Source organism: Mastigoproctus giganteus, chromosome 6 (genome assembly GCF_048544385.1).
Source record: "Mastigoproctus giganteus isolate SK-2022 chromosome 6, ASM4854438v1, whole genome shotgun sequence".
Lineage (NCBI taxonomy): Eukaryota > Metazoa > Arthropoda > Arachnida > Uropygi > Thelyphonidae > Mastigoproctus > Mastigoproctus giganteus.
Window position 1 is genome coordinate 4,721,223 of NC_143580.1, and position 132,471 is coordinate 4,853,693.

General features: G+C 39.0%; 1 protein-coding gene across 1 annotated transcript; it reads left to right on the forward strand.

Annotated features, from left to right (window-relative positions):
- The first annotated feature begins 42,522 nt into the window (after positions 1-42,522).
- On the forward strand, positions 42,523-120,847 carry LOC150083831 (cilia- and flagella-associated protein 157-like). The gene is made up of 9 exons (XM_090375399.1): positions 42,523-42,654; positions 45,659-45,930; positions 59,912-60,065; positions 60,591-60,858; positions 72,381-72,497; positions 96,601-96,765; positions 102,943-103,082; positions 109,618-109,741; positions 120,713-120,847. Exons 1-9 carry the CDS (start codon positions 42,530-42,532, stop codon positions 120,845-120,847), a joined length of 1,500 nt encoding a protein of 499 aa, XP_090231525.1. The 5' UTR covers positions 42,523-42,529.
- Positions 120,848-132,471: the final 11,624 nt, after the last annotated feature.

A 132,471-nucleotide genomic window follows, 5' to 3' on the forward strand; every position in this document is an offset into this window, starting at 1 on the left:
ATTACAAAATTCATTATGATATTAAGTTACAATTATTTATTATTATCACTATTTGTGTATTTTACAAAGGTTGCAAAATACACAACAGATTCGAGAGCAGCAGCGAAAAGTAAACCGGACAATACTCCTCCCTGCAGTACCCCCCGCGTACATATGCGCACTTGCTTGAAAGATTTATGGCTGATCATCAGCTGTATGTGCATAAGAATTAGAATGACGGTTTTTAATAGGTTTCCTGTATATAGCTGTTTCTGCAATTTCCTGTAAGTATTTCTTCAAATTGTAAATGAGAATAGGGATTGAGGGCCTATCATCATAAGCGCAAAATATATCAAAGAAAATTATGTCCAATTATATTAGAGAGCCGTTTGTATTTTAAATAGGACTTCAGTTAGTGCATGTAGGTCTTCTGGGAGTAGGTGGGGAGCTCAGTGCATGAGGGTCTTCGTGAGAAGCATTGATCAATGAGTGCTGTTAGAACAGTTTTCTCAAAAACTTTCAGTAAAGAGCATTCCACTGAGATAGTTCTAAAGTCCTTGGGGACTCGTTAGGGTTTCTTATTTGTTCCTTTGGGTATGGGATGAACTCTGTACTGATTCCATATGGTCGGGATTGTACGATTGGTTGAAATTGGTCTGAATTAGTTATTCTGATTTAAAGATTGAAATACTCGTATACTGGCAATCCTAGGATTTTTTTTTTTTTTTTTTTTTATCTAAAAGACAATTTTGTTGTTGTTGAGAATTATTCAGTTGTATATCTTAATAGATATGCAAAGACTGAGCACTACAATTACAAAAGCATATCAATGTTCAAACAATTTATGCAGCTGACACGAAAAGCGTGCTGTATTTTTATGTAATAAACTTTTAGGTTTTCTCCAATATTACAGAGATGTTCAGTTATTTTTACGCTTATTATTCATTTTTGTTTTCTAGGTGGAGGTGGCATGAGACAAGTGATGATGAAGATTACTCAAGGTAGATGTAATTCCTTTAGGAATAAACTCACAGAAGAAAAGCTTTTACAAAATCAAAGTGCTGTTGTAATAGGGATTTAGGAGCATAAACGACTAAGGCCAAATTGCTCTGTGTATACTGTCTGTGAATTACGCGTGTTCTGGGTCGGTTTTGTTTTGCTGGACGAAAAACCATGTTACCCTCTCCTGAGACCGACTAAAATCATCCACGTTGTGAAAAAGGCCCATAAAAATTGATCTCGTAGTCGACGGGACTCGAACTCAGGTCTTTTCCACCTGGTGTGAAGAAGACAGCGATTCTATTAACTGTGCTACCCACGTGGTCAAAATTCAAGTGAATGCACTATTTAAAATCAAAAATAGCAGTGGCTAATACGATACTTATGATCGGTTTTCTTCCACGATCTGTATAAAGGAACTTGGTTCAATTTCAATCAAGACCGGATAGAATTTTAAAAGCTTTTCTTTTTCAATTTTTTTCGATCTCCAGCAAGGAATGTGTAGTACATTTTCCCCCAGAAACTCAGGCTTTCATCCAGCAAAATAGACAGCCAGCCGAATAATACACGTAATGTATCGACACTGACGCCTCATGGCCTTAGTTGTTATGGCACAAATTAAAAACAGCTAAAGCTAATTTTGTGAAGAAAGACACCACAGAAACTGTATAGTGTAGCCCTCGTGGGTAGAACAGGTGGTAGGATTTCCGTCCTTCCCACACCGCGTGGAAAAGACCTGAGTTCGAATCCTGTAGATGGGAGGAATTTTTATGGGCCTTTTTCACAACGTGGCTGAGTTAGTCAGTTTCAGGCCATGGTACCGTAGTGTTTTCTCCCAGAAACGGGTTTTTCTTCCAGCAAACAGAAAATCGACCTCAGAACACAATTGGAAGACACGGAGCAACATGGCTTTAGTTGCTGATGCTCCTATTTTTTTCAAACAGAAGAAAGGGCCCAATTGAACATACTGTATTTTATTTTATTGGTAACATCGCACGCAACAGCGTGTGATACAGAGTGCATGATTACCGAACATAAAATAAATTAAATGAATATACAATATTAACAGGTATAATAATAATAATAATACAATAATAAACAGCACTTCTGAGTTGTCTCAGCGCCTGAAGGAAGTCAGCTCGTTTCTAATTCAGTCCCATTTGCAATATTTATTACTTTGTTAATCATGCTGTTATTTTCCAGATTGGTTTGAAAAGCATGATTCTTGAAGTTTGTTGAAATTTGTAGTCTGCTTGTTTATGGGCAGTGATACCCAAAGGAAGATTAATCATAAATATTACGAAAGCAAGGGGTCCTAAAGCTGATCCAGTGGAACTCCTTTGACAGGAATGTACATTCTGGATAGCATTTTGTTACGATGCTCTGTGACGCCTTTATAGGTTTGGTAAACAATTAGCCAACCTTGAAAGAGCTGAAGGATACCTTACCTGCAAAGCTTATTTTAGAAGGTCATAGGGTATTGAGTCAAAGCCTTTGATAGGTCTATGTAAACAGCATCAACCTGAAACCACAGATGGACACCTTCATGAACTGCCAAAAAGAATGTAAGATTGGTCACAACTAACCTTCCTCTGACAAACCCGAGCTGCTGTTCTTCGACGAAAGCTTCAAAATACTGAGAAAGATATTTATGAATTATTGTGTCAAATATTTTAGCTAGAGAATTGAAGATTGATATAGACCTATAATCATTTATAAGATTTTTAGCGTCCATCATTTTGCGTGATAATGCTAATCTGTATTGATGCGAAATAACATTGATAGTCTTGGAAAGAGGGAATCGTTGAATGAACAAATCATTTGATTGCTGAAAGAACTTTCCTCTGCTTATCCACTGACATTTCATGGCCTCATTGGAAATGAGGGGGGCTAAAGAAAAGCCAATCATATCTGGCTTTTCTTTCCGGACAGAAAACAAGAAATGAAAGAAAACAAGAAAACAATAATTCACAAAACAAGAAATATTATAGGAACCCTAGGTACTCTAGTACTTTAAATGGGATGAACTCGTTGATGCGGACTTCTTCTGGAAGTTATAATTTTCAAAATACTATACACACTACCATTACTCTTGGTTCCATTGCTCTTAGCGATATACTGCCTATATGAAGCCAGCTGTTGTTAGTCTTTCTTAGAGACCATCCTCGTGCAGCCGCCTTTATTAGAGGAAGACGCACATATTAAATGGCATTTGAATTGCATTGGGCAACGAGATAGGAACGCAGTAGTAGTAATAGTAGTAGAGGCATGTGATGCAAGAAAACAAACATACACTGAGTGATCACTGAATTATGACTACCCCTGTGAAACCTGAGTGCGACCCGTTGACCACGTGAGGTACGAGAGTGCGCAATTAGTCGACCTAGGTAGAATAGATAAGGTGTCAGTGGTTCAGTAGGTAGTAAAATTCCGAGCGTGATGGGTAAAAGGAAGGATTTATCGGACTTTGATAAAGGACAGATTGTGGGTGCTTGACGAGCTGGTGCCCCGATTTCCCAAATTGCTGAACTGGTGGGGTGTTCGAGAGCCGCCGTAGTTAAAGTGTACCAGGACTTTTGTCAAAATGGTCAAACAACGACACGACGGCAAACTGCAAAGATCAAAGAAAGGTTGATGTTAGAGATGAGCGCCAGGTCCGACGACTCGTACAGGGGAACAGGCGTAGCACTGTTGAAGAGTTGACTACCCAATACAATATGGGCCAACCCGGAACAACATCTGGCATGACCATGCGTCGCACGCTCGCACTTATGGGCTATACCAGCAGACGACCCCTATGGCATCCTCTCCTAACCAAGGTTCATCGGCGTAAAAGACTCGCCTGGTGCAAAGAGCATGCAAGTTGGACGTTAGAAGACTGGAAGAAGGTGTGCTGGTCGGATGAGTCACTTTATTTACTCCACACCGTGGATGGTCGTGTACGGATTTGACGTCAACAACATGCGGCTCTTGATCCATCATGCATGGTATCAAAAGTGCAGGCCGGTGGAGGCGGTTGTATAGTGTGTGTGGCATGTTTCACTGGCAGGAACTTGGACCTCTGGTGCATATGAAACAACGTATCACTGGTCTCCGCTATCGTAAGCTGCTTGCTGACTGTACACCCCGCTATGTTATACTTTTTCCCGAATGGCGATGGTGTCTTCCAAGATGACAATGCGCCGAGCCATCGGGCATTTGTTGTGCAGGAATGGTTTGAGGAACACAGTTGTGACTTCCAGCATATCGATTGGCCTCCGAACTCCCTCGATATCAATCTCATAGAGCACCTGTGAGACACTATGGAAAGGGATATCAGTCGTCTGGATATACCAATCACCTCCATACCTGCATTGCTGACCGCATTACACACAGCTTGATTGGCTATACCTCCCGAACGCTTCCGACATCTTGTTGAATCACTGCCACGTCGGATATCTGTTGTACTGAGGGAAAAAGGAGGACCTACGAAGTATTAGGTAGGTTGGTTTCAAGATTTCCTGACTCCTGGAATCTTTTCCATATTTTGCGGATATCCTTTCGATTAACACTGAACTATCTGACAACATCTGCTTAAAACTAACCAGCCTCAAGCTTTACAGCCGCTCTCCTCTGCGGGAACATTTAGGTTCCTTTCAGACATTCTTATCATGCTGACGTTATTGGTTGATTCACCAAAAAAAGAATAATCTTCTTCATAAAGTGTGCTTAGTAGTTAGGCTACATCACCGTGAAGTCAGGATAAGTTGATTTGTAGGAAGTATGTGCACGTGCCATCTTTTGAGTACGTAGTGATCTGTTCTTTCACGATTAAAATATATGATAAATATGTTACAATGAATGTACGTTCTTTAAGATTTTAAATTCAGTTACCAGCACTATAAGTTCACATCCCTGAAACAGTAAAAGACTTTACAAATATATGATAAATATGTTACAATGAATGTACGTTCTTTAAGATTTTAAATTCAGTTACCAGCACTATAAGTTCACATCCCTGAAACAGTAAAAGACTTTACAAATAGATGTCACTTTAATTATCATTTTATCCATAATCTGATACATTTCCCCATAACTCATAATATTAACAAAAACAAACTTTTATTTCAGCAAGCGGAAAACGGAAGAGCAAAATGAGGCAGTTTCTCTCGTTGTTAATGAATAGCAGTCAAGACCAAGGTACGAATTTTTTTTATATTTATGCACACTAGGGAGCTTACCCCTCTGCCCGCCAACTTCCGAGCACACTTTTCTACGTAAACTGTAGAGGTATGACGGAGTAAGTCAAATCTTTTCTACGTAAAAGACACACCTGTCCAAACGCACTGATCGATATCAAACCCCTGCCAACAGGAGCACATTTTCATAAACGATGAAACATCTTATGCAGCCTTCACACGATTTGCACAGGCAGTTCTTACCACCAGACGGGTTTATCACACCCATAACAGGCCTGACCGGAACGTTCCACCACTGTTCCAAACCTCAACAGAGTTAGAATAAATGCATTACCCACAAAGTGCAGGAAATTATAGCAACCAAGCTATCAATTAAACCCCACTCTGTATCCCCGGAGCAATATTGCTTTAGTTGCTAATGCTCCTAAAAACCAAATAACAACAACAACAACAAGCTAAACTATTTAGAAATATACAAATTATATCAGGTCCTTTCGTTATGGAGGCAGTTGTTTTGCAATGAGTTCCACGTATGCGCTCTACATTGTCAACGGAAATTGTCTGATTCTGCCCAGTAACCCATTTTTGTTCCTTCCATTTAACGTTCACTAGCCTCGTGCACGTGCTTCCCTGTCTAATATATGACCACGCCCAGCATCACTTGATGTTCCATTGTAACATTTTTTGTATATTAATGTTAGCTGATGAAGGGACCCATTGTCCCGATATAGTAGAGGTATGATTATAAATAGGTTAGTATTTTGTAAATAGTTAAGTCTTTTTGTAAATATTTGTATAGTTTTTGTATTGTACGCCATGGGGAGGCGCCATAATTTTCCAGGGGCGTCGCGGACGATGTAATAGTTTAAGTAACATTTCCATGGCAAATATGAATTTTTTTTTACTATTAGATATCTACTACTATTTAATCTGTATTATTAATGTAAATAATTATAGAAAATATTTGCGATATTTTTGACGAAGAGAACGCATCAACGCGTATTAATAATTATTATATTAATATGTTAAAAATAAGAAATTGCACAATTATAGATGTTTTATTTCAAGGGAATATTTTGCAGGTCAAGGGAGGCACGGGCTCAGAAAGTTTGAGAACCGCTGAGTTAGAGGATCACAGCATGTGCAAACGATGTTTATGTAAATATGATGACAGACTTACTTTAGGAAGAATTTGAAGTTAATTTCTGGAAATAACCATCTGACTGAGGATAAACTTTCAACATGAACGGATGCACTTGGTCAGCAACGATGTTTAGGTACGATGTGGCATTCAGTCGTGAATCTATGAGTATCAATGGACCCAACGTGTGCCAAGAAAACATTCCTCACACCATAACACTGCCCCACCACCTTGCACACTAGTCGTCAGACATGACGGGTCCATGGATTCATGTTGTTTCCGCCAAATTCTGAGCCTTCCATCAACATGATGCACCAGGAACTTCGACTCGTCAGATCAAGCAACTGTTTTCCAATCCTCGATAGTCCAGTGCTGGTGTTGCTGTGCCCACAGAAGGCGTGCTCTCTTGTTCTTCATTGATAGGAAAGGTACTCTATGTGGTCGTCGGCCGTTATAGTCCATTTGCGACAAAATGCGACTAGTGGTCCGTTGCGATGTTTTGTTCTGCGCACCAAGGTTGTATTCTGATGTGATGTGCGAAATTGTGGCCCGTCTGTTTGCTTGCACAATTCTAGCCATCCTGCTCTGACCTCTCTCATCAACAAGCGATTTTGTTCCACAGGAGTGCCGTTGAGAGGATGTTTTCTGTTCGTTGCACCATTCTCGATACACCCTTGAAACTGTGGTGCGTGAAAAGTTAAGAAGAACTGCCGTTTCAGAGATGCTTTGTCCAGCTCGTCTTGCACCTACTACCATGCCACGTACGAAGTTCGTTAGATCACTCATTTTCCCCATTCTTGCTACGGTTTTTCGCTTAACTGATACTAGAAAGGTTGTTCTGCTGCATTTATATCCACAACTGTGGTCTTGTGACTTGCAACTTGTGGGACAAACCATTTGTGTGCACAGCAGGGGTGTACCTAATGAAGTGGCAGCACACTGCCACTTCATTAGGTACACCCTGTATGTAATTATACGTTCTATGTTTTAATATATGTTTTATGGAATGTTTCCTGTATTGGTTAATTTTATGTTAAACCTGTAGAATTGTCATTGTTATGGGTATTATTGCATCAAGCATCCATCTGACTATTCACTGAAGGCAATAACGATATTATATATATATATATATATATATATATATACACACACACGGTGTCTCAAAAATACACGGCATAACTTCAGGAACGAGTTCCTCATATGTAGACAATAAAAATATTTTATATCAACATAGTTCCGGAAATGCTTGGTTCCCGATCACAAGGTACTGACAGAATCTGGTGGTTTTCCATTCCGACCATGTACTCAAATCAGGAGCAAGCGGTTATGCACTTTATGTACGGTTTGGCGGACAGCAATTCCCTGGAGGCGCGTCGTTTGTACCACGAAAGGTTCCCAGAACGAAGATGTCCAGACAGGAAAACGTTTGAAGGTATCCACTGCAGCCTTTGTGAACATGGGACCTTTACACCTCGTGCTGACAGAGGGCGACCAACATCTACGACTCCTGAAGTAGAGGAGGAGATTTTGGATGTTGTGCATGCGCCACTCCTGGAATCAGCACACGCAGAAGAGCAATGCAACTGGCTGTTCAACGTTCGACTATTTGGAGAGTGTTGCGAGAACGCCGACTGTATCCTTACCATCTGCAACGGGTACAGGCCTTTCACCAGCAGATTACCCTGCGCGAGGAATGTTTGTTCTGCCAGTGGTTCTTGCAGCAGTGTGGTACAACTCATCACTTTCCTGCCTTAGTGATATTCACAGATGAAGCACAGTTCACACTAGACGGAATCCAAAATTTTCACAATCAGCATGTATGGGCTGAGGAAAACCCACATGCAATTCTTCCATTACATCACCAACAGCGGTTCAGCCTCAACATCTGGGCGGATGTTTTTGGTGATGATTTATTTGGGCCCCATGTACTTCCAAACAAACTCACAGGGCAGGCGTACAGAAGGGCAGGTGTACAAGGCATTCCGGTTAATAACTCGGGAACCAAGCATTTCCGGAACTATGTTGATATAAAATATTTTTATTGTCTACATATGAGGAACTCATTCCTGAAGTTATGCCATGTATTTTTGAAACACCCTGTATATACCGCATACTATCCAGTAAAATGCGGTGATCCTCTAATTGTTTTGACCATTGCATAATATATAAAAGTATTATAATATATAAGGTATGCGGTAATTACAAATATTGTTCAGCGGATGTATAAATATAGTACATCCTATCCTATCATGTGCAATTATTCATTCTATCCTATATGTTTTTGCATAGTTGTGATCGTACAAAAGCCTAAGAAATATAATTCACTAAGAAACGAAAATTATGCGGGGAAAAGTGAAAACAGGGCATTAAATGAGGATAACACATACTTGCATAGCTTAGCATTTGGCTTTAAAAATATTAACTTCGTGTGAACTATAGCTTTTGATTTGAATAACACAAATTCTTTTCTTTTTTCAATTATCCGAAAATATTTTCGTCATCGTTCCACGTTCTGTTTTGACATCCCAGTTGCAGAAGTGGATTAATCTTCCCCGACTAACTGAAAAGAATGGCTATTCGGCTAGTTATATAAGATTGGTTTTCTTTTTATCACCAGGTGCTATGACAACAACAATGCCTGCTCCAGTTGCTATGGCAGCGCCTCCTATGATACAAACACAACCCATGAGAGCGAATAATCAGGATTCAACATCAGGTAAGATATCTTGATCCACATCACAAGAATATGATGATTATATTATAATCACAATATGTATATAATTCCGTTCTACCATGTTATTGATCCACCATAACTCAATTAAATCCCCTCCCCCTTTTTTTTCTTTTAATTAAGTGGGAATTTTTAGTAGAAGACTTTAGTAAAATAATGGAGCCACTGGTTAAAGAAGCATTGTCGATCATCTAGACAAAATTGCAGCAATAATTCAGACACAGCATGGGTTTGTTAATTGAAAGTCTTGTCTGACAAATTTGATAGGATATTATGATGTGGTTACAAAGGAACTGGATGCAAAAAATAATTTTGATATCATATATTTGGATTTCAGGAAAGCTTTTGACACTGTTGCGCATGGAAGACTACTGTACAAATTGGAGCAGTATGGTATTAAGGGTAAGTTGCAACAATGGATAAAAGGATGGTTGAGTGGGAGAAGACAGAGGTGGTAATCAGTGGACGCTGCCCTTCGCGGACTAATGTTATTTGTGGAGTCCCCCAGTGTTCGGTGTTGGGCCCCACTGTTGTTTTGTATATTTATCAATGATATTGATGAAGGTATAGCAGGCTTAATGTCCAAGTTTTCAGATGATACAAAGGTTGGCAGGGTTGTTAATGACAGCAATGGCAGTGTGCTGCTGCAACAGGATCTAGAAAATTTGGGTAGATGTGCTGAGAAGTGGCAACTGAAGTTTAACGTTGACAAATGCAAAGTATTACATACGGATAGCAGTTATCCCAGAGAAATGTACCAACTGTGTGGTACTACACTTAGGGTGGTAGAAACGCCTTAAGTACTGCGTACAGGTCTGGAGGTCTGATTTTAGGAAGGATGTAGAGTTGCTTCAGCGAGTACATAGAGGGCAACAAAATTGGCGAGGGGAACGAAGGGGTCCTCTATACGAAGAAAGTCTTAAGTTCTGCAAATTGCAGCTGCTGGAGACTAGGCACCTGCGAGGTGTATAAGGCTTTGAATGGGTTGAGCACGCTGAATACTGACGGGATTCTTCCACTTGTTCAGATTACGAACCTGAGGGACATAAATTGAAATTAAGGAAAGACAGCTGCAAAATAGATGTGCAGAAATTTACCTTTAGTCAGCGGGTGGGTAATTGCTGGAACAAACTTCCATCTTTTTCTGTCGTTGTCGAAGTTGATTGGTTAAATAAATTCGAGGAGGAACTGAATAAACGTTTAGAGGGAATGAATCTGTGAAAATTTTTCTTTGGCTGATGCTACATAAGCTCATAAGCTAGCTTTCTTGCTTCACATGGACTATTACATTACTACTACTTCTACCAGCGTCGGCCCGAGTTCTTTTACCACTATGTCAAATCATTTGTGGTATTATCAAGTTCTTATCTAAGTGTACCAGGTCTATTTAAATAAGTTTTCAGATTAGGCTCGATGTTCCGGGTTGAAAAACTTTTGAGAATTCTTCGATAATCAGGGACAGAGTTACAGGGACACAAGACAGAGTTATCGGATGACGTGTCGCTGATTACCAATCGAAGAGCGGAGGAGTGCAATGTCACTGATCACTACTGTCAATGTCAAGGTGCATCGACGGATGACCGATATCTGCAATGGCTTGAATATAATTTTTCATCACAATTGTAACCTTGAAGAAACTGCATGAACTTTTTTTTTTTGTCACTTGATGTTTTGCTCACTAACTTACGTTACCTATTTTCCAAATATCCCATTCTAAACGCAGACACTCGGAACCTCATTCTCTAGAAGTGAGCAGTCCTAGTGATCCTACTCCATAGGGGCTTTTCCAACTTCTGTGATGACCAGTTTGCTTGATTGTTTTACCTTATTTTTCTCTCTTGTAGATTAAGGTTATTATTAATCTTAAGCTGTTTAATTTACAGGTCGTCAGTGTTCCCAATGTAACCAGCAACAGCAACAACAGCGATCACAGCAACAGCCTGTGGCAATGGGATACCAACTACAGATTGTCCCTCTACTTCCCTATCTTCACTTTTCTATTCCCTGAACGTGAGTATTCGAGATCTGAATTAACTACTTTTTTCCTAGTGATTTTGACGCATTTTATTAAATTGTGAATCTGGTCACTTTAGTGTACTTGTGATGTCATTGTTTAATTTCTAATACAGTGCATTCCGGTTAATTGGGCCACCGGTTAATCGGGGCAGCCGCTTATTTGGGGAAAATTATGAAGAACAGAAACAAAACAAATATTTAGTCTGAATTTGTTCCGCTTGTTTGGGCCAACTCGCCGCTTAATTGGGGCAATGAAGGTCTTGATTGAACAATAAACTATATTTAGATGGCGCGCACAAACATCTAAATATAGTTTATTAGGCCTGACGTAGCCCAGTGGTCAGGAGCGAGAGTGCATCGCACGCGTCAACTTTGAGTGGACAGTTCAAGCCCGTGACTACTAAATACGATAATTGGCGATTTATTGTAAACTCTACTGACTTGGTTGTCGTGCCGGAGTATAAACAGAATTTTTTTATTGAACAATAAACTAATTTAGATGGTTCGTAACAAAGAGATCATGTGGGCAGCAGCGGAATCAGTTATTGCGAAGTCGTGCTGTACAGTGGTTGTTTTACGTTTGTTCTGTGTTGTGGTAATCGGATTCTGAAGAAATTTTGCTGAAGAATAGATTAAAAACTGTACCAAACAGTGCACTGATTTTGGTTTCCCCCTCCCCTTTTTTTCAGTACATTTAAGACCCCTGTCAAGATGCCATGTAAAGATTTGTCACTTTCAGAAAAAATCGCTATTCTTGACAAGATAAAAAGTCAACCTCCTAACATCAGTCATCGTCAGCTAGCGGAGATAATAAAGGTGCCAAAATCTACGATTTCACGACTGCTACAGCAACAAGAAAAACTTAGAGAGGAGCGGACATTGCGCGTGGATTTAAAGAAAACATCTCATAAGCGAAAGAGGGAAGGCAAGGATCCAGACGTCGAAGATGCTTTGAATCAATGGTTTTCCACTGTATCTAAACGAAGAGTGCGTGTAAGCGGCCCTATGCTAAAACACAAGTCAGAAGAGTTGGCCAAAAAGCTAGGTCACGTAAATTTCAAAGCGACGGATGGTTGGTTGTCTCGATGGAAGTGTAGACATGACATTAGTTACAAAAAAGCACATGGCGAGAAGGACAGTGCTGATGCTACGAGTGCTGAGCAATGGAAATGTGAAAAACTGCCAGAGTTGCTTAAAAAATTTAGTGGGGATGACATTTACAATGCCGATGAAACAGGTCTATATTATCGTGCTACTCCGGATGGTTCCCTCAGCTATCAACACATAACACTGTCTGGTTCAAAGAAAGCAATGGATCGTGTAACAGTGTTGTGCTGCTCAAACATGTCAGGAAATGATAAACTCAAACTTTTGGTTATTGGTAAAAGTGTCAAACCTCGTTGTTTCAAGGGGCTTACAATAAGCAGTTTGCCAGTTTCGTATTATGCCAATAAGAAGGCGTGGATGACCACATACATTTTTACGCAATGGCTAATGAACTGGGACGCGGAACTGCAACGGAAGTCCAGAAAAATTCTGTTGATATTGGACAACTGCACCGCACACTCTGATGTTGCTGGTTTAAAAAATATTGAACTGGAATTTTTACCCCCTAACACCACATCCCTGATACAGCCTATGGACGTGGGAATTATAAAAAAATTGAAGACCTATTATCGCGGAAAGCTGGTTAATCACATCCTTGAAGCAATTGAGGAAAATCTGCTGACATCATCTTCGAAATCAATAGAGGTTAGTGCAAAAGTTTCGATGTTAAAAGCTGTACAATTTATCGCCGATAGTTGGCGAGTAATAACCAGTAAAACAATTCGGAATTGTTTTGCTAAATGTGGTTTCGCGACTAATTGTGATTCAGACGCGATAAGCTGTACAGAAAATGAACTGGCTTTGGAACTGCAACAGGTCCAAAATTGTGAAGAATTTTTAACGATTGACGATAACCTTCAATGCCACGATGAAAATGAAGATTATGAGGAAACGATTATTGAACAAATTGCGGCAAAACACTCAGAGACACCAAAAGACCAAGAAAATGATGACGATGATATACCTAAGCGAGTGACTAACCAGGATGCCAGGAAATGCATCGCTAAATTGAGATGTTATTTCATGCAGGAAGGCAATGAAGGCAGTCCTTTATCAGCATTAGATACCTGCGCCGACTTTGTTCAATTGCAGTCTATAAAGAGGACACGTCAGGGTACACTTCATAATTTTTTCAAAGTAAGAACCCTTAAGTAATGTGTAACCTTTGCCTGACACGGACATTATTCTGTACTGTATCTTCATTTTACACATGTACATAAGTACATTTTGTTCGCTTTTAGCTTGTTATTTTTAAATAAATGTTTGTACCAATATAACTTAAATACAGTGTGCTTTCTTTAAATACCACATTCCCTTTATTTTATTCATACCTTTTTTGCCTCCGTTAGAATGTGCTTTTCAGCTCATTAAAATTTCGCTTAATTGGGGCAGCCGCTTAATTGGGCCAAAGTGATCTGTCCCGATGTGTCCCAATTAACCGGAATCGACTGTAATTTAATTTCTAGTTTCCACTTATTTGGTTCTTTTGATTCATATGAACGAAACAAGTGGAAATTTAATATATTACAAGTGGAGAACTTCCGCGGTCCAACTTTCTTATTTTTCAGAGAACTCCCTTCCCCTTCTCTCTTTTTCGATCTTTTTCGCCAACCAACTGACCATCAGTTAGTAAGCGTAGATGATTTCGGATGTGCCCACTTGATTTTGGGCATGATGCGTTAATGAGATTGGTAATTTTTTTTAAAGTTTGTTCTGTTTCTATATGCTATGTCTCCATTTTAAATACTTAATATCACGAAGATATTTATTATTTATTTTTTTATTTTATTATAGAAGTCAAAGGATTTTTCTAAGATATTTTTTACGCTTTGGATATACTGCTGGAGGAGTAATCTGCACCGTAAGAAGTACTGCTGGCTAGCTATTCAAACGGTGTCTGGAGAATTTTGGTCTTTGATACGTTGATGCAGTTGCATCATAGTAAAATAAAGTCATAAGTATAAAATTTGGCGTTGTGTCATTCACTGTCTGCTAATTCTATAAGGAAAATGGAAAGTACAAGTTCATCTTACCTGGTGTACTACCAGGGAAGGTTAAAAATACTTGCATATGGATTTTTTAAAAAGTATATTAAACTTAAGTAATACTGTATAATTATAGTATTAACTCCAAACAGTTACCAGCACACGTTGTGAAATATCTGTTATCAGATTTTTAAGAACATATTATTATCATATTAAGGATATGAGTACAGAGAAAAATCAAAAATAAAAAATTACGGTTTTAAAAGGCCAAAAATAAAGTTATAGTTTAAAATTGTCAAAATGTAAAAAATAAAGTTCCAGTAATCAAAAGGATCAAGGAATAGTGATAAAAAAATAAAATATTCAAGTTTGGATATGAAGACGTATCACCAAAGTAATAATATTGATAAAAAAAAAAAAAAAAAACACATAAAACTCTTCAACCCATTACATTTACTGACTGGTTCAACTCTTATCGTTGTGCTTATGATATCATGATGTACAATGTCAGTCATTTGCGAAATACATTAAATATTTAATTTTATATTTAAAATTAACTCATTAAATTTCGGTCAATGTCATAAACTTGATTATGGTTGAGACATTTTGAATGATATGCGATTATCTTTGCAGACGTAAAATTTGAGGCAATATCATGAAAGAACACATGTTGAAGAATGGTTTTGATAAAATATAATGCACTGAAGAAAAAACCTAAATTCAAGTGGTCTCTGACAGCAAACAGAAAGAAACTATACTGAAGTCGGTTTGCATGATCAATTTATCAATTCATCATGGTTACAAAAAAGAGGGTCAAGATCGGATCTCCGACCAGCGAAATCATGTCGTAAACATGGCCAATCATTGTGTTTTATGGCAGGAAGCATTGTCCTGATGAATAGTAAATTTAACACTTTACAGTGAAATTTCATTAGCACAAGAAATTTAAAAGTCTAGAACACCACGGGAGGTAAATGTGTTCACTGTACTCTTCTCAAATGCCCTCGTGCGTAGCACAATTGGTAGAATCTCTGTCCTCCATACACCGGGTAGAAAACACCTGAATTCGAGTAAATGACGTAAGGAATTTTTATGGAATTTTTTCACAACATGGCTGAGTTAGCAGGTCTCAGGAGAGGGTACATGGGTTTTTCTTCCAGAAACTACAGTTGTTCATCCAGCAAAACAGAAGAAAATTGACCACAGAACACACGTAATTTACGAGAGTGTATACACGGAGCAATATGGTCTTACTCGCTGATGCTTCTAAAACTATACTACAACAACAATAACCGTCCTCAAATATCAGAAGTTCACACAACACGATGAAAAACAACCCCATTCCATCATATTTTCGCAGCCTTACGTTCTTCGAGTTGGAATGATGTAGTTCGCGTATGAAAACACTTTCTTGGCTGTCATGAGATTGAGATTTTCTCATCAGATTGAAAGATAGTATAACCGTGATTCATCACTTCAGAGAGCGCATTTTGACCTCTCCAATGTACAGTTTCTTTGTAACCATCGTTGTTCACTGATTTTTGAAATTATGTGTACGCCGAAGACGTCTAAGAAAACCATCTGAATGCAAAACTCTCAGATAGATAATCACGATGACAGACTCTTCTGTGTGGTGCTGCACTTCCTGGGTGATTTTGGCGAAGTTTCTTTGGAGATTATGTTTGGCAACACGGCTGAACGCTATAAGGCGTCTTTCTGTCAAAATATGAGGTCAGCCAGTTCCTGATTTAGGATTCTCATCTCTTTTCATCTTCCAATTCCGTATGTCTGTACGTGTAGCACAGTAACTATAATCACCGTTCTCCAACACCGGTTGGAAAATGCCCTGGTTCGAATCCCGTCAATGACAAGAGAAACGTCTCCACTATAGCTGACGGAGACGATCTCAGGGCATGGACAGCACGTTCTTCCCCCCAGGTAAAAAAGGGGGTTTTCAACCTCAAAACGGGCAAATCGATCAGAGAACACGCAAATTAAGCCAACTCATTTGCCCACATATATTTGGGCAAATGAGTTGGCTTTCGGGTAGTACTAATACGACAGGATTTTTTTTTTTTTTTTCAATTCCGTGTCATGATCTACAATTTTCGAAATCTATCTATAATGCGGTGCACAATTGTCATATATGCATTGAAGCAAAGAAACTCAAAATCTCAAAATGAGCTCCACAAGAAATGAATTTTAAAATGAACAAGATTCATTACGCAGTTTACTTTATCCTGACACGGTTTCTTCTCTCTGCGAAGAGTCTTTAATTTGTAAAGATTTCATTTGTAAATAACTGTTGAATTCATCAACTGGTTATCTTCTAGTTTCTCGTAACCGTTGCAGAATGGTTTGATTCGAGTTCTTCTTCTTTATATTAACCTGATATTGACATGATATTGACATAACATTGCCAAGGGGAATGTGAAGAAATTAGGCGCCAACTCAGCGTTGTTATGGGCCTATATGAGACTTTAAGGATAGGGTGGAAGGATTTAAAATGAGGGGCCCATCAAGCTCTCAGCTGCCCACATCAATGCCATAGCTTGCGCTTGAACATTACGCAACTCACCGACAACCCGAAGGCAGAATGCGCTGGTCCCAAAGGAACTAGTCGTTGTCAGTGACTCAACTGTCAGGGAAACGGTAAACATATTGTGCAAAAACGGATAGGTGGAACAAGACAAGGGTATGTCTGCCAGGGGCAAAGGTTGATGATGTTGTCGAGCAGATATCATCTTTTAAGGGCACAAAGGGTGATATTGTTGTACACGTTGGCACTAATGATATTAACAGTAGGAGACCGGCGGAATCACTTAAAAAGTACAGATCAATGTTGAAAAAAAGCCGTGAGTTAGGACTGAATTTGAAATTGTCTGCAATTCTGCCGAGACATGATAGGAGGGAATATATGATGAGAGCCTTGCCGATCAATTTGGCCCTGGATAGATTGTGCAAGGCTCAAGGGGTCGAATTTTTCTCAGCCTGGTCTGTGCTTCTTAATAGGAGAGACTGCTTCTCAGACTGCTTCTTTCTATTTCACTTAAATAGAAAGGGTGCAAGAATGTTTGCTGATGCTATCGAGGCAGTGTTAGGTGGGTCAGAAAACTGCTAGATTGGGGGATACAAGGATTAATAGATTAACAGTAGCCACTGGCAGAGGTGAAAGTGATTCTTGCACTGCTTCTATTGGAATGAGCAGCAGCTTGGAAAATAAGCTGCAGGATATTTCAGAGACTGCTGGGAGTCATTGCGGTACAAATAAACACATGGGTTGTGTTAGGGTAGCTAAGAATAGAAACAGGTGCATGTATACTTGCGTGTACACCAATGCTAGGAGTTTGGTAAATAAATTTGATGAATTTGAGGTATTGCTCAAAGCATCAAAGGCAGATATTGTTGGGATATCAGAGACGTGGTGTCACAGAGATATAAGTAATGCAGAACTGGAATTTTGGGAGTACAGTTTCTACAGAAAGGATAGACAGGATAGGAAGGGAGGAGGGGTTATGCTATTAGTTAAGAAACACATAAAATCCAAGGAAGTGAAGCCAGTCGACATCGCTGGACAGTGCAGTGTCGAGTCAGTTTGGTGTGACATAAGCATTGGGAGATCAAAATTGAGAATAGGAGTGTGCTATAGGCCTAATGACTCTGATGAGTATAATAAGAAACTGTACAGGGAAATAGTGGGCCAGTAAACAAGAGCGTCTTATATTGGGGAATTTTAATTTCCCAGATATTGACTGGAATTGCATACACTTATATGAAAAGGGTGCAAGAATGTTTGCTGATGCTATCGAGGCAGAGTTAGGTGGTTTGGAAATTTGCTAGCTTGGAGGAGGGATATACGGACTAATAGATTAAGAGTATCCACTGGAAGAGGTGAAAGTGATTCTTGCACTGCTCTTATTGAAATGCAATTGAGCAGCAGCCTGGAAAGCAAAGGCAATGGGGATTGAATGCTGAGAGTCATTAGTTTTAGTATTAGCATTAGTAGAGGCATTTGATCCAAGAAAGCAAGCTTATGCAGCATCAGCTAAAAAAAAAAAAAAAACCGCTTCCACTTCACCCCTCTGTTCGTTACAAATACCTGTCCAGCTGAGCCTTAAACTTATTTAGGCTATCGGGACAGAAGTCTGTTCCACCAACAACCACCCGCTGGCTAAAGGCAAATTTCCGCACGTCTATCCTACATTTGTCTTTCCTCAATTTGAATTTATGCCCTCTCAGGTGATTATTCTGAGAAAGAGGAAGAATCCCATCAGCATTGAGCATGCTCAAACCATTCAAGGCTTTATACACCTCTATCAGATCACCTGGCTGGTGCCTAGTCTCCAGACACTGTAATTTGCAAAACTTAAGCCTTTCTTTGTAAGAGCACACCTTTGTTTCATTCACTAATCTTGTTGCCCTTCTCTGTACTCGTTCCAGCAGCTCTACATCCTTCTTCAAATGAGGTCTCGAGACCTGTATACAGCACTCTAGATGTGGCCTGACCATTGCCTTACACAAGGGAATAATCACCTCCTTATCCCTGCTAGAAAAATTCCTATATATCATTGACAATACGCCATGAGCTACTCTTGCAGACCGTCTGCACTGCTCAGAGACCTTCATATCTGCCTGTACAACCACCCCCAGATCCCTTTCATTCTCTACCACTGTCAGTGTAGTACCACACAGTTGATACGTTGCTCTGGGATTTCTGTTTCCCATATCTAGTACTTGACATTTGTCAATGTTAAACTTCATTTGCCACCCCTCAGCCCATCTGCTCAACCTTTCCAGATCATGTTGCAGCAACATAGTGTCAGTAGTGTCCTTGACAACACTACCAACCTTCTTATCGTCTCAAACTTGGATATTAAGCTTGATATACCATCATCAATATCATTTATAAATACAGAAAACAATGATGGACCCAACACTGCACCCTGAGGACTCTCACTAATATTATTAATCCACGATGAGCAGTGTCCATTGATTACCACTCTCTGTTATCTCCCCCTGAACCACCCCTTTATCCATAGCAGCAATTTGCCTCCAATGCCACACTACTCCAATTTGTGCAGCAGTCTTCCATGTGCAACAGCATAAAAAGCCTTTCTAAGATCCAAGTATTTAAAAATGATAATTATTCCTTGCATCCAGTTCTTTTGTGACTGCATCATAGTATCCAAACAAATTGGTCAAGCAAGACTTCCCCTTAACAAAACCATGCTATATCCGAGCTATAACTGAAGTCTTGTCTAGAAGATCCTGCAGTGCTTCTTTAACCAGTGCCTCCATTAATTTTCCTGGAACAGAAGTTAAACTCACAGGTCTATAATTACTTGTGTCAGCCTTTGATCCTCCTTTGTGAATTGGGGTCACATTTGCACATCTCCAGTCTGTGGGTACCTCACCTGAGTCCAAGGAAGCTCTCATAATTAGGGCTAAGGGTTTGCTTACTTCCTTTGCTGCCTCCTTTAATATAACTAGATAGATTCCATCCACCCCAGGTGCCTTTCTTGTGTTTATCTTCGACAATTTATCCTCCACTTTACTCTCAGTTATTACATGATTCTCTAGCTTACTGCCAGAGTTGAATACACCTCTGGCATTCCCCTCTCTGAATAACTCCTCATGTGTAATGTCGATGCAAAATATTCATTTAGTTTGTTAGCTACCTGAGCAGGATCATCAACAGTTGACCCGTCGATATCAAGTGGACCAATCTGATTCATCCCCTTCCTTCTAGAGTTTACATAAGCCAAGAACTCTTTGCTGTTTTTCTTTGCATCCCTTGCCAAAGATTTCTCGTAATCTACCTTCGCCTGCCTAACATCATTTGCAACTTGGTTACAGATCAACTTGTATCTATCATAGGCTTCTGTGTCACGTGTTAATTAGCATTAGCATTAGCATTAGCATTAGTAGAGGCATTTGATGCAAGAAAGCAAGCTTATGCAGCATCAGCCAAAAAAAAAAAAAAAAAAAAACCACTTCCACTTCACCCCTCCGTTCGTTCAAAATACCTGTCCAGCTGAGCCTTAAACTTATTTAGGCTATCAACCTCCACCACAAGGGATGGAAGTCTGTTCCACCAACCAACCACCCGCTGGCTAAAGGCAAATTTCCGCACGTCTATCTTACATCTGTCTTTCCTCAATTTGAATTCATGCCCTCTCAGGTGATTATTCTGAGCTAGAGGAAGAATCCCATTAGCATTGAGCATGCTTAAACCATTCAAGGCTTTATACACCTCTATCAGATCACCTCGCTGGTGCCTAGTCTCCAGACACTGTAATTTGCAAAACTTAAGCCGTTCTTCGTAAGAGCACCCCTTTGTTCCATTCACTAATCTTGTTGCCCTTCTCTGTACTCGTTCCAGCAGCTCTACATCCTTCTTGAAATGAGGCCTCCAGACCTGTATACAGTACTCTAGGTGTGGCCTGACCATCGCCTTATACAATGGAATAATCACCTCCTTATCCCTGCTGGAAAAATTCCTGTATATCATTGACAATACTCCATGAGCTACTCTTGCAGCCCGTCTGCACTGCCCAGAGAACTTCATATCTGCCTGCACAACCACCCCCAAGTCCCTTTCATTCTCTACCACTGTCAGTGTTGTACCACAGAGTTGATACGTTGCTCTGGGGTTGCTGTTTCCCATGTGTAGTACTTTACATTTGTCAATGTTAAACTTCATTTGCCACCTCTCAGCCCATCTGCTCAACCTTTCCAGATCCTGTTGCAGCAGCATAGTGTCAGTAGTGTCCTTGACAACCCTGCCAACCTTTGTATCGTCTGCAAACTTGGACATTAATCCCGATATACCATCATCAATATCATTTATAAATACAGAAAACAATAATGGACCCAACACTGAGCCCTGAGGGACTCCACTAATAACATCAGTCCACGATGAGCAGTGTCCATTGATTACCACTCTCTGCCTTCTCTCCCTCAACCACCCCTTTATCCATAGCAGTAATTTGCCTCCAATGTCACACTGCTCCAATTTGTGTAGCAGTCTTCCATGTGCAACAGTATCAAAAGCCTTTCTAAGATCCAAGTATATAATATCAAAGTTATTCCCTGCATCCAGTTCTTTTGTGACTGCATCATAGTATCCAATCAAGTTGGTCAGGCAAGACTTCCCCTTAACAAAACCATGCTGTGTCTGAGCTATAACTGAAGTCTTGTCTAAATGATCCTGCAGTGCTTCTTTAACCAGTGCCTCCATTAATTTTCCTGGAACAGAAGTTAAGCTCACAAGTCTATAATAACTTGTGTCAGCCTTTGATCCTCCTTTGTGAATTGGGATCACATTTGCACATTTCCAGTCTATGGGTACCTCCCCTGGGTCCAAGGAAGCTCTCATAATTATGGCTAAGGGTTTGCTTACTTCCTTTGCTGCCTCCTTTAATATAACTGGATAGATCCCATCCACGCCGGGTGCCTTTCTTGTGTTTATCTTCAACAGTTTCTCCTCCACTTTACTCCCAGTTATTTCAAGATTCTGTAACTTACTGCTAGAGTTGAATACACCTCTGGCATTCCCCTCGCTGAATAACTCCTCATGTGTGAATGTCGATGCAAAATATTCATTTAGTTTGTTAGCTACCTGAGCAGGATCATCAACACTTGACCCATCAATATCAAGAGGAACAATCTGATTCATCCCTTTCCTTCTAGAGTTTACATAAGTAAAGAACTCTTTGCTGTTTTTCTTTGCATCCCTTGCCAAGGATTTCTCGTAATCTGCCTTCGCCTGCCTAACCTCCTTTGTAACTTGGTTGCATATCAACTTGTATCTATCATAGGCTTCTGTGTCATGTGTTAATTTGCAAGTATCCCATGCATTTTTCTTCTCTGCCATATGCCTCATTAGTTCATCTGACATCCATTTTTGCCTAAACCTTGAACAATATTTCTTAGTTGGTATGTAAAGCCTAGTAGCTTCCAAGATAAGTTCTTTGAATGCTTCCCATTTTGAATTTGCTGTTGGTAACATCATCAGTTGGCCCCACTGTATAGAATTTAAATACTGTCTCAGTCCATCGTAGTCGCCTTTACGGAAGCAATAACCCTTCCCTTTACCCCTAATGGTAGTTACCTCTTTGAGTAAATCCCACTTCAGCACACTGTGATCACTGCCACCTAGTGGTTCATTTATCTGCAGAGTCTTAATGCATGAAGAATCACTGCTGATAATCAAATCAAGAGTATTACTCCCTCTAGTTGCCTCCCGAACATGCTGATGTAGAAAACAATCATCCAATAAATCCACAAAAGCCCTGCTAGTGTGCGAGTATCCAGCCCCCAAATTCCAGTCAATATCTGGGAAATTAAAATCTCCCATTATAAGACACTGTGATTTACTGGCCCAATCTATTTCCCTGTACAGTTCCTTATTATACTCATCAGAGTCATTAGGCCTATAGCACACTCCTACTCTCAATTTTGATCTCCGAATGTTTATGTCACACCAAACTGACTCCACACTGCACTGTCCAGCGATGTCGACTGGCTTCACTTCCTTGGTTTTTATGTGTTTCTTAACTAATAGCATAACCCCTCCCCCCTTCCTATCCTGTCTATCCTTTCTGTAGACGTTGTACTCCTCAAATTGCAGTTCCGCATCCCTTATATCTGTGTGACACCACGTCTCTGATATCCCAACAATATCTGCCTTCGATGTTTTGAGCAATACCTCAAATTCATCAAATTTATTTACTAAACTCCTAGCATTGGTGTACACGCAAGTATACCTGCACCTGTTTCTATTCTTAGCTACCCTAACACAACCCATGTGTTTACTTGTACCGCAATGGCTCCCAGCAGTCTCTGAAATACCATGCATCTTGTTTTTCAGGCTTCTGCTCATTCTAATAGAAGCAGTGCAAGAATCTCTTTCACCTCTGCCAGTGGCTACTGTCAATCTATTGGTCTTTGTCTCCCCCCAAGCTAGCAGTTTTCCGACCCACCTAACACTGCCTCGATAGCATCAGCAAATATTCTTGCACCCTTTCTATTTAAGTGTATCCCATCCCTGTAGAAGTAATCTCTCCTGTTAACAAGTACAGTCCAGGCTGAAAAAAATTCTACCCCTTGAGCCTTGCACAATCTTTCCAGGGCCGAATTGATCGACAAGGCTCTCATCATATACTCCCTCCTATCGTGTCTGGGCAGAATTGCAGACACTTTCAAATTCAACCCTAATTCTCGGCTTTTGTTCAACAGTGACCTGTACTTTAGCATTAGCATTAGCATTAGTAGAGGCATATGATGCAAGAAAGCAAGCTTATTCAGCATCAGCCAAAAAAAAAGAAAAAAAAAAAAACAACCACTACTCCCATTTCACCCCTCAATTCGTTCGAAATACCTGTCCAGCTGAGCCTTAAATTTGTTTAGGCTATCAACTTCAACAACAAGCGATGGAAGTCTATTCCACAAACCAACCACCCGCTGGCTAAAGGCGAATTTCCGCACATCTATCCGACATCCGTCCTTCCTCAATTTGAATTTATGCCCTCTCAGGTGATTATTCTGAGCAAGAGGAAGAATTCCATCGGCATTGAGCATGCTCAAGCCATTCAAAGCCTTGTACACCTCTATCAGATCACCTCGGCGATGCCTAGTCTCCAGGCTCTGTAATTTGCAAAACTTAAGCCTTTCTTCGTAAGAGCAACCCTTTGTTCCATTCACTAATCTTGTTGCCCTTCTCTGTACTCGTTCCAGCAGCTCTACATCCTTCTTGAAATGAGGCCTCCAGACCTGTATACAGTACTCAAGGTGTGGCCTGACCAATGCCTTATACAAGGGAATAATCACATCCCTGTCCCTGCTAGAAAAATTCCTGTATATCATTGACAAGACACCATGAGCTACTCTTGCAGCTCGTCTGCACTGCTCAGAGAACTTCATATCTGCCTGCACAATTACCCCCAGGTCCTTTTCATTCTCTACCACTGTCAGCGTAGTACCACAGAGTTGATACGTTGATCTGGGGTTACTGTTTCCCATATGTAGTACTTTACATTTGTCAATGTTAAACTTCATTTGCCACCTCTCAGCCCATCTGCTCAACCTTTCCAGATCCTGTTGCAGCAGCATAGTATCAGTAGTGTCCTTAACAACCCTGCCAACCTTTGTATCGTCTGCAAACTTGGACATTAAGCCTGATACACCATCATCAATATCATTTATAAATACAGAAAACAACAATGGACCCAACACTGAAACCTGAGGAACTCCACTAATAACATTAGTCCACGTTGAGCAGTGTCCATTGATTACCACTTTCTGTCTTCTGCCACTCAACCATCCCTTTATCCATAGCAGCAATTTGCCTCGAATGCCACACTTCTCCAATTTGTGCAGCAGTCTTCCATGCGCAACAGTATCAAAAGCCTTTCTAAGATCCAAATATATAATATCAAAGTTATTCCCTGCATCCAGTTCTTTTGTGACTACATCATAGTATCCAATCAAATTGGTCAGACAAGACCTGCCCTTAACAAACCCATGCTGTGTCTGAGCTATAACTGAATTCTTGTCCAGATGATCCTGCAGTGCTTCTTTAACCAGTGCCTCCATTAATTTTCCTGGAACCGAAGTTAAACTAACAGGTCTATAATTACTTGTGTCAGCCTTTGATCCTCCTTTGTGAATTGGGGTCACATTTGCACATCTCCAGTCCATGGGTACCTCCCCTGAGTCCAAAGAAGCTCTCATAATTATGGCTAGGGGTTTGCTTACTTCCTTTGCTGCCTCCTTTAATATAACTGGATAGATCCCATCCACCCCGGGTGCCTTTTTTATGTTTATCCTCAACAATTTCTCCTCCACTTTCCTCTCAGTTATTAGAAAATCATCTAGCTCACTGCCAATGTTTACTTCACCTACGACATTCCCCTTCCTGAATAACTCCTCATGTGTGAATGTAGATGCAAAATACTCGTTTAGATTGTTAGCCACCTGAGCTGGATCCTCAACTGTTGAACCATCAACATCCAGTGGACCAATCTGATTCATCCCTTTCCTTCTTGAGTTTAAATAGGTAAAGAACTCTTTTCTGTTTTTCTTTGCATCCTTTGCCAAGGATTTCTCATAATCTGCCTTTGCCTGCCTAATCTCCTTTGTGACTTGGTTACAGACCAACTTATATCTATCATAGGCTTCCACGTCACCCATTAATTTGTATGTATCCCATGCATTTTTCTTCCCTGCCATATGTCTCATTAGTTCATCTGACAACCATTTAGGCCTGAACCTTGAACAATATTTCTTGGTTGGTATGTAAAGCCTGGTAGCTTCCAAGATTAGTTCCTTGAATGCTTCCCATTTTGAATTTGCTGTTGGTAACATCATCAGTTGGTCCCACTGTATAGAATTTAAATACTGTCTCAGACCAGCATAGTCTCCTTTACGAAAGCAAAAACCCTTCCCTTTACCTCTGATGGTAGTTACCTCCTTGAGTAAATCCCACTTCAGCACACTGTGATCACTGCCACCCAGTGGTTCATTTATCTGCAGATTCCTAATGCATGAAGAATCACTACTGATAATCAGATCAAGAGTATTACTCCCTCTAGTTGCCTCCCGAACATGCTGGTGTAGAAAACAATCATCCAATAAATCCACAAAAGCCTTGCTAGTGTGTGAGTGACCAACCCACAAATTCCAGTCAATATCTGGGAAATTAAAATCCCCCATTATAAGACTCTCTGATTTACTGGCCCACTCTATTTCCCTGTACAGTATCTTATTATACTCATCAGAGTCATTAGGCCTATAGCACACTCCTACTCTCAATTTTGATTTACCTATGCTTATGTCACACCAAACTGACTCAACACTGCACTGTCCAGCAATGTCAACTGGCTTCACTTCCTTGGATTTTATGTGTTTTTTAACTAATAGCATAACCCCTCCTCCCTTCCTATCCTGTCTATCCTTCCTGTAGACGTTGTACTCCCCAAATTCCAGTTCTGCATTCCTTATATCTGTGTGACACCACGTCTCTGATATCCCAACAATATCTGCCTTTGATGTTTTGAGTAATACCTCAAATTCATCAAATTTATTTACTAAACTCCTAGCATTAGTGTACACGCAAGTATACATGCACCTGTTTCTATTCTTAGCTACCCTAACACAACCCATGTGTTTACTTGTACCGCAATGACTTCCAGCAGTCTCTGAAATATCCTGCATCTTGTTTTTCAGGCTTCTGCTCATTCCAATAGAAGCAGTGCAAGAATCTCTTTCACCTCTGCCCGTGGCTACTGTTAATCCATTAGTCTTTGTCTCCCCCCAAGCTAGCAGTTTTCCGACCCACCTAACACTGCCTCGATAGCATCAGCAAATATTCTTGCACCCTTTCTATTTAAGTGTATCCCATCCCTGTAGAAGCAATCTCTCCTGTTAACAAGTACAGTCCAGGCTGAAAAAAATTCTACCCCTTCAGCCTTGCACAATCTTTCCAGGGCCGAATTGATCGACAAGGCTCTCATCATATACTCCCTCCTATCGTGTCTGGGCAGAATTGCAGACACTTTCAAATTCAACCCTACATCACGGCTTTTTTTCAACAGTGACCTGTACTTGTTAAGTAATTCCGCTGGTCTCCTACTCTTAATATCATTAGTGCCAACGTGTACAACTATATCACCTTTTGTGCCCTTAAAAGATGATATCTGCTCTACAACGTCATCAACCTTTGCCCCTGGCAGACATACCCTGGTCCTGTTCCACCTATCCTTTTTACAAAGCATGTTCCCCGTTTCCCTGACAATTGAGTCACCAACAACTACTAGTTCCTGTTGGACCAGCGCATTCTGCCTTGGGGGCTGCCTCTGTGTTGCAGTAAGCACTTGTTAAGTAATTCTGCCGGTCTCCTACTCTTAATATTATTAGTGCCAACGTGTACAACTATATCACCTTTTGTGCCCTTAAAAGATGATATTCGCTCTACAACGTCATCAACCTTTGCCCCTGGCAGACATACCCTGGTCCTGTTCCACCTATCTTTTTTACAAAGCATGTTCCCCGTTTCCCTGACAATAGAGTCACCAACAACTACTAGTTCCTTCGGGACCAGCGCATTCTGCTTGGGGGTTGTCTCTGTGTCACGCGATGCCCAAGTGCAAGCTCTGGCGTTGATGTGGGCAGCTGAGAGCTTGATGGGCCCCTCAATTTAGTTTCTTCGAGGGCATCCACCCTGTCCTTCAAGCTCTCATATAGGCCCAAAAGAACGCCGAGTTGTTGCCTGATATCGATACACTCCTTGCATCGCGCACACACAAAGACATCTCCCTTGGCAGTATCATGTCCCGTACCCGATTGCTCTGCAAACATCAAGCAAACAGTGCATTTTATATGTATAATTTGTGTGTGTATAATTTGTATAATTATACACATAATTTGTGCATAATTTGTATGTATCCCATGCATTTTTCTTCTCTGCCATATGTCTCATTAGTTCATCTGACATCCATTTAGGCCTAAACCTTGATCAATATTTCTTAGTTGGTATGTAAAGCCCAGTAGCTTCCAAGATAAGTTCTTTGAATGCTTCCCATTTGCTGTTGTTAACATCATCAGTTGGTCCCACTGTATAGAATATAAATACTGTCTCAGTCCATCGTAGTCGCCTTTACGAAACCAATAACCTTCCCTTTACCCCTAATGGTAATTACCTCTTTGAGTAAATCCCACTTCAGAACACTGTGATCACTGCCATCTAGTGGTTCCTTTATCTGCAGATTCTTAATGCATGAAGAATCACTACTGATAATCAAATCAAGAGTATTACTCCGTCTTGTTGCCTCCGAAACATGCTGATGTAGAAAACAATAATCTAATAAATCCTCAAAAGCCTTCCTAATGTGTGAGTGACCAGCCCCCAAATTCCAGTCAATATCTGGGAAATTAAATTCCCCCAATATAAGACTCTCTGATGTACTGGCCTACTCTATTTCTCTGTACAGTTTCTTATTATACACATCAGAGTCATTAGGCCTATAGCACACTCCTACTCTCAATTTTCATCTTCCGATGCTTGTCACACCAAACTGACTCGACACTACACTGTCCAGCGATGTCCACTGGCTTCACTTCCTTGGATTTTATGTATTTCTTAACTAATAGCATAAGCCCTCCTCACCTTCCTATCCTGTCTATCCTTTCTGTAGACGTTGTACTCTCCAAATTTCATTTCTGCATTCCTTATATCTGTGTGACACCACGTCTCTGATATCTCAACAATATCTGCCTTTGATGTTTTTAGTCATAGTGGAAGAAGTAAATACATGGGCTGTGTTAGGGTAACTAACAGTAGAAACAGGTGCATGTATACTTGCATGTACACCAATGCAAGGAGTATAGTTAATTAATTTGATGAGCTTGAGGTGCTAGTCAAGGCATCAAAGGCAGATTGTTGGGATATTAGAGAAGTGGTGTTACACAGACATAAAGAGATTCTTGCACTGCTTCTATTAGAATGAGCAGAAGCCTGAAAAACAAGATGCATGGCGTTTCAGAGACTGCTGGGAGCCATTGCGGTACAAGTAAACACATGGGTTGTGTTAGGGTAGCTAAGAATAGAAACAGGTGCATGTATACTTGCGTGTACACCAATGCTAGGAGTTTACTAAATAAATTTGATGAATTTGAGGTATTGCTCAAAGCATCAAAGGCGGATATTGTTGGGATATCAGAGATGTGGTGTCACACAGATATAAGGAATGCAGAATTGGAATTTGGAGAGAACAATATGTACAGAAAGGATACACAGGACAGAAAGGGAGGAGGGGTTATGCTGTTAGGAAAGAAACACATAAAATCCAAGGAAGTGCATCCAATTGATATTGGTGGACAAGGCAATGTCGAGTCTGTATGGATGTGACATAAGGACTGAGAAAGAAAAAATGAGAATAGGTGTGTGTTATAGGCCTAATGAATCTGATATGCACAATGAGCAATTCTGCTGAGAAATAGAGTTGGCCAGTAAATCAGAGAGTCTTATAATGGGGGAATTTAATTTCTCAAAGATTGACTGGAATTTGTGAGTTGGTCACTCACACATTAGCAAGGCTTTTGTGGATTTATTGGATGATTGTTTTCTACAGTAGCATGTTCGGGAGGCAACTAGAAGGAGTAATATTCTTGATTTGATTATCAGTAGTGATTCTTCATGCATTAAGAATCTGCAGATAAAGGAATCGTTAGGTGGCAGTGAACACAGTGTGCGGAAGTGGGGATTTACTCAAAGAGGTAACTACCATTAGCATTAGCATTAGCATTAGCATTAGTAGAGGCATTTGATGCAAGAAAGCAAGCTTATGCAGCATCAGCCAAAAAAAAAAAAAAAAAAAACCCACTTCCACTTCACCCCTCTGTTCGTTCAAAATACCTGTCCAGCTGAGCCTTAAACTTATTTAGGCTATCAACTTCCACGACAAGGGATGGAAGTCTGTTCCACCCACCAACCACCCGCTGGCTAAAGGCAAATTTCCGCACATCTATCCTACATCTGTCTTTCCTCAATTTGAATTTATGCCCTCTCAGGTGATTTTTCTGAGCTAGAGGAAGAATCCCATCAGCATTGAGCATGCTCAAACCATTCAAGGCTTTGTACACCTCTATCAGATCACCCCGCTGGTACCTAGTTTCCAGACACTGTAATTTGCAAAACTTAAGCCTTTCTTCGTAAGAGAACCCCTTTGTCCCATTCACCAATCTAGTTGCCCTTCTCTGTACTCGTTCCAGCAGCTCTACATCCTTCCTGAAATGAGGCCTCCAGGCCTGTATACAGTACTCTAGGTGTGGCCTGACCATTGCCTTATACAAGGGAATAATCACCTCCTTATCCCTGCTAGAAAAATTCCTATATATCATTGACAATACACCATGAGCTACTCTTGCAGCTCGTCTGCACTGCTCAGAGAACTTCATATCTGCCTGCACCACCACCCCCAGGTCCCTTTCATTCTCTACCACTGTCAGTGTAGTACCACAGAGTTGATACGTTGCTCTGGGGTTGCTGTTTCCCATATGTAGTACTTTACATTTGTCAATGTTAAACTTCATTTGCCACCTCGAAGCCCATCTGCTCAACCTTTCCAAATCCTGTTGCAGCAGCATAGTGTCAGTAGTGTCCTTGACAACCCTGCCAACCTTCGTATCGTCTGCAAACTTGGACATTAAGCCTGATATACCATCATCAATATCATTTATAAATACAGAAAACAATAAAGGCCCCAATACTGAACCCTGAGGGACTCCACTAATAACATTAGTCCACGATGAGCAGTGTCCATTGATTACCACTCTCTGTCTTCTCCCCCTCAACCACCCCTTTATCCATAGCAGCAACTTGCCTCCAATGCCACACTGCTCCAATTTGTGCAGCAGTCTTCCATGTGCAACAGTATCAAAAGCCTTTCTAAGATCCAAGTATATAATATCAAAGTTATTCCCTGCATCCAGTTCTTTTGTGACTGCATCATAGTATCCAATCAAATTGGTCAGGCAAGACTTCCCCTTAACAAAACCATGCTGTGTCCTAGCTATAACTGAAGTCTTGTCTAGATGATCCTGCAGTGCTTCTTTCACCAGTGCCTCCATTAATTTTCCGGGAACAGAAGTTAAACTCACAGGTCTATAATTACTTGTGTCAGCCTTTGATCCCCCTTTGTGAATTGGGGTCACATTTGCACATCTCCAGTCAATGGGTACCTCCCCTGAGTCCAAGGAAGCTCTCATAATTATGGCTAAGGGTTTGCTTACCTCCTTTGCTGCCTCCTTTAATATAACTGGATAGATCCCATCCACCCCAGGTGCCTTTCTTGTGTTTATCTTCAACATTTTCTCCTCCACTTTGCTCTCAGTTATTACAAGATTCTCTAGCTTACTGCTAGAGTTGAATACACCTCTGGCATTCCCCTCGCTGAATAACTCCTCATGTGTGAATGTCGATGCAAAATATTCATTTAGTTTGTTAGCTACCCGAGCAGGGTCATCAACAGTTGACCCATCGATCTCAAGTGGACCAATCTGATTCATCCCCTTCCTTCTAGAGTTTACATAAGTAAAGAACTCTTTGCTGTTTTTCTTCGCATCCCTTGCCAAGGATCTCTCGTAATCTGCCTTCGCCTGCCTAACCTCCTTTGTAACTTGGTTACAGATCAACTTGTATCTATCATAGGCTTCCATGTCACCCATTAATTTATATGTATCCCATGCATTTTTCTTCTCTGCCACATGTCTCATTAGTTCATCTGACAACCATTTAGGCCTAAACCTTGAACAATATTTCTTAGTTGGTATGTAAAGCCTAGTAGCTTCCACAATAAGTTCTTTGAATGCTTCCCATTTTGAATTTGCTGTTGGCAATATCATCAGTTGATCCCACTGTATAGAATTTAAATACTGTCTCAGTCCATTGTAGTCGCCTTTACGAAAGCAATACCCCTTCCCTTTACCCCTAATGGTAGTTACCTCTTTGAGTAACTCCCACTTCAGCACACTGTGATCACTGCCACCAAGTGGTTCATTTATCTGCAGATTCTTAATGCATGAAGAATCACTACTGATAATCAAATCAAGAGTATTACTCCCTCTAGTTGCCTCCCGAACATGCTGATGTAGAAAACAATCATCCAATAAATCCACAAAAGCCTTGCTACTGTGTGAGTGACCAGCCCCCAAATTCCAGTCAATATCTGGGAAATTAAAATCCCCCATTATAAGACTCTCTGATTTACTGGCCCACTCTATTTCTCCGAACAGTTTCTTATTATACTCATCAGAGTCATTAGGCCTATAGCACACTCCTACTCTCAATTTTGATCTCCCAATGCTTATGTCACACCAAACTGACTCGACACTGCACTGTCCAGCGATGTCGACTGGCTTCACTTCCTTGGATTTTATGTGTTTTTTAACTAATAGCATAACCCCTCCTCCCTTCCTATCCTGTCTATCCTTTCTGTAGACATTGTACTCCCCAAATTCCAGTTCTGCATTTCTTATATCTGTGTGACACCACGTCTCTGAAATCCCCACAATATCTGCCTTTGATGTTTTGAGCAATACCTCAAATTCATCAAATTTATTTACTAAACTCCTAGCATTGGTGTACACACAAGTATACATGCACCTGTTCTTTTTCTTAGCTACCCTAACACAACCCATGTGTTTACTTGTACCCCAATGATTCCCAGCAGTCTCTGAAATATCCTGCATCTTATTTTCCAGGCTGCGGCTCATTCCAATAGAAGCAGTGCAAGAATCACTTTCACCTCTGCCAGTGGCTACTGTTAATCTATTAGTCCTTGTATCCCCCCAATCTAGCAGTTTTCCGACCCACCTAACATTGCCTCGATAGCATCAGCAAACATTCTTGCACCCTTTCTATTTAAGTGTATCCCATCCCTGTAGAAGCAGTCTCTCCTGTTAACAAGTACAGACCAGGCTGAAAAAAATTCTACCCCTTGAGCCCTGCACAATCTTTCCAGGGCCGAATTGATTGACAGGGCTCTCATCATATACTCCCTCCTATCGTGTCTGGGCAGAATTGCAGACACTTTCAATTTCAACCCTAATTCACGGCTTTTTTTCATCAGTGACCTGTACTTGTCAAGTAATTCCGCCGGTCTCCTACTCTTAATGTCATTAGTGCCAACGTGTACAACTATATCACCTTTTGTGCCCTTAAAAGATGATATCCGCTCTACAACGTCATCAACTTTTGCCCCTGGCAGACATACCCTGGTCCTATTCCACCTATCCTTTTTACAAAGCATGTTTCCCGTTTCCCTGACAATAGAGTCACCAACAACTACTAGTTCCTGTGGGACCAGCGCATTCTGCCTTGGGGGTTGCCGCTGTGTTCCGCGATGACCAAGTGCAAGCTCTGGCATTGGTGTGGGCAGCTGAGAGCTTGATGGGCCCCTCACTTGTAATCCTTCGAGGGCATCCACCCTATCCTTCAAGCTCTCATATAGGCCCATAACAACGCTGAGTTGTCGCCTTATCTCCTTACACTCCTTGCATCGCACACACACAAAGACATCCCCCATGGCAGTATCATGTCCCATACTTGACTGCTCCGCAAACATCAAGCAAATAGTGCATCTTACAAGGCTGTGATTCAGAGGACAACTGCCCCCCTCAGTTCTCCCCTGGGCCACAGCATTCCCATTAGCTTGAGCCCTTTGCTTTGCTGCTCTGGTTTGAGTCATGATTTAGATTTACTTTCAATAAAATTTCAATTTCTGTACAAAATTAAATCCTAAACTTGTATCCAAACACAGTTATAACGCTATATTTATGTTTCAGTAACGAGTGTTATCTACGAAATATTTACGTTTCAGTAACGAGTGTTATCTGCGAAATCCCTTTATATAACTTTCGTATCAAGTTATGTATTAATTATTTGTTTTTACTAATTATTTATGTTACGTAACCTAAGTGGTTATATGTATAATTAATTATGTTAAATAAAATTAATTATATTACGTTTGTAATCTAAGTCGTTATATGTATTTATTTAAACGTACAATTTAACTGCTAACGAAGTTCAACTAACGCTATCTAGTACGGTATATCGTATCGCAAAGGCGGGAAAATTACGAACGGTTAGCGGAGTTGAAACACGTGGAAACCTTTACCGATACTTTTATGCAATTACAAGGCCGAGTAAAGAATAAATACACCAAATTAATCAGAAAATCACAAAATAATGTTATACTACTAAATTTAAATCAAAAGTTTTAGAAAAACAATAATTTCAAATCAATAAATAAGAAAAATCCACTTAGCGGCTTTGAAAACGACCGTCTCTAGTAGCCTCGTCAGCATAAATCTCGGGTAAAGTCACCATCAGGGGTAAAGGGAAGGATTTTGCTTTCGTAAAGGTGACTGCGGTGGTCTGAGACAGTATTCTATACGGTGGGACAAACTAAAGATGTTCTCAACAGCAAATTAAAAATAGGAAGCATTCAAAGAAATAATCTTGGAAGCTACTAGAATTTTCATACCTTCTAAGAGATATTGTTCAAGATTTAGGCCTAAATGGAAGTCAGATGAACTGGTTAGACATGTGGCAAAGAAGAAAAATGCATGGGATACATATAAATTAACAGGTGACACGGAAGCCTATGATAGATATAAGCTGGTCTGTAACCAAGCCACAAAAGAGGTTAGGCAGGCAAAGGCACATTACGATAAATCTTTTGCAAACGATGAAAAGAAAAACAGCAAAGAGATCTTTACTTATGTAAACTCAAGAAGGAAGGGGATGAATCAAATTGATCCACTCGATATCAATGGTCCAACTGTTTATGATTCTGTTCAGGTAGCTAACAAACTAAATGAATATTTTGCATCTGCATTCACACATGAGAAGTTATTGAGGGAGGGGAATGCTAGAGTTGTGTTGAACTCTGGCAGTAAGCTAGAGAATCTTGTAATAACTGAGAGTAAAGTGGAGGAGAAATTGTTCAAGATAAACATAAGAAAGGCACTGGAAATGGATGGAATCTATCCAGTTATATTAAAGGAGTCAGCAAAGGAAGTAAGCAATCCCTTACCATATTTATGAGCACTTCCTTGGACTCTGGGAGGTAACCATGGACTGTAAATGTACAAATGTGACTCCAATCCACAAAAGAGTGTCAAAGGGAGACACGAGTAATTACAGACCTGTTAGTTTAACTTCTGTCCCTGGGAAATTAATGGAGGCACTGGTTAAAGAAGAATTGCGGGATCATTTTGGCATGACTTCAGTTAAAGCACGGAAACAGCATGGGTTTGTTAAGGGGAAGTCTTGTCTGACCAATTTGTTTGGATACTATGATGTAGTCACTAAGGAACGGGATTTAAAGAAAAATTTTGAAATCATACATTTGGATCTTTGAAAGGCTTTTGATACTGTTTCACATGGAAGACCGCTGCCCAAATGGGACAGTTTGGCTTTGGAGACAAATTGCTACTATGGATAAAGGGATGATTAAGTGGGAGACAGACTGTGATAATCAGTGGACACTGCTCTTCGTCGACTAATGTTATTAGTGGAGTCTCCCAGGGTCGATTGTTGTTTTCTGTATTCATTAATGATATTGATGATTGTATATGGCTTAATGTCCAAGTTCGCAGAAGATACGAATGTTAGCAAACTTGGACATTAAGCCAAGTTTGCAGACGATACGAATGTTAGCAGAATTGATAACGACAATACGCTGCTGCAACAGGATCTGGAAAAGTTGAGCAGATCGGCTGAGAGGTGGCAACTGAAGTTTAACACTGACGAATGTAAAGTACTGCACATGGATATCAGTAACCCAGAGTAACGTATGAACTGTGTGGTACTACACTGACTGTGGTTTGAGTGTGAAAAGGACCTGGGGTAATCATGCAGGCAGAAATTAAGTTTTCTGAGCAGTGTGGACAGTGTGCAAGAGTAGCTCATGGTATCTTGTCAATGATATACAGGAATTTTTTATAGCAGGGATAAGGAGGTGATTATCCCCATGTATAAGGCAATGGTGAGGTCACACTTTGAGTACTGTATACAGGTCTGGAGGCCTCATTTCAAGAAAGATGTAGAGCTATGGGAACGAGGAGAGAGAATGGCAACAAGATTAGTGAATGGAACAAAGAGTTTCTCTTACGAAGAAAGGCTTAAGTTTTGCAAATTACAGTGTCTGTAGACTAAGCACTTGCGGGGTGATCTGATTGAGGTGTTGAGGTGTATAAAGGCTTGATTGGTTTGAGCATCCTCAATGCTGATGGGATTCTTCCTCTTGCTCAGAATAATCGCCTGAAAGGGCATAAATTCATATTTTAGGAAAGACTGTTCTAGGATAGATGTGTGGAAGTTGGACTTTAGCCAGCGTGTAGTTGATTGCTGGAACAAACTTCCATCTGCCGTTGTAGAAGTTGATAGCTTAAACAGATTCAAGGCAGAAATTGACAAACATTGGAGCCAGTTAATGGGTGAAATGAGAAGGGGATTTTTTTTTTTTTTTTTTTTTTTTTGGCTGATGCTATATAAGCTTGCTTTCTGCATCATTCGCCTTTGTTAATGCTAAACTATGCGAAAAACTACTTTTTCATGTTTTCTTTCTTCTTTTACCCAGTGATATATCTAATAATTATCCTTAGTCTCTCTCTCAGGGTTTAGTCTGCACCCCTCTTATTGTATTCGATACTTATTAACGACAGTGATAAATTCGCATCAAATTTGCACCGTAACTGCGCAGAAGAACCGAAAACAGATCCTCGAACCATATGTGCGATTTTTTAGGTGCACAGTTGGCCCAGATTTTTTTTCCATACATGACACCCCCACTGCACATAGAGCTAAAATGGTGGAGAAATATTTTGAAACTGAAGATATCGAGCGACTGCCATGGCCAGCGCGATCACGAGACTTAAATCCCATTGAACATTTGTAGGACGCCCTTGGGCGTCGCAGTGCACGGCAACAGCCACTTTTTTTGTCACTTGGTGGGTTAACAAACATCTGCGCTGGTGGAAGAATGGGATTTATTGTCTATAAGAATCTTATAGACACCCTTTTATCGAGCATGGTTCACTGCTGCCAGGCCTGTTTAGCCGTTGGAGGGTCATACGCTATACTGATGTCATGTAACCATATTTTCGAGCATCCTCTATCAACTTCTGTAAAGTGACCTTTTTGATAATTCTTATATAAGCCCTATAAAATTCCGTTATACATGTCCGAAGTTTCTCGCTGTGTTTCCTCAGTTCAACGCTGTTCTTTGCTACACCACTATACCAAATTTTGTTCTGCTTCATCCCAAGCAGCATAACTTTTCTAAATGTTCTGTTAATTTTGGAGAGTAGTGTATATGTACAACGCTCACTGAGATTTACAATATCTAACTCATGGCGTGAACAGCATTGAACTACAACAGTTAGTGCTCTGATTAAAAAACTGCCTTTCGCAACACATTTATTTTTGTTTGTTTTGTTTAAAAAAAAAACAGTGTGTTTTTATTTATTATTAATGTTTTTACATTCTCTTGCATGGAGAAGAAACAAAACAAAACAAGAAAAAAAAATCCTGACTTTTTATAATAAAAAAAGAAAAAAAAAATCTGCTTCTGAAAGATAAATAAATTATTTTCCCATGGTGGTGTATGCTGTTTTGTTTCCATGGCAACAGCGACTCTGCGCTATTAAATTGGAATATTCGCAAGCAGTTTAAACAGCTTCTTACTTTTGAAATCCATATCTAACGTCAGATTGAAGTTGTATATTTAAAATATTCGTTTTGGTAAGTTATATTTTCATATGAACAGAATAAAAATTGCGTTCGTTTCGGAGAAAAAAAAAAGATTGATTATGGGATTTGCCGGTACCCTTAGAGGAATTCCAGGATATTCTGAAATCTGATTATGACCTTTTCAAACACGGCCATATGTACCACGATAGTACATATATTTTCAATATAATTCCCTCTTATACATTATTATATTTTAGTCAATAAACAGAAGGAGTAAGTGTAAGTAGGTATTGCATATTTACACGAATATGGCGTCCTCCACAAAAAGGAAAAGAATAGGTAAGCTCGAGGAGTGAAAGTCTACAGGTAGAAAAGATTATTATTATAAATTACGCATATATAAATTTGCTTCGATTATTCATGGTAGTTATCATTCAATTAATCACTTAAAAACTAGACATTGAAATTTGAACGAAATTTTGTATTAAAAGTGAGTAAAAAAGGAATACCCATACAACGGCCTGAAATATGCATATTTAACTTAGAAAATTATTACGAAGTAAGGCAAGATGAGGAAAATAAAAGATATTAGTATTAATAATATTGGTATCAGGAGGAATATGGTAATTAATATATAAGGAATAGTATGAGTTTTGCGTCAAGTACAGTATACAAAATTTTTTTCATCTTAATATTAGTAGTAGCAAATGATGCTGCAAGAAAACAAGCTTATACAGCATCTCCCATATTATTATTATTATTATTAGCTTTATGGTGCAAGGAAGCCTGAGGCTTCTGCTACACCAGGCAAAAAAAAAAAAAAAAAAAAAAAATTCTGAATTACCCTGAGAGAGAGAGAGAGAGAGATGTAGAAGGGAATCACCAAGAAAGAGAAGAATGATGATATCCAGCTCAGGACCCTGGGTGTGCCAAACCCATACTCACTAGATGTGAGCCCCTGGGCTTAACTATTAATCTCTCTCCCATTATTAACTATCTCTCTCCCATTATTAACTATTAATCTCTCTCCCATTTAAAATGGGCGCCTCCGTAGCTAGGTGGGAAGGAGCAGCAGTGCGTAGCACACGCTTCTTGATTAGACTGGGGTTCGAGCCCGGCACCACCAAATACGGAGGATGCGGAAAAGTTCAGGGAATGACCACCGCATATCCTGGAGCAATATGGCCTTAGTTGCTAATGCTCCTAAAAACCAAATAACAAAACAAACAAATCTCCCCCTTAACAGGTTTCTAATTATCCCTTAAATTTACTCATTCATCTCCCCCTTAAATTCTTCGACACCAGATGGAAGTTTGTTTGAACAATCAACTATCTGCTGGCAAAAGGCAAATTTTCACATGTCTGCCCTGCAGCTGCCCTTCCTCATCTTGAATTTATGCCCCCTCATGTGCATGTGTAGTCTGAGCAAGAGGAGCATTGAGCTTACTCAATTCATCAGTTCATCCAATCTGAATACCCTTCTCTGCACCTGTTAGCAGTTCTTCATCCAGTGCCATCGTGAGATATTTTTGCGTCCTAGGCAAATGAAGCATTTGGTGCCCCTTTTTAAATTAAAATTAAATAATCTGCACGATGGCAAAGTGCCCCTACCCAAATGGCACCCTAGCCTGGATGCTTACCATACCACGACGGCACTGTCTTCATTCTTCCTAAAATGAGATCAACAGACCTGTATGCAGTACTCAAGATGTGACCTGACCATTACCTTATACAATGGGATAATCACCCCCTTATCCCTGGTAGCAAAAATTCCTGTGACATTGACAAAACCCCACAAGTTGTCCTGGCTGCCTGTCTGCACTGCTCAGAAAACTCCATATCCGTATCATTTTCCACTACACTGAGTGTAGTATCACACTCAGTGTACTGAGATTACTGCTACCCATATGCAGTACTTTGCATTTACCAATGTTAAACTTCAGTTGCCATTTGCCTAACTTTTCTTGATCCTGTTGCAGTAGCATATTGTTATGTTATTAACTACCCTGCTAATCTTGGTATCATCTGCAAACTTGAATATTAAGCCTGATATGCCTTCATCAGTTCATTAATAAATACAAAAAATGACAATGGGCCTAACACTGAACCTGGGGAGGGGTGGATTCTACCAGTAACATTAGTCCATGAACAGCAATGTCCATTAATAACGACTCTCAGTCTTGGATGTTGCATGTATTAGCTATATACACTATATATAGCTAATACATGCAACTGCTACTACTACTACTAATAATAATAATGCCATTCCATTCTCACCTACTGTTGTAATATAGGGTCATCGAAAAAGTTGTCCGTGATTTCATGATAAAATAACAACGCAAATGCTTACATCAATCAATTGTTTTATTTGTTAATATCTACAGGAATATCTCGAGTTTTACTTGATACCTTAGTATGTTTCGATATGAGCACCGTTCCTTGCTCGGCAAACATCCAAGCAATAGTTGATCTCTGTCCCTGGTCACTCAAGTCATTTCCAGCATGACTGTTGCTATTGCAGCTGTGATATTTGCTGAACGAATCTTTTCTGCTTAGATGTTCTTTAGGCAGCCCCACAAGAAAAAGTGAGGTCAGGACTTCTTGGTGACCAAGGCTGACACTGACTTCTTGGTGACCAAGGCTGACACTGACTTCTTGGTGTCCATCTTACTGACACTGACTTCTTGGTGTCCATCTTACTGACACTGACTTCTTGGTGTCCATCTTACTGACACTGACTGAGGCGATGCACGTAGGAGTCATTCTGAGCACATTCACGGTGCAGCCAAGGTCATTGTTTAGGTTTCAAATAAAACTTAGTGAGTTATCACACTGTTTTCTGCTGCGATCACAGCAATTGATAAAATATTTATGAAAATAATTAAAAGGGAAATCATGGGCACCTTTTTCAATGACCCTGTATATGTATGCATTGCACAAAATTTATTAAAACACTACAATATTATTTATATACTCACAGAGCAAAAAAAAAAATCAAGAATTGTATCTGACCCAATTTCTGGTTAGAACTGAACTGCTTGCTACTTCTTAAACTTGCAATCAGTGTTTTAATTAATGATGTAGACAGGGAATATTCTCACAGGATTCTGTTGTTGTTATTTGGTTTTTAGGAGCATTAGCAACTAAGGCCATATTGCTCCGGCAATATGTGGTGGTCATTCCTTGACCTTTCCGCATCCTCCGTATTTGGTGGTGATGGACTCGAACCCTAGTCTAATCAAGAAGCGTGTGCTATGCACTGCTGCTCCTTCCCACCTGGCTATGGAGGCACCACAGTATTCTGTGATAAGAAAGTATTAGAATATTCTCCAAAGAAATTATTCACATGAATTATTTTTTGGTTATGAAAAGTATCTAGAACTTTAAATATGTTTTACTTCATTTAGATCAATTTACAGCTTTTACATAAAGGCATTTGGAAATTTCCATAACTCCACCCTCCCATAAAAATGAAGTGTGGCAATTGTAAATGAAGGAAACAGTCATTAAGAACAGGTCTTCATGGTATTTGTATGTGCACTATACATCCTTGCTGTAATGATGGAACCAATGTATCTCTGCTTGTTTTCATTCTCTTTAATAAACCTAACACATTTACTTGATAGAACTAGGCTTGAGTGAAGAGGGAGTAGTGTAAAATTTGTGAACCACGGGCCATACACTTGTGTCAGAACACTTTAAATAATTCCTGGATGCTGATGGAAAAATTAGCCAGGATTCCATATTGAAACCAAGTATTTCTGGTGTTCCACCTGATGCACAAACTGTTCCATAACATGTCGAGGCAAGTTATTTAGTTAATACGGAAATACTAAATACACATTGGATATTGCAGGGCTATTATTATATATTATGATGAGGCCCTAAGTCAAAACACGTGAAGAGATCCCAAAATTGTACTTTTGGTACAATTTTGGGATCTCTTGCAACATTTTACCCTTGGTACTTACTTATAGACTACATTATAAAAAAATATAATTATAGATTGTTTTGTCACAAAAGGAAACCACGAAGGGACCAAACTCAGAATAGCAAGCAAGCCATGGCTTATTGGCATATTATTATTATTATTAGCCATATGGTGCAAGGAAGCCTGAGGCTAATGCTGCACTAGCCAAAAAAAATTTTGAGTTACCCTGAGAGAGAGAGAGAGAGAGAGAGAGAGTCAGCAGTAGAAGGAAATCACCAAGAAAGAGAAGAATGACGATGGAATCCAGCTCAGGACCCTGGGTGTGCCAAGCCCATACTCACCAGATGTGAGCCCCTGGGGGCTATTCATGAATCTGGAATTGCACAGCTTCTATCTAATGATAAATTGTGTTCCAGTTCCTCATTTCCTTTAAAGTATATCTTAAATAGAGTCTCCTTGCTCCAGAAATAAACCTTTTACATTTTTGCTAAATGCAAAAGTTTATTGCACAGTCCCCCTCTACCAGAAATTTGAGTTTTTCATCCAGAAATACATGCAACCTTTAGACATTATATACAGATGCCTCACCTTAGCCCTCATGGGTAGCACATTAAAAATTCCTCCCATCTATGACAGGGGAATTTTTATGGGTCTTTTTCACAATGTGGCTGAGTTAGTTGGTCTAGGCAAGGGTTGCATGGTTCTTTATCCCAGAAACTTGGGTTTTCATCCAGCAAACAGAAAATCGACCTCAGAACACACGCAATTTATAGACAATATATATATGGAGCAACATGGCTTTAGTTGCTGCTGCTCCTAAAACCCAATGACAACATCACCTCACCTCATAACCTTTTTTGCTTTATCCCAAGAAACTAACTAAATAACTATTTCAGTAAGGAAATGTTTTTTGGACTAATTTTTATAGAAACTTATTTATTTTGAGCTACATAATACTATCTTAGTTTGTTGTTGGGCTAGTGAAAAGTAGTATATAAATCAGTAGATTGCCAATTATAATTATATAGTTTATAGTTTTTTTTTTTTTTTTTCATGTGGTACTCATTGTCTTTTTAGTAATTATGAACAATTTTTATGTTAGCTCACTAATGCAAAATTGGTTCATCATTTGCTTTTCAGTATAAATCCTAATATTAAATAGTGTATTAATTATTATTTCTGTTTTTAGTAACACTTAGACCAAAATGGCTAAAAAGAAGAAAGGAGGAAAAAAAAAGAAGGAACCTACAGAAGATGATAACAGAATTTCTGAGCTGGAAAGGGAGACATTCAGGATAACACTTGAGGATCTTGAAAGTAAACTTGCAAGGTATTTATTATAAAGTAACATTTTAAATAAAAAAAAAAAAAAAAAATTGGAAAGAGTGTTAAGATATTGACTTGGTGTGTTAAATAAATATTTATTGGATTAATTCAATCCATATGACATTTATGGATCACATGTGTTTATGGCTTGCATTATAAAATTTATTTTTTCGATGTTGGCAAACTTCTTTGATATTTTTCCTAGTGTAGGACCATTTAATTGTATTGTATTGTCTTATTTTTAATCATTTTGGTCAGTAAATTGACTAATACTAATAATGGATGTGACTATTCCGTAATCTCAAAGTAGTTGAAATATTTAATTTCTGCTGTTGGTGATAATGAGGAAATAGGAATTTGTAAACAGTTTGTGCTTTTCGCTCACCTGTTTTGTTATTTATAGCCATTAATATGTTGTATAAAAGTTATTTTTTCTGCACTTGCTAAGTGTTATTTTTTTTTGCCAATATTTGTTTTAATTTACTGCTAAGCATTAAATACCCTGCTAAGCATTATGGTTAAAATGGCAGAAAAATTTAATCAATTTGCTCTAAATAAAAAGTTATTTAGTAGATTTCATAAGGTGTAAATTTAAAAATTACATGCAATATTTAATAAGCACTTTTTTTGTAATGTGCTTTCAATGAGATTTGCTGCCTTTCTTAAATCAGATGAAAGAGTTAACACATATTTTTCTTCTGAAAATAGTTGCAAAATATATTGTTTTCATTAGATTGAATAAAGAAATATTTGCGATAGGATTGTAGTTTAAAAACAGCATTGCCGTAGCGTAGGTAATTTATATTCTTTCTTAGAGGTTTTGTTTTGTGCAATACCTTTATATGATATAACAATCAGGACTGAACTCTGTTTTAATGTTCGATCATAAACTGACATTTTACTCTATAAATAAAATATTATATGCATGGTCATTAAAAAAAAACTTATTTCATAACCTAAGCAGTAATGAAATAAGTTATTTTCTTATCTTATTTTCTTCTCTTTGATTATTTTAATAGCTTGTGCAAAACATTTACTGTAGTTTTAATAAACAGTTAAGCTGGGCACAGTGAACTAAACTTAGATGACTGATAATTAATATGTTAGACATATCTTGCATAGTTCTCCTCTGGGGTAGTGTGGGTCTACTTCTCCCAATCTGTCTGAAATACCTAATGAGCCAGGCCTGTTATAACTTCCCCCCACCTAGGTATGCACATTATAACAGCACAGCTCATACATAATAAAAGCCTCTTCCGTCACTCTCCTATTCATCTGGGTCAGTTTATTCCCTGAACCTTCATTCACTCATTCATTCTCCTTAACATTTAAATCATTATACCTGAGTCATATCAAAATTTTTTCACCAAAATGTAAAATATAATAGAAGCAATTGTTAAATTTTAACATTTTGTTGTCTGTATGCCTGATGGTCTTAGTCACCTGGATCCATTCAATTGATTATTTGCAGTGAATCTGGGTATGTGTGTTGTGTTATGTTTTTGGTAGCTTCATAACTAAAATTCATAAAGTTGTATGCAATCATATATATTATACAAGAAAAAACAATTTTTGTGCCCTTGTGGGTAGCATAGTTGGTAGGATCGATGTCCTCTCCACACCAGGTGTTCAAATCCCATGGTTTCTCCTGGAAGCTGGTTTTTCATCTAGCAAACAGAAAATTGACCACAGAACACGCAGTTTACAGACAATATACATGGAGCAACATGGCCTTAGTTGCCGATGTTCTTAAAACCCAACAACAGCTTTTGTATTCTAATACACTGAAGGCTACCTTATTAGGTATGCCTGCTCTTTCGTGAAATAGAGGGCTCTTTTAGTAATGACTTCATATGTTTATACCATGTGATATAAAGCAGGTGGACAAATACATTGGGATGCTGTATGTTGCAATTCATTGTAAGAATGGGCAAGATGAAAGATTTAGGTGACTTTGAACATGGCCTGGTCATCAACGACAGATGTGCCAATATGAGTATCTAGGAAGTGGCAACCCTGCTGGGATTTTCACCTGTGACTGTATCTTGGGTCTATTGAAATTCATAAAATAACATCCAGTTAAAGGCAATCCTGTGGCTGGAAACATCTTATTGATACAAGAGGCTGACATGACTTGCAGTGTAACAGAAAGGTCAGTCACTCAAATAATAACAGAAAGGTCAGTCACTCAAATAATAACAGAAAGGTCAGTCACTCCATTACAGCAATGACAATCAAAGAAGCATTTTGGAATTCAACTTGTGTGTTGTCATGGATGGAGTATCACAGCCAACAGCTGATCCAGGTTTCACTCTTGTTAGTGAAAACAAGGAGGTATGGTTACATTGGGCTGAGGAAATATAACACTTGAACAGTGGAGAAATGGAAAAATGTTGACTAGTCTCATGAATTCTGGTTTCTGTTGTTTCATGCTGATGAGAGAACTACAATATGGTGAAAACAGCACTGCTAATGGTATTGAAATTCTTGTGAGAGTAAAGGAATATATACTTGATTAAAACTTCATTCAGTATACTAGTTTTTATTCCTGACATGATAGTTGGATACCCTTAATTAAATGATTCAAGAAGAAATTGAATATTTTTTTGGTTAATATTTGTTAGACTGTACATACCATCATGCAGGATTTTGGGTTCTTGTGTTGACCCTTACTAACTCTGATCTCTAAATCATATAAACTTGTAAATAAATGCTTAACTGAAATGCTAGTAATGAAATATATATTAGAACACCACAAAAAGGCAAGATTTATTTTGTATTTAAATTTTATAATCTTGAATATAAGAAATTAGCATTTTAATTTTTCTAAATGAAATAATTCAAAATAAATAATATGAATACTTGTGAATTTTTCTTCATTTATTTTAAAGATGAAATGCACTGGGCATATTTATTGCATTTTTATGATGTTAGGTTCCATTTTAAGAAGGTTATAGTGTTCAATATTTATTTATATATTATATTAACAGTGAATAATTTATTTGTAGACGGCAAGAGCTATGTGATACTTTTGGAAAGTCTAGTGAACAGTATAAAGGCCTCTATGAGAAGGAAGTTGGTGATAAGGAGGATATTGCTGAATTTCTAAAGCGAGCATTACAAGAACGTGCTATAGAAATAGCAGAATTGCAAGATAAACTTATAGGCTTACAGCATGCTCATGATATTGAAAAGGAAAACTATGAGAAACAGTTGGCTGATCTGCAGCAAACATTACAGGAAACAAAAGACACCCTTACGGCAGAAAACATGATGTTAAGTAAGCCATTTTGTAAATAGTTTAGTAATTTATTGGAGAAAATATTTGAATCTATGTTGCTTAGATGATTATTAATCATTTAAGTGTCATTAGATCATCTCAGGTCTTATTAATGATTAATTTTTATCAGTTTCAGTTAAAACTTGTTATTGTATGTAAAAGCTGAAATTTGTTTTAAATATGTGAACTTTTCTCAGTTTTAAATGTGGAAATAGTGTTCTAGTTAGCTGAAATCAGGTGTCTTTCCAAATAGTTCCATTTTGAGAAAAGAAAATTATATTTGTGTGAATTTAAAGATTAACTGTGAGGGGAAAGGAGAAAATTGATGCACATGAAATGTAATGTATATGTTTTATGTGATTTTATTTTTATTTTTTTAAATTAATTAATTGATTTTTTTTCTTTTTCTGTGATTAATAGATATGAAAAGTAAATAACTATTTATCTTGTTACCAATATAATACTAATTAATTAACAAATAATGTATGAAATAATTGATGATAAAAGTTATTAATAATATAAAACGTAATATTTCCTCCGTGTCAATGAGAGCTAATTCAGACTGACTGTATATAAACCCTTCCCATTTCACCCATCTGGTCACTCTAAATGTTTGTCTAGTTCAGCCTTAAATTTATTTAAGCTATCAACTTACACAACAACAGATGGAAGTCTGTTCCAGCAATCAACTACCCGCTGGATAAAGGCAAACTTCTACACATCTGTTTTACAACTGTCTTTCCTCACTTTGAATCTATGCCACCTCAGGTTCTTAATCTGAGTAAGTGGAAGTATCCCGTCAGCATTGAGACTGCTGAAACCATTCAAAACCTTATACACCTCGATCAGATCACCTCGCAGGTGCCTAGTCTGCAGATGCTGCAACATGCAGAACTTAAGCCTTTCTTCGTACGCACATCCCTTTGTTTCTCTCACTAACCTTGTTGCCCTTCTTTGTACTCAGTCTGGCAACTTTACATCCTTCCTAAATTGAGGCCTCCAGACTTGTACGCAGTATTCAAGGTGTGGCCTGATCAATGCTTTATACAATTGGATAATCACCTCCTTGTCTCTGCTAGCAAAATTCCTATATTCCAAGTCGATCGTGGCTTTAATTTTGGTCGATCATGATGAATTTTAAATTTATATAAAAAATAGATTAGTTAAAATCTAAATGTTATTGTTGCGTAATAATACAAATATTATTATTACAAATCTGTTGAATCACATGAAAATTCAAGCAATTGCATTGTTGAGAGCATAGTGTATGTGTTGAATTCTTATTTAGCTTACTTAATAACTTAACCGGACAATACTTATACGTTAATTTAATACCCTTTGATTTAAAATGAATACTACGAAAAAGAATAAAACGTATCATTTTCATCAAGAGTTGGAACTAGAATACTTTTTTTTGTAATGATAAAAGAAAAATGTTGTTTGCTTTGCAATGCTTTCGTGGCTATACCCAGAAGAGGAAATTTAGAAAGGTATTTCAACACACTCCATGGTAAATACCAATCGGATTTTCCACCTAATAGTGACCTTAGAAAAAATAAATTAAAAGAACTTAAATCCAGATTATTCGCACAACAAAATTTCTTCATGACACCTAACTTACAATCCAAAGCAGAAACTGTAGCGTCATTTAAAGTGAATCATCTTCTTGCAAAAAAAAAAATGCAAACCATTTTCTGATGGTTAATTCATCAAAGACGCATTTTTAGAAATAACAGATTCTCTTTTTGAAAATTTTAAGAACAAAAATGAAATTAAAAGTGCTCTTCAAGATCTGCAATTATCTCGAAATACTGCAATGTGACATAAAAATTGAGTGAACAATTGTATGCTCGTTGCTAATTGGGTGTCCTTTTCTTTACAACTAGATGAATCTACAGACTTCAGTGATACAGCTCAATTGCTCGTTTTTATTCATATGGTTTTCAATGATTCTACCACTAGAGAATAACTGCTGGGTATGGTTTTGTTAAAAGAAAGAACTAGAGGCCCTGATATTTTTAACACATTCAAAAATTTTATTGAGAAAAAAAAAAAAAACACTATTTAAGCTCGTATCAATAACAACAGATGCAGCCGAAGCAATGATGGAGCATCTTAATGGATTCATTGCATTGTGCCAAAAGGATGATGAATTCCCAGAATTTTTGAGTTATTACTGTATCATTTACCAAGAAGTGTTAGCCAGCAAAAAATTAAATACTAAAAGTGTTATGGACATAGCTTTCAAAATCGTGAATTCCATCAGAGGACAATCTCTTTAAAGGAGACTTTTCAAAATGCAACTTGATAAAAAAGAACCAGATCTGATTTTACACACAGATGTGAAGTGGCTGAGTCGGAGTAAGTTTCTACAAAGATTTTGAAATTTTCTGGGCCTTTTCTACCCGGTGTGGGGAGGACAGTGACGATACCACTGTGCTACTGGTGCATGCCTTTTCGTATTTGAAACAAACAAAGATGAAGAATTGCTCTGCTCTTACGGACTTGCATACAGAAGATTCTTTACGGTTGGCCTTATCACAATATATCCCCGATTTTAAAAGCTTGGCAGATGACATGAAGACACAAACTTCGCATAAATTAAAATTTTAAATACATATGAATTTAAAATAAGAATTCTGAATTGTATTTAATTTTAAAATTTATAAAAAACATTTTTCAATATGTGTTGATTAACTTTTTTAACCATGTGCAATGAAATTCTTGAGATGGTTGATCATTTTGCAGATGGTTGAGATGGCACATTTTGAATAAAAAATGTAGATCGCATCACAAATTAAGTTGGCCACCCCTGCTATATATCATTCGCAAGACTCCATGACCTGTTCTGGCAGCCCATCTGCACTGCTTAGAGAACTTCATGTCTATATAAAAGTATGTTCGCATGTAAAAATCTGTGGAAAAAATTCATTTAGTACATCAGTCACCTCTAGGCTTATTTAATGAAAAATCTTTCGAGCCTACAGGCCAGTAAGGCTCCTAGGGTTGATGGCATATACCCTATAATCTTGAGGGAGGTGGCAAGTGAGTGCATTGAACCATTGAGGCTAATTATGAGAGCATCACTGGATTTGAGAGTGATTCCATTGGATTGGAAAAGTGCCAGTGTATTGCCAATACATAAGGGTGGTTCTATGATTGAAGTGGGAAATTACTGACCAGTTAGTCTAACTTCAGTAGTAGGGAAAATCATGGAGACTATGATCAAGGGTGGAATTCAGGATTATTTAGATAGAAATGGAATTCTGAAGGATACTCAGCATGGTTTTGTAAAGGAAAAATCATCATTAACTAATCTGGTTAGCTATTTTGACAGGGTCACTCAAGAGCTGGACTTGGGGAATAATTTAGACATTTTATTTGGATTTAAGCAAAGTGTTTGACTCAGTTCCACATGAGTGGTTACTTTATAAGCTGGAACAGGTTGGAATCGCAGGGAAAATCCTTATATGGATAGCTGGATGGCTTCAGGGCAGGAGGCAGAGGGTTGTGATAAATGTTATTCCTCAGATTGGGTTGGTGTAAGAAGTGGGGTTCCCCAAGGATCAGTATTAGGACCACTGTTGTTTTTGATTTTCATAAATGACATTGATGAAGGGATAGAGGGCGTGACGTCTAAATTTGCAGATGATGTAATGATTGGTAGATTAGTTAATGATTACCACCAAGCAGAGCTTCTTCAGAGTGACCTAGATAGACTGCAGTGATGGTCAGAAAAATGGCATCTATGCTTTAATCCAACAAAGCGTAAGGTATTGAACCTGGGAAACAGTAATCCCAAAATAACTTATTCACTTGGTGGAGTTGAACTAAAGTCAGTAGTAGAGGAAAGGGACTTGGGTATTAAGATATGGTCAGACATCGTCTCTGAGCATTGTAGACTGGTTGCAAGGAAGGTCCATAGTGTCCTATTGATGATTTATCGAACAATTGCTAGTAGAGATAATGATGGCATAATGCCATTATGTAAGGCTGTTGTTAGACCACACTTGGAATACTGTGTTCAAGTATGGAGACTGCACCTAAAGAAAGAAATTGTGCTTGGTGAAAGGGTCCAAAGATCACCTGGCGAGTTCGGCAAAAGGGTGTCCATATGAAGAGACTTCAAAATATGTGGGTTGCAGAGCTTTGTAACTAGGCACCTTAGAGGAGACTTGATTGAGGTGTTTAAGGCTCTGAGAGGCATAAGTGAAATGAATGAGGATGAAATTTTCACACCGTTATAAATGATTCTAGAACAAGGGACCATAATTTCAAGTTACGCGGGGGAGATATTTAGACCGGATTGCAGGAAGTTTTATTTTAGCCAGCTAGTTATAAATGACTGGAATAAGTTACCTACATGGGTGGTAGAGGCTCAGTTTTGGGGAAATTCAGAGGTCAGCTGGATAATTACCTACGGGAGGAGGGAAACCATAGGTTGTCTTTCCTTTTCTCTTATTAATTATTATTTTTTTAACTTTTTTTATTATTACTATTATTTTATTTTAGTATTATTATTATTTATTTATTTATTATTATTATTTTTTGGCTGGTGCAGCATAAGCCATTGGCTTTCTTGCACCAAATGACCATTGCTAATACTAATACTGCCCTGTTGACTTGAATTTGGACTATTTAATTCATCTTCTTTCTTCTGCAAATCACATAAAAAGATTTCTGTTCCGCTGTTCTTGGACCCTATTGCTTGAGGATGCATTGCTGATTATATCCCTTTCCTAGAGCATTCATTTCTGCTGCTAGATTTATAATTTCATTAGCCATCCATTTTAAGCATCACAGTATTATAAATAGATCAGTAGCAACTAGCACACTTACTTGAACATTCAGGGGCTCACATCTGGTGAGTGTGGGCTTGGCAAACCCAGGGTCCTGAGCTGGATATCATCATTCTTCTCTTTCTTGCTTTCTTGGTGTGATTCCCTTCTACTTCTCTCTCTCTCTCTCTCTCTCTCAGGGTAATGTGGAAATTTTTTTTTTTGGCTGGTGCAGCATAAGCCTCAGGCTTCCTTGCACCATATGAATAATAATCATAATAATAATAATAATAATAATAAAGGGGCACGATGGCCCAGTGGTTAAGACACTGGACTACCAGCCTGATGGACCCTGGTTCGAATCCTGCATTGGTGGAAGCGAATGTGGCTCTGTTACGCTGGGAGATCGATATAATAATAATATTAAAATGAGGTAAAAAAAAAAAAACATCGTGAAAGTTACCCCATTGGACTTACTTTCCCCAAGGTCAGAGTGATGGCTGAGGGTGATGGCTAAAAAAATAAATAAACCACTGGACATGAGCCGAAGCTAAACAAGTCCACCTCCGTAGATGGATGATGTCGCAGATAAATATTATTCATACTGCATCGAGTGCATAAATTCAAATTGAGGAAAGACAGATGTAGGATAGACGTGCGGAAATTTGCCTTTAGCCAGCGGGTGGTTGGTTGGTGGAACAGACTTCCATCCCTTGTCGTGGAGGTTGATAGCCTAAATAAGTTTAAGGCTCAGCTGGACAGGTATTTTGAACGAAAAGAGGGGTGAAGTGGAAGTGGGTTTTTTTTTTTTTTTTTGGCTGATGCTGCATAAGCTTGCTTTCTTGCATCAAATGCCTCTACTAATGCTAATGCTAGAGTGTGGCGCAGGATAAAGTCACTCGCATTCAGGCCTTAGGCAGAGGGGTTGGTTCGAAAAGTTGGAGACAGTCTCCCGAGCTAGACAGTGGAGCAAGTGGCACTGTCCCCCGTAAGGCCACCACAAGAGAAGGGCAAAACCATCCAGCCCCACCAACTGGAAGTGTTTCCTGTGCAACTGTGCTAGTGACCACCCAGGAAGGAAGAAAACGCCAACGCATGAAGTGGAGTATTGAAATGAATACATACATCATGCGAGCATACTATGAAATAACCGGGCTAGAGACCGATATGACAATGTACTGATCACGACTACATACCAAGCGGTTGGAACGATACCCAGATATTCAGGGCACCGAACAGTGATTAGCAGACCAAAGAAGAACCGCCACGAAGAACCTAATAGCTCTTGCCATCTTGGAAAAAATCAAGCAGGATGTCAGCGATCTGCTACAAAGCACAAAGTCAGTATGGAAACAGAGGAGGAACAGCATACCATGGAACCAGAGGAGGAACAGCAAGAAAAAATACAACACAGAGTAGCTGAAGTGGAAAGAGATGAAGTCATGCTATCCAGAATAGAAGACGAGTGGAAGAAGGCCCTAACAGAATTCGAAGGAATGGACCCCACAAGAACCCATGTGATACCTAAGCAGAGGCCAAATAAAATACTGTGGAGAGTAACAGGCCACCTCAATCGGCAAATAATGCCACATTACCTTGGCAACAATGGTGCAACACTGGAGGCTATCCACATAGCTGTATACTGTGCTGCCATAGCAACCACTAGGATTAATGGAAAAGAAACGAGAAAACAGCAGCAGAAGAGCTGAAAACAGAAGGAACCGCCAGCTTTAAAAAGAAGATTTCAGCAGAAGATAGAAGAATTAAAAGTCAAGATAGGTCAGTTGACCTACTACCAACAGGGTAATAGAAGTAAAAAATTGATTGGAAAGGTGAAGAGCATTCTCAAGAGAGACAGCATCCACAGCAAACATGAGACCAGAAATCAGAGAATAGGAGAGAATACTTGGACACACTGAAGCAGAACCTCCTCGCACTCAGCAAGAGACTACACCGATACAAAGAGAGCTCCCAGAGGAAAATAAACAACCAAATCTTCAATGAGGACCAAAGAGCCCTCTACAGGAAATTGGGTGAACATGAGAAAGCAGGAAATGGACCACCCTAGAAGAAGACGATCGAAGAGTTCTGGGGAAATATCTGGAGCAGTGAAGTAAGACATAACAGCAGAGCACCATGCATAGAAGTAGAACAGAAGAAAACGAAGGACATACAAGAGATGAGAGAGAGTGAGAGATTCGAGAAGAAGAAATAAAACAGTCGATCAGGAACCCACAATTGGCGAACCCCGGGAATTGATAACATCCACAACTACTGGTACAAGAGGCTCACCTGCACACACAAGCACCTAGCAGAGCAGTTCACTCGAATGATAAGACACCCAGAGACAATCCCGAAGTTTCTCACTGAAGGAGTCACATATCCTGAAGCCTAAAGATGAAGATACAAGAAACCCAGTGAAATACAGGCCAATCGCATGCCTCCCAACAATGTACAAGATCCTGACCAGCTGCATAACTAAAAAGATATCAGACCACTTAGAGAGTCAGAACATAATGGCCGAACAGCAGAAAGGATGCAAGCGGAGGAGCAAAGGATGCAAGGAGAAATTAACCATAGATGCCGCAGTTATGGAGCAAGCCTTCAAGAAGCACCGCAACCTATACATGGCCTACATTGATTACCGCAAGGCCTTCAACTCCGTACCTCATAGCTGGCTAATAGAGACCCTGAAGATCTACAAGGTCAATCCGATAGTGACAAACTTCCTAGGAGCAACAATGGCGAAATGGAGTACCACCATTAAGGTCGAGAACATCACAACCAGGCCAATCCCCATTAGATTGGGTCTGCTGACGAGGCTAGTAGGGGCCAGACCTGTTCAAAGCCGCTAAGTGGATTTTTCTTATTTATTGATTTGAAATTATTGTTTTTCTAAAACTTTTGATTTAAATTTAGTAGTATAGCATTATTTTGTGATTTTCTGATTAATTTGGTGTATTTATTCTTTACTCGGCCTTGCAATAGCATAAAAGAATCGGTAAGGGTATCCACGTGTTACAAGTCGCAACCCCACTGAACGAGAAGTTTTTTAGCCATATTTAGCCGCTTATTGAATATTTTTTACATCAAATTATTTTTTGTAAGTAGCTTATAGACCTAGTAAGGATCGTTACTTTATTCTGAATTGAGACAACGAGATTTGAAAGTTAATTAATACTTAATTGTCCATAGATTTACCGTTCGTAACTTCCCGCCTTTGCCTTTGTCAAAAGATCGTTATATACCGAACCAAGATAGCGTTAGTATAGTATAGGTTATAATATTTTCAGTGATTGGTAAAATCTATTAAACTTGTTGAACTTCGTTGGCATTTAAATTGTACTTTTAACTAAATACATATACCGACTCAGATTACAAACGTAACATAATTAATTAATACATAACTGATACGGAAGTTATATAAAGGGAACTCGGAGATAATTAATACTTGACACTAAAAAAAAATATATATCCCGTTATAACTGTGTTGGGAGATAAGTTAGGGTTATAAACTGAAATTGAAATTTTTCTTTAAATTAAAAGAAATCATGACTCAGACCAGAGCAGCAAAACAAAAGGCTCAAAACTCCCAGGGATAGGATACACTTAAATAGAAAGGGTGCAAGAATATTTGCTGATGCTATCGAGGCAGTGTTAGGTGGGTCGGAAAACTGCTAGCTTGGGGGAAGACAAAGACAAATAGATTAACAGTAGCCACTGGCAGAGGTGAAAGAGATTCTTGCACTGCTTCTATTAGAATGAGCAGAAGCCTGAAAAACAAGATGCAGGATATCTCAGAGAGTGCTGGGAGTCATTGCAGTACAAGTAAACACATGGGCTGTGTTAGGGTAGCTAAGAATAGAAATAGGTGCATGTATAGTTGCGTGTACACCAATGCTAGGAGTTTAGTAAATAAATTTGATGAATTTGAGGTATTGCTCAAAACATCAAAGGCAGATATTGTGGGGATATCAGAGACGTGGTGTCACACAGATATAAGGAATGCAGAACTGGAATTTGGGGAGAACAACGTCTACAGAAAGGATAGACAGGATAGGAAGGGAGGAGGGGTTATGCTATTAGTTAAGAAATATATAAAATCCAAGGAAGTGAAGCCAGTGGACATCGCTGGACAGTGCAGTGTCGAGTCAGTTTGGTGTGACATAAGCATTGGGAGATCAAAATTGAGACTAGGAGTGTACTCTAGGAGGCCTAATGACTTTGATGAGTATAATAAGAAATTGTACAGGGAAATAGAGTGGGCCAGTAAATCAGAGAGATTTTAATTTCCCAGATATTGACTGGAATTTGGTGGCTGGTCACTCACACACTAGCAAGGCTTTTGTGGATTTATTGGATGATTGTTTTCTACATCAGCATGTTCGGGAAGCAACTAGAGGGAGGAATACTCTTGATTTGATTATCAGCAGTGATTCTTCATGCATTAAGGAGCTGCAGATAAACGAACCACTAGGTGGCAGTGATCACAGTGTGCTGAAGTGGGATTTACTCAAAGAGGTAACTACCATTAGGGGTAAAGGGAAGGGTTATTGCTTTCGTAAAGGCGACTACGGTGGACTGAGACAGTATTTAAATTCTATACAGTGGGACGAACTGATGATGTTACCAACAGCAAATGTAAAATGGGAAGCATTCAAAGAACTTATCTTGGAAGCTACTAGGCTTTACATACCAACTAAGAAATATTGTTCAAGGTTTAGGCCTAAATGGATGTCAGATGAACTAATGAGGCATATGGCAGAGAAGAAACATGCATGGGATACATACAAATTAACACATGACACAGAAGCCTATGATAGATACAAGTTGATCTGTAACCAAGTTACCAAGGAGGTTAGGCAGGCGAAGGCAGATTACGAGAAATCTTTGGCAAGGGATGCAAAGAAAAACAGCAAAGAGTTCTTTACTTATGTAAACTCTAGAAGGAAGGGGATGACTCAGATTGGTCCACTTGATATCGATGGGTCAACTGTTGATAATACTGCTCAGGTAGCTAACAAACTAAATGAATATTTTGCATCGACATTCACACAGGAGGAGTTATTTAGCGAGGGGAATGCCAGAGGTGTATTCAACTCTAGCAGTAAGCTAGAGAATCTTGTAATAACTGAGAGTAAAGTGGAGGAGAAATTGTTGAAGATAAACACAAGAAAGGCACCTAGGGTGGATGGGATCTATCTAGTTATATTAAAGGAGGCAGCAAAGGAAGTAAGCAAACCCTTAGCCCTAATTATGAGAGCTTCCTAGGACTCAGGTGAGGTACCCACGGACTGGAGATGTACAAATGTGACCCCAATTCACAAAGGAGGATCAAAGGCTGACACAAGTAATTATAGACCTGTGAGTTTAACTTCTGTTCCAGGAAAATTAATAGAGGCACTAGTTAAAGAAGCACTGCAGGATCATTTGGACAAGACTTCAGTTATTGCTCGGACACAGCATGGTTTTGTTAAGGGGAAGTCTTGCCTGACCAATTTGATTGGATACTATGATGCAGTCACAAAGGAACTGGATGCAGGGAATAACTTCGATATTATATACTTGGATCTTAGAAAGGCTTTTGATACTGTTGCACATGGAAATCTGCTGCACAAATTGGAGCAGTGTGGCATTGGAGGCAAATTGCTGCTATGGATAAAGGGGTGGTTCAGGGGAAGAAGACAGAGAGTGGTAATCAATGGACACTGCTCGTCGTGGACTAATGTTATTAGTGGAGTCCCTCAGGGCTCAGTGTTGGGTCCATTATTGTTTTATGTATTTATAAATGATATTGATGATGGTATATCAAGCTTAATATTGAAGTTTGCAGACGATACAAAGGTAGGCAGGGTTGTCAAGGACACTACTGACACTATGCTGCTACAACAGGATCTGGAAAGGTTGAGCAGATGGGCTGAGAGGTGGCAAATGAAGTTTAACATTGACAAATGTAAAGTACTACACATGGGAAACAGCAACCCCAGAGCAACGTATCAACTCTGTGGTACTACACTGACAGTGGTGGAGAATGAAAGGGACCTGGGGGTGGTTGTGCAGGCAGATATGAAGTTCTCTGAGCAGTGCAGACAGACTGCAAGAGTAGCTCATGGTGTATTGTCAATGATATATAGGAATTTTTCTAGCAGGGATAAGGAGGTGATTATTCCCTTGTATAAGGCAATGGTCAGGCCACACCTAGAGTACTGTATACAGGTCTGGAGGCCTCATTTCAAGAAGGATGTAGAGCTGCTGGAATGAGTACAGAGAAGGGCAACAAGATTAGTGAATGGAACAAAGGGGTGCTCTTACGAAGAAAGGCTTAGGTTTTGCAAATTGCAGTGTCTGGAGACGAGGCACCGGCGAGGTGATCTGATAGAGGTGTATAAAGCCTTGAATGGTTTGAGCATGCTCAATGCTGATGGGATTCTTCCTCTCGCTCAGAATAATCACCTGAGAGGGCATAAATTCAAATTGAGGAAAGACAGATGTAGGATAGATGTGTGGAAATTTGCCTTTAGCCAGCAGGTAGTTGGGTGGTGGAACAGACTTCCATCCCTTGTCGTGGAAGTTGATAACCTAAATAAGGTTAAGGCTCAGCTGGACAGGTATTTTGAATGAACAGAGGGGTGAAGTGGAAGTGGTTTTTTTTTTTTTTTTTTTTTTTGGCTGATGCTGCATAAGCTTGCTTTCTTGCATCAAATGCCTCTACTAATGCTAATGCTAGAAGAGGATTCTTTCAGGGAGATGCTCTGAGCCCATTATAGTTCTATCTAGCACTCTACCCGTTATCCACCATGCTGAATGGCAGCATGTATGGTTATAACCTCAAAGAAGGAAGAAAGAACCTTGTACACCCTCACCCATCACTATGTACATGGATGACATCAAGCTCTACATGGCAACCAAGAAGCAACTCCAGCACTCCGGATTACCGAAGAATTCATCAAGGACATCAGGATGGAATTTGGTCTGGAAAAATGCAAGACCCACACACTACACCAGTAAAAATTAGTTGAAAAACTACTAGCTGCTGATTGGTAAAGAGATCGAAGCTATGACAGAAGGAGAGACCTACAAATACCTAGGGATGATGCAGGCTGAGCAGTTAGAACACAAGGAAATCAAGAAGTGCCTGACTGCAAAATATCATCAGAGACTAAGAAGCCTGCCGAAAGCAAAATTGAACGGAGGGAATACAGTTAAAGCCATAAACACCTATGCAGCTTCAGTACTAACATACACATTTATGGTCATAGATTGGACTAACACCGAGCTAGAAGATATCATGAGAAAGACAAGGACAATGATGACCAAGGGTCGCCAACACCACCCGAAGTCAGCAGTGGAGAGAATAACAATTCCTCGAAAAGAGGGAGGAAGGGGCTTGATAGAACAACAGAAAACAGCGATAATTAACCTGAAGGAATACCTCGAGAACAACACAGCATCACTTCACCAGGCCATAAGGAAGATAGATAAGTGCTATACCCCACTCAATCTAAGTGAGGAAACCCTTCCTGCCCAGACGGTACAAGAAACGAAGTTAGCAAGATGGGCAAAGAAGACACTCCATGGCAGACACCACAATGACCTCCATCAAGATCACATCAATAACATTGCTTCCAATGCATGGCTCACAACCAGGATGCTCTTCCCCGAGACAAAAGGATTCGTGCTGGCCATCCAAGACATCCAAGATCAACACCAGAAACTATAGAAAATACATCGCAAAGGAGTCCAGAATGTCAGATGACATATGTCGACGATGCCACCTGGCCTCAGAAACGATCTAACACATCACCGCAGGGCAAGGTGATCACCCAGAATGAGTACACTCATAGACATGACTAGGTAGCCAGGATAATACATCAGAAGTTAGCGAGGAAATACCAGTTGACCAAAGAAAGTGTACCATACTATAAGTACGAACCCCCAGGCAGTATTAGAGACCCGAACACACAAGCTGTACTGGGACCATGCCATAATAACGGATAAGACCATCCCGCACAACAGACTGGACATAACCTTTGTGGACAAGATGGAAAAGGCTACCTACCTGATTGACATGGTGTTGAACACTAGCAATGTCCAGTAAACCCATGAGGAAAAAATTAGGAAGTACATGAATCTGAGACATGAGATCAAGGAGATGTGGCATATGCAAGAAGTATCAACCATTCCAATCATCATGTCAACCACCAGTATGGTACCAAAGACTTTACATAGCAGCCTAGCAGCAATAGGTCTCCCAGAGAACACCTACAAGGAACTCCAGAAAGTCGCAATCCTAAACACTTGTAGGATAGTCAGAGATTTCCTCGACCAACAGTAACACCAGACATTACAACCACCCTGTGTACTTGGTAACAGTACCTGTCACAGAGTGGAATCACCCAATCAGGGAGAAATAATATAAGAGCGACAATAATAATAATATTCTGACATATCCAGAAAATATTCATTTCCACAGAGCATTTTTTGCTGGCTCCACTGAGTAGAATACAAATGTACTAAGAGGTCATTTTAATCCTCCACTAAGAGGTACATTTTAATTCTCCTTAAGAAATTTAAAACTTGTGCTTTCTCTTTTCTGCAGTTTTTTTAGTATATCCTCCCAAGAAAAAATAATAAGATGCTGTAGTCGCTGCCTATTAGTGTCTCCTTCACTTGAAGATTGGTATTGCAAACATGACAACCCAGTTGTAAAGGGTTGTCATGTTTGCAATACCAGGGTACCTGCCCACCCACCAATGAAAGGCCAACAAGCCTTGAAACGGTGCTGTCTGGGTGGGTGGTGCCCACCAAGAATAAGTAACAATAGTCTTCTCTATTAGTGAAGTGTTACTTATTCAAGATAGTGCAATACATGGTAACTTGTTGTGAAGGATTAGCACAATATGAGATACAGATTAAGTGATGTCCTTTACACCACTATCATAGTTTTTTCTTTAAGAGTTGTGTACCTACACTGGTGTACCTACACTGGTATTATATAGAAGATTTGTAATGTAGCAAGCATCCTTAGTTATTACCATATGAAGAATATTACTTCCCTGTGTTTGGCCTCCCTAGTGTGCTGATATAAGTAGCAGTCATCTATTTGATCCTGACCTCGTGGGTGATATATTGTATAGTAAGTTTGAATAATTTTTTGCTTTTCTTGAAAAGTGAAAATATTATTTGGCTTTTTATAATTATAGGTGGCAAGCTTGCCATGCTAGAAGAATTTAGGCTTCAGAAAGAGAATTTACTTAGTAAAATGGCAGAGTTAGAAAAAGAATTGGCTGGCCAGCAAAAAAAATATAGAGAGCAAGTTCATGCTATTGAGCAGAAAGCTATTTTAGACAATGAAAAGTATGTATATAGTGATAACTTTTTTTTTATTATTTCTTTAGAATGACTTTTAGTTTTCAAATTGTTTATGAATTTTAGAAAAAATGAATTTTCAACTCCTGCATAAAATGGTTATACATTCTTTTCAATTGCTTATACATTTCCCATTTTGTGATATGCAGTAAAACCCATTATGCACTACTTGAACTTACAGAAATGTAGTGCTTAAGGCATTGAAATATCCTGAAAAATTGGATGGAAAAAGATATGCTGTTTGCAAGGAAAATCCATCACAATGTTTATTTTTGGAATAAATTTTAAATTATTTATATATTTATTGATTTATTAATTGTTTATAAATTGTTCCTATGTTTGTTTCATAGAATTTATTATCAGCCAAAATGTACATTTTATTTGCCCTGTATAAATCTTTGTTTAAAGCTGTATTTCTTTGTATGTGTAAACAACTGTCATTATCATAATCATTTTATTTGTACATTATGTTGATTATCTCTACTAATTCTTATTAATTTTTTATGTAACAAGGCTTAAGAAAGAAATGGTACAGAGGGTAGAAGATGTGGCAACAGAATTCCGGAAAGCATCAGATAATCAGCTGTCTCACACAATTAGACAGACCATTACTGAGTCAGTGAAAGTCAATCTGCAACTGAAGAGAACATCAGAAATGGCATTACAGTTAACAGAAACCAATTCAAAATTAAAAAATTCTGAATTACAACTAAAACAGCAGCTTCAGATTCGAGAAGCCATTGAGAAAGAATTATCTTCTAAAGCACAGAGTCAGCATAAGGTATGTTAGAAAGACAAGGCTGAATAATATTAGATATTCTAAATATTAGAAAATATTTAGTAATTAGGACTACTTTTATTACACTTGTAGAGCACTACTCATCATTAAATTTGCTCCGATCTCGACGGAATAGATTGATTTACCTGAAAATTTGCTTGAACTGTGATCAGTGGTGAGCTGTAGTGGGCTCGCATGGGCTCACGAGAGCCCATTATTATTTTTAGGCAATTTTTAGAATAATTTTTTTCTTGAATATTTGTATAATAATTTTTTTTTCATGTAATCTGATTTTCGTGTACCTTTTCTAGAATAGTTTGTTTTTTATGTAATATTTTTTATATTGCGGAATGTTTTGTGATAGTTTTTATGTTATTTGTGATATAGGAAGTATTTCATGTTATTTTTTATTCGCAGTATTAAAATTTTATCATGAAAAAAATGAATCAATTATATTTCCCTAGTTGTCAAAAAAGAATGAAAATGTAGCACGTCTGCCAAGCATGCGCTGTAGATGGTTTTATGTGAAACATATTTCTTGTTTCTTTTAGATATTTTGATTTGTATATATTGATTACAAAATAAAAGAGCTTTTGAATTATAAATATTTTATTGACCATTCACATAATTTCTGGAAGACAAGCTACAATGGATTTATGATAACTATAGTAAGAGATATATACTTGCAATTGCAATGTATCTAAATGCCTCTGAAAATAGCATCAATTGAGGTACCTGATCTTTTAGTTGAAACGACATACTCAGCCGTTCAGGGCACCTAACAATAGAATGTTACATGCCCTGAACAGCTGCATATGCGAGAATGCGAGACAAAAAAATAAAATTATTGACAAATGTTTGTATTGTTGCAGTCATATAACAAATACTTGCAATCATACTATTCAAAAATTCTAAAAAGTTAGTGGTCACGAAAAATGCATCACGTGCTCTAATCATACTACTAGTGAGTGCTCCGGACAGACTAGTGGTGTGAGCGTGGGAAGCACCTCTGGCAGACGCCATGGACGACATCACTCCTGTGACGATAAGATTTACTCAGTAGGACCCCCCCCCACCCGAGGATGTTTCACATCAAAAAGTCGGCAAAAGTGCAAGCCCATTGTTAAAATATTCACAGCTCACCATATCTGACATAAGCATAATAGAATGTCCAATAATGTGGTTATTATCACACTGACAGAGGAATCTGAAGGTGCTGTGAAAACATGGAAACTAGCAAGTAAACAACACTGAACAAATGACTTTCTTAGAGTATGTAATTCCTTTAAAAGGACTTTGAAAGGGATTGGAATATTGGATTGTCAGAAGCTGAGTTGTTAACATGGCAAATTTATGGTTGTATGCAGTTGGCAACAATGAGAAGGTATTGTGATGCATCACTAGGGCTCTGTGGCATTGGAAGAATGCTAGAATGGGAGGATCAAAGGATCCATTGAATGAGCAACACAAAACATCTGCCACAATCTGCTAGATTTTTAACAGGTGACTATGAGAAATGGGGCTGCATTCACCAGCCTTTGCTTTGTCTGCTCTGACACTGTTCTATTATCAGTATCTGCAGTGGTGCTGCTTGCAGATAAGAATAGCATTTTCATCTTTAGTTAAATCATGTTCCTTTTTGGAAACCAATGATGGCATCTGGGAAAACTCTAGGGACAGAGTAATCCAACCTGCATCAGATCAGGGAGCAGCATACCTGGGCAGCACCTGGAATTATTTTATGGGGAGCCATCAATTATAATAGTTGTTCATCTTTGGTTGTTATTGATGGCACTGTGATAGCAAGACATCATGGTGAAACTAGTGCTTCTGCTCCCGCCTCCGTAGCCAGGTGGGAAGGAGCAGCAGTGCGTATCACACGCTTCTTGATTAGACCGGGGTTCGAGCCCGTCACTGCCAAATACGGAAGATGCGGAAAAGTCAGAGAATGACCACCGCATATCCCGGAGCAATATGGCCTTAGTTGCTAATGCTCCTAAAAACCAAAACAACAACAACAGCTTCTGCCCTTTCTACACTTTTCTCCAAATTCTATTTTCCAGCTGGACCATGACCTCCCACAATACCAGCAGTGCTGACATGATGTGGATATACTTCCTTGGCCCACACATTCAAAAGATCTCCCACCCATTAAACACATTTGGGATGTGGTGGGATGCTAACTGATCTTCATCTCTCAGCTCCCTGTTGCTGTTGTCCATCTTGCAACACACACACACAGCTCACTGTTCACTAGAATGATATTTACCACCCTCTTGACTCCCTACCGGTGCCTCCGTAGCCGGGTGGGCAGGAGCGGCAATGCGTAGCACACGCTTCTTGATTAGACAAGGGTTCGAGCCCGTGACCACCAAATACAGAGGATGCGGAAAGGTCGGAATGACCACCGCATATCCCCGGAGCAATATGGCCTTAGTTGCTAATGCTCCTAAAATCCAAATAACAAACAAACAGACTCCCTACCATGATGTCTGGCTGCTTGCATCAGCAATACAGTATCAATAGCCATTCATTTAGGCTGTACTTATTATGATATGCACCACATTTTCATATACTGCATTTCAAATACTGCTGTGCTGATAAACAAACTTAATTATTTCTTGTTGTATAATAAATCTGTACTTTGACATATCAGTCCACTTACTTTTAGCTCAAAGAATACACTCCTTTTAGTTGAGAAATTTCTTGTAATGAGCAGTATATTTCCAAGGGTAATGTTAGCTTAATAAAAATAGTAAAATGTTTTTTAACACACTTAACTGTTTAAACTTTGATATTAAAATTTAATATGAAATTGTTTAATAGTAATATAATAAATTCGAACAATAAAATTTGTTTTTGTTGACATTATAGGATTGGAGGAGGGAGGGAGGGAAGATATTTCAGTGATTGAAATCAAATAGAAATTTGTGTGCCTTACTTCATATAATTTCAATCATGGGTATCTAAGTTGAACATAAGCCCAAGTCTTAAGGTCAATACTCAAGTGATAAATTCTGTAGCTGAAAAATGTACCCAATATTTGCATGGGCAGTTTTCACAAAATGACAGTTATCTCCATCAAAAGGAGAACCAGTCTGATTCCTCCAGTCTCCCACAGGAGCTAGTTATTGTTGGTGACTGAATTGTCAGTGAAATGGGAAATATATTGTGCAAAAAGGATAGGTGGAATATGACCAGGGGCAAAAGTTGATGACGTAGAGCAGATATCATCTTTTAAGAGTGCAAAAAGTGATATCGTTATACACGTTGGCACAAATGACATTAAAGAGTAGGAGATCTGCAGGTGTACTAAGCAAGTTAGGGTTAAATTTGAAAGTGTCTGCAATCCTGCCCAGACACGATAGGAGGGAGTATATGATGAGAGCCTTATCAATAAATTCGGCCCTGGAGAGATTGTGCAGGGCTCATGGGGTAGAATTTTTCTCAGCGTGGTCTGTGCTTGTTAACAGGAGAGAGATTGCTTCTACAGGGATGGGATATATGTAAATAGAAGGGATGCAAGAATATTTGCAGATGCTATTGAGGCAATGTTAGGTGGGTCGGGAAACTGCTAGCGTGGTGGGATTCACAGACTAATAGATTAACAGTAGCCGCAGGCAGAGGTGGAAATGATTCTTGCACTGCTTCTATTGGAATGAGCAGGATCCGGAAAGCCAGCTGCTGGGGATTTCAGGAACTTCTGGGGATCATGAAACAAGTAAATTCATGGGCTGTGTTAGAGTAACTAAAAGTAAGAACAGGTGCATGTATACTTGTGTGTACACCAATGCTAGGAGTAGAGTAAATAAATTTGAAGCGCTGGTTAAGACATCCAAGGTGGATATTGTTGGAATATCAGAGACGCGGTGCCATTTAGATATAAGGGATGCAGAATTGGAATTTGGGGAGTACAATGTGTACAGACAGGATAGGAAGGGAGGAGGGGTTATGTTGTTAGTTAAGAAACAGATAAAATCTAAGGAAGTGCATCCAGTTGACATAGATGGACAGTGCAATGTTGAGTCAGTTTGGTGTGACATAAGTGCCGTCAGTTGTGACATAAGAGTCAGTTTGGTGTGACATAAGTGCTGTCACTTGTGACATAAGAGTCAGTTTGGTGTAACATAAAGCAAAAATGAGGGTGGGAGTTTGTTATAGGCCTAATGACTCTGATGAGTACAATGAAAAATTATACAGTGAAATAGAGTGGGCCAGTGAATCAGAGTGTCTTATAATGGGGGATTTTAACTTCCCAGATATAGACTGGAACTTGTGGTTTGGTCACTTGCACACTAGTAAAGATTTGTGGATTTATTGGATGATTGCTTTCTGTAGCAGCATGTTAGAGAGGCAACAAGAGGGAGTAACACCCTTGATCTGATTATCAGCACTGATTATTCATGCGTTAAGAATTTACAGATAAAGGAACCACTAGGTGGCAGTGATCACAGTGTACTGATGTGGGACTTACTTAAAGATCTTACTATCAATCACGGGTAAATGGACAGGTTTTTGCTTTCTCAAAGGCGACTACAGTGGTCTCAGATTTTTTAGGTTCTCTACAGTGGGACCAGCTGATGATCTTACCAACAGCAAATTCTAAATGGGAGCATTCAAAGAAGTAATTTTGGAAGCTACTAGGCTTTTTGTTTCAACTAAGAAATACTGCACTAGGTCCAGGCCCAAATGTTGAATTTGAAAGTGTCTGCAATTCTGCCCAGACACAATAGGAGGGAGTATATGATGAGAGCCTTGTCGATCAATTCGGCCCTGGAGGGATTGTGCAAGGCTCAAGGGGTAGAATTTTTTTCAGCCTGGACTGTACTTGTTAACAGGAGAGATTGCTTCTACAGGGATGGGATACACTTAAATAGAAAGGGTGCAAGAATATTTGCTGGTGCTATCGAGGCAGTGTTAGGTGGGTCGGAAAACTGCTAGCTTGGGGGGGGGGGGAGACAAAGACCAATAGATTGACAGTAGCCACTGGCAGAGGTGAGAGAGATTCTTGCACTAGAATGAGCAAAAGCCTGAAAACCAAGATGCAGGATATTTCAGAGACTGCTGGGAGTCATTGCGGTACAAGTAAACACATGGGTTGTGTTATGGTAGCCAAGAATAGAAACAGGTGCATGTATACCTGCGTGTACACCAATGCTAGGAGTTTGGTAAATAAATTTGATGAATTTGAGGTATTGCTCAAAACATCAAAGGCAGATATTGTTGGGATATCAGAGACGTGGTGTCACACAGATATAAGGAATGCAGAACTGGAATTTGGGGAATACAATGTGTATAGAAAGGATAGACAGGACAGGAGGGGAGGAGGGGTTATGCTATTAGTTAAGAAACACATAAAGTCCAAGGAAGTGAAGCCAGTCGACATCGATGGACAGGGCAGTGTCGAGTCAGTTTGGTGTGACATAAGCATAGGGAAATCAAAATTGAGAGTAGGAGTGTGCTATAGGCCTAATGACTCTGATGAGTATAATAAGATATTGTACAGGGAAATAGAGTGGGCCAGTAAATCAGAGAGTCTTATAATGGGGGATTTTAATTTCCCAGATATTGACTGGAATTTGTGGGTTGGTCACTCGCACACTAGCAAGGCTTTTGTGGATTTATTGGATGATTGTTTTCTACATCAGCATGTTCGTGAGGCAACAAGAGGGAGCAATACTCTTGATCTGATTATCAGTAGTGATTCTTCATGCATTAAGAATCTGCAGATAAATGAACCACTACGTGGCAGTGATCACAGTTTGTTGAAGTGGGATTTAGTCAAGGAGGTAACTACCATCAGAGGTAAAGGGAAGGGTTTTTGTTTTCGTAAAGGCGACTATGATGGTCTGAGGCAGTATTTAAATTCTATACAGTGGGACCAACTGATGATGTTACCAACAGCAAACTCAAAATGGGAAGCATTCAAGGAACTAATCTTGGAGGCTACCAGGCTTTACATACTAACTAAGAAATATTGTTCAAGGTTTAGGCCTAAATGGTTGTCAAATGAACTAATGAGACATGTGGCAGAGAAGAAAAATGCATGGGATACATACAAATTAATGGGTGACATGGAAGCCTATGATAGATATAAGTTGGTCTGTAACCAAGTCACAAAGGAGATTAGGCAGACTACGAAAAATCCTTGGCAAAGGATGCAAAAAAAACCAGAAAAGAGTTCTTTACCTATTTAAACTCAAGAAGGAAGGGGATGAATCAGATTGGTCCACTGGATATTGATGGTTCAACATTTCAGGATCCTGCTCAGGTGGCTAACAATCTAAACGAGTATTTTGCATCTACATTCACGCATGAGGAGTTATTGAGGAAGGAGAATGATGTAGGTAAAGTAAACATTGGCAGTGAGCTGGATGATTTTGTAATAACTGAGAGGAAAGTGGAGGAGAGATTGTTGAGGATAAACATAAAAAAGGCACCCGGCGTGGATGGGATCTATCCAGTTATATTAAAGGAGGCAGCAAAGGAAGTAAGCAAACCCCTAGCCATAATTATGAGAGCTTCTTTGGACTCAGGGGAGGTACGCATAGACTGGAGATGTGCAAATGTAACCCCAATTCACAAAGGAGGATCAAAGGCTGACACAAGTAATTATAGACCTGTTAGTTTAACTTCTGTTCGAGGTAAATTAATGGAGGCACTGGTTAAAGAAGCACTGCAGGATCATCTAGACAAGAATTCAGTTATAGCTCAGACGCAGCATGGTTTTGTTAAGGGCAGGTCTTGCCTGACCAATTTGATTGGATACTATGATGTAGTCACAAAAGAACTGGATGCAGCGAGTAACTTTGATATTATATATTTGGATGTTAGAAAGGCTTTTGATACTGTTGCACATGGTAGACTGCTGCACAAATTGGAGCAGTGTGGCATTGGAGGCAAATTGCTGCTATGGATAAGGGGATGGTTGAGTGGCAGAAGACAGAGAGTGGTAATCAATGGACACTGCTCAACGTGGACTAATGTTATTAGTGGAGTTCCTCAGGGTTCAGTGTTGGGTCCGTTGTTGTTTTTGGTGTTTATGAATGATATTGATGATGGGATATCAAGTTTAATGTCCAAGTTTGCAGATGATACAAAGGTTGGCAGGGTTGTTAAGGACACCACTGACGCTATGCTGCTGCAACAGGATCTGGAAAGGTTGAACAGATGGGCTGAGAGGTGGCAAATGAAGTTTAACATTGACAAATGTAAAGTACTACATATGGGAAACAGTAACCCCAGAGCAACGTATCAACTCTGCGGTACTACACTGATAGTGGTGGAGAATGAAAAGGACCTGGGGGTAATTGTGCAGGCAGATATGAAGTTCTCTGAGCAGTGCAGACGAGCTGCAAGAGTAGCTCATGGTGTCTTGTCAATGATATACAGGAATTTTTCTAGCAGGGATAAGGAGGTGATTATTCCCTTGTATAAGGCAATGGTTAGGCCACATCTTGAGTACTGTATACAGGTCTGGAGGCCTCATTTCAAGAAGGATGTAGAGCTGCTGGAACGGGTACAGAGAAGGGCAACAAGATTAGTGAATGGAACAAAGGGTTGCTCTTACGAAGAAAGGCTTAAGTTTTGCAAATTACAGTGTCTGGAGACTAGGCACCGGCGAGGTGATCTGATAGAGGTGTATAAGGCTTTGAATGGTTTGAGCATGCTCAATGCCAATGGGATTCTTCATCTTGCTCAGAATAATCACCTCAGAGGGCATAAATTCAAATTGGGGAAGGACGAATGTCGGATAGATGTGCGGAAATTTGCCTTTGGCCAGCGGGTGGTTGGTTGGTGGAACCGACTTCCATCACTTGTTGTTGAAGTTGATAGCCTAAACAAATTTAAGGCTCAACTGGACAGGTATTTCGAGTGAACGGAGGGGTGAAATGGGAGTGGTGTTTTTTTTTTTTTTTTTTTTTTTTTGGCTGATGCTGAATAAGCTTGCTTTCTTGCATCATATGCCTCTACTAATGCTAATGCTAAAATGGATGTCAGATGAACTTATGACACTTGTGGCAGAGAATAAAAATGCATGGGATGCACATAAATTGTCAGGCGACACTGAAGCCTATGATAGATACAAGCTAGTCTGTAATCAAGTCACAAAGGAGGTTAGGCAAGCGAAAGTAGATTAAGAAAAAAGATCTTTGGTAAAGGATACAAAGAAAAACAACAAAGGCTTCTTTACTTATATAAACTCTAAAAGGAAGGGGATAAATCAGATTGGTCCTCTTGATATCAATGGTTTGACTGGAGATGATCTTTCTCAGATAACTGCCGAACTAAATGAGTATTTTGCATCTACATTCACGCGTAAGCAGCTATTCAAGGAGGAGAGGGCCAGATGTTTATCAAACTCTAACAGGGAGTTAAATGATTTTGTAATAACTGAGAGCAAAGTGGAGGAGAAATTGTTGAAGTTAAACATAAGAAAGTCACTTGGGATGGATGGGATCTATCCATTTATATTAAAGGAGGCAGCAAAGGAAGTAAGCAAACCCTTAGCCATAATTATGAGAGCATCCTTGGACTCTGGAGAAGTCCAAACAGACTGGAGATGTGCAAATGTATCTCCAATTCACAAAGAGGGATCAAAGGGTGACAAGAGTAATTACAGACCTGTTAGTTTGACTTCTGTTCCAGGGAAAAATGGAGTCACTGGTTCAAGAAGCATTGCAGGATCATTTAAACAGGACAGCAGTAATAATTCAGACACAGCATGGGTTTGTCAAGGGAAGTCTTGTCTGAAAAATTTGATTGGATACTATGATGTGGTCACAAAGGAACTGGATGCAAAATTTTGATATCATATACTTGGATTTCAGGAGAGCATTTGATACTGTTGCATATGGAAGTCTACTGTAGAAATTGGAGCAGTACGGCATTAAGGACAAGTTGCTACAATGGATAAAAAGGATGGTTGAGTGGGAGAAGACAGAGCGTGGTGATCAATGGGTACTGCTCTGCATGGACTAATGTTATTAGTGGTGTCTCTCAGTGTTCGGTGTTCGGCCCATTGTTGTTTTGTATATTTTTCAGTGATATTGATGAAGGTATATCAAGCTTAATGTCAAAGTTTGCAGTTGATACAAAGATTGGCAGGGTTGTTAATAACAGTAATGACAGTATGTTGCTGCTACAGGATCTGGAAAAGTTGGGTAGATGGGCTGAGAAGTGGTAACTGAAGTTTAACATTGACAAATGCAAAGTACTGCATAGCGGGTAGCAGTAACACCAGAGAAATGTACTAATTATGCAGTGTGTTACACTCAGGGTAGTGGGGATTGAAAGAGACCTGGGGTCTTCTCAATGATATACAGGAATTTTGCGAGCAGGAATAAGGTGATTATCCCCTTGTATAAGGCAATGGTCAGGCCACACCTTGAGTACTGCGTACAGGTCTGGAAGCCTCATTTTGGGAAGGATGTAAAGTTGCTAGAACGAGAGAAGGGCAACAAGACTGGTGAAGAGAACAAAGGGGTGCTCTTATGAAGAAAGGCTTAATTTCTGCAAATTGTAGCTTCTGGAGACTAGGCAATCTGATTGAGAGACATTGCGAGGCAATCTGATTGAGGTGTATAAGGTCTTGGATGGATTGAGCAGACTCAGTGCTGATGGGATTCTTCCTCTTGCTCAGATTACAAACCTGAGAGAGCATAAATTCAAATTGTGGAAGACTGTTGTCGAATAGACGTGCGGAAGAGTGATTATAGCCAGTGGGTAGTTGCAGGGTTGTTGCTGTCATTAGGCCAACTAGGCTTAATGATAGCACTGTCCCTCTGAGGTCAGCGCCTCCGTAGCCAGGTGGGCAGGAGCAGCAGTGTGTAGCACATGCTTCTTGATTAGACCAGGGTTTGAGCCCGTGACCACCAAATACGGAAGATGCAGAAAGGTCAGGGAACGACCACTGCATATCCCTGGAGCAATATGGGCTTGGTTGCTAATGATCCAAAAAACCAAATAATAACAATAACAATAATCCCTCTGAGGTCTGCATAGGGTGCAGACCCCAGAGGGGGGTGCAGTACTGACTTCAGCCTATACTTCCCTTGGAGTTTTTGGGGCACTGACTTCATAATTTGCCTAGGGCGCCCCTGGCTAGTTGATAGCTGGAACAAACCTCTATCTGTTGTTGTGGAGTGGAAGTTGATAGCTTAAATAAATTCAAGGCAGACCTAGACAAAAATTTGGAACGATGAATGGATCAGTGTAATGGGTTTTTTTTTTTTTTTTTTTTGGCTGATGCTGTATAAGCTAAGCTTGCTTTCTTGCATCATGTGCCTCTACTAATTCTAATTTTTCTAACCTTTGTGGCAATCTCTGTTGTTCGAACAGAGATTGGTCAGCCAGTTCGGGAATCATCCTCTAACGACTTGCATCCTTTACAAAAACAAGAAAACCATTCAAAGACTCATGGTCAAGGCAAACATTAATCAGCATAAACGTTTTTTAATTCATCAAACTATCTGTAGCACTTTTTCTTAATTTTCAATAAAATTTGATAACTGTTCTTTGCTTCATTTTCAATTTTCTGACGATAGGCACAAAACTACTATTACTCTTTCCGTCATAAATCATAAACTACTGACCGGAAAATTTTCAGCTTGCACTTGGAAAGAGCACACTCTAGGGGATCTAATCATATACTATTTTGGACTCTTATGTTAATACTAAACGCTCTGCGTTTAGTATCATCCTTGCTTCCTTACATCAATAAATGAAAACACTAATGTTGTCTGAAAGCTTGATTTATATTGAGAGACTTGCTGTTCAGGTAAGTTATGGGAGTGCTCTTAACTGGCAGTTTCTGTTTATTTTGTTTCATTGCTGTTTTTAAAATTTTAGAACAGCACTCTATGACAATTATGATTTGTATTATAACCAGCATTGTAACTGGTTTAACTGACATTTCTCACTAGTTTCATGAATCTTGTTACAGCCATCTTTGACTAGTTTAATTTGAGGAGAAATTGTTGAAGTTAAACATAAGAAAGGCACCTGGGGTGGATGGGATCTATCCATTTATATTAAAGGAGGCAGCAAAGGCTCTTGAATGTTTTGTTGAACGTTCAACATTCAAGAAGTTGAACGCCAACTTCTTGAATGTTGGAATTGAATTTTACCATATTTAATACTCATATTTTATTTTATTTCCTTTTCTTTATTTTTTAATTTTAATTTTTTTTATTTCTTGTTTTTTATTTTTATATTTTTTATGTAATGTTTCCTGTTATGAACAGAAAAGTATAGTAACTGTGTAGCTATGCTGGAAGTAGGAATATCACTGAAATGTGTTCTTCCCCTTTGCCACACATATGCACAAAAATATTGCTGCATTTACATGTGGCAGTGGTTAAGTAATAAATTTTATATAATGGTTGCTGTACTCTACATTTATGTATGATTTAAATTATTCAGTAAAACATTGGTGATTTAATGTAATTTTTATGGAATTATTTAATTTAAGTGCCTTAACTGTTAATGCTATTTTATTTTTGTCATTATTATTATTTTATTAGGTAATTAAGTTGCTTCAAGATAAATGTGAGAAACAGGATGATATGCTGAATTCAATGGATAACTTGCAGAAAAGTCATGATGCCTTAGAAGATAAAGTTGCCCAGCAGAAACAAGAGGTAAAACATGAAATTACTTTTACACTTTTATATAGATTTATATTTTATTAAAAAATTCATATCTTCAGAGTGAAATTGCTCAACTTTCTTAAACAAAATACACACACAGGCCAAAAAAAAATATGAACCTTGATATTAAGACAGTCACAGACAGAAGAAATGCGAATATATGCAAAGAAAACTGTGACATGGGTGATGGATAACATATTGTCTTGCTGAGTATAAAGACTCACAGGCTATTCAACTGCAGTAATCTGAAGTCAAAATGGCGAAAATGGGTGATCTGTCAGACTTTGAAAAAAGTTTTATCTTGGTTGCATGTTTAGCAGGTATCATGATTTAAGAAATGAAAGACAACTGGTTTCTCAAAAGCATCCTTCAACCCCAAAGGTTTTTAATAACTAGAAAGCAAGCAGTTCTTCCACATTAGCATTAGCATTAGAATTAATAGAGGCATATGATTCAAAAAAGCAAGCTTATGCAGCATCAGCCAAAAAAAAAATCCTCCGTTCGTTCGAAATACCTGTCCAGCTAAGCCTTAAATTTATTTAAGCTATCAACTTCCACAACAAGGGATGGAAGTCTGTTCCACCAACCAACTACACGCTGGCTAAAGGCAAATTTCCGCACATCTATCCTACATCTGTCTTTCCTCAATTTGAATTTATGCCCTCTCAGGTGATTATTCTGAACAAGAGGAAGAATCCCATCGGCATTGAGCATTCTCAAACCATTCAAGGCTTTATACACCTCTATCAGATCACCTCGCCGGTGCCTAGTCTCCAGACACTGTAATTTGCAAAACTTAAGCCTTTCTTCATAAGAGCATCCCTTTGTTCCATTCACTAACCTTGTTGCCCTTCTCTGTACTCGTTCCAGCAGCCCTACATCCTTCTTGAAATGAGGCCTCCAGACCTGTATACAGTACTCAAGATGTGGCCTGTACATTGCCTTATACAAGGGAATAATCACCTCCTTACTCTGCTAGAAACATTACTGTATATCATTGACAAGACACCATCAGCTACTCTTGCAGCCTGTCTGCACTGCTCAGAGAACTTCATATCTGCCTGCACAATTACCCCAGGTCCTTTTCATTCTCTACCACTGTCAGTGTAGTACCACAGAGTTGACACGTTGCTCTGGGGTTACTGTTTTCTATATGTGTACTTTAAATTTGTCAATGTTAAACTTCATTTGCCACCTCTCAGCCCATCAGTTCAACCTTTCCAGATCCTGTTGCAGCAGCATAGCATCAATAGTGTCCTTAACAACCCTGCCAACCTTTGTATCGTCTTCAAACGTGGACATTAAGCTTGATATACCATCATCAATATCATTTATAAATACAGAAAACAATAATGGACCCAACACTGAACTCTGAGGGACTCTACTAATAACATTAGTCCACGATGAGCAGTGTCCATTGATTACCACTCTGTCTTTTTCCCCTCAACCATCCCTTTATCCATAGCAGAAATTTGCCTCCAATGCCACACTGCTCCAATTTGTGCAGCAGTCTTCCATGTGCAACAGTATCAAAAGCCTTTCTAAGGTCCAAATATATAATATCAAAGTTATTCACTGCATCCAGTTCTTTTGTGACTGCATCATAGTATCCAATCAAATTGATCAGGCAAGACTTTCCCTTAACAAAACCATGCTGCGTCTGAGCTATAACTGAAGTCTTGTCTAGATGCTCCTGCAGTGCTTCTTTAAACAGTGCCTCCATTAATTTTCCTGGAACAGAAGTTAAAATTCACAGGTCTATAATTACTTGTGTCAGCCTTTGATTCTCCTTTGTGAATTGTGGTCACATTTGCAAATCTACAGTCTATGGGTCCCTTCCCTGAGTCCAAAGAAGCTCTCATAATTATGGCTAAGGGTTTGCTTACTTCCTTTGCTACCTCCTTTAATATAACAGGATAGATCCCATCCACCCTGGGTGCCTTTTTTATGTTTATCCTCAACAATTTCTCCTCCACTTTCCTCTCAATTATTACAAATCATCTATCTCACTGCCAGAGTTTACTTCACCTCTGGCATTCCCCTTCCTGAATAACTCCTCATGTGTGAATTTAGATACAAAATACTCGTTTAGTTTGTTAGCCACCTGAGCAGGATCCTCAACAGTTGAACCATCAATATCCAATGGACCAATCTGATTCATCCCTTTCCTTCTAGAGTTTACATATGTAAAGAACTCTTTTCTGTTTTTCTTTGCATCCTTTGACAAGGATTTCTCATAATTTGCTTTTGCCTGCCTAATCTCCTTTGTGACTTGGTTACAGACCAGCTTATATCTATCATAGGCTTCCATGTCACCCATTAATTTGTATGTTTATCTGGGAAATTAAAATCCACCATTATAAGATTCTCTGATTTACTGGCCCACTCTATTTCCCTGTACAGTTTCTTATTATACTCATCAGAGTCATTAGGCCTTTAGCACACTCCTACTCTCAATTTTGATCTCCCAATGCTTATGTCACACCAAACTGACTTGACACTGGCTTCACTTCCTTGGATTTTATGTTTCTTAACTAATAGCATAACCCCTCCTTCCTATCCTGTCTATCCTTTCTGTAGACGTTGTACTCCCCAAATTCGAGTTCTGCTTTCCTTATATCTGTGTGACACCCCGTCTCTGATATCCCAACAATATCTGCCTTTGATGTTTTGAGCAATACCTGAAACTCATCAAATTTATTTACCAAACTCCTAGCATTGGTATACACGCAAGTATATATGCACCTGTTCCTATTCTTAGCTACCCTAACACAACCCATGTGTTTACTTGTACCTCAATGACACCCAGCAGTCTCTGAAATATCCTGCATCTTATTTTCCAGGCTACTGCTCATTCCAATAGAAGCAGTGCAAGAATAGCATTCACCTCTGCCAGTGGCTACTGTTAATCTATTAGTCCTTGTATTCCTCCAAGGTAGCAGTTTTCAGACCCACCTAACAGTGCCTCGATAGTATCAGCAAATATTCTTGCAACCTTTCTATTTAAGTGTATCCCCTCCCTGTAGAAGCAGTCTCTCCTGTTAACAAGTACAGACCAGGCTGAAAAAAATTCTACCCCTTGAGCCTTGCACAGTCTTTCCAGGGCCGAATTGATCGACAAAGCTCTCATCATATACTCCCTCCTATTGTATTTGGGCAGAATTGCAGACACTTTCAAATTCATTACTTGTTAAGTAATTCTGCCGGTCTCCTACTCTTAATATCATTAGTGCCAACGTGTACAACTATATCACCTTTTGTGCCCTTTAAAGATGATATCCACATCTCAAAGGTATAAACATTGTGTAAAAACAGTACTTAAAGAGCACAGCCATCATACTCTATAAGGATGACTGTGCAGAAAAATAGGCATCCAGTGTGTAGCAAATAATATCTGAATTCAGCCAAGCCCAGAACTGCCTTATTTTAACTCATACAATGTGCAGTGAATTGAATTAATATCTGTCTGTTTGGAAACCTGTTTATTTTTCTGTTTAAAAGAAAAATAGAAAAATTCACTTGCAGTGGTGTTAAGAGCATTATGATTGGGCAGTGGAACAATGGAAGAAAGCATATGGTCAGATGAATCACAGTATGTTTTGTTTTGAACTGGTGGTAAGCAGAGAGTATGACGAGAACCTAACGAAGTGATGTACTTGCTTACTTTTTTAAGACAACCCAAGCATCTGGGGAATAACAAACATATGCCAGTATACATTCCCCATATGGGGGGCTGCCGATGGAGGGCGCTGTTATCTGCCTACTTGGTTAGTCGCACATGTGTACTGCTCCAGATTTTTGCTTTTAAAAATTAATGTTAACAATGAGTTTTGTTTTAAAACATATACCAACGGATTCCTCGTCGTGTGGAGTATTGTGGGAGTAAGTTTATTTTTGATTTTTGGGTTCTCCACTGGGATATTTTCGTTATTTATCTGGCGCTATTGTCTGTGGGCCGGGTCACCACGCCGCCATAGACATAGCATTGGAGAGCGCGGTCACTCTATCTTGGCCGCCACGAAAGTATCTAGGCGACCTTGACTGGGGGTGGGTTTCCTCCTTGTGTGCTGACAGTGGATAGATTTTCTTGTGACTTGAGTGCACTTGAACATTCCGGCAGTTCTGCTGACCTTGAAATTCTCACCAGATTTTCTCTCACTGACCTTTCTCCCTTGCTGACCAACGGCAAAAAGAAGATCTGTATTGTCTTCCTCGGAGCGTCTACTGAGCTACAACTGATTCTGTCATGTTTTTTGTATTCCCTCCCCCCCACTTATTCAAATTTTCCGCGACTGACTTTCAACTCCTCCCGTTTCTTGCTCCAAATTGACGCATGAACTTGTGCTTCATCGCATGCATCCTGCAGCTGTTGTGGAGGACTTTACACCGTATAGCTTGCATCCCACTAAACCAGAGAGCCCCGCAAATCCGAAATCGTAGGGAAATGGAGAATGGAATGGAAGAGACAGAGCTTGGTGCTCCAAGCACAATTGAGGTCACGCCACCAATACAGGGGACACAACCAAACTCAACCGAAAGAACAGAAGAGACCAAGGATCCAAAATCGGTCACGAAGAGGAAAAATACAAAATCGACTTTACCGAAATTTGATCGGGAAATCCGGAGTACAAGTGAGGCCAAGCAACCAAGCGATCAGGTGGGAGGACTTGAAGAACAGCATAAAATGGCAGAGGGAACCATCCTAGACCCGACACTCCCATAGGGAACTGTGCCAAAGCAGACACTCCTACTGCGTATGGCCCTCGAAAATATAATGAAGGAGAATAGTAATAGGATTTCTTCATCCATCCGTGCAGAAATAATCCTGCAATGGAATAAGCTGGAGACCATACTAATGAACACACATACAAATTACCAGAGAACAGTGGCAACCCTGGAAGCCCTACGTGCAGATGGCGGCAATCAAATGCCACAGCGCACCCCATCATATGCTCAAGTGCTGAGGAATACACCCACAGAAACACTGAGAATGGGCAAGGCCATAGAAGTTAAAAAGAAAACACTTCTGCCAATGCCCAATATAGTCATTTTAAGACCAACAGGGGAAGAAACCAGTACAAGTGAGGAAATCGAGAAAAAAGTAATCCAAAACCTCAGGGAAGAATTCGGAACAACCAGAATAAAAGCCATAAGAAAGACCAGAAATCCAGGGATAGTAAGGAAGAAGCAGAAGGAATTATAACAAACCCCAAGATCCCTACACTGGGCCTCACAGCGGAGGCCCCAAAGAGAAAAATGCCCTCAGTGGTTATCTTCAACATGGACCAGGATTTTACCCCTGAACTTCTGGTGGAGGAGATCTACAGGAAGAATCTAAAAAGTGCACTCCCAGACCAGGATGGGAAAGTGCTGGTTTACCCAAAATACAAAACCAGAGTAAATAACAGTGGCAACTGTAATTGGGTCATAGAACTTGCCCCTGAGGCTTGGCGAATCCTACGAACACAGAGTACCATCTATGTGGAGTGGAGCAGTCATAAGTATAGGGAGCATGTGGCAATAATAAAGTGCTATAGGTGCTGCAAGTATGGCCACACTCCCATACCTGAAACCAGAAAGAAGCTATGTGCGGCCACTGCTCAGAGAAAGGGCATGAATTTAAAAACTGCCCAAACAAGGAGAAAGATCCCATATGCGTCAATTGCAAATCCCTGAGGCTGGACCACACAAGCTCCATACAGGATGCAAAATGCCCAACGTACCAAAAAGTAAAGAGTGTATTCCAACAACGAATTGATTATGGGGACACACCATAAGAAATATAACTACGGAGTTCTGAAGATACACCAGATCAATGGGCAGCGTGCCAGGGCAGTGGTTGACCAGGTACGCCACAAAGCCGATGAAGAAATTGCCGACATCATCCTTATCCAGGAGCCCTATACACACACAAAGCAGGTCAGGGGATTCCCAGTGAGTTATAAAATTATCCAGAGTGATGAGGATACCCCATGGGCAGCAGTGGTAGTGAGGAATCCAGAAATAGCGGCAACAAAATTACCACAGCTCTGTACGCCCTGGGCTCCTGTGCTCATATAATCAGCTCAATTGGGAGCTTATACGCAATTTCATTGTACTGCAGACCTGGTGTGGAAATCGACTTTGCTATCACATATCTCCAATCCATCCAGACAACCCTAGCAGGACAAAGTCTGCTGACGAGGCTACTAGTGACGGTCGTGTTCAAAGCCGCTAAGTGGATTTTTCTTATTTATTGATTTGAAATTATTGTTTTTCTAAAACTTTTGATTTAAATTTAGTAGTATAACATTATTTTGTGATTTTTTGATTAATTTCGTGTATTTATTCTTTACTCGGCCTTGTAAAAGTATCGGTAAGGGTTTCCACGTGTTCGTAACTACTGTTACCGTTAGTAACTTTCCCGCCATTGTGATACCGTACTAGATATACCGTAGGTTATATACCGTACTAGATAGCGTTAGTTTAACTTCGTTAGCAGTTAAATTGTACGTTTAAATAAATACATATAACGACTTAGATTACAAACGTAATATGATTAATAACATAACATAATTAATTAATAAATTAATAGAATCATGACTCAGACCAGAGCAGCAAAGCAAAAGGCTCAAGCTAATGGAAGTGCTGTGGCTCAGAGCAGAACTGAGGGGGGCAGTTGTCCTCTGACTCACAGCCTTATAAAATGCACTGTTTGCTTGATGTTTGCAGAGCAATCGGGTACGGGACATGATACTGCCAAGGGGGATGTCTTTGTGTGTGCGCGATGCAAGGAGTGTATCGATATCAGGCAACAACTCGGCGTTCTTGTGGGCCTATATGAGAGCTTGAAGGACAGGGTGGATGCCCTCGAAGAAACTAAATTGAGGGGCCCATCAAGCTCTCAGCTGCCCACATCAACGCCAGAGCTTGCACTTGGGCATCGCGTGACACAGAGACAACCCCTAAGGCAGAATGCGCTGGTCCCGAAGGAACTAGTAGTTGTTGGTGACTCTATTGTCAGGGAAACGGGGAAAATGCTTTGTAAAAAAGATAGGTGGAACAGGACCAGGGTATGTCTGCCAGGGGCAAAGGTTGATGACGTTGTAGAGCGAATATCATCTTTTAAGGGCACAAAAGGTGATATAGTTGTACACGTTGGCACTAATAATATTAAGAGTAGGAGACCGGCAGAATTACTTAACAAGTACAGGTCACTGTTGAACAAAAGCCGAGAATTAGGGTTGAATTTGAAAGTGTCTGCAATTCTGCCCAGACACGATAGGAGGGAGTATATGATGAGAGCCTTGTCGATCAATTCGGCCCTGGAAAGATTGTGCAAGGCTCAAGGGGTAGAATTTTTTTCAGCCTGGACTGTACTTGTTAACAGGAGAGATTGCTTCTACAGGGATGGGATACACTTAAATAGAAAGGGTGCAAGAATATTTGCTGATGCTATCGAGGCAGTGTTAGGTGGGTCGGAAAACTGCTAGCTTGGGGGGAGACAAAGACCAATAGATTGACAGTAGCCACTGGCAGAGGTGAAAGAGATTCTTGCACTGCTTCTATTAGAATGAGCAGAAGCCTGAAAAACAAGATGCATGGTATTTCAGAGACTGCTGGGAGCCATTGCGGTACAAGTAAACAAATGGGTTGTGTTAGCGTAGCTAAGAATAGAAACAGGTGCAGGTATACTTGCGTGTACACCAATGCTAGGAGTTTAGTAAATAAATTTGATGAATTTGAGGTATTGCTCAAAACATCGAAGGCAGATATTGTTGGGATATCAGAGACGTGGTGTCACACAGATATAAGGGATACAGAACTGCAATTTGGGGAGTACAACGTCTACAGAAAGGATAGACAGGATAGGAAGGGAGGAGGGGTTATGTTATTAGTTAAGAAACACATAAAAACCAAGGAAGTGAAGCCAGTCGACATCGCTGGACAGTGCAGTGTGGAGTCAGTTTGGTGTGACATAAACATTGGGAGATCAAAATTGAGAGTAGGAGTGTGCTATAGGCCTAATGACTCTGATGAGTATAATAAGGAACTGTACAGGGAAATAGAGTGGGCCAGTAAATCAGAGTGTCTTATAATGGGAGATTTTAATTTCCCAGATATTGACTGGAATTTGGGGGCTGGTTACTCACACACTAGCAGGACTTTTGTGGATTTATTGGATGATTGTTTTCTACATCAGCATGTTCGGGAGGCAACTAGAGGGAGTAATACTCTTGATTTGATTATCAGCAGTGATTCTTCATGCATTAAGAATCTGCAGATAAATGAACCACTAGGTGGCAGTGATCACAGTGTGCTGAAGTGGGATTTACTCAAAGAGGTAACTACCATTAGGGGTAAAGGGAAGGGTTGTTGCTTCCGTAAAGGCGACTACGATGGACTGAGACAGTATTTAAATTCTATACAGTGGGACCAACTGATGATATTACCAACAGCAAATTCAAAATGGGAAGCATTCAAAGAACTTATCTTGGAAGCTACTAGGCTTTACATAACAACTAAGAAATATTGTTCAAGGTTTAGGCCAAAATGGATGTCAGATGAACTAATGAGGCATATGGCAGAGAAGAAAAATGCATGGGATACATACAAATTAACACATGACACAGAAGCCTATGATAGATACAAGTTGATATGCAACCAAGTTACAAAGGAGGTTAGGCAGGCGAAGGCAGATTACGAGAAATCCTTGGCAAGGGATGCAAAGAAAAACAGCAAAGAGTTCTTTACTTATGTAAACTCCAGAAGGAAGGGGATGAATCAGATTGGTCCACTTGATATTGATGGGTCAAGTGTTGATGATCCTGCTCAGGTAGCTAACAAACTAAATGAATATTTTGCATCGACATTCACACATGAGGAGTTATTCAGCAAGGGGAATGCCAGAGGTGTATACAACTCTAGCAGTAAGCTACAGAATCTTGAAATAACTGGAAGTAAAGTGGAGGAGAAACTGTTGAAGATAAACACAAGAAAGGCACCCGGGGTGGATGGGATCTATCCAGTTATATTAAAGGGAGGCAGCAAAGGAAGTAGCAAACCTTTAGCCATAATTATGAGAGCTTCCTTGGACTCAGGGGAGGTACCCATAGACTGGAAATGTGCAAATGTGACCCCAATTCACAAAGGAGGATCAAAGGCTGACACAAGTAATTATAGACCTGTGAGCTTAACTTCTGTTCCAGAAATATTAATGGAGGCACTGGTTAAAGAAGCACTACAGGATCATTTAGACAAGACTTCAGTTATAGCTCAGACACAGCATGGTTTTGTTAAGGGGAAGTCTTTGCCTGACCAACTTGATTGGATACTATGATGCAGTCACAAAAGAACTGGATGCAGGGAATAACTTTGATATTAATACTTGGATCTTAGAAAGGCTTTTGATACTGTTGCACATGGAAGACTGCTACACAAATTGGAGCAGTGTGACATTGGAGGCAAATTACTGCTATGGATAAAGGGGTGGTTGAGGGGGAGAAGACAGAGAGTGGTAATCAATGGACACTGCTCATCGTGGACTGATGTTATTAGTGGAGTCCCTCAGGGGCTCAGTGTTGGGTCCATTATTGTTTTCTGTATTTATAAATGATATTGATGATGGTATATCGGGCTTAATGTCCAAGTTTGCAGACGATACAAAGGTTGGCAGGGTTGTCAAGGACACTACTGACACTATGCTGCTGCAACAGGAATCTGGAAAGGTTGAGCAGATGGGCTGAGAGGTGGCAAATGAAGTTTAACATTGATAAATGTAAAGTACTACACATGGGAAACAGCAACCCCAGAGCAACGTATCAACTCTGTGGTACTACACTGACAGTGGTAGAGAATGAAAGGGACTTGGGGGTGGTTGTGCAGGCAGATATGAAGTTCTCTGAGCAGTGCAGACGGGCTGCAAGAGTAGCTCATGGAGTATTGTCAATGATATACAGGAATTTTTCAGCAGGGATAAGGAGGTGATTATTCCATTGTATAAGGCGATGGTCAGGCCACACCTAGAGTACTGTATACAGGTCTGGAGACCTCATTTCAAGAAGGATGTAGAGCTGCTGGAACGAGTACAGAGAAGGGCAACAAGATTAGTGAATGGAACAAAGGGGTGCTCTTACGAAGAAAGGCTTAAGTTTTGCAAATTACAGTGTCTGGAGACTAGGCACCGGCGAGGTGATCTGATAGAGGTGTATAAAGCCTTGAATGGTTTAAGCATGCTCAATGCTGATGGGATTCTTCCTCTAGCTCAGAGAAATCACCTGAGAGGGCATAAATTCAAATTGAGGAAAGTCAGATGTAGGATAGACGTGCGGAAATTTGCCTTTAGCCAGCGGGTGGTTGGTTGGTGGAACAGACTTCCATCCCTTGTGGTGGAGGTTGATAGCCTAAATAAGTTTGAGGCTCAGCTGGACAGGTATTTTGAACGAACAGAGGGGTGAAGTGGAAGTGGGTTTTTTTTTATTTTTTTTTTTTTGGCTTGTTGTTGTTGTTTGGTTTTCAGGAGCATTAGCAACTAAGGCCATATTGCTCCGGAATATGCCTTGGTCATTCCTTGACCTTTCCGCATCCTCCATATTTGGTGGTGACGGGCTCGAACCCCGGTCTAATCAAGAAGCGTGTGGTACGCACTGCTGCTCCTTCCCACCTGGCTACGGAGACGCCTTTTTTTTTTTTTTTTTTTTTTTTTTGGCTGATGCTGCATAAGCTTGCTTTCTTGCATCAAATGCCCCTACTAATGCTAATGCTAATGCTAAAGAATAATTGTAGGAGCAGATGTAAACTGCCGCTCCCCTGTTTGGCACAGTGCCACACCGGACCGCCACGGAACCAGAAATGGACAAAGACTGGACAAATTCCTGGCAAATTCAATCCTCACATTCAAAAACCAACCCTTTAACCTGCCAACATTCTGCAATACCTTGTGGGAAGTCACGATTGATATCACCCTGACCACAAGGAATATTGAAGCCCACGTGACCGATTGGACAGTGCAAAATGCCTGGACCACTTCGGATCACCGTGCAATAACCTACCAAATCAGAAGATCAATGACAAAAATAACTACAAACAGACAATTGGCAAACAGATTCGCAATCCAAAAGGCAGACTGGGAACTCTTCAGAGTACAACTGACCAGCAAGGCGCAAAAAACGCTGGAGGAACTGGACGGACAGTGAGATTAAAAACCCAGATACACTCCAAGAGAAAATCACCAGTATCATAACTGAAGCAGCAGAGACAGCGATGCTGAGGAAAACCCCCTCAGTCGGGGACATGCCCTGGTGGACTCCAGAATTGCAAAGATTGAGAAAACAGGTCCAGACAAAATGGAAGGAATTCCAAAGAGCACGGAGAACATGGCCACCAACAGAGGTAGCAGTACTACGGCAACAATACAAAGAGGTGCGAAACACCTATACTGAAAAAATTAAAAAGAACAAGCGAGCCTCTTGGGAAAACCTGGTCTCCAAGACAGGGAATGAGAACCCCTGGGGCGTAGTGTATAAAATCACCACAAACAAGCTCCCCAGGGGAGAAGCATCCACTGTAATGAGGATGCTCAATGGAAGCCTGACTAAAACGTGGGAGGAATCGATTACCAATATCCTTAGTGCTATCATCCATGGACCACCAGATATCCTTAATGAACAACAAAAGGTAATATGCCAGGCAAACCAAGCGTATAGAACCCAAGAAATAGAACCGCCCTTCACATTCGATGAATTACAGGGTGCGGCCTTGCAAATGCGCAACAGGAAATGTCCCGGCCCGGATCTCATAGAACCAGAGATGGTCAAAAAAGCCATGGAATATACACCGAACCTGATACTTAATCTCCTCAGCCGATGCCTGGAAACTGGGAAATTCCCGACAAGTTGGAAGACTGCACACCTAAAACTTATCTTAAAAAACCCAACAAAACCTCCGGACCAACCGGCCTCATATCGCCCCATAGTCCTACTCCCTACTCTAAGCAAACTCTATGAAAGGCTGCTCCACAAAAGGATCATGAACCATTACAAAACCGCCAACCTGGAATCACCCAGGCAATATGGATTCAAACCGGGCTTCTCGACCATTGAAGCAGTCCAAAACCTCATAACCAAGGCAACCCAAAGTAACAAGAAGTATTTTCTGGTAATAGCAGTGGATTTTGCTGGGGCCTTCGACACCGTCTGTTGGCCCAGCGTCCTTGGCAGACTCTGGAAAGCAGCACTCCCAGAAAACTTGTATAACAGTGTCCAGGCATATCTGTTGGATAGGAAAATTGATGTCGTCACAACTTTCCGATGAGTTGTTAAAAGCGTCCGAAGGGGCTGCCCACGGGGATCTGTCCTGGGGTCACTAATGTGGAACATGGTTTTTGATGACTTCTTGGCTCTGGACTTGGGAATTGTGGCCAGTCAGGCCTTTGCTGATGATCTCATTTTAATGGTTGAAATGGACTCCAGAACGGGACTTAAAACACAGGCAAACCAAGCACTACAAACCTTACAGAATTGGGCAAAAACACATATGTTAATGATTTCACCAACAAAGACAAACTCAGTATTACTAAAAGGCTCTGTAAATATCAGACGACCACCGCAAATAAAGATAGCGGGATCCACCATTAAACTAGCAAAGCAAATAAAGTATCTAGGTATTATCCTGGATGGAAACCTGTCCTTTACACCTCACCTCACCTACTTGAGAGAGAAACTAAGGAACTATGCAGCACTTAGCATTAGCATTAGTAGAGGCATTTGATGCAAGAAAGCAAGCTTATGCAGCATCAGCCAAAAAAAAAAAAAAAAAAAAAACCCCACTTCCACTTCACCCCTCTGTTCATTCCAAATACCTGTCCAGCTGAGCCTTAAACTTATTTAGGCTATCAACCTCCACCACAAGGGATGGAAGTCTGTTCCACCAACCAGCCACCTGCTGGCTAAAGGCAAATTTCCTCACGTCTATCCTACATCTGTCTTTCCTCAATTTGAATTTATGCCCTCTCAGGTGATTTTTCTGAGCTAGAGGAAGAATCCCATCAGCATTGAGCATGCTTAAACCATTCAAGGCTTTATACACCTCTATCAGATCACCTCGCTGGTGCCTAGTCTCCAGACACTGTAATTTGCAAAACTTAAGCCTTTCTTCGTAAGAGCACCCCTTTGTTCCATTCACTAATCTTGTTGCCCTTCTTTGTACTCGTTCCAGCAGCTCTACATCCTTCTTGAAATGAGGCCTCCAGACCTGTATACAGTACTCTAGGTGTGGCCTGACCATTGCCTTATACAATGGAATAATCACCTCCTTATCCCTGCTGGAAAAATTCCTGTATATCATTGACAATACTCCATGAGCTACTCTTGCAGCCCGTCTGCACTGCTCAGAGAACTTCATATCTGCCTGCACAACCACTCCCAAGTCCCTTTCATTCTCTACCACTCTCAGTGTAGTACCACAGAGTTGATACGTTGCTCTGGGGTTGCTGTTTCCCATGTGTAGTACTTTACATTTGTCAATGTTAACCTTCATTTGCCACCTCTCAGCCCATCTGCTCAACCTTTCCAGATCCTGTTGCAGCAGCATAGTGTCAGTAGTGTCCTTGACAACCCTGCCAACCTTTGTATCATCTGCAAACTTGGACATTAAGCTTGATATACCATCATCAATATCATTTATAAATACAGAAAACAATAATGGACCCAACACTGAGCCCTGAGGGACTCCACTAATAACATTAGTCCACGATGAGCAGTGTCCATTGATTACCACGCTCTGTCTTCTCCCCCTGAACCACCCCTTTATCCATAGCAGCAATTTGCCTCCAATGTCACACTGCTCCAATTTGTGTAGCAGTCTTCCATATGCAACAGTATCAAAAGCCTTTCTAAGATCCAAGTATATAATATCAAAGTTATTCCCTGCATCCAGTTCTTTTGTGACTGCATCATAGTATCCAATCAAGTTGGTCAGGCAAGACTTCCCCTTAACAAAACCATGCTGTGTCTGAGCTATAACTGAAGTCTTGTCTAAATGATCCTGCAGTGCTTCTTTAACCAGTGCTTCCATTAATTTTCCTGGAACAGAAGTTAAGCTCACAGGTCTATAATTACTTGTGTCAGCCTTTGATCCTCCTTTGTGAATTGGGGTCACATTTGCACATTTCCAGTCTATGGGTACCTCCCCTGAGTCCAAGGAAGCTCTCATAATTATGGCTAAGGGTTTGCTTACTTCCTTTGCCGCCTCCTTTAATATAACTGGATAGATCCCATCCACCCCGGGTGCCTTTCTTGTGTTTATCTTCAACAGTTTCTCCTCCACTTTACTCCCAGTTATTTCAAGATTCTGTAGCTTACTGCTAGAGTTGAATACACCTCTGGCATTCCCCTTGCTGAATAACTCCTCATGTGTGAATGTCGATGCAAAATATTCATTTAGTTTGTTAGCTACCTGAGCAGGATCATCAATAGTTGACCCATCAATATCAAGTGGACCAATCTGATTCATCCCCTTCCTTCTAGAGTTAACATAAGTAAAGAACTCTTTGCTGTTTTTCTTTGCATCCCTTGCCAAGGATTTCTCGTAATCTGCCTTTGCCTGCCTAACCTCCTTTGTAACTTGGTTGCATTTCAACTTGTATCTATCATAGGCTTCTGTGTCATGTGTTAATTTGTAAGTATCCCGTGCATTTTTCTTCTCTGCCATATGCCTCATTAGTTCATCTGACATCCATTTTGGCCTAAACCTTGAACAATATTTCTTAGTTGGTATGTAAAGCCTAGTAGCTTCCAAGATAAGTTCTTTGAATGCTTCCCATTTTGAATTTGCTGTTGGTAACATCATCAGTTGGTCCCACTGTATAGAATTTAAATACTGTCTCAGTCCATCGTAGTCGCCTTTACGGAAGCAATAACCCTTCCCTTTACCCCTAATGGTAGTTACCTCTTTGAGTAAATCCCACTTCAGCACACTGTGATCACTGCCACCTAGTGGTTTGTTTATCTGCAGATTCTTAATGCATGAAGAATCACTGCTGATAATCAAATCAAGAGTATTACTCCCTCTAGTTGCCTCCCGAACATGCTGATGTAGAAAACAGTCATCCAATAAATCCACAAAAGCCCTGCTAGTGTGTGAGTAACCAGCCCCCAAATTCCAGTCAATATCTGGGAAATTAAAATCTCTCATTATAAGACTCTCTGATTTACTGGCCCACTCTATTTCCCTGTACAGTTCCTTATTATACTCATCAGAGTCATTAGGCCTATAGCACACTCCTACTCTCAATTTTGATCTCCCAATGCTTATGTCACACCAAACTGACTCAACACTGCACTGTCCAGCGATGTCGACTGGCTTCACTTCCTTGGTTTTTATGTGTTTCTTAACTAATAGCATAACCCCTCCCCCCCCTTCCTATCCTGTCTATCCTTTCTGTAGACGTTGTACTCCCCAAATTGCAGTTCTGCATCCCTTATATCTGTGTGACACCACGTCTCTGATATCCCAACAATATCTGCCTTTGATGTTTTGAGCAATACCTCAAATTCATCAAATTTATTTACTAAACTCCTAGCATTGGTGTACACGCAAGTATACCTGCACCTGTTTCTATTCTTAGCTACCCTAACACAACCCATGTGTTTACTTGTACCGCAATGGGCCCCAGCAGTCTCTGAAATACCATGCATCTTGTTTTCCAGGCTTCTGCTCATTCTAATAGAAGCTGTGCAAGAATCTCTTTCACCTCTGCCAGTGGCTACTGTCAATCTATTGGTCTTTGTCTCTCCCCAAGCTAGCAGTTTTCCGACCCACCTAACACTGCCTCGATAGCATCAGCAAATATTCTTGCACCCTTTCTATTTAAGTGTATCCCATCCCTGTAGAAGCACTTGTAGCAAGAATATCTCGCAGGGACTGGGGACTCAACAGGAAGACCCTGTCCCTGCATTATAAAAAAATATTCATCCCAGCGATCACCTGTGGATCGCCAATCTGGTTCAGGAAGGCCGAAACTGCGGTCAACAGAAGACTGCTGGACACCATCCAAAGAAACATACTTCTAACTATAACTAGGGCATGCAAAACGATGAGCACCCACGCTCTGCAGGTCCTGGCAGGAGCTCTTCCGCTGGACCTCGAGGTGACTAGATGTGGACTCATGTATTTACTGTCCAAGAATATACCTGCCTCCATCTATGACTTTACCTTGGACCCAACCAACTGCCGGACGGCAGAGAAACAACGAATAGTGGCTCACATGTTGAAAATTTGGCAGCACAGATGGGAGATGTCGCCAAAGTCAAGTTACAAGAAGCTTCATACCGATAGTCGCAAAAATGTACCCAAAAGCCCCCTCGTGGTTCTATCCTGGGCTAAATACAACCTTCCTCCTGACGGACCACAGCCCATTTAAAGCAAAACTGGACGCAATCTGAATAATAGAAGAGTCCACATGCACCTGTGGAGAACCTGAAACATGGCAGCATATTATTCATGACTGTGAATGCTACGAAGAACACAGAAGTAGACTTATAACTGAGATTCAATACTTGCCGAAAAATCAAGAGTACCATCTACTGGATACAGAAGATGAATACAAAGCCCTCAGCCGATTTGCACTTGACGTCTTCAATAGAAACGAACAGAAATAGCCATCCACAACGAATAGATGACCTCAAATAATAAATAAAGGCAAACTGATAAAACATCAACACAGAGGAAAGGATAGCAAAATACTATGGACAAATGGCGTAATATGCTGCAAAATAAATGAAACAGCATCGACCTAGGAACCAATGGGAGTGGCTCCAGCCAGGATTTCGTCACTCCCAGGATGAAACCACACACCTAGAAAAGGGCCAAGCCCCACCAACGAGTCATCATCAGACTGCACTTGCTGGAGGGCACTGCAAATTGCCGCTATGGCGAACTGGGCAGGGCTCCCTTTCCCAGCCAACTTTCTCTCCCTATCCCTGGTGGGGTGAGAGGAGGGTCTTTCTGCCCCTCCCCACCCCACCACCCCCTCTTTTCCCTCTGGTGGGGCAAGGGTATGCCCCACTGATATCCTTGTGGGATCGCCTTCCCTATTGACCCCATATTTCTGTCTTTTTTCCCCAGCCTTCCGTCTCTCCCCCCCTACTCTACCTATATCGCCAGTGAAAAGCGAATGCCCCACACAAACACAATGTAAAAATTTTTAAATGCCAAACTCGACACACTTGCAACCTCTTTCGGCCTAATTAAGCGTTTATCAAGCGTTTATCCCACCCCCCCCCTTTTTTTTTTTTTTTTTATATATATATATATATATATATATATATATAGGTCCTAGCCACTGTAATCTCAGGAAATTAGGTGGCAGGACCTGCCAGAGTACTTATCTAAAAATACTGGTGTACCTGGTCTGCCTCCACGGGGCTAAGTGTGGGCAGCGTTGGGCCTCAGTAGGGGTCCAGCAGCTAAACGGCCAGATGAACAACAGAACACAACACTACACATGTACAATATCCATACACTTTTAAATCTCTGGCCTTCCCAGTGAACTGGTACACCCACAATGAAAGCAGCGCGGAGATGGGGGGGAACCCCTGGTGCCGTTAGACACTAAATACACTTTACACTTTTTTCCCCATATGGGGAATGTTTGTTGGCACAGAGTGGGTCCATTGATACCAGTGAAAGGTCAAATGTCATCCAGGGTGTACCTGAATTTTGTGTCAGATCTATTGCAGCCTGCAATGTTACACTTTTATCTCAAAGGTGATGACCACTTTATGGATAACAGTGTAACATGCTAGAATCGTGTAAGAATGGTTCGGTGAAGACGACACAGATTTCTACCATCTTTCCTAGCCTCACATTCACCTGATTTTAATCCTATTGAGAATGTGTGGGATATGCTGAAAAAAGATTTGGCAACAAAGCCCTATTTCTTCAACTTTGTCACAGCTGTGCAATATTTTGCTGGAAGACTGGTTACAAAATGTATTAAAACACCTTATAGAATACGTGCTGCACTGTACACTTGCTATTATTTGAAATAAGTTAGCCCAATTTGATACTGAATAAAGGTTTGTATCTTTTTTGGCTTGTGTGTGTGTGTGTGTGTGTGTGTGTGTGTGTGTGTGTGTGTGTGTGTGTGTGTGTGTGTGTGTGTGTGTGTGTGTGTGAGTGAGTGAGTGAGTGAGAATGAGTATCTCTTCTAATAAGCTACAAATGCAGTTATATTATTGAGCTGTCGATTTGTAAGCTTTTGCCCGTGTACATATGGTGTTGTGTGTTTTTGTCAGTTGGGGGGGGGGAAGAGAGAGAGAGAGAGAGAGAGAGAGAGAGAGAGAGAGAGAGAGAGAGAGAGAGAGAGCGAGAGAGAGTGTCAAAATGAAGAATATTGTATTGGGTAAATTTCTTTGTTAATTCTACTGTGTAGTGCAAATAAATAAATAAATTTTCTGTTTATAATCCAGGACGACCACACGGTCAGAGGAGTTCACAAGGTAGAGAGAATACTAGAAACAGCACCATATTCAGCAGTCACGGGCATGAACCCGGGTCACTCAAGCACGTGTACTTATGCACCCGCACGCCTGACCACTCGGCTACAGCAGCCTAGTTACTACTGATAGATATATTAAATAAGTAGACTGTTGGGCAGAAGTTAAGGCATAGTTGAGTTTTAATAGGCTGTGTGACTGATATTGATTATACATGGATGCCAAGCAATCACTGCAGTGGAAAGTGTATTCATTTCACTGGAATAAAGAATGAACAATCAAACGAAAATTATAGAACCAGTTGATTGAATAATTGATTGTTGGAACGAACTTCACCTTGTTTTCTGAAAGTGGGATAGCACAAATAAATGCAAAGGGTTGGACAGCTTATTAGAAGGGTTGAGCAAACAAATCAGGTTAAAATAAATATTTTTATTTTTATTTATTGATTTTTTTATGGCTGATACTGTATAAGCTTGCTTTCTTGCATCATTTTGCCACTAGTAATGCAAACTCCTAATACTAATAATATATAGTATAGTAGTGAAAAAAATGAGGCAAGAAAGTATGCTTATAAAGCATCAGCTTGAAAACAATAAAAAATCTACCACTTCATTTTTTCATCTCTTATAAGTTTTCTAATCCTTCTTTAAATTTGTTCAAACCATCTGGTTCCACAATTCTAGATGGAAGTTTGTTCCAAGTATAAATCACCCTGTGGCTGAAAGCAAATTTTTGCATATCTGTCAGGCAACCATCGTTTTACAATTTAGATTTATGTTCCCCTGGTGTTTGTCATTAGAGGAAAGAGTAAGGATGCTGGCAGCATTTAGTTTACTTAATCCATTTAAAAGCTTAAACAATTCAGTCATGTCTCCTCTTATGTGCCTAGTTTTCAGGCACTGCAGTTTCTAGTGTCTCGGTGTTTCTTGATGCAAGTTCCCTGTGCTTTTGAGTGATTCTGTTGCACCTCTTCCAACAGATTTCACCCTTGCTAAAATGAGGCTTGCAAACCTCTGTGCAGTACTTAAGGTGTGGCCTAACCATCACAAAATTCTGTATCATTGACAGAAAAGTCATGATGCCGTAACTGCGATACTAGTAGTTTATCTGCAATTCTCAGATAATTTCATATGAGTTGTTCTCTGGGGAGTGCAGACTACTGTAAGTCTTTTTCATTCTCCATTACTCTCAGTGAGATACCACACAATTGATGCCACCCTCAAGGTTATTCTGGGATTATTATTACCTAAATGCAGTACCTTGTGTTTATCAATATTAAAGCTCAGTTGCCAATTTTCAGCCTGTGTTCATATGCCAAATGTATGCATGTCTTGTTGGAGTATGGTTACTGTCATTAATCACCCTGCCAAATTTGATATCATCAGAATACCCAGGCATAAACTTGTTATGTCTACATCAGTATTGTTAATAAATACCGAAAACAGTAAGGGGCCCAATACTGAACCATTAAGGGCTCTACTAATAACTTTGGTGAAGAGCAGTGGCCATTAATAACTGCTCCTTTTATCCATAGCAGTAACTTGCTCCTAATACCCTGCTGCTGCAATTTGTGTAGTGTAGTAGTCATTAATGTGAATAATATCAGAAGCTTTGCTGAAGTCTGAGTATATGATGTTAAAAATTATTTTTTTGCCCATTTCCTCTTTTAGTGGGTACACAATCATATTGGTCAGACAAGATCTTTCTCTAAGAAATCCATGCAGTGATTACTACATTCCTGTCAAGATGATCCTGCATGAATTCTCTAACCACTAACTCCACCATTTTCCTTGATATCAAAGTCAAGCTAATAGGTCTGTAATTACTCACTTTGCTTTCTGATTTCACCCCTCTCCCTTATGAATAGGAGAGAAAGACATTTAAACATTACCAGCCTTTAGAACCTCCCTTGCAGATTTAGGCAAACCCTTATCCATAATTATATCCTTGGATGCAAGGATATAATTATGGATAAGGGTTTGCCTAAATCTTTTGCTGATTTTTTAAATGTAATTGGATAGTTTCTTTCTTCAATGTCAGTCCCAGGGGCCTTATGTGCTTTTAGCTTCATCCTCTGTGACAGTATGTCTCTGTGTGTTAGAATCATATCATGGACTGGAGGAATTTTTAAAGTCCTCTTCAGCCATGATTGAAGAGGCCTTTAGCCAGTCTCAAGTAAAGTGAGTAAGGTTCCTCATCAGTTACCCTAGGTTTTTCAGCATATATAACATGCAAATTTGCCCGTGAACACATACATGTATAGATATAATTCAGTATCATGCAATATGGTCTTAAGTTCCTAGTGTGCCTAAAACCTAACAAAAACTTCTAGCATCAACAATCTCTTTCTCCCTTTCATGTCAGATATCATAAAATCATTTCACTAGTGCCCAAACAGAACTGGAATGCTAGTCCTGCTTGAATGAGAGTGGAATCTGATATGCTACTAACATAACAGTTGCTGTCATACAATGCTTGGACTTCTTGATATAAACAAATTAGTGAGCCTCTTTCTGTGTAAGGTTTCCTAACATTTACTTGCCTGCATAGTTTTATTGTGTGATTGGCTACTAACTGAAGGCCAAAAAAAGGCAACTGTGAAATCCTTAGTTAAGGATTTAATACAGCATGTACAGGAATGTAATTATAAGGGAATCACAGCATACCATTGTTAAGGGTGATTGTGTCTAATTAATCTTAACTAGTTACTACAGGGTCATCATGAAGAAAATAGATACTAAGTATACTTAAATTTCAATACAGCCTTTGATACTGAATGCTTGTTATATAAACTGGAACATTGTGGCACTGGGGGGAAGAAAGTTACTACTTGCGGAAAAAAGGATAGATAAATGACCACTGAGCTTCATGAACTAATGTTATGAGTGGTGTAGCACTGGATTCATTGTTGGGTTACTTACTGTTTTCAATATTTATTAATAATACTGATGTAGGAATTTCAAGTTTCATGCCTAAGTTTGCTGATGATGTTTTCTGGTGATTAGAGCAGTTGTGAAATTAATCAGGTATGCTTCTTCAACAAGATCTAGATAAAATGGACAAGTGTGCTGAAAATGACAATTGAGGTCTAATATTGATAAATGATGGTACTGCAAAGTGTAAAATGCAAGGTGGTGGATAACGAAAACACCGGGGGGGGGATTGTTATGAAGATCTCTAAGCAGTTCAGAAAGGCTGCTAGAACAGCTTTTGAGGTTTCGTTAGTGATGTACTTTTGAGGTTTCGTTAGTGATGGGGGCAAAGAGGTGATTATCCTATAAGGCAATAGTCAAGCTATACCTGGAATACTGCACACAGGTTTTAAGGCCTTATTTTAGGAAGGATGCAAATCTGTTGAAAAGGGCATGCAGAAAAGAGCAACAAGAGTTGGGGACACAAAGGGATATTCTTACCAATAATGATTGAGGTTCTGTAAATTGCAGTATATGAATATTAGGCATCTGCTTGGTGATTTTATTGGAGAATATGAAGCTTAAAAGGGTTAAGTGGACTAAATTATATGATAGATATAAGATGGTCTGTAACCAAGTCACAAAGGAGATTAGGCAGCCAAAGGCAGATTATGAGAAATCTTTGGCAAAGGATGCAAAGAAAAACAGAAAAGAGTTCTTTACTTATGTAAACTCTAGAAGGAAAGGGATGAATCAGATTGGTCCACTGGATATTGATGGTTCAACAGTTGAGGATTGTGCTCAGGTGGCTAAACTAAACGAGTATTTTGCATCTACGTTCATACATGAGGAGTAATTCAGGAAGGGGAATGCCAGAGGTGAAGCAAACTCTGATAGTGAGCTAGATAATTTTGTAATAACTGAGAGGAAAGTGGAGGAGAAATTGTTGAGGATAAACATAAAAAAGGCACCCGGGGTGGATGGGATCTATCCAGTTAAATTAAAGGAGGCAGCAAAGGAAAGTAAGCAAACCCTTAGACATAATTATGAGAGCTCCTTTGGACTCAGGGGAGGTACCCATAGACCGGAGATGTGCAAATGTGACCCCAATTCACAAAGGAGGACCAAAGGCTGACACAAGTAATTATAGCCCTTTGAGTTTAACTTCTGTTCCAGGAAAATTAATGGAGGCACTGGTTAAAGAAGCACTGCAGGAACATCTAGCTCGGACACAGCATGGTTTTTTGTTAAGGGAAAGTCTTGCCTGACCAATTTGATTGGATACTATGAAGCAATCACAAAAGAACTGGATGCAGGGAATAACTTTGATATTATATATTTGGATCTTAGAAAGGCTTTTGATATTGTTGCACATAGAAGACTGCTGCACAAATTGGAGCAGTGTGGCATTGGAGGCAAATTGCTGCTATGGATAAAGGGGTGTTCAGGGGGAGAAGACAGAGAGTGGTAATCAATGGACACTGCTCATCGTGGACTAATGTTATTAGTGGAGTCCTTCAGGGTTAAGTGTTGGGTCCATTGTTGTTTTCTGTATTTATAAATGATATTGATGATGGTATATCAAGCTTAATGTCCAAGTTTGCAGACAATACAAAGGTTGGCAGGGTTGTTAAGGACTTTACTGATGCTATGCTGCTGCAACAGGATCTGGAAAGGTTGAGCAGATGGGCTGAGAGGTGGCAAATAAAGTTTAACATTGACAAATTTAAAGTACTACATATGGGAAATAGTAACCCCAGAGCAACGTATCAACTCTGTGGTACTACACTGACAGTGGTAGAGAACAAAAAGGACCTGGGGGTAATTGTGCAGGCAGATATGAAGTTTTCTGAGCAGTGCAGACAGGCTGCAAGAGTAGCTCATGGTGTCTTGTCAGTGATATACAGGAATTTTTCTAGCAGAGATAAGGAGGTGATTATTCCCTTGTATAAGGCAATGGTCAGGCTACATCTTGAGTACAGTATACAGGAATGGAGGCCTTATTTCAAGAAGGATGCAGAGCTGCTGGAACGAGTACAGAGAAGGGCAACAAGATTAGTGAATGGAACAAAGGGTTGCTCTTACAAAGAAAGGCTTAAGTTTTGCAAATTACAGTGTCTGGAGACTAGGCACCGGCGAGGTGATCTGATAGAGGTGTATAAAGCCGTGAATGGTTTGAGTATGCTCAGTGCCGATGGGATTCGCAGTATCTGCAGTATCATTTTGCTACTGCAGATCTTTGTGGGGGGGGGGACCACACACAGTCATCGTAACTTTTGGTATAATTTTTTTTCTTTGTAATAATATATAAGCATATCTTATCATTACCAATCAAATATATAGTTTAAGTTGAAGGTAGTTAAGATAAGATCTTATTGGGCACTTATCACTATTATTTCTAATTGAGAAATTGTTGTGGAAACACACAGGGATAGTTTACTATAATTTTATGCATGCCATTAGGCTAAATTATTGTAATTTATGTTCAAATTTTCAACATTTATAATAGTAAAGTTCAAATTTAATTATTATAAATATTGTTCTGTTAAGATTGAATTGAGAAAGTTTAAATTTTAAAAACATTTATTTACAAGTATTTCTTTAATATATAACCATTGTTTATTTAATTATTTTATATTTAGATTTCAAAAATTATCAACAAAAATACTCAGCTTAATTTTTGACATCAACTATTTCTTGTAGATAATGGACCATGAAGACAAAATTCAACAACTGTTTGAAGATAAAAAGAAAACTCAGGAGTTGATAGACATAATGCAGAAGAAAGAAAAAAAGCAGAGTGATATGATTGTACAGCTAATGAGTATAATTAGAACTTCAGAGGAGGTTATAAAGAAAGAAGTATTGGTAAGCATTTTTTATACAAGTTGTATTGTCTAGCAAAAAAAATAAAGCACAATGAAATCAGTACAGTATATGAATAGAATTCAACTGGTTTTGCTTTTTGAGATTGCCAGATTAGATTACATTATTGTGATTTCACAATAATTTAATCTAAAATGTTTAAGTTTATAAGGCCATAAAATAAAAGCACACCGAAATTTCCAAAATTCAGAACTTGGCAAGGCTCTAGCATTAATTGTGTATCATTGAAAATGCATTATAACTTAAGTTTTGATAAAAATATGACATCAATATTTATAAAAGTAAATAAATAAATAAAAAAATATATATATATTATATATATGTGTTTAATATACAACAAGCAATATATAGAGTCAACACAGAAAAAGAGTGAAGATGAATAAACAAATGAAGACAGAAGTAGAAAAGGAAGGAGAGTGGAAGGAATATGTATTTAAAAAATACCTTCTACAACACTGTTTTTCTCTAATGTGATTGATAAATTGTGGAAATCCTCGCACAATATGATACTTATATAACAAGGTTTCACTCTAACATGGTTTGAGAATTGTGGGAAATCTCGCAAAACATGGTATTTTTGAGCTTTTGTGATGGGAAAACCGTGCTATTGTTCGGATATGTCACACAGATATAGAGAATCCAGAATTGGAATCAGGGAAGTACAATGTGTACAGGAAGGATAGACAGGATAGGAAGGGAGGAGAGGTTATGCTATTCGTTAAGAAATCTAAGGAAGTGTATCCAGTTGACATGGATGGACAGTGCAGTGTTGAGTCAGTTTGGAATGGCATAAGCACCGGGAATGCAAAATTGAGAGTAGGAGTGTGCTAAAGGCCTAATGACTTTGATGAGTATAATGAACAGCTGTACAGAGAAATAGAGTGGGCCAGTAAATTAGATTGTCTTATAATGGGGAATTTTAATTTCTCAGATATTGACTGGAACATATGGGTTGGTCATTTGCACACTAGCAAGGCTTTTGTGGATTTATTGGATGATTGTTTTCTACATCAGCATGTTTGGGAGGCAACCAGAGGGAGTAATACTCTTCTTTGATTATCAGTAGTGATTCTTCATGCATTAAGAATCTGCAGATAAAGGAGCCACTAGGAGGCAGTGATGACAGTGTGCTGATGTGGGATTTACTCAAATCGGTAACCACCATCAGGAGTAAAGGGAAGGGTTTTTACTTTCGTAAAGGTGACTACGGAGATCTGAGACATTTTTAAAGTCTATACAGTGGGACCAACTGAAGATGTTACCAACAGCAAATTTTAAATGGGAAGCATTCAAAGAAATAATATTGGAAACTACTAGGCTTTTCATACCAACCAAGAAATATTGTTCAAGGTTTAGGCCTAATTGGATATCAGATGAACTAACGAGACTTGGCAGAGACGAAAAATACGTGGGATACATATAAATTAACAGGTGACGCAGAAGCCTATGGAAGATATAAGCTGGTCTGTAATCAAGTCACAAAGGAGGTTAGGCAGGCAAAGGCAGATTACGAGTAATCCTTGGCAGTGGATGCAAAGAAAAAAAGCAAAGACTTCTTTACTTATGTAAACTCTAGAAGGAAGGAGTTGAATCAGATTGGTCCACTTGACATTGATGGTTCAACTGTTGATGATCCTGCTCAGGTAGCTGACAAACTGAATGAGTATTTTGCATCTACATTCTCACATGAGAAATTCTGTAAGGAAGGGGAGGACAGAAGTATACTAAACTCTAACAGGGAGCTAAATGATTTTGTAATAATGGAGAGCAAAGTGGAGGAGAAATTGTAGACGTTAAACATAAAAAAAGCACCTGGAACAGATAGAATCGATCAAATTCGATTGAAGGAGGCAGCGAGGGAAGTAAGCAAACCCTTAGTCATAATTATGAGAGCATCCTTTGATTCAGGAGAGGTCCCCATGGACTGGAGATGTGCAGATGTATCTGCAATTCACAAAGGGGGGTGCAAAGGGTGATGCAAACAATTATAGACCTGTAGTTTAACTTCTGTTCCGGGGAAATTATTGCAGTCACTGGTTAAAGAAGTGAAGCAGGATCACTTAGGCAAGACTGCAGTAATAGTAATAGGTCAGACACAGAATGGGTTTGTTAGGAGGAAGTCTTGTCTCACCAATTTGATTGAATACTACGATGTGGTCACAAAGGAACTGGATACAAAAAATAATTTTGATATCATATATCTGGATTTCAGAAAAGCTTTTGATATTCTTGCACATAGAAGACTGCTGTACAAATTGGAACGATATGACTTTAAGGGCAAGTTGCTGCAATGGATAAAGGGTTGGTTGAGTGGGAGATGGCAGAGAGTGGTAATAAATGGACACTGCTCTACTTGGACTAATGTTATTAATGGAGTCCACCAGGGTACACTGCTGGGCCCATTGTTGTTTTGTGTATTTATTAATGATATCGATGAAGGAATATCAGGCTTAATGTTCAAGTTTGCAGAAGATACACAGGTCGGTAAGGTTGTTAATGATAGTAAAGACAGTATACTACTGCAACAGGATCTAGAAAAGTTAGGTAGATTGGCTGAGAAGTGGCAACTGAAGTTTAATATTGACAAATGCAAAGTACTGCATATGGGTAACAGTAATCCAAGAGAAATGTACCAACTGTGTGGTATTACCCTCAGGGAGTTGGAGAATGAAAAATGCCTGGGGATAATTGTGCAGACCTTTATGCCAAACACGATTGAAAGCCTTTGAGATGTCAAGAGCAACTACTTGTGTTTCACTGAACCTTTCCATTGAATTAGTCCACAAATATGTTAACATAAGCCAGAATATCATCAGTGGGTCGACAACACTGATGGAATCCATACTGGCGATCGTTGATAAGACGGAAGGTTTCTAGGTAGTTTAAGAGTTGGCAGTTAATTGATTTCTCCATTACTTTAGAAAGAGTAGAAGTAATTGCAATGGGATGATAATTGGATGGGAGGGATTTTTCGCCCTTTTTAGGAATGGTTGGATATGAACAAATTTCCAAGCAGAAGGAAAAACACCTTTGGAATAAGAAAGTGAAAAAAGGCGGCAAAGAATAGGAGTAAGTTCAGGAGCACAGGTTTTTAGAACAAGTGGAGAAATACCATCAGGATCTGGAGCTTTCTTAGCATCAAGATTCATCAAAATCCTTCTGATATCCTTTTGACGGAAGACCACAGGAGGCATTGAATGGAGCGTGTTGGGAATGGTGGGAAGTGTTTTACCAAGATCATTAATACATGAGTTGGAAGCAAAATGGGATGCTAGCAGGTCAGCTTTATCCTTGGCCGAAGTGACAAAAGAACCATCTGGTTTGGACAGAGGTGGGAGCACAGATGGGCAAAAGTTGCGGCCAATAGTTTTGGCAAGAGACCAGAATGCTCGGCTACCATTAGGGCAAGAAGCAAGTTTTCTACTCTTAGCCTGTTCAAACTCTAGTTTGGACTGATTAATAGCTGCTTTACAATTCTTGCGAGCTTTGGTGTAGGCAGAAAATTAAACTGAAGAATTAGAAACAAGCCAATTACGATATGCAACATTCTTCTCTTGAACAGCCTTAGCACATTTATTGGAAAACCAAGGTTTAGATAAAGGACGAGATTTTAAAGTGTGGGATAAAGGATTCCATTCCTGCTAGAATAATTTCACTGACACGATCTGAGAAAATGTTGACATCAGAAGTTTTGAAACAGTAATCCGACCAAGGAAAAGAAGAAAAGAAGTCTCACAGGTCATCCCATTTTGCCTTCTTGTAATACCAAACAATACGAGGTTGGGAATAGCCATGAGATAAAGGTTCCAATCGAGAAGAGACAATCACCAAGTTGTGATCTGAAGTACCTAAAGGACCTCTCACTTTGACCATGTACTTAGAATGGTTGTTTGCAAGAAAAAGATCAAGCGTATTGGCTGTATGATTAGGATTGTCCGGTATTCTTGTAGGTAAATGAACAATCTGTGCAAGGTCATTAGTAATTGCAAAAGTCTCAGTATCTCGACCAGCTGGGTCGAGATACTGAGACTAGTAATCACCAATGAAATATGGCGTACACACAGTAAGAATATACCCAGATCCTTGACATAATGTGGTCTCGACACTGCTCCCCGCATACACACTACTTGGACTCCCTCCAGTCACTATCTGGCAGAGTAGAGGTAGCAGCATCAGCAGCAGCATGTGACCTGTGCACTGGTTCATAGGCAATAAAGAATTAGCACACCTCTGGAAAATATTCCATGGCATTTTTTCTTTATGACATCCCTTCAATTGTACAGTAGGGATGCATATGACTCCCCAGCTACTGTCTTCTTGTGTTCCAAGTAGTGAATATATAAAATTTCCTCAGCATCCCAAAAAATGGTGGCCATAATCTTACCAGCTTGAAGGTTGTGTCCAAAATTTTTTGGGTGGGGGAGAACTCTTGTGCTTCCATTGCATTGATTCTTGCTTGTTCTCAGGATTCCAGTAAAGAACCCATGTTTCATCACCAACAATTCTGGAGATGAAAGTTTCAGGATCCCTTCCATAAAGCTGTAAGTTCTCATGACACCATACTCTGAATTGCTTCTGCACAGGGGTCAAAAACCTTGGGACCTACCTTGCACTGGCCATAGTCATCCCCATGAAGGATAGTTATAACTGTTCCATCAGATATGTCACATTCCGTAGAGATTTGAGACACTTTTCAATGTTTGTCATTCAGCACAAGGGTTTCCACAGCTTGGTCCATTTCTGGAGTAGTTGCTATCACAGGCCTTCCTGGACGTGGATCATCTTCGATGGACTCCCTATCACACTTGAATTGTTTTGACCAGAATTTCACCTGGTACTCCAAAGATGCACTATTGCCATACACAGCCACTATCCTTTCATGGACGGCCTTTGGCCCATTTCCTTTGGTGAGAAACTCGTTGACTGAATGATGCTCTAATTTCAGCAAATCCATAATTTGATACAGGTATCTTCCTTCTTTTTGTTATGGCAGCACAACCTAAAAACATAGTGCGATCAAAATGAGTATGATTCAAGTTGAGATATGTTGGAACATGATAAATCATGAATCATTGAAATATAACTATGGGGAAGTACCTTAGTCAGATAATTTATTAAACTCCCCCTTGTAAGTACAACAGCAGTCAGTTTGACCATATATATATAATTTAGAAGTGTTTCACATACCTTTTGTTCTTCATCAAAACTAAAAACTACACAAATTCACAAAAAGAACCTTTATTGTACTTCATTAGTATTTGTCAATCAGATATGATTATTAAGAAGCATATCCATTGATATCCATTTTCATATTTGAAATGAAATGAAAAAAAAAAAATTATGAATGGTTTCTTGCCCAATCCATTCAAAGCCTTAAATACCTCAGTCACAGAGGTGCCTAGTCTGCAGATGCTGCAATTTGCAGAACTGAAGCCTTTCATGGTAAGATCACCCCTTGTTTCCCTCACCAATCTCGCTGCCCTACTCTGTACTCTTTCCAGCAGCTCCACATCCTTCCTAATATGAGGCTGCCAGACCTGTATACTCAAGGTGCAGCCTAACCATTGCCTTATTCAATTGGATAATCACTTCCTTATTGCTTCTAGCAAAATGTCTGTATATTATTGTCAGAAATGATAATTTTAATTTGTGCACATTCCATGCAGTTTTCTTCTCTGCCACAAGTCTCATCAGTTCGATCCATTAGTTCAAATCTGTGAACAGCATCGCTTAGTTGTTGTACAAAGCCTAATAGCCTCTGTGAATTCTTCCTTGAACACTTCCCATTTAGAATTTGGTAATCATCAGTTGATCCTACTGTATTGAATTTAAAACTATTTGAGATTACTGTAGACACTTTTATGAAAGGAAAAGTCCTTCCTTTACCCTTGATGGTAGTTTCATATTTAAGTAAAATCCACTTCACTTCGCTGTAATTAACAGGGCACATGGACATAAATTAAAGTATGTATTAACTTATAATAAATAATAATAATAATTTATATCTTTTATCTGTTCATTATTGTTACATGAAAATGTAAGTCAGGAATGGTGCATATTTCTACCATGTGCTTTGTTTTGTTTTTTTTTAACAGATGTCATGCATTATAGTAAACACATTTTATACATATTTCTAACCAATAAATAACAATTATTTAGGCTATCAAAATTCCTGAAGATGAAGAAGATGTATATCCTCCAGAAAGAGCAAAACTTCTTCAGCAGATACTTTCCTTGCTTGATGCTGCTGGAAAGTTTGAGAATGAGATGTTAGTGATACCTGTATTTGAGGATGAAGGGTAATTTGTTTTAATTATTTTATTAAATTTAAAAATTTCTTTACGATTTCTTGCTATCTAGAACCACCTTTTCTAAAATTTCTTAAATTTTGATTTAAAGTCAGCAAATCCTTTTGTTCATTCCTTTGTTTGTAATGAATTAAAACTACTCTGTAAATTAGTCTTTATTATTATTATGCTGTTTAGTTTTCTATTTTGCTTTAATTTTGCCAGAATAAAATAAAACTTATGAATGATTGTTATTGTGAACAACTACATAATCCTTTCCCTCATGAATTTTATGCTCTGAGAATGAGTTTTTTCATGAAATTTTAAAAATTCATAAAAATGAAAGCTTTGTACATAAATATTTTTAAATATTAATTTGTTTTTCTTTTGATTTGGTTGCCCAATATCAGAATGAAATTATTTCAAAAATAAAAATCTAAATTTTTAAAAATAATTACATTGCAAAAGAATTTGAAAAAAATCATAAATTCTTAAAAGCTTGTCATTACTTCTTTTTTGGAATCTATTCCTCAGTTGATTGAATTTTGGCACCTAGAAATATAATGGCACTGGCACCTGACACTTTTTTTTTGTCTGTACCTGTGAAACGTATTGAAATTCAAACCTCCAATGAGTTGTAATGTTGGTGAATAACTGCAGACCATCATAGATTTTAAACTGTTGGGTGCATTTTGTTATGATACTAATGTGATTAGTTGAAGTTATAATTTTATGATAAAAACACAGTTCTACAACCAATAAGATTCAGCTTTCATTATTATAATATGAAAATCAAAATTATCTGAAAGAGTTATTCTGCTTTCATTACATACTGTGCATTTGATAAATGAGATTGAGTTTGTAATTGGTTTTGTTGTGATTTTACTTTTTCTTGATATATGTAGTTTACATTCAGTTAACCAAAATTTATAAAGGCAAAAAGTAGCTGGTATGTTATTTCAGAACCAAAACAGGTGCTGCTGGTAACTTATACATTTATAAGAGTCCATGAAGTTAGAATTGAGAAAGTCTAGTCATCAAAACATCAGATAACTTTTGGATGTCCCTGCAGGAAAAGGGGAAAAAAAGAAGTAAAAACTAAAGTTAAAATAAAGAATAACGTTACAAAGTGCACAGTTGGCTTTATTATAAATTGTTTTATTTGTGCATTTATTTCAAAATATGAGGACGACTGTTCATTAAAAAAAAACCTTTATTTTTTAAAATATTTATTTTTCTAAATGTACATAAAATTTTGATGGAACTTTCTCAAAATAGCTCAGTTTGATGGGGCAATTACCCTTGGCCCAAACAGGGAAATTGTCCCAGGCACATAAAATTAGGGGCAAAAATACAGGCTTTAAAAATAATATATATATATATATATATATATATATATATATATATATATATTATTTAAGATATTAGTTGTAGTGGTAAGTTATAATAGTGCAACAATAGACAAAGTTAAGCCGGCTATAATGTATAATATGAAAGCTAGTAAGTTATACCTTCTCAAGCAACCCAACGCCTTAGGCAAGAGCCCAACGCAAACTGGAAAAAATATATATATGCCAAATTAGGTAAGGAAAACCTTACGTATCAATAACATTAAAAGAAAAATTAAAATGTTAATTATAGGCAATTAGATACATTGAAAGGGACTTTTTCGAGGGCTAACCCTTTCAATGTATCAACCATAATTAACGAGCTATCCGTTTCTGTAGTCATCGTCCAGCATAACTGTGTCCAAATGATAGTCAGGTAGTATAAGATAACCAGGTAGCATAAAATAACATTAAAGATGTATAACAACCATCCAAAGGAAGTAACCATCCATTACAATAAGATATTTAAGTTGATATATACACTTTATATATATATATTATATATATATATTATATATATATATTATATATATATATATATATATATATATATATATATATAAAGTGTAATGATCAAAAAGTTCAGGGACTAAACTCACATATGGAAAATGGTGATGCTTACTAGTTATTCAAATAGATGTCTTTCAAAATAGGATTCTTGACACTGTATACACTGATTCCAGGTGCTTCCACACTATTGGAAGCTTTCCTAATAGGCTACCTTTTGAATTGCTTATAATTTTTGTGGTGATATGTTCTGAAGAATTTTCTTGGCATTGCAAAAACTGACTTTGGACATTAGAGGCTTTAAGCTTGGGGAACAAAAAGAAAAGTCATGGAGAGCTAAATCCAATGAGTATGGCAGATTGGTGATGGAGTACTTTCAAGTGATGGGGTGCTCTGTAAGAAATTCTCAAATAGAAAATGTCAAGTGTGTAGGGTGGGGTACTGTTTCATTGCAAGTACCAGCTTCTGAAGCCCTCTTTTCCAGCCATTTTATTTGAACAGCATCAAGACTTAGAACTGTTTTGTAAGATCATTCCTGGTGTGCAGGAAAAACTCATAATAAACAATGCTCTGTGAATCAAAGACACTAAGCATGATCTTCATGTTTGATCAAGATTGTCTTGGTTTTTTGGGCCTGGTAGAAGACAGTCTTTCATTAAGCGGACTGGGCCTTTTGTTTTCTGGTCATAGCTGTCCACCCACGATTCATCACTAGTAATAATTGAAGAAACAGTGTGGGTCAGTGGCAGCACATTAATGAAGATTATCACATGCAACAACTTGCCACTCTGAGGCACAAACTTGCCTCAATTGCATCACTTTCCCAAATCTTGCGTTAAAATGATTGTTTTATAATAAATACCAGTTTTACTAGCAAATTGGTGTAAAATTATATGGTTCATTAATTCATGGTGATATGCTCCTGATCAGATCCTGATAACGTTATTTATAATGAAATTAGCAAAGTTAGTAAGGTAATTGCTGCTCTGAGGGATTCAAGGAGTTAAACCACTACCCATTATAGTCTAGATCTCTCCCCCTCTCAGTGATTATTTCCTCTTTAGAAGTCTGAAGAAATAGACATGCATGATATTGATTTTCAAGTGATGATGATCTTGAGGAAGCTGTCATTGGCTTTTCAGGTTTCTTCTTTGTACTGAAATTAGAGCAAATGTAGATGGTATAGACAAAAAAAAAAAAGAAAAAAAATGTAAACCAGCCATTATCAATCCACTGCAGGATGGAAGCCTCCTAAACAATTCATGTTGAGAGAAATGGACCATAATCTGCCACGCTGGTCCAGTGTGGGCTGGCAGATTGACCTCATTTCGCAGTCAAGGGCTTGAACCCTGGTCAAAGAGTGTGTGACTACTCCCACTCCTGACCAATTGGCTACAGAGACTGTTCCATATAGGTAATAGTATAGGTATAGGCGATTTTAAATATATGTGAGGGTGGTTCAGAAAGTTTGTATTCTGAGACGTACAGGAAAGCCATGCCATTATGATTCCATTTTTATTTTTCGACATAGTCTCCAGCCACTACAATGCACTTCTCTCACCAATGCTGTAGTGCCTTGATCCCATTTGGAAAAAAAAAATCTCTACCTTGGTTCCTCCAACCACACACCCACAGCTCTGACCGCCTCAGAAATAGAGGCATATATATTTCCACGGATGTTATCCTTCAGCTTGGGGAACAAATAAAAGTCACTAGGGGCAAGATCTGGTGAATAGGGCGGGTGCGGAAGCAACTGAAATCCTGCAGTCTGTATGGTGGTCATTGCACTCTGGGAGGTGTCATTGGGTGCATTGTCATAAAGAAGCAAGACAGCTTTTTTGCAGTTTTCCATGGGGCTTTTCCTTGATGGCTTCATGAAGTTGCCTTATGAGGTTGCTGTTGTATCCATAAGTGACAGTGGCATCCTTTTCTAGGCAGTCAATCATGATACCTTCTGCAACCTAAAAAACTGATGCCATCACCTTTCCAGCTGACAGAGCAGCACACAGAACTTCTCAAGAGGCAGAGAACATGTATCTTTCCACATTAGACTTTTTTGTTTTTTAGTCTCTGGATCAAAGTGATGACCCCACGTTTCATCCATTGGAACAATCTGAGACCAGAAATGCCGACTGGGCTAGCCAGGTAGGTAAAGTGCCTGCCTGGCAACCCAAAGGTAGCAAGTTCGATTTCCACCTCGGGCTTGGATCACAGTAAAAAAATGCAAAAACTTTGGGAGGTGCAATATGGCCATAGAAGCTGATGCGCCAACAACTAACAAAAAAAAAAAAAAAAAAAAAAGAGAGAGACCAGAAATTTCATGGATCCTTACGAAGCACGTTCAAGTTGGTGATGCACATTCATTTACAGCATGCCTTTTGCTTATCTGTCAACGTTTGTGAGTCCCATCAAGCACTGACTTTTTTTTGCAATCAAAGATTTCATCAGGATTGAATCAATGCTATAGATTGAAGTGCCTACAAACTCAACTGTTTACTGAACAGTCATTTGTCTGTCTTGCAGCACTAGGCCATGCACGTAGTTATTTTCTTCAGTGGTGGAGTGGAGGATCTCATACAGAACAATCTGCATCATTGGCCTCATTTTAGGAAGGATGTAGAGCTGCTGGAACAAATACAGAAATGGGTAACAAGATTAGTAAATGGGACAAAGGGTTGCTCTTACAAAGAAAGGCTTAAGTTCTGCAAATTACAGTGTCTGGAGACTAGATCTGCGAGGTGATCTGATTGAGCTGTATAAGGCCTTTAATGGTATGAGCAAGCTCAATGCTAATGGGATTCTTCCTCTTCCCCAGATTAATCATTTAAGGGACATAAATTTAAATCGAGGAAAGACATTTGTAGAATAGATGTGCAGAAATTTGCCTTTTGCCAGCAGGTGTTGATTGCTGGAACAAACTTCGACTTGTCATCGTAGAAGTTGTCAGCTTAAATAAATTCAAGGCAGAACCAGGCAAACATCTGAAGTGTTTTTTTTTTTTTTTTTTTTTTTTTTGGCTGATGCTGTATAAGCTTGCTTTCTTGCATCATATGCCTCTGCTATTGCTAATTGCACAATTCCTTGCCACAACAAAATTCTCTGTGCCACTTTACATCTGTGGAAAATGCAGGAGCCTTTATCCTTCGATGTCTGCATCATATCACCATGAGCACATTCCTTTCAAAGACATTTTGAAAATCTTTTACTCATTAGTTCACGAAATCACCTGAAAAAAAAGAAAAAAAAGGATGGGATCTATTAAACTGAGATTTGGTATAGTGACGTACAAGATGTATTGCCTGCTGAAAAAAAATGCATAATTATATTCACTAGGAGTAGGTTAGTATATGAAAAATTTTTAAACATCCCTTGTATACCCATTTAAAAAAAATATATATAAAAAAATTAGGCTATGCTGTTTCTTTATTCCTGAGGAAGATATAGCGTGTTTTGAGTAATGCACAATGGACTGACCGATGGCATATTTGATATGTGATTTGCTGGTAAAGGTCCAGCAAATCACATCTTGCTAATGCACAGTGCCAATAGGCTACTAGGATAGGCCTTTTATTCATTCAATACATGCTTATTGGATGAATAAAAAATAAGAAATATTTATGACTGACATCGGGCTCCTGAACTTTACAAAGATCCAATTTGAGATTCCACCTCACCTGCATCAAGGATTCCTGAACTAAGGCAGTGCTCTCTAAATGCAAATTTTCAAGAATTATTCCAATAAATTTTACTATGCCCAATCTGCCTCTTACTTTATTATTAATGTAATGTTATTAGTGGAGTCCCTCAGGGTTCAGAACAATAAAAACCTGCTGAGCTATTTCATTGTTTATTAATGATATTGATGAAAGTATATCATTTTTAATGTGGTTTAAGCAAGTGAAGCGAAGACCATGATCTCATGATGGCTCAACTGCTCCAGCGTCATCCATTATTCTCCCAACCACCTACTGCATCACACAAGAAGTCAACCTTTCCATTGGGAAATTTGTTGATGCTATATAAGCTTGCTTCCTTTCATCATTTGCCACTACTAATACTAATTTCAAACTATTAACTCATAGTTTTTATTGAAGTTGAAGGGTGGCCAAAATGAGGGTTATCTTTGACAGATAAGCCTCCCTCTTTGAACTTTGAAATACACTGAAAAGCCTTCAAATGATGTAGCATCTTCTCTAAAAGCTGCTTTTATCATTTTGTGGTTTTCTGTTGTACTTTTACTGAATTTGAAGTTGCTGCTCAGTAAAATTACTTTTTAAAATTCATTGAAACACCTTAAAAACCTTGTATTCTGCATTAAATAGTCAGTTACTCATCTAATGCAGAAAATCACAACAGTGCCACCATTTCATGATGCAAAGTCAGTCCCCTGAGCTTTTGATCTGGGACTGACTCTTGATAACATTGGGTTAGATAATGTAGTAAGTAAAATTTGACAATATGAAAATATTGTCAAATACTAGTGAAGTAGACTTAAAATGTTTCAAATTTTTTTGAATTTTAACTAGAAAATAATGCCTTTTGTTACAGTAGTTATGCCATCCCATCTGATGAAGTCACTATACTAAAATGATACTTGCATATAAGCAATTTATTTATTAAATGAAAATGGTTTTGCATTATTTTTTTAACAGGGAAATACAGGAATTTATGGAATATAATCCTGGTGACTTGGGATTGATCCAGGCTGCTGAATTTTCAAAACCTGTAAGGAAAATCAAGAAAGAATCTACAGAAGAAACTGTTCAGACTGAAGTGGTTAGTAATAAAATCTATTTATAATTCTTTAAAAACACAAGCCAAGTTAGCAATCATTTTAGATCTTAAATTATGGTACAATCTTTGTTATTTATTGTATGCTTTTTAAATTGGTTTTAGTTTTATTATGTTTTCATATATATGGTTTTAGTTTTATTATGTTTTTATATATGGTTTTAGTTTTATTATGTTTTTATATATGGTTTTAGGCTCTCATAGAATTATTACTTTTATAAAATTTCCCTTAAACTATTTCACAAGTGATTATAGACTAACCCTTTCATGGCCCTCGTGGGTAGCAGAGTTGGTAGGATTACCATCCTCCTTACCAGGTGGAAAATACCTGAATTCGAATCCTGTCGATGATGTAAGGAATTTTTATAGGCCTTTTTCACAGCATAGCTGAGTTAGTCAGCCTCAGGCAAATGTAGCATAGTTTTTTCTTCAAATGATCTCATCAAGTGAGAAGTGCTTCCTAACACAATTCGACCTGAGAAGAAAGTCCTTTGGTGACTTTATTGTCAGGAAGATGGGAAATATGTTGTGCAAGAAGGATGGGTGGAATAGGACCAGGGTAAGTCTGCCTGGTCAGCGTGAAGAGGAAAAGACCAAACCCTCCAGCATATGACAGCATGACAAAGCAAATGGCCCTCAGTCCCCAGCAGCTTTCACTCTCCCTCTTACGGCAGCGAGAGGATCAGAGTGGAAGCAGAGGGTGCTAAAAATCTCTGGGTACGACCAGGCTGCCATGCACGGAAACTGAACTTGGCCTGTTATAACGTAAGATCACTCATTGGTGAAGACAGGATATTAGAGCTGGAAAAGGAATTAGAAAATGTGAATTGGAATATCATCGGTTTGGCTGAAACAAGAAGAAGAAATGAATCACTTATAAGTTTATCAAGTGGAAATCTGCTGTACACCAATGAAAACAGTGAAAGGAGTGAAGGTGGAGTTGGGTTTCTGGTCCATAAGGATTTTAAAAACAACATTTCAGAATTCAAAAGTACATCACCAAGGGTGTCAAGACTAATACTCAAGATTTCTAAGAGGTACAAGCTAAAGATTATAATGATTTATGCACCAACATCGAGTCATGATGATGATGAAGAGGTTGAAGAAATGTACACCGAAATTGAGAGTCTTCTAGACGAGCAGAAAACCCACTACACTATTATTATGGGGGACTTCAATGCTAAGGTTGGAAAAAGGCAAAACAGTGCAGAAAGAGGAACTATGGGAAATTTTGGAATTGGTGAAAGAAATAAAAGAGGTGAAAGACTTATGGAATTTGCAGAATCTCAAAGACTGTCAGTAATGAACACTTTTTTCAAGAAAAGGGTGAACAGAAAGTGGACATGGAAGAGTCCAAATGGATTAACAACTAATGAAATTGACTTCATCCTCACTAACAGAAGATATGTGAATGATGTTACCGTCCTGAATAAGGTAAATGTTGGAAGTGATCACAGAATGGTAAGATGTACACTTGATATAGATGTAGGAAAGGAAAGGAAAAAACTGACTCGAATAAATAATACAAAAGTCTTTGAGATAACAGAGGAAGAGAAAAAGCAGTATGTACTGGAACTTAAGAACAAGTTTGAGCTTCTGCAGACTGCTCAGGACCAAGATATCGACGAGGAATATTACAACTTTCTGAAAGTGATAAAGCTCAAGAAACCTATAGGGAAAAAGAAATCCAAAGAAGAAAAAATTAGTCAAGAAACACTTTGATGAACCGAAGACGACAAATGAAGAGCAAGAAAAACACTGACAGGGAGAAAATTGAGTATACTGAGTTATGCAAAGCCATTAGAAAGAGACTCAGAGAGGACATAAGAAGATTTAACACAAGAAAAGTAGAACAAGCATTAAGGGAAAACAAAGGATTTAAATCAGCAGCCATGAGCAGTAATACAGAAAGACAAATGATACTGAAACTGAAGAATAGCGATGGTGTACTTATAAACAGCAGAGAAGGCATAATTCAAATAGCAGAAAACTACCATAGAGAATTATACAAGGAGCAAGAGAATGATGCCAGCAGTGGGGAAGATGGATTGCAAAGTAGCAACATATACGACATACCCAATATTCTTCCTGATGAGGTAGAACATACATTGAAGAAAATGAAGAATCAGAAAGCCCCAGGGGAAGAAGAAGTTACTGTAGAGTTGTTAAAATTGGGAGGAAGAGACATAACACAAAAACTGGCAAGGCTCTTCACAAAGTACATTAGAAAAGGTGTGACGCCTAAGAATAATCCAATCATAGTTTTTCTGCATAAGAAAGGAGATAAATCAGAAATTGGAAATTATGGACCAATTAGCTTGTTATCCAACGTCTACAAGTTGTTCACAAGGGTCATTACTAACAGATTAGAAAGAATACTTGATGAGAATCAACCAAAAGAGCAAGCTGACTTTAGGACGGGATTCTCAACTATGGATCACCTTCACGTAATATCACAGCTGATGGAGAAAGCAAATGAATATAAAACACCATTATGTCTGGCATTTGTGGATTATGAAAAGGCATTTGACTCCATACAGCATAAGGCAATGTTTCGGGCACTGGAAAGACAAGGCATAGATACCCCATATATTATGATTTTGAAGAAAATATATGAGAGTGCTACCTCCTTTATTAGACTAGACAAAGACAGTAGGAAATTTAAAATTGAGAAAGGAGTTCGACAAGGACACACAATATCTCCGAAGCTGTTTATTGCTGCCCTTGAGGAAGCTTTCAGAAGATTAGACTGGTCGCAGAAAGGAGTCAATGTGAACGGAGAGTACCTAAACCATTTACGATTTGCAGATGACATTGTGGTCATAAGCCACGATCCCAAAGAATTAGAGGAAAATCTTAATCAGTTATGCACAGTTAGTAAGGATTTTGGACTAAAGATGAATATGGCTAAAACAAAAGTAGTGATGAACAGGTATGCCACAGAAAGGGAAATAATGATTGAAGGAGCATTAATTGAAAAGGTGGAGTCATATACTTATCTGGGACAAGTTTTTAGCTGTAATAATTATAAATGGCTGGAAGTCAAGAGAAGAATAAATTTTGGACGGATAGCATTCAGGAAATATAGTCACATACTAAAGAGCAATATCCCAGTTTGTCTGAAACGTAAAATAATGAACCAATGTATACTCCCCACCATGACTTATGGAAGTGAAACTTGGGCACTCACCAAAAGAATGGAAGAGAAGCTGAGAACTACACAGCGAAGAATGGAACGAATTATATTGGGAATCAGACTATTAGATAAGAAGAGAAATACATGGATTAGGCAGCGAACTCAAGTAAAGGACATTCTTATCAAAACTAAAGAACTAAAATGGTCTTGGGCAGGACATATAGCTCAAAGACATGATGACAGATGGACTAAGAAAATAAAAGAATGGTACCCAAGAGGAGCTAGAAGAAAGCCTGAAACACAAAGGTGGAGATGGATAGATGAAATTCATGAGTTTTTGGGTTGTAAATGGATGGCCAGTGCTCAAAACAGAAAGAACTGGAAAGTTGCTGGAGTGGATTGCAGTGGATTGAAATGGCTGATGATGATGATGTCTGCCAGGGACAAAAGTAGATGATATTGTAGAGCAGATATTATTTTTTTTTTAATGGCACAAAAGGTGATATTGATGTACACATTGGCATTAATGATATTAAGAGTAGAGATCTGTGGGCTTACTTCACCAGACATGATAGGAGGGAGTGCATGTTGAGAGCCTTGTCAATCAATTTGGCCCCAGAGGGAATGTGCAAGGCTCATGGGGGTAGAATTTTTTCTCAGTGTGCTCTGTGCTTGTTAACAGAAGAGACTGTTTTTACAGGGATGGGATATGCTTAAATAGAAGGGATGCAAGAATATTTGCTGGTGCTATTAAAGCAGTGGTAGGTGGGTCAGAAAATGCTAGCTTTGGGGGGGGAATGCACAGGCTAATAGATTGACTAGAGCCACAGGCAGCGGTGAAGGTGATTCTTGCATTGCTTCTAATGGAAAATGCATCAGCTTGGAAAGCAGAGTCAGGAATTTCAGGCCCTTCTGTGGGTCATCATGAAACCAGGGAATTAAATAAATTTTCTGTTTCTACTCCAGAATGACCACGTAAGATCAGAGGAGTTCACAAGATAGAAAGAATATAATATTATTTTTATATTTAGTAGGCATGTGGTTTGAACCACAATCACTCAAAGTGTGTGAACTTTTTAATTTTGTGCTTCACCATTCTGCTACAAAGGGAGGGCAGTGCTTTCCCTACTTCTTGAAACATATTATTTTGTCTACTCATAAATTCAGTTTTCTGTGTTCCATTTTACAAATCATCATGCACTTTTTTTAATATGTTAATGAATTTAACATTATACAAAAACAAGCCACCAGCAGTATTCTTAGTAAAAATAATCTGCAGTAACGGTTCATTCATTTTACACCTCTGATGGCAGAACATAAGTGGAAGTCAGTATCAGGATGTTTCTGACCAAATGCTCTTTTGAACATTTGCTGGAGAAGTTGCTTGATTCAGTTTCATTACATTTGTAGAACTTACAGGGACTGCTACTAATGCCAGCTGTTCAGTTTCATTACATTTGTAGAACTTACAGGGACTGCTACTAATGCCAGCTGAGCTTTCACTTCGCAATTGTGATGAAAGTATAGCATCCTTGCCAGTTTAACTGCTGTAGTTATTTTTTTCTGCTTATAATTTTTGCTTTTGAGCTCTAGTCAAATATACAAGAGCTCACTACACATAGCTTGGCAACTAGGCACCTCAGAGGGAACCAGATTGAGGTTTATAAGGCTCTGAGAGGGGTTAATAAAATGATTGAAGATGGAATTTTAACTGTTATAAAGAATTCCAGAACTATGGGGCCATGAATTCAAATTACAAGGGAATAGGTTTAAACTAGATTGTAGGAAGTTTTATTTTAGCCAGTGAGTCATTGATTACTGGAATAAGTTGCCTCTGCCAGTAGTTGAGGCTGAAGTTTGAAAAAATTCAAAGATTAACTGGATAATTACCTTCATGAGGAGGGAGGTGCACAATACTAATACTATACTAATTTTACCCTCACAAATTCTCACTTCAGTGGTTACAGCTGAGCAGGCACAATATCATACTTGATAAGCTGACAACAAGAAATTACATTGACCTGGCAGTTTTGATGCCTGGTCTTGCACACCTCAGCAAAATATCTGCATTAATCATTTCAAGATACTCCATTTGTCTTCCTAATTACTTATGCATAGTGTTTTACTTGAGTAGCTGCAGAAGCAGCTACTCAAGTAAAACACTATGTATAAGGGGACAAGTGGACATGGCAGCCAAGTAGGTGGCCAAATTATGTCTAGACATTTTATTGATATTTTTCATTTGTCACAGCCTGAAGTAGTCATGTTTAAAAATAGCTCCCAGCATCTGTATGAATTTTTTTTTAAAAACACAATATTTTATACTTGATTTTTTTAAAAACTCCCCTGTTTGATGTAATTCATAGATGAAGATTCAGATTTGTCACTCCTTGGCTTATTGCCCAAGAGGTTATTCTTAATGCTTTTAAATATTCAGATTATCTCAAGTGAGATTAAGACCTTATTTATAAACAAAACTGGCACCATAAGAATTGTTTTAATTTATTTCTAAAATTTTATTGTTTTTTTGGAAATATTTTTTCTAACTGCAGTTTGGGGCTCCTCTTTGGAGGTTAGGGATCTTTTCCCTGCCTAGTTATGTACCTGAACATTGGCAGTTAAAAACATACTATGGTTTATATAAGCAGTGCAATATAATTAATGAGTACCTATTAATTTGGGAGTTTTGTAAATAGTGTGTTTTCCAGGCAATAAAACACACTCATATTTTAGAAGGCAAAAATATTTTGGGGAGAAATATTTTATTTGCATATTTGAAAGAAAAATTCTCAAGTGCTTACTACACAAAATGCTAGCTTTCACTTTTATGAAGCTTTTAATCATAACACCAATAACACATTATTAATGTCATGGTCTGAACTTTCATTCTCATCAAAGAATGTACTCATTGCTGATTCTACATTTCTTGAAAGACATGGCAACTGTCCTGAGATTCACTAACTCCCGCTGATTTTTCACCTATGGAAATGGTTAGTCATTCTATTTATCATGATTTGGTATCCGATCCATTCGTATTGTCTGCTTCTCTCACATTGATATTTTAAAGCAGAGGTGGCCTACCTTTTTCTGCAGTGTGCCACATGTTGGAAATGGGTCATGTGCTACCAGGGGCCACAATTGATAACTGTCCTCTTACTAATCCACAACTCTTGCCAATAAATGTTTTTCCCTAACTATTATAAAGGAATTTTATGCTAGTCACTTGTAATAAAAAAAAATCTTAACTATTTTGCTACTATAGAATTGATGTCTGCCCCACCTTACCTAGGACCATTCCTAGGTAAGGTGGGGCAGGAATACAAATATATTAATTTTGTATTCCAGCATATACAAATATATGCTGGAATACAAAATTAAATAGGTCTCATTTTACTGCTGAAAGTTTATTACAAATTAAATTTTGTCATCCTTGAGGTTTGCTGCTTACGTGTTGATTGTGCCATCACTGCATGTTTGAACAGCCCTGAACCCAAGCTGTGATTTTAATTTCACAACTCCAGCTGGCTTCCATTTTATAGTCACACCGACCCAGCTGGTTGAGATGCTGAGGCTTTTCCAATTACTAATGACCTTGCACAGATTGTTCATTTACCTACAAGAATACCGGACAATCCTAACCATACAGCAAACATGCTTGATCTTTTTCTCACAAACAACCCTTCTAAGTACATAGTCGAAGTGAGCTGTCCTTTGGGCACCTCAGATCACAACTTGGTGATTGTCTCTTCTTCAATGGAGCCTTTATCTCCTGGCTATTCCCAATCTCGTATTGTTTGGCATTACAAGAATGCAAAATGGGATGACCTGCGAGATTTTTTTTCTTCTTTTCCTTGGTCGGATTACTGTTTCAAAACTTCTGATGTCAACGTTTGCTCGGATCATGTCAGAGAAATTATTCTTGCAGGTATGGAATCCTTTATCCCACACTCCACTTTAAAATCTCCTCCTTTATCTAAAACTTGAATTTCCAATAAATGTGCTAAGGCTGTTCAAGAGAAGAACGTTGCATATCGTAATTGGCTTGTTTCTAATTCTTCAGTTTCATTTTCTGCCTACACCAAAGCTCGCAACAATTGTAAAGCAGCTATTAATCAGTCCAAACTAGAGTTTGAACAGGCTAAGAGTAGAAAACTTGCTTCTTGCCCTAATGGTAGCCAAGCATTCTGGTCTCTTGCCAAAGCTGTTGGCCGCAACTTTTGTCCATCTCTGCTGCCACCTCTGTCCAAACCAGATGGTTCTGCTGTCACTTCAGCCAAGGATAAAGCTGACCTGCTAGCATCCCATTTTTCTTCCAACTCATGTATTAACGATCTTGGTAAAACACCTCCCACCATTCTCAACACACTCCATTCAATGCCTCCTGTGGTCTTCTGTCAAAAGGATGTCAGAAGGATTTTAACTAATCTTGATGCTAAGAAAGCTCCAGGTCCCGATAGTATTTCTCCACTTGTTCTCAAAACCTGTGCTCCTGAACTTACTCATATTCTTTGCCGCCTTTTTTCACTTTCTTATTCCAAAGGTGTTTTTCCTTCTGCTTGGAAATTTGCTCATATCCAGCCAGTTCCTAAAAAGGGTGACAAATCCCTCCCATCCAATTATCATCCCATTGCAATTACTTCTATTATTTCTAAAGTAATGGAGAAAACAATTAACCGCCAACTCTTAAACTACCTAGAAACCTTCTGTCTGATCAACGATCGCCAGTATGGATTCTGTCAGTGTCGATCCACTGGTGATATTATGGCTTATATTACTCATTTATGGACTAATTCAATTAGTAAATTAATAAGAGGGGTTTACCTCAATATAGTACGTGGAACACTTCCGTATGATACCCTCCAGAAATTAAAGAAGCTGACAATGCTTTTCGACCGACTGTCGTGATCACAGGAATGAAAATTACCGAATCCCGCTAAACCTGCAACTTAAATAGTGATTATGTGTCTTCGCGCATGCGCGTAAAGGTCCACGCATCGGAGATCAAATATGGCCGCCGAACATTAACAGAATTCTCGTGTAATTTAATTTCAATGGTTTCTGCAATTAATAGTCGCGTATAATTACGTTGAACGTTAAGTATTTTGGCCTCGTTAAATAAAAAAGTATGTTTTTCGTTAATGGCATGAAAGGCTAATTCTGACGCTGCTGAACGAGAAGCACGAACTGAGGCTTCGTGTTGATTTACACGGATATTAAGAGAAAACCGCGTCGAACCCTGATAAGACGAGTCGCAATCACCGCAAGAAATGTTGTATACTAGATCATTAATTTGTGTTGCGAACGCCGAAAGAACCGAGCGATTGTTCAGTATAGTGTGTAACTTCCGTATAGGCCTAGCTATAATTTTAAATTCGGTATCTTTAAAGAATCTGTTAAGCTGTTTGTGCCACTGTTGGCACAAACAGCTCAACAGTGGCACAAACAGCTTAACAGATTCTTTAAAGATACCGAATTTAAAATTATAGCTAGGCCTATACGGAAGTTACACACTATACTGAACAATCGCTCGGTTCTTTCGGCGTTCGCAACACAAATTAATGATCTAGTATACAACATTTCTTGCGGTGATTGCGACTCGTCTTATCAGGGTTCGACGCGGTTTTCTCTTAATATCCGTGTAAATCAACACGAAGCCTCAGTTCGTGCTTCTCGTTCAGCAGCGTCAGAATTAGCCTTTCATGCCATTAACGAAAAACATACTTTTTTATTTAATGAGGCCAAAATACTTAACGTTCAACGTAATTATACGCGACTATTAATTGCAGAAACCATTGAAATTAAATTACACGAGAATTCTGTTAATGTTCGGCGGCCATATTTGATCTCCGATGCGTGGACCTTTACGCGCATGCGCGAAGACACATAATCACTATTTAAGTTGCAGGTTTAGCGGGATTCGGTAATTTTCATTCCTGTGATCACGACAGTCGGTCGAAAAGCATTGTCAGCTTCTTTAATTTCTGGAGGGTATCATACGGAAGTGTTCCACGTACTATATTGAGGTAAACCCCTCTTATTAATTTACTAATATTATTATCAACGTAGAACATATTGAGTATTTCAGCTCTGATTCATACTATCGGACTAATTCAGTGGAAAAGTTCTGTGAAACGCAAGCAGTTGCTCTTGACATCTCAAAGGTTTTCGATCGTGTTTGGCATAAAGGTCTTCTAAACAAGCTTCCATCTTATGGTTTGCCAACTGTTTTTTGCAATTGGTTATCCAGTTTTCTCTCTGATCACTCACTGAGGCTGATGGTAGATGGCTCTCTGTCTTCTAACTTCTCCACTAATGCCGGTGTCCCCCAAGGTTCAGTTCTTTCCCCCACTCTTTACCTCTTGTATATTAATGACCTTCTTCCATTGACTGGAAATCCTATCCATAGTTTTGGCGATGATAGCACATTGCATTCCACTTTCAATTTTGAGAAATCTTGCCCTGCTCAATCAGTTTCAACTTCTCAAAAATCTGCTACCAATTCCTTAAATGCCGATCTCCAGGTAATTCTTTAGTGGAGCAAAGACAACTTAGTTGATTTCAATCCTTCTAAAACTCAAGTCTTGTCTTATATCTTGCAAAAAGGATTCTTCTGCTCCTATGTTTATCTTTGGTGACACTCCGATTTCTAAGCAAAATGGTATATCTCTCTTGGGGATTACCCTGACTTCTAATCTCTCTTGGCACAAGCACATTACAAATATTGCTTCCTCTGCATCTAAAAAACTTGGTTTTCTCTTTCGCTCTTGGCGTTACTTTTCTTCCAAACAGCTGTTCACTCTGTACAAATCGTAAATCCACCCTACCATGAAATATTGTTCCCACATCTGGGGTGGTGCCCTCAAAACCTCTCTCAGGCTTCTTGATTCCATTCAGAAGAGGGCAGTTAGGTTAATTAATGATTCATCTCTAACAGAGTCTCTGCACTCGCTGTCTCATAGACATATGCCCTTATGCATGCCTCTTCTACAGATATTTCCATGGGCACTGTTCTTCTGAATTGGCTTCTATAATTCTCGCTCTCTCTTTCAAAACAGTCCGAACACGTGCCGCCACTAGCTAATAACCATTTACTGTCAAACTTCAAACTCATAGAACCAATTTTTCATCTTCCTCGTTTATTCATTCAACTGCCGTTTTCTGGAACAACCTTCCTTCATACGTTTTTTCCGAAAATTACAGTCTACAGAAGTTCTCTAGTCCTGTGTCAACAAATATCTTCTTCCATCTTCTCAACCTCCAACCCAAGCATGGTACTAAGTACTATAGGTTCTAATACCTCTCGTGTTTGGGGTTTACATAAAAAAAAAAAAACCTAATTTTAATGCTAAAAGGCAGTAGATATGGCTTCTAAGGTCCTGTTGCATGAGACCTGGGTCATAATTTCTGGAAATAAAAGTGAATAGGGTCTGTCTATCTCAGATCACATGCCACATTCTTTCGTTCTTTTATGTGTGATTTGAAACTTTCACTTAATAAAAGAGCCACCTTATTTTTTTTTTTCTTGAAGGCTATATTTGTCTCTAATCATGACTAAAACATCACTGTATGCATCTAGTATACATTCAGATCCTACGAATGACATGTGTACTAAGTATAATTATGACCTTCAGACCATAAGACATGGGGAATTTAGGCAACATTTTCCAATTGAAAAAAAGTGGGTTTTATGGTCTGTAAAATATAATACTTTCTTTATATATTGAAACAAAATTATAAAAAGTATTTGTTTTAATATTAAATAATTGTAACTCTGGAGCAATAAAAATTATATAAATGATGATTTGGTTTATTAATTTTAGGAAGAAGAAGAAGAACGCTTTCACTTTGGAGCAAACAGAACTGTTTTATTTGACCAAACAACTGCTACTGTTCTAAGAGATTGTGAATTGCTAAGCAAACTTGAAAATTACAAGGTTTCAAATATCCGTGATTAGCATCAATACATTTAGCATTGTTGCAATTGTTTGTTTTAAGATGATTATTCTAAGAAAGATGCTTATTGTATATAAAATCTTGTTTTAAGAGATATGTGCTTAGAAAAGCATCAGTTTGCCTTCTAAAAGAAGAGGTATTTAAATGCTAAACATTTAAATATCAGAACATCAAAGTATATTTTACCAAACTGGATAAAAAAAACTAAAATTGGATATAAAATTTAAATCCAATTTAGCAAACTCTATATAAAAAGAATTTTTGTGTATATTAGATCTCTTTATTTTAAAAAAATGTGATTTCAAAAATAAAATTTTATAAAAATAAAATAAATAAATTTTATTTATTTATAAAAAATATATAAATAGAGAAAATAGGAATTTGATTGGTTATTGTATTAGAATGGTCTTTATACTGGGGCATTAAGCAATATCAAACAATATTCTGGTAATACTTTGCTAACCACTTATTTTTCTTTGATTTTCCATAATATCTAAAGATGTGCTCTCCCCCCCCCCCCCCCAAGAAAAACAACTGACATTTTACAAAGACTGGAATATGAAATGAAATTTTAACATAGAAATTTGACTTCCTTTCTTTGAAACTCAACTTTCTCCAGTCCAACTCTCCTAATAATGAGGAATTTTCTTTGGTAATTTTAATGTACACAACTCCAGCTGGTTTCAATTTTCTGGTCATTTGGGCCCAGCTGGTCAAGATGTGAGGATGTTTCAGCTACTTATGGCATTGTACAGATTGTTATTTACTTACCAGTATACCAGACAATCTTAACCACACATCCTACACTCTTGACCTTTTTCTCACAAATGCCCCTTCAAAAGCCAAAGTCAAGGTGAGTGATTCTCAAAGCACCTCAGATCACAACTTGGTTATGGACTTTTCTCCAGTGAAGCCTTTCCCTCATGTTCATTCTCAGCCTTCTATTGTTTACATTAGAAGAATGTGAAATAGGATAAGCTGCAAGATTTCTGTTCTTCTTTTTCTTGATTGGATTACTGTTTTAAATCTTTTGATGTCAATGCTTGTGCTTCTTTTATATAAAATAAAAGTGCTAATGCTGTGCAAGATAATGTTGTATACTGCAGTTGGCTTCCAAATCCCCAGGTTCATTTTCTGCCTGTACTAAAGCTTGCAATAATTGCAAATCAGTTATTAATCAATCCAAACTAGATTCTGAATATGCTAAGGGTAGAAAACTTGCTTCTTGTCTCTTGCTGAAGTTATTGGGTGTAACGTTTGTTCATCTGTACCCTCTACCTCTTATATTTGATGGCCCCATTTCTCCTCAACTGAAGATAAAAACTGACTTACAAGCATCTTACTGCTAATCCTTGTCTTGATAATCTTGGTAAACCACCCTCTACCATTCCCAGTACACTCAACCCAGTGCCTTCTGTGGTCATATGTCAAAAGGATGTCAGGAGAATTTTAAACAGTTTTGATTTCAAACAAGTTCCGTCCTTCCTTCCTTCCTTCAATTCTTTTTTACACTTATTCTATTGGTGCTTTTCCTTCTGCTTGGAAATTTGCTTGCACCAGACCAATTCTTGAAAAGGGTGACAAATCTCACCAATTCAATTATCATCCCATTGCATTTACCTCTATGCTCTTTCCAGAGTAATGGAGAAATCAATTAATTGCCAACACCTGAATTATTTTGAAACCTTCCATCTGATCAATGATCACCAATGTGGATTCTGTCAGTGTCAATCCAGTGATATTTGCTTATGTTACCCATCTGTGGACAAATTCAGTGGAAAAGTTTGGTAAATCTGAAGTGATTTCTCTTGACATTTGGAAGGATTTATTCATGCTTTGCATAAAAGTTTTCTAAACAATCACCCATTCTTGTGGATTGCATGCTGCTTTTCACAATTGGGTATCCACTCTGGCTACTCTGCAATGATGGTAGATGGTACACTGTCTTTTAACTTTTCCATTAATGCTGGGGTTCTCCAAGGTTCAGTTCTTTCTCTCACTCTTTTCATGTATGTTAATAATCTTTTTCTGTTGACTAGAAATCTTACCAATAGTTTTCCTGATGACAGCATATTGCATTCCACCTTCCACTTTGAGAAACCTTGCCCTTCACAAAGAATTAATGGTGGATATTTGAGAAGTCAAATATCCACCATTAATTCCTTAAATGCAGATCTCCAGTAATTCTCCAATGGGGAAAAGATAAATTCAATTCTTGTAAAACTCAGTTCTGTCTTATATCTCACAAAGGAGAATCTATTGCTCCTATGCTTGTCTTCAGTGACACTCAGATTACTAGACCATATGACATTTCTGATGTTTATCTTGACTTACATCCTCTCTTGGCATAAGCACATCACAAATATTGCTTCCTTTTCTTCTAAAAATATTTGTTTCTTTTTCTTGTGTCAGGCCAAAAATAATGTCACTACTTTCTTCTAAACAGCTACTCACTGTAAAAATCTCGAATATTTTGCCAATATCGTGCTGCTCCCAACACCTCTCATACATGTGGATTCAGAAGAGGGCATTTAAAATAATTCCCTCTTTTTCAATTCAGGTTAATTAACGACCCATCTATCACAAAGTCTCTCTGCTCTCTGTCTTATAAACATTCTTTTTCTGCTGCATGCACTATAGTTACATCCATAGGCATTGTTCTTCTCAATTGGAACCTTTAAGTGCCCTTCTCTCTTGAAAATCAGTCCAAACACTGCTGCAATCAGTCAGCATCCATTTAGCATATCGAGGATGCATCTGTGGTGGTCACGGTGTCACTATTGGAAGGCAAAAGCACAGTTCTAAATTTTCAGTTTAACAAGGATTCCCTTTATGTACTTTTTGTTGTTGACCACTTCTTGGAGCTCACCAGTGATCACTTGCAGTGAGCTCCCTGCCAAAGCAAATGCTTTGGCAGGAATCTGTCAGTAAGTACTAGCCAATTGTGGTCTGCTATCAGTTGTGCTGAAGACCAGAAATAATGGGGAGGAATGCGTCAATAGCAGCGATCCCAGAAATTCGACTCTGTAATTTTACCTGCGTGAATAGCATCTTTCTCCCATGTAGGATCAGAACCTGTGCTGTTGAAGGGCATCTGCTAACTGTGTTGCTCTGAGAGCTGGGAGAAGGTGGAGTTTGGTGTTAGTCCATTTTAATAATCAGAATTTTATAGCAGATATCCTTTTAAGGTTGTATTCGGCAGCCAAGATCCATATCTGTGATGCATAGAATACTGTCGGGTATAGATTTGATACAATATACTGATATATGATGAATTGATAATCATTACATAAAGGTATTAGTGGAAAAACAAAAAATCTGTAAACCTATGAATCTGAATTGGTAGTGCACATGCTGGCGTGCACTGAGGCATATAGTGATAAGAAATTATGGTAATGGTGAATGAGACTGAACAAAAAATAAAAAGCATTTTTACATCAAGAAATTTAGCCAGATTAAGACAGAGAAAAGGGAAGAAAAATGGGTACTATGAAATGGGCTGTTCAAAATAAGATTAAGTAGAGATTATTGGAATGGGGAGAGTATGTTGGAGAAGAATTGGCCTGACACTGGAATAGACACCTCTAATGACATTTACTCAAAGAATGCAAATTTGTATCCCTTGTTCACACTCATTGTACATATGGACAGGAACGTGGTAAAGGGTTTTAGTATTAATAGTGTCAAATGATTCAAGATTCAAGCTTATACAGCACCAAAAAAAAATTTCCACAACACGATATAGAAGTTTTTTCCAATAATTAACTACCCACTAGTTGAAGCTTGTATGAACAGTTACAGATATACACTAATATGGTTTTGGAGCCTTTTCTTTTAAAACAGCTTGTGTTCTATGTGGAATAGATTCACATAAATCTTGAACTGTCTTAAGAGGAATATTGGACCATTTTTCCTGAAGAAAAATGTTTCCAGCTCCTTGTGTGATGATGGTGGAGGAAATTTGATTTTCGCTGTTCTCACCAAGTATGCTCGTAGTGGCTCAATGTTTAAAGTCCAGTGATTGTTCAGGCAATGAAAGATGCTTAACCTTAGTTTCATGCTCCTCAAAACAAGGTTGGATACATTTGGCTGTTTGTATTGGAGCATTATCATCTTGAAATATGGCATTGTTTGTGGGAAACAGTGTTTTCCCTGGGATGAATCTGGTCACTCGGAATATCAAGGTAATCAGTGGCAGTAATTTGCCCATTTGTTGTGATGATAAGACAAAGAATATTGAGATATTGTTGCTCACATCAGTTTTGATCCTATTCCATGTTTGATGGTTAGCATAAGACAGTGAAGATGATGCTCTTCCTGTGGCAGTCACCAAACACGAACTCTCCCTGATGTTGAAAAAAGCGTGAATGGTGATTCGTCTGAAAATATGATGTTTGAAATTATCAAGTGTCCACTTTTTTGCTCTTTATATCATTAAACCAACAGGTGGCTTGGCAATAGCAGCTCTACCATAAATTTCAGCTTTACAAAGTTCTCGCCCAACTGTTTTACTAGAACTGGATCGCTGCTACTTGTATTAAGTTATGCAGTTATTTTTGAGGCAGTAGTTTTATGTTTTCAAGCTGCAATGCTTTTCAGTATGTGATGGTCTGTTTCATTCAGCTTTGATTTTCTACCACAATTCTTCCTATCAGATTTTGTTTTACGATACTAGGTGAAATCATGCATCACTTTTGATACAGTTGCACTGATCTCCCTACTAACCGTGCACTGACAATTTGACCTCTTTGGAATTCATACAGGTCATTTTCTTCATTGGAGGCATAGCGAGGTGGGAGCAGAGGGGGGCACAGTTTCCCCAGGTGCCAAGCTTCAGGAGTGCAAACTGAAGGAATTATCTATCACATTCACATTACATTATCACACCCAGGGGTGCCAGGAAGACATATTTCCCCTGGGTGTCAATGACCCTAGCTATGCTACTGTTCTTCATGTACCTTTTTCTATCCCTCTAAATAAACATCAGCTTTTATCATCTCCCCTTCACAGTACTACTGCAAAAAAAAAATATATCACTCCATATTCATAGGTATATCATACAGCCAGCCATTACAGAAACCTACTAAAATGTTATAAATTAGTTAATAGACTTACTAAAGTCACTCCTAATAGTAATTACGCTTTTACAAAACTACAGAAGAGAATATAAAATAGCATAATATAATATATGAAAAGGAATACAAAATCTCGCAATTATCACTGAAAATAGTGAGTTTCCTCTTACTCGAAAGCTTGTTGTTCAGCAATTTCAGAGCACCAGTAAGAAAAATTTTCAGGTTTTATCAAATTAACACAACTTTGCAACTAATAAAAAAATCTAATAATAATAAGTAATAAAACATCACATACAACTCCTACTTAGCACAGTTGTAATGTGCTGCTCTAATAAAATATATGTAATCAATAAATATCACAAAAAAACCTTGTAATCATTTTTGTGTTTCAAAAAGTAATTTAAAATTTGAAGTGAATTCGGGTGAAATAGCAAAGGATAGCATTCACTATTTCACCCCTGCTCCTCATTAATTTTGGATCAGAAAATCTGAACATGTGACAAATCCAAATAGGTTTCTAGGATTGACACCTTAGTGAGATTGACGAATGTATATTGGTAAAATAAGAATAATTATAGCTATGGGCTGAATAAATAGATTTAAATTTTCAGTTGGCTTCTGTAACTACTTAATATTGTTAGGGGCACAGAATGCCTCAGTGCTCTTATTCTGCACTTGTATGAGAGTCTACTTCTTGGAGATTCATTAGGAGAGGAGGATGGACAATCACAATGCCAAGTTGTGGCATGGCTTGGGTGACAGAGTGTCATTAGCACATTAGCATTAGTAGAGGCATATGATGCAAGAAAGCAAGCTTATGCATCATCAGCCAAAAAAACCCACTCAGATTTCACCACTCCGTTCATTCCAAATACCTGTCCAGCTCAGCCTTAAAATTATTTAAGCTATCAACTTCCACAAAAAAGGATGGAAGTCTGTTCCACCAACCAACTAAACACTGGCTAAAGGCAAACTTCCTCACATTTTTCCTACAACTGTCTTTCCTCAATTTGAATTCTTGCCCTTTTGGCCATTCTGAGCAAGAGGAAGAATCCCATCAGCATTCAGCATGCTAAAACCATTCAAGGCTGTATACACCTCAGTCAGATCACCTCGCAGGTGCCTGGTCTCCAGACACTTTAATTTGCAAAACTTAAGCCTTTCTTTGTAAGAGCAACCCTTTGTTTCATTCACTAATCTTGTTGCCCTTCTCTGTACTCGTTCCAACAGCCCTACGTCTTTCTTAAAATGAGGCCTCCAGACCTGTATACGGTACTCAAGGCGTGGCCTGACCATTGCCTTATATAAGGGGATAATCACTTCCTTATCCCTGATAGAAAAATTCCTGTATATCATTGACAAGACACCATGAGCTTCTCTTGCAGACCATCTGCGCTGCTCAGAAAATTTCATATCTGCCTGCACAATTACCCCCGGGTCCTTTTCATTCTCTACCACTATCTGTATATTTTATTTTTTATGTAATTTGATTATTTTTCAATTTGTTCATATCAATCTTTTTTGGTCATGGCAGGTTTTTTTCCTCCCTGTACTTGGGCAAACAGGAGAGGGAGTATATAAGAGTACTGCTAAATTATGTGTAACTGACAGTGGGGTTGCCATTGGTTCGCTGGGACTGCTTTAAGTAATAAATATCAGTGTCAGTGTAGTACCACAAAGTTGATTCGTTACTCTGGGGTTACTGCTTGGACATTAAGCTTGATATACCATCATCAATATCAATTATAAATACAGAAAACAACAATGGACCCAACACTGAACCCTGAGGGACTCCACTAATAACATTAGTCCACGATGAGCAGTGTCCATTGATTACCACTCTCTGTCTTCTCCCACTCAACCATCCCTTTATCCATATTTAGCAGCAATTTGCCTCCAATGCCACACTGCTCCAGTTTGCGCAGCAGTCTTCCAAGTGCAACAGTATCAAAAGCCTTTCTAAGATCCAAATACAGTGGATTCCGGTTATTTGGGCCACCCGTTAATCGGAGCAGCCATTTATTTGGAGAAAATCTTAAAAAACAGAAACAAATCGAGAAAATAGCCAGGGTTTACTTCACTTAATTGGGACAGCATGCCGTTTAACTGGGGCAGGAGACTGCAGCACTGGAGATTACCCTACGATTGTCTCCGACGGTACCACGTGGTTCGGTCGAAATTCTGGAGGTCACAACCATAAAAACAAAACAATTAGCAGTCACCTGTTTATTGGGCTTTTCTGTTAGTGAAATCTATCATAAATGGACAGTAAATTATCTTACTGAATTTGCGATAATACTGACAGCTGGAATTCTGTGGGTTATTATGGTGAAATGTGTTTACACTTCCATGAAATCTTCAATGATATAAAAAAATTAATTTAAGAATCTTCTCTTCATTACTATTTTTAAAGCTTTGTAACTTGTTACTCTGTTCTCACTTGTGCATATCGTGTTACTTGCAATTTGTATGTGCCGTGTTCTTTGTTATTGATTGCTTATCTTTTTACTGTTTTAAATTTTAACCCCCACCCACAAATGTCAACTAGTTCGTATGTACATATTACAGTACGTATTAATTATTCCGGTTATAACGTATGTTCTGATTTTCACATATCATTTAATTTTTTAATTGGTAAGGTAATAAAGGGTAAATTTGTGCTTAATATATCTTTGCTTTTATAGCCTGTGGACAATATTCCTCCTATTTTCACTAATTAGAATCGCTGTTTAATAGAATTAAAATTCAATTCACAAACGTGACCACAATGACCGGCGCGTACTGCACATCGTATAATGAACGGTACTTTACTATGTTGAGTTCGTCGAAACTTGATTTGATTATACAGTGAACCAATTGTAAAAGGGTGGGAGGTACATTGTATTTTTAACTATTTACGTGAAACTTCGGATAATTGGGGCAGCCGCTTAATCGGGCCAAAATGCACTAGTCCCGATGTGTCCCAAATAACCGGAATGGATTGTAAATCGCTTTTTAATATGATATCAGAGTTATTCCTTGCATCCAGCTTCTTTGTGACCACATCATAGTATCCAATTAAATTGGTCAGGCAAGACTTTCCCTTAACAAAACCATGCTGTGTCCGAGCTATAACTGAAGTCTTGTCTAGATGATCCTGCAGTGCTTCTTTTTCCAGTGCCTCCATTAATTTTCCTGGAACAGAAGTTAAATTAACAGGTCTATAATTTCTTGTGTTGCCCTTTGATCCTCCTTTGTGAATTGGGGTCACATTTGAACATCTCCAGTCCATAGGAACCTACCCTGAGTCCAAGGAAGTCTCATAATTATGGCTAAGGGTTTGCTTACTTCCCTTGCTGCCTCCTTAAATATAAATGGATAGTATCATCCACCCCGGATGCCTTTTTATTGCTTATCTTCAACAATTTCTCCCCCACTTTCCTCTCAGTTATTACAAAATTATCTAGCTTACTGCCAGAGTTTAATTCACCACTGGCATTCCACTCCCTGAATGTGTGAATGTAGATGCAAAATACTCATTTAGTTTGTTAGCCACCTGAGCAAGATCATCAACAGTTGAACCACCAATATCCAGTGGACCAATCTGATTTATCCCTTTCCTTCTCCAGTTTACATAGGTAAAGAACTCTTAGCTGTTTTTCTTTGCATCCTTTGCCAAAGATTTCTCATAATCTGCCTTTGCCTGCCTAATCTCCTCTGTGACCAGCTTATATCTATCATAGGCTTCCATGTCACCCATTAATTTATATGTATCCCATGCATTTTTCTTCTCTGCCATATGGCTCGTTAGTTCATCTGACATCAATTTAGGCCTAAACCTAGAAAAATATTTCTTAGTTGGTATGTAAAGCCAAGTAGCTTCCAAGATAAATTCTTTGAATGCCTCCCATTTAGAATTTGTTGTTGGTAATATCATCTGTTGGTTCTACCTTATAGAATTTAAATACTGTCTCAGACCACTGTAGTCTCCTTTACGAAAGCAAAAACCCTTCCCTTCACCCCTGATGGTAGTTACTTCTTTGAGTAAATCCCACTTCAGCACACTGTGATCACTGCCATCTAGTGGTTCCTTTATCTGCAGTTTTTTAATGTATGAAAAATCACTACTGATAACCAGATCAAGAGTATTACTCCCTCTAGTTGCCTCCCGAACATGCTGCTGTAGAATCCAATAAGTCCACAAAAGCCTTGCTAGTGTGTGATTGACCAACCCACAAATTCCAGTCAATATCTGAGAAATTAAAATTCCACATTATAAGACAATCTGATTTACTGGCCCACTGTATTTCTCTGTACAGCTGTTCATTATACTAATCAAAGTCATTAGGCCTTTAGCACACTCCTACTCTCAAGTTTGCTTTCCGAATGCTTATGTCACACCAAACTGACTTAACACTGCACTGTCCAGCGATGTCGACTGGCTTCACTTCCTTGGATTTTATGTGTTTCTTAACTAATGGCATAACCCCTCCTCCCTTCCTATCCTGTCTATCCTTTCTGTAGACATTGTACTCCCCAAATTCCAGTTCTGCTTTCCTTATATCTGTGTGACACCACGTCTCTGATATCCCAACAATATCTGCCTTTGATGTTTTGAGCAATACCTCAAATTGATCAAATTTATTTACCAAACTCCTAGCATTGGTGTATACATGCGTATGCATGCACCTGTTCCTATTCTTAGTTAACCTAACACAACCCATGTGTTTACTTGTACTGCAGTAACTCCCAGCAGTCTCTGAAATATCCTGGGCTGCTGCTGCTCATTCCGATAGAAGCAGTGTAAGAATCACTTTCACCTCTGCCAGTGGCTACTGTTAATCTATTAGTCTTTGTATCCCCCCAAGCTGGCAGTTTTCCGACTCACCTAACACTGCCTCGATAGCATTCTCAAATATTCTTGCACCCTTTCTGTTTAAGTGTATCCCATCCCTGCAGAAGCAGTCTCTCCTGTTAACAAGTACAGACCAGGCTGAAAAAAATTCAACCCCTTGAGCCTTGCACAATATTTCCAGGGCCGAATTGATCGACAAGGCTCTTATCATATACTCGCTCCTATCGTGCCTGGGCAGAATTGCAGACACTTTCAAATTCAACCCTGATTCACAGCTTTTTTCAACAGTGACCTGTGCTTGTTAAGTAATTCCACGTGTACAACTATATCACCTTTTGTGCCCTTAAAAGATGATATCTGCTCTACAACGTCATCAACCTTTGCCCCTGGCAGACATACCCTGGTCCTGTTCCACCTATCCTTTTTACATAACATGTTCCCCCTTTCCTTGACAATGGAATCATCAACAACTTCTAGTTCATGTGGGACCAGCTCATTCTGTTTTGGGGGTTGCTGCCGTGTTGCGTGATGATCAAGTGCAAGCTCTGGCATTGATGTAGGCAGCTGAGAGCTTGAAGGGCCCCTCAATTTAGATCCTTCGAGGGCATCCAACCTGTCCTTCAAGCTCTCATATAGGCCCATAACAACGCTGAGTTCTCCCCTGATTTCCTCACACTCCTTACATTGTGCACACACAAAGACATTCCCTTTGGCAATATCATATCCCTTACCTGATTGCTCTACAAACATCAAGCAAACAGTGCATTTTAAAAGGCTGTGATTCAGAGGGCAACTAACCCTCGCAGTTCTCCCATCCACATAAAATGGGTTCCAAGAAACCAAGTCATTAATGTCCTGGTAGGGATCATGAGGTTATCAACATTGCCAAGGCATGATCTCTCCTCCCCTATTGCCCATTTCAATTCTTTAAGCTACCAAGCTATTGGACGGTTTACAGCAGTGATAGGAACGTGGTTGTTAACTGAAACCATCCGAAATCGTTTGCACAGACATAGGCTTATGTGAAAAAGCCTATGGTGTGTGTGTTCCGTTCAGTGCCCGACGTCGTAGACCGAAAATAATGTGGATATCGAACATCGTAATTGGACTGTAACAAAGTATAGAGAAAAGTTTGCATGTTTAATTTTCTTTGATAATTTTATTTTATATCACTTTACCAATCTAACAGTTATTGTTAGCTTCATGCTATGTGTACTTTTCATAGACGAGTCCGTGTACAGTGGGATTCTTGCTTGTCCTAGTGTGGCATGAGACCAGTGGTATATCCAGATATCATCCTAATGGGGGGGTTGCATGGCGACCAGATTTTTCAGTTGTTTTTTTTTTAGAACGCCTCCTGCGTTCATTTTATTTCATTTCGAATTTTTGGTTAGGGGGAGGATATGTCGTCTCTGCCCACTCCTGAATACGCCCCTGCATGAAACAAACCCGAAACAGCATATAAGAACATGGATTGCTGGTTGTGGGCTGTCTTTCATTAGTCTTTGTTGTTCTAAAGACGATACATCACGATCTCATCTTGATCACGTTATCAAGATGATATCGTGCACTTCATGGCCCTCGCCTATATTACCAGCTTATATGCTGGTACTATAGGTGAAGAGTTTGTCTTGATGGAGGACAATGCTCAACCACTGCTAGTCAACAACATGTTGTAAGATGAGGGTATGATCCGTATGAAAATTTCCCTATACGC

Coding starts and splice junctions, on each gene's coding strand:
- LOC150083831 (XM_090375399.1), top strand. CDS start 42,530: ATGGCTAAAAAGAAGAAAGGAGGAAAAAAAAAGAAGGAACCTACAGAA. Junction 60,859..72,380: donor AAGCACAGAGTCAGCATAAG/GTATGTTAGAAA, acceptor TTATTTTATTAG/GTAATTAAGTTGCTTCAAGA. Junction 96,766..102,942: donor TTATAAAGAAAGAAGTATTG/GTAAGCATTTTT, acceptor ACAATTATTTAG/GCTATCAAAATTCCTGAAGA.